At 35.8% G+C, this 144,179-nt stretch overlaps 2 protein-coding genes, 1 long non-coding RNA gene and 1 pseudogene across 8 annotated transcripts in view; 2 read left to right on the forward strand and 2 right to left on the reverse strand.

Annotated features, from left to right (window-relative positions):
• Positions 1-13,871: 13,871 nt before the first annotated feature.
• LOC121985288 (chromosome transmission fidelity protein 18 homolog) lies at positions 13,872-114,653 on the reverse strand. 2 transcript variants are annotated; one of them, XM_042538643.1, is made up of 25 exons: positions 114,426-114,653; positions 114,001-114,339; positions 103,132-103,193; positions 102,871-103,008; positions 102,479-102,754; positions 89,394-89,480; positions 89,012-89,113; positions 88,881-88,946; positions 88,461-88,571; positions 88,320-88,381; positions 88,132-88,176; positions 87,913-87,986; positions 65,264-65,331; positions 65,112-65,180; positions 64,906-65,009; positions 64,746-64,827; positions 64,572-64,650; positions 64,410-64,497; positions 64,182-64,335; positions 55,459-55,650; positions 55,325-55,384; positions 47,957-48,243; positions 47,691-47,778; positions 36,734-36,791; positions 13,872-14,044 (listed from the first exon to the last, which is right to left on the reverse strand). In XM_042538643.1, exons 1-24 carry the CDS (start codon positions 114,595-114,597, stop codon positions 36,738-36,740), a joined length of 2,859 nt encoding a protein of 952 aa, XP_042394577.1. In that variant the 5' UTR covers positions 114,598-114,653; the 3' UTR covers positions 13,872-14,044; positions 36,734-36,737. The 2 variants fall into 2 exon arrangements, with proteins under 2 accessions (XP_042394577.1, XP_042394576.1); XM_042538642.1 differs by having other exon boundaries at positions 103,132-103,196.
• LOC121985289 lies at positions 24,274-25,303 on the forward strand. The gene is made up of 4 exons (XR_006113110.1): positions 24,274-24,615; positions 24,698-24,950; positions 25,034-25,142; positions 25,245-25,303. It is a non-coding gene; the product is annotated as an uncharacterized LOC121985289 (long non-coding RNA).
• A 4,066-nt stretch (positions 114,654-118,719) lies between the features above and the next one.
• LOC121987990 lies at positions 118,720-118,898 on the reverse strand (annotated as a pseudogene).
• A 10,885-nt stretch (positions 118,899-129,783) lies between these two features.
• Positions 129,784-144,179, forward strand: part of LOC121985290 — a 17,026-nt gene continuing 2,630 nt past the window's right edge. For 2 of the 5 annotated variants that reach the window (XR_006113111.1, XM_042538644.1), the window contains exons 1-5: positions 129,784-129,987; positions 130,421-130,506; positions 130,695-130,822; positions 141,311-141,793; positions 144,116-144,179. The exon at positions 144,116-144,179 is cut by the window's right edge. Coding sequence is in view for 4 of the 5 variants with exons in the window: in XM_042538644.1 (XP_042394578.1) it covers positions 130,480-130,506; positions 130,695-130,822; positions 141,311-141,793; positions 144,116-144,179 (702 nt within the window). In the remaining variant the exon portion in view is untranslated. The remainder of the gene's footprint in view (positions 129,988-130,420; positions 130,507-130,694; positions 130,823-141,310; positions 141,794-144,115) is intronic. The other 3 variants (XM_042538645.1, XM_042538646.1, XM_042538647.1) reach the window with 3 other exon arrangements.

Consider the following 144,179-nt stretch of genomic DNA (forward strand, 5'->3'; position numbering starts at 1 on the left):
GGAAGTTTTGTTTTAAAGCAAAATTTTGTTAAAATCTTTTCTTATTTGTAATTATCTACAATGGTTAAAAGAGAAATTTAATTTGTAAAATCTTTCTTTTTTGTAGTTATCTACAATGGTTAGAAGAAAGATTTTAAATTTTGTTAAAACTTTCCTTTTATAGCCATCTACTAAGAATTAAAAGAAAGATTTTATTTTTATTAAAATCTTTCCTTTTATAGTCATCCACATGATTTTAAAAGAGAGTTTTAAATTTTAAAATCTTTCCTTTTATAGCTATCTACAAAGGATTAAAGAGAGATTTTAATTTTGTTAAAATCTTTCCTTATTTGTAGTTATCTATAATGTTTAAAAGAGAGATTTTAATTTTTGATAAAACTTTCCTTTTTTGTAACCATGATTAAAAGAAAAGTTTAATTTTAATCTTTCCTTTTTTGTAGATGTCTACATGATTTAAAGAGAGAGATTAATTTTAAAACTTTCCTTTTGTTGCCATGTATAATAGGAAATTTAAAAGAGAGAGATTTTAATTGTTATTAAAATTTCTTTTTTTACCAAGACCAAGGATTATAAAAGAGAGGTGGAGAGTACCTCATGAGAACATATACAACAACCTAAGCCTTGCCCCCTCTCCTCTTAATTGTGGTCGACACCCTTGTTTATTCCCTAAGGGTCGGCGGATCACATCTCCTTTAATCCTTGGCGGCCGACTCTCTTCCTTTCTCTTCTCTTTTGCTTTCTTCCCTTAAGGTCGGCGACACATCAAACTCCATCTCCTTGGTGGCCGGTTGTTTGGAGGGGAAGAATAAGAGAAGGAAATTTCCTATTTTGGCATCCCTTGGTGGTCGATTTTCTTGGAGGCAAAGAAGTGGTTTGGGTGGAGTTATCTTGGTAGATCGTCGCCCACACGACGTCCAAGAGGAGGAGAGGAATACAACAGAAGATCAAGAGGTCTTTAGCTACAAAGAAAGGTATAACTAATTAATTGTTTCCGCTTCGTATTAATTAGTTATACCTTTCTTTGTATGAATCCTGAAATACCAAACACAAGAGGCTAGCGTTTTTTTTGTGTGTTTCAATTTAGTGTTTTGATCTTGTGCTTCTATTGAAGTCTTTGTAGTTAAACCTAGGGTTACTGTAAGAAGTTTAAATATCCAATTTCTTTGAAAGGCTTTGTCTAGGAAGTGGTAGATGATCCCATACCCAAGAAGGCCGAGTGTCTCGCCATGTTTAACCTGAAAGCCAATCCTTAAAATAGATATTTAATCAACTTTTGTAACATGGGATGAACTTGGATTAATAATGTTAAGTATTGTTCGCAATCCAAGTTTTTAACTACTGAAGAACACATGAGTTGAACTTGAAGTAAAAATGTTAAGTTTCATTTCCAATTCAAGTTTAACTTATGAGGAACACATAGGTTGTTAGGAAAGTTCTGTGCTTGTACAAATTTTTATACAGGGGAAGCATAACGATGTCCCGAGTAGCGACCAATAATTGGTATCAGAGCTAGGTTTTTGCCTCCGTGTGTTTGATTTTCAGTTCAATTATGCACTTTTCATACATAAATTTAGGCAGGATAATAGTATGATGCGCAAATAGATTAATTTTGTGGTTGTAGGCTCCAACTATTATGGCGCTATTGGTTTTGTGTGTGATTGAACCCTTGGACATGTCGAGGGAATTTTATATGTGTGCATTTTATATGTGTGCATGATTGTAATTCATTGATTGGTCTTATGTCTTTTTTTTTCCATTCACTTGGTACTTAAGAGAGCTGGGCTATAGCCCAACATAGCTCTTGAATAGCTTTGTCTCTAAGGTTGGTAAAGGAAAGGCGTTTCGGGTTGGTGAAGGAAAGGCGTTTCGGATGTGCAAGGAAACCAAGAATTAAGATTAGTTTTGGTAAAATTGAGTTGTCCCTTGATTCTAAATTGTAACGTTAGACATGCACTGAAAGGATTTAACAACTTCAGAGTGACCTTGGGAAAACTTGTGAGGTTCATTTCCTTTTTATAGTTGGAATTTTGATATTTAATATGTTGAACTTTATAGAAGAACTTGACATTGTATTATTGTAAAGTTACTTGACATATATGTCTACTTTTGATATGAAACACTAGACTTGAACATCATTTTCAACTAGAAGTTTGGTCTCCATCACTTGGCTTCAACTTCACCGAATCCTCATTTGATATAAACTTTTGTTATAGTTTCACATCGTTTAACTAAAATATTTATTGGTCATCTAAGTACATATTCATATCATCTTAAACATGTCTCTTGGAATTTTTCTTCAATATATGCGATTTTGACTTTCTCTCTAATATTTTCATTTCTTATCATTTTCTTCCTTATATGTCGGCACATCTACCTTAACATTCTCATCTTTGAAACTCTCATCTTCTGCTCATGTACTCTCGTCATAGCTCAACATTTAGCTCTATATAACATAGCAAGTCTAACAGCCGTTTTATGAAAATTTTCTTAAAGTCTTAGAGGTATTTTAAGATCACAAAGAACATACGACACTCTTCTCCATTACAATCATCCAGCTTGTATTATATGTAAGAAATCTCTCTTAACCCTTCCATCCTTTTATAAAAATGATTCTAAATACTTAAAACTCTTAGTTACAAAATACTCGTCATTTTCTATTTTAGCAATTGTCTCATTACATCTAATATTGCTAAACTTAAGTTCTATATATTCTATTTTTACTCTACTAACCCTAAAGTCTTTTACTTCCTGCATTATTTCTAGTCAAGATTTGAGTTTATTATTTACTATTCCACGTGATCAGTGTAAAAAAATAAGGACTTAGAGATGATCTTTAAAGTAACCCCATCTTTATAGGAAACACTTCAATTAATCAGTTTGAAATCTTCACTCTTGTCAATATCCTCATGCATATATTTAATTAGTTCAATATAAGTTATGCTAACATCTCTCATTTCTAAGGTTCTCCATATAATTTTTCTTGGGGCTCTATTATAAACTTTTTTAGATCGACAAATACTATGTGTAAGTCTAACTATTGTTCTCGATACCTTTCAATTAGTTGCATGAGAAGATGTATACCTTCAATTGTCGACCTCCTAGGCATAAATCTAAATTGATTTTTAATCATTGCGGTCTCCTTTCTTAGTATTTTTCTATTACTTTCCCCAAAGTTTTATGGTATAACTCACTATTTTAATAACCCTATAGTTTACACAATTTTATATGTCTTCTTTATTCTTATATAAGTGAACTAGAATACCTAATCCAATTGCTTTTTAGTTTTGAATCATATTTAAAACTTGCTCTATTTCTAAAACTTGAATTCTATGGTAAAAATTAAAATTTTTATACTCATTTGATCTATTTAAATTTCCTAAATTAAGTTAGTTATTTAAATCTTTATTAAAAAGTTAATGGAAATACCTCTTTCATTATTTTTTTTTTAATTTCTGATCATTTACTTGTACTCTATTGTATTTATCTTTAAAACATTCTGTTTAGATAAGATCTCTTGTCTTTCTCTCTCTCTCTCTCTCTAGCTATTCTGTCAATGTCGCTTTTCTTTTTTTTTTTAATCTAATTTTTAATATAAGTGTTCAAAAGTTTCATTCTTAATTTTATTCGCTGTTTTCTTAATCTTTTTCTTAGCCACTATATATTTTTTAAAGTTTTCCTCGTTATTAAAATATATAATTCTTTATAAACTATTCTTTTTTCCTTCACTTTCTCCTATACTTTTTATTCCACCATCAGAATTTTTTACTTGGTAGTGCATGTCCTTTTAACTCACTAAGTATACTCTTGACTACTATTTTCAACTTTGATATCATCTTATTCCATGTCATATTTGAATCACCATATATTTCTCCTAATACTTGTAATCCTACCATATCCTTAAATATGTTTTGCTTTTCATCCTTTAAGTTTCACCATTTAATTCTAGGAGTCTTGCATATTATCCTTCTATTAATATTATACTTGAGGCGTATATCTAGTACTACTAACCTATATTAGGTAGTTAAATTTTCTACAAAAATGACCTTGCAATCTTTACAAATCTTTCTATTGTTTTTTTTTTTTCAAACTATAAGAAAGTAAATGCACATTTATTATTCACACTTTTAAACATGACCAATTGTTCCTCTTTTCTTAACAAACATATTAGCTAGCATAAGGTCATATATTGTCACAAAATCCAATATAATTTTTCCTTCTTCATTTTTTTCCCAAACCCATTACCATCACGAACCATATCATATTTCTCAATTTTTACTCCTACATTTTTATTTAGATCATTTCCTATTAAAATTATTTCGGTTAGTGGAATATTTTGTAATACCTCGTCTAAATCATCCCAAAATCTAAATTTGGTGTGTTCATCCATTCCTATTTAAAGTGCAAAGATACTAATTAAATTAATAATTTCTTTCACAGCTACTATCTTGAGAGTTATAATTCTATCACTTTCTAATTGCTCCTATTGCTTCGTCCTTTAACGAACTATCTGTTAGGACCTTTGGACGCGGCTAGAGAGGGGGGGTGTAAATAGCCGACCCCAAATTCACATTTCTTCCTACAATTTTAGTTAGCGCAGCGGAAATAAAAGATAGAAATGAAACAGGAGAATATCAAACCTCAAACGCGACGATATAACGAGGTTCGGAGATGATACTCCTACTCCTCGGCGTGTCCGTAAGGTGGACGAATCCTATCAATCCGTCGGTGGATGAGACCCCGGAAAACCGGCTAATAAAAACTCATTCTGGGTGGAGAAACCTCGCCACAATCTCTCTTGCAACAGCAAGATCGGAGTACAAAGATAAAGCAAGAAGCCAAGAACAATATGAATGTAAAAACACTAGTTTGCTTGCCTTCTCGTTGACTGGTGATGAAGCAACCACTTCACGGATGCCAACAACAGCAGCAACTGATCAGTTGGAGTCCAGCCGAGGGAAGCTCACACGAAGCTTCAGCAGTGGAGAGCTCAGCAAAGCTCAGATCGCAGGAGCAAGAAGAAGTCAGCCCCCTGTAGAGGCCCTCCACCTCTTGATTTATATGAACCTGCGAAGAAGAAGACACAGACACAGAAATCTAGCCGTTGTGACTCAACGGCTAGACCTGGACCGATCAGGCTCCACCTTGATCGATCCAGGACGGATCTGATCGGTCCCCAGACCGATCCCAACTCTCACAGAGAGTTGGTTGCAGAGCCTTGATCGGTCTGTGGACCGATCAGGCCATAGGTGGATTGGTCCACAGACCGATCCCTCCTATTCCTTCTCCCAATCTGTTTGGTTACTGATCGGTCACCAGACCGATCAGATGACCCACAGTGAGAATCAGTGTATCACTGGATCGGTCAGCAGACCGATCCAGATACCCATAGTATCACTGGATCGGTCAGCAGACCGATCCAATTTCCCAGCCTTAAACCCTAAAGCCTTCCTGATCTAGAGAACGAGCTACCGAGCCCTCTCTGACCTAATCCAGAGAACGAGCTACCGAGCCCTCTCTGACCTAGTCCAGAGAATGAGCTACCGAGCCCTCTCCGACTTCCACGTCCGGTCCAGAGAACGAGCTACCGAGTCCTCTCGGACCTAGTCCGGAGAACGAGCTACCGAGCCCTCTCCGACTTCGTCCGGTCCAGAGAACGAGCTACCGAGCCCTCTCTGACCTAGTCCGGAGAACGAGCTACCGAGCCCTCTCCGACTCCATCCAGACCAGAGAACGAGCTACCGAGCCCTCTCCGACCTCCCATGCCAAGCTTCCATACTTGGACTTTTTGTCACGCCCCAGGTAGTCCCTGTCCGAAGAAATTTCGGCAGCATCTCCCCTGTACGGCGGATAATATGAATCTCAGTATACATATATCTATACCTCGGCCACACTCGGCCGGAACAATACAATACAAATAAGAAACAAACCACGCAGTTTATATCAATATTCCACACAGCTCAACATATAATCAATCCACGCAGTTTAATAAGGAAGAACGATATAAAACCAACGAAGATATACGTACACATCCTACTCCACTACAACGAAGAAAACAAATCCACGAAGTAGTGTGAAAATCTGCAGCGGAAAACAAAAGCAGCAAACCCAAAGGTTCGACATAAAGTCCACAATACAAACCCACAATACAAGTATATAAGATGCAAAAGCAAAATATAATCCGACAAAGAAAATCCTCGCGATAATGGGGCTAGCGACTGGAATATCTCCCGACGGCCTCAACCTGAAAAATAGTAACAACGGGGTGAGTTCAAGAACTCAGCAGGTAAACCAATAGACATGTACAGCAATATATATCCACCAGTAATAACCTAAGGTACAGTCTCCTAAACCATAGAATCAATAGTACAGTTCTCTAACCATACAACCTACGGTATAGTACACTAAACCATAGAGCCTACAGTACAGTTTTCTAACAGTACAACCTACGGTACAGTCTCCTAACAGTATAACAGATATGCATAGCTGAAATAAACTGTAATAACCAGCAATAGACATAAAGTACAGTCTATAGCAAGAATAATAAGAAAATGCATAACTGAAATAAACTGTACTCACCTGCGAGGCTTGGGCAACTGACTGTCAACATACAGAGATAAAAATAGTCAGAGCAAAAGCATGTATCCTGTATGCATGTCAATCATATGCAATCACCAAAATGCATCAATCATAACGAATGCAATCCGTGCATATGATGCAATATGACATGGTCACCCCTGTCAACCAGTCAGCCATCTCACACACAATAGTGAGACCGAGTGGGTAGGGTTGTGACACCGTGCACTCTGCCATCACTGCCCCTGAAGAGTGACCGAGTGGACGGGATGCTGTCGGAGTACACCTATCCTCCTACCTCAAACATAGTGAGGGAGCGCAATGCTCTCAACTCCCGGTACGCGATGACGGGGAGGGATCCCGGCTGCAACCCCGCTGTATCGTGCTACCCATGAGCACCCCGGCGGTGCACCACCGAGCAACCTGCCATACACACCCTGAGTGTTGTGCCACTACCCATGCAGTGGTCACGCTGTGTGCAGGCCCATGTAGCCGGCCGACGAGCTCAACAACAATGGAGTCGTCAATCGCCCAGCATGCAATCATGCGATATGGTGCGTGCGGCTACAGTATGTCATACCTGAACATATCTTCCTCCATATGCGTAGGTGCCAATAAAACAAACGCATATGTATAACAATGATATAAGCAACATAAATCCAACAACATATAACAAGTACCTACAGCAACTAGTCCAGTGGAAAGTAACACTAAATGTACCTATCCATCTCCATAAACATATATAAACATGGCAAAAGATAAAAGCATCCAGTTATAAGGTAAAGCAACTAACAGAAGAAGCATGTGATAGGTATCAACTAAGCTAAGACCAGGTAAGAGATGAATCTACCATCTACCACTAGTAATTATATATAAACTATACATATCATAAGACAGTATCAAAAGATAAGTCAAAGGGTACCCGCCTCAAATAGCAAGTAGTATCACGCCAAATCCAACGTCGAGACGCCTGTCTCGAATCAGAGTCCTGTGTCAAACAACATACATATTTTATTTAGCCAAATCCAAATGAATAGCTAAATAAAATCCCTAAAACTAATTTAGGGCAAAACCCTAATCAATACAGTCACAACTTACCAATTTAAATCTAATGGTCGATTAGGGTTAGTTACCTAATCCCTAATCACCGATTAGATTAGAAATCTAACGGTTGATTAGGGTTAATTACCCTAACCCTAACCATTTCATTAGATTTCTTCTACACAATTAAATCTACACACAATCAAAAACCCTAATTCAAATCTACACATCATGTATTAACTAATCATGGATTAATCCAATGAATTCCTAATCCAATACATGAATCTAATTCATCTAGAACAAGATCATCAAACTAATATCCAATTTCAATACCTCATGTACTCAAAATCCCTACTCATACCTCAATTCCTTGCTCTAATCTGTTGATCCACAGCAGGGATTATAGATGCCGAACCAAAAAGCCCACAAAACACCAAGGTGTTGGATTCCACTCCACAATTTGGATCAAGAAGATGTCCAGATTTGAGATCACCAATGCAAGCTACAACCTAATCTGATCTTACCTCACTGTGTCAGAACCGAACCTCACCTTCACAGCCTTGATTTTGATCCACAGTACACAACTCTGTGAATCTACAAGAATCCAACAATGAATCAAGAGGGAAGAAGGGTTTCGGTTGCTTACCCTCGAACCCTAGGGCATCTTCAAGCTGGCGATCGGATCGGGGAAGAAAGGATCGGAAGAACCAGGAGGAAAGATCGGGGAAGGGTTGAGAAGAGGAAATCAAGATGATCCGTGCCTCCTTGATTGATCTCCGGCAAGCTCCGAGGATAGATCTACATCGGCGATCGTCGGCGTCGTGTCGTCCAAGCGAGAGAGGATCGGCTCGTTGGCTGGCATCTGATGTCGACCATAGCAACCGAGGGCAACCCGAGGGAACGACCGACACTTGAGTTCGACGGAGCTCGGAAAAGGAAGATTGCTGCCGGCGATCTACTCCCTGGCGTCGTCGTCGTCGGAGCAGAGACGAGGATAGGGTAGAGAGGAGTCGGGGAAGACGTTTGGGGGAAACGGCGATTTGGGGAGGAAATAAAAGAAAAATAATTATATAATTAAAACATTTCCTCCCTTAAACGGATATCCCAAACAGGCTTTATCCGAACCCGCCGATCGATCCCCTCAAAACCCTTCGTACGAGCTCCGAAAAATCCCCAGAAAATTTCTAAAAATTCTATAAGGCTATTTCTGAAATAACCCTATTTATTTAAATTTTCTGAGATCTCACACTTTTCCCCGTGCCAAGCTCCCTGCTTGGACTTTTCCGTGCCAAGTCTCCATACTTGGACTTTTCCCGAATCAGGTCAACTCAAGTCGGGTCAACCTTGACCAAAGGTTGCACCCACAATCCCCCAAGTTCCTATTCTTGTCAAACATCAAAATACAACTTCTCTATTCTTGTCAAACATCAAAATATACCTCAAGTCAGGTCAACTCGAGTCGGGTCACCCAGGTCAACCTTGACCTAAGGTTGCACCAACACTATCGACAACAATACCTACTTCATTTCTTGTTTTACTCATTCCTGTGTACAATAACTTAAAATATGAATTCTCTATCATCTTTATTTTCTTTCCTATCCATTTTATCTTTTGTACATACAAAATATTAATTTTTCTTCTAATCATCGTATCGAACCTTCATTGCTTTATCAGTAAGTGTTCTTGTGTTCCATGTTCCAAATATTATATCATTAATTTTCATATAATATTTATTCTTATTCAGCTTATAGTGTGAAAACTCTTATATATTTAACATTATACTCAAATTCACATAGAGATGTAGCGGTCCTTACGGATATATTACAATCAGACTTTGCAACGCGAACTCTTGCATATTTAGCACTATATTGGAATATTAATAGAAATGTAGCAATCCTTGCTAAAATGTTACAGTCAAACCCTATAATGCATTCCTTCTAGGGAGCATCATAACATTAGTATAATAGTTTGATAAATCCATTCATTGAACATTTGCTTGAAAGTTCACGATGACTGACTGTCATATCCTGAGCGTATACTTGTCTGCAAGATTGGAGAATACACCCTAATGACAATATAGGATATAATCGATACCAAGCTAATTAAAGCCAACATAAATACAAATGCAATATAAAATCACTAAGTTTATAAATGTTAATACGTGTATGTATCCATGTGCATGTGAATATAGTAAACTGAACAAAATAAAAGTTATACATAACTCAAAGATTTGATGAGAAAGAATAAAATCATAAATAGAGACAACGAAAAAGAAACAAACAACTAAAAAAGCGACTCAAAACACAAGTGAGATCAGCAGTCAAGACCTCTGAGCGACACATCCTCTACCTGCTAATCTGAAAATCAAAGAAAAAGTAAGGGGTAGTGAGTACAAATGACTTAGCAAGTAGATAAAAAGATAGTGCATGATACTAAGTGTAGGAAGATCTAACGAAGTAGTCTAAGGAATAATACTTATTATAAAAGTAAGAGTAAAGACAACAAAACATTGATATGACATAACCATCTATTAACTTGATGTTATATACATATATAAACTGGGAGTACATACCGTACAACCAAATCCTGCACAAAATAATCATATAACAATAGATACAAGTACTGAATACGTGCAACAATATATTACTACGAATGAGTCTCACAGGTAGGCATGGTATTAACTATCTATCGACAATAATATGCTACCACTTTATGGTCTAGTGGGCAGATAGAATGAGATAACTATCTAACTCCTCAACTACTGACTATAGGTAAAAATACACGCTACCACTATATGATCTAATGGGTAGTCCGAGCATATAATTGTCACCGTTTGTGGGTAACAATACATGCTTCCACTACCTGGTCTAGTGAGCAGACAGGTAATAATACATGCCTGGTCTACGAACTGCAGGCGACAACACGCTACCACTATCTGTTCTAGTGGGCAGTTCAGATGTAAATGTATACACAACAATAATAACCAAACAAATAGAAATAATCACATCCAAGAGTAAAGCTCTACAAGCTACACTATGATATCACTAGCATAACAACACAAGTATAAATAATAAATAGCATGGATAGCAAAGACTGCATGAATATCAAGTATATTATTAAAGATTAATCTCAAGGAAAACATAAAGTAGAATCAAGGTAAACATATAATCAATGTGTAATCAAATACTCATTGTAGCATAAAGTGATTATGCTCATTCTAGGTGCCCTATATAATCCATCCCAGGTTATTCGAAGAGAGGTAAACTATAAGGTCAGCTTATAGTCAACCGCCAAGTGATTAGAGGTGCGAAAAGTTTTTTCCCCGTAATCAAATACTCATGCACTAATGTTAAAAAAGGAACTATCCACTTCATTGTAGATCGTCCTAACTGTTGGATCGTGATCGTTCGATAGAGAGGGGGGGGGTGAATATCGATTTAAAAAATCGAGAGTACGCAGCGGAAAAGACGAAATCAAAACAATGCTAACACAAGTGAATTTTACTTGGTTCGGAGCCTGTGTCGACTCCTCCAAGGGCCATATACAAGGGCGCTTTCGATGGACAATTTACTAGCAATTCGAAGTATTTGTTTACAATTTAAAGTACAAGAAAGCTAATAAAAATACGCAATACTGATAAGAAAAGTAAGACTAAAAAAGTAGAGCATTGTCAGCAACGTCGCAGGAGCACCAGAGATCGAATCTTTTGTTGTGTCTTTAGCTCCAGCCTTGACCCTCCTTATATAGGAGGTTCGGGACGCCCGCATCCCTTTGGGGCGCCCTGAAGTGACGTAGCGGAGCCAACCAACGAACTCCACGTGGCACAGCGACATTGGGGATAAGACTTTGCCTCCGGGCGCCCGGACCTTGATTTCCAGCAGCTTCTTTCCTGCAAAAAAGCGTAAGTCCGAGGTACTTATATCTCCTGCAAAACAGATTATTAGCACAGTTCATAGTTTAACAGAAAGAATATTAATTAGATTCCGTCTCTCTGATACCGGAATCTAGTCAAGATCTCGACTTAGAGTTCCGAAATGGTTCTAAGTCGGATTGTCGCTTAAGTTCCCTTCCCGGGAACACGCCCTCATAATCACTCCCCTCCAGTGACTTACCTTTACTTACCTGCCAGATATTAAGTCAACCCTTTGACCCGTCTGGACTTCGTGCCAACTATCCGGTCAACCCGTTGACCTAGCTGGACTTCGTGCCAAACGTCCGATCAGCTCGTCGACCCGTTTGGACATCTTGCTAGCTATCCGGTCAGTGCTTCGACCTAGCTGGGCTTTGTGCTAAACGTCCGGTCAGTCCGTCGACCCGTTTGGACTTCGTGTCAGCTATCCGGTCGGCCCGTTGACCTAGCTGGGCTTCGTGCCAAACATTCGGTCAGCCTGTCGACCTGTCTGGACTTCTACTGCACACTCAGTCAGAGTGTTAGATCAACAACAAAACTAACTTAACCTATTTTATCATTCATCAAAACCTGGATTAGACCGTTAGTGCTAACTGCACCAACACTAACTGTTTTCAAGTCAAACGATCTGTTTGAACTTGATCTTACAAGTAAAGAGCATGAAAGAATCTAATGGGTCTATCCATCTCACAATCAACCTAACCAACCTATTCGATCAATTAATGTTTTCATGACTCCTAACTTAATCATCCAATTCATTAATTATTCCAAATTATAAATTAACATCTTAATTAATCAATTATCCTCTATTAATTAGTTAGATACATTAAGTGATTGGTTACATAATCCAAATCAGTCATAGAATTAATTAATTTATCTAAATTAACAACTTAATAAATCAATTAATCAATGAAGTTCGATAATAAACAACTTAACTCATAAACTCTTAACCTAATTAATAACTTAATAAATTATCTAATTTACAAGTAAACTAGTTAATATCAATTATTAATCAATTAAACTCATTAATTGTTTTCTTCAACCATCTTAATTATCAGTAATAACTAATTAATCAAATAAACATCATTATTACCTATTAATTAGTCCATCCATTAATGAACTTATAAATTAACACATTAATACCAGTTACTAAATCTTTTCAGATTATCAATTAATCCATTACTTAATTACTTAACCAATTCAATTAATTAAACCATCAAATTATATTTTAATTAAATTACCATAGATCTAACCAACAATTTAATCCATTAATTAATTAATTAGTTTAATAGATCCTGTAATTAATCAACAAAATATTCAAATAATTACTCGTTACCTAGTTTTGCTCCCTCTTCGACAAAGTCAGCTATTCGCTGACCTACAGCAACAATGTGCAAGGGCAGGAGAAGAGGTCATGTTGAGAACCTACAACAATCGACACAAGCCAATGACGGTGGTCAGTGTAGGCACTACCGCATGTGTTGTGCATCAAGGAAGGAGAGGCATGACCCCTGCGGTGACGGGCAACAGCCGACTCCATGGGTAGAGGAGAGGAGCCGGCTACTCACAAGGATAGATCGATTGATGGCAATGACGAGGCACGTAAGAGCAGCGTCGATTGGATGTGCGATGGTGCTTAATAAAAACTTAAGTTTAAATTCAATCAACTCACAATTTAAGTGCGATGGTGCTTAATAAAAACTTAAGTTTAAATTCAATCAACTCACAATTTAAATAAGACAGACTTTTTTAAAAACAAACCAATTTATCTCTATAAAATATCAAAAAAATCATTTTAAATACTGAAAATTTTATTAAAATCTATATATTCCTATAAATTTATTCACTTATTATTTAACTATTATCTTATAATTTATTTTCCTAACTAAATTTCATTATGTCAATATACATCCTTTTTGAATCAAGGTTGGAATCGACTATGACAGAGTTAGAGAATTGAATTCAAAAAAAAATATTAAACCATATAACATTAAATTTGGGACGACTGATCTAACTTCAGAGAAATTTACCATCAACCGTCAACGTAAATCAGGAAGCACTTGTGATCGGGAAGTACTCGTGACGAGCGACCCAAAAATCTAACATTATGTTTCATTTGAAAGAAAAATTCCTACAAATGTATTGTAGCTAGAGATCGAACCATGAATATCTCAATAACAATTTGGTATTCATGAATTGGACCATCAACCAGGGCTAGAAAATTGAATTCATAACATTGACAGTTCACTTAGCAGCATGGTAATTCCATCTGTACCCAATGTACCAGCCATTGGATTTGGACTAGACAGCAAAGCAATTTATTTTTCATCAGCATAGAGAAAGGGCATAAAGACAACGCAATTAATATAAGGAGTTAATGTGACCAAAAGATAATTGTGATAACTAAAAAAGTCCACAAAGCTACAATGAGAAGTCCAATCAAAGAGAAGCTCAAAAAGACTTGGCATTGCATCACAAGAACATACAGCTAACTCATCCTATCACCATGCTTCAGTGGATCTGGGGAAGTAACAGCAAAGAATATATGATCAAATGGGAAAAGTTAAGTGAGAATGTAGCAATATATAATAGAAAGAAAAGAGTGAGAAGTAGGATATCACATGCAACATTTTCACATTTATATCACCACAAGTTTATCAATATTTTCCATAATTCGTTGAGCATAATTCACACTTTTTTAGGTGTTACATTGGTTTATATATATTATACGTGAAACCCATAAATTTCTCCTCCTCTCTTTTGTATCGAGAGGTGCATCATTTGTGCATAAATGTGGATAAAACCATTGCAGCACCAGGAACAACAAAATGCACAAAAGAGTGAGCATAAAATCCCATAAATTTTTAAGATTAAAAAACAAGGAAATAGGTAAGTAAGCAATAGAATAGGATTGCTCCATTATGTTTTCCAACCCCAACGACCTAAACCAGTCCCCACTCTCAAGTTAGGTGGAGAGACCACCATGGTGACAGGATTAACCAATTCTTTGGTAATTTTCCAAATGAAAACTCAACATAATAGATGCTTTAATAAACCAAGTGGGTCAAGAGTGTTATAGGAAACCACCATATGGACAACCAAGTCCACCACATAACCTTGACAATTGATAGCCAAAATCGTGGAGAGGCTAAACGAGATAAAATTCTCACCTCTAAAACGAAGATTGCTTCTGAACCCAATGAAGCAAACATGGAGGAAAACTTTAGGATAACCACAGGAAATTAAAGCAGAGTGAAATATTTTGGAAATAAGAAGAGAGATCACTCCTTTAACATTGCAATCAGAGCAGTTGTCAAATCTATTAGACGCTGGATTATGCAGAAATACAAAGCTGAACTCATTTCAATGTTAATCAATGTTGTTGTTGAATTCCCCTCAAAGTTAGCCTATTTAGAATTAAATCTGGATTTTATCCTCTAATTTGAATTTTATTCTAGAATCTGGATTTTCCTATATCGGATAATCTAGATTATATTCCATAATCTGAATTTTCCTATATTGGATAATCTAGATTTTATCCTATAATCTGGATTTTCTTATATGGGATACCTTAAGTTCAAGAAGATAATTAATAGTAATTTCCTTGTTTTAAAGAATTTGTTACTATGTTTAGCCATGTAAATCATTCTCCAATTCAAGCAATGACAAATAAGATCATTCTTCCTCAAAAATCTTCATGGTATCAGAGCAGGTTCTCTGAAAAAACCCTAGCCTCCATTTCTAGCCGTCCTCCATGATTAAGTAAGGCATGACAACCGAAAAATCTAGCTCTATCTCTGAAATATCTTTTCATTCCAATCAAATTCTGAAAACTCTGAAAATGTCTCACTTTTCATCAGCATGCATGCACAAGCAGATAACTCACGTTCTGCATTCTCTGTGTGGGCTAAACGCTCAAAACATTGGATTATTGACTCGGACATCTGACAGTATATCACAACTCTTCTACTAAATTTTAAACACCACATCAAGCCCTCATTAAAATTTTTCCTCATGCTCAGGTTCTTTCCTCTAATCTTCTCTTTAAAATCTTTGGGTGTTCTGCATTTGTTCATGATCCAAGATCCAAAAAATGTGTCTTCATAGGTTCCTCCACAAATAAAAAGGATACAACTTTTTTTGTCCTAACATACGAAAATATTTGAAACAATGGATGTGACATTCTTTGAACAAATTCAAATTATTATTTCTCCAAACCTGAAATTCAAGGGGAGCATCAGAGAGAAATTCAACTTCGGAGTTGGGATTCCTTAGTGTTAGAACTATAAATCAGCCTAAATAAACAGACATAAAATTTATCACTAAGTCCAGTCCGTGAACGTAATCTCACTTCATCTAAACCTCACCAGTTCTCGACCAATATTCCTCCATCAAGAATATCCAATCCACTGTTAGTTTCTAGAGAACTTCAAATATTTATCAAGAGGAAAAAGCAAACTCAAGGAGATTGAGAATTTTGCGCATCCCACACCTGTTCAAGAACCTCAACTGGACCCAATTACTATGGAAACTAGCACAAGAGGTGAGAATGAACCAGAACAAAATGGATCAGAGGAGATTCAAGTTGAAGATGATTTGGAATTACCTATTGCCTTGAGGATAGGTACTTGTCCGATCAAGAACATTATATTATATGCAGATCTATCAAGCATTTATTTCAAGGATGGATAATGTTCAAATTTCAGCAAATATTCAAAAGGCTCTAAGTCATCCGAGTTGGAAAGAAGCTATTCAAGAGGAGATTATGGCCTTGGAGAAAAATAGAACATGGATTATTACTGAATTCCCACCGGCAAAGAAAATTGTGAGTTGTAATTGGCCCTTTATGTGAAATATAAGGCAGATAGGAGCATTAATAGGCTCAAGGTCCAATTAGTAGCAAGGGGTTTAACTCGATCCTATGGTGTTAATTACTTTGTTCGAATACTCCTCCCATTAGCAACAAACTTAGATTGGTCACTTCATCAACTTGATATAAAGAATGATTTTCTTAATGGAGATCTTGAAGAAAAAGTCTACATGGAGACTCCTTTGAGTCTACAAATAAGCAACTGCAACAATAAGGTGTGCAAATTATTAAAGTCTTTGTATGGACTTTAACAATCTCCACATGTGAGGTTTGGCAGGTTATCACGGTCAGTAAAAGAACATGGATTTGCTCAGTGTCATGACATTGATCATACTCTCTTTGTGAAGTGCTCTTCCAGGAATAAACTAGTCATCCTCATTGTATATGTAGATGACATCATTCTAATCGGAGATAGTGAGGAAGAGTTATTGAAGATTAAATGATCCTTGGCAGAAGAATTTGAAGTAAAAGACCTTGGTCCTCTATGGTACTTTTTGGGTATGGAAGTGGCTCGATCAAAAAAGAGAATATTTATCTCGTAGTGAAAATACACTGTGGATTTACTCAAAGTGACTAGTATGATAGGATGTAAACCTGCAAGCACCCTCGTGTAATCCAAAAATAAGGGCGCAAAGAGGAAAGAGCTCTGGTAGACAAAAGAAGATATCAACACCTACTGGGAAGGCTCATTTATCTATTTCATACTAAACTGTCCAACGGAAGAGCACATGGAAGCCATGTGTTAGTACCCCGAGGTAGTTTTGATGTGGTCAACCAAATAAGAGTTAGGTCATGTTGTGTTTTGATGTCCTGTGTCTTAATGTGTAGGAACTTAGGAGCACAGGAAGTCGAACAAAAGATGCAGCTAGCGAGAAAGACGGCACGGGAGAGAGTCGACAGGCTCGGTGCGTTCAAGGGATGAGGCGCTGTGGAAGAGTATGCTGGCGGACGAGAGGGAAGCGCGCGGCGTTTCCGAGGGATGAGAAGCCGGAGCGGAAGGTTGCTCGAGAAGGCCGGAAAATGGGTTCGGGTGAGCCCTATTCTGGATGGTTGAAATCACCTAAGCGAGCGGAACCAGAACAAGAGTTAGAACCAAAAAGTCAACTAAGAAGTTGACTTCACTCCGAGCGCCTCGCCCAGCTGGGCCGTATCGCAACGGTCCGGGCGCCCGAAACTGAAAGTTTATCAAAACTCAACGTGTCGCGATCCGTTGCGACCTGAGATAAAATTTTATCCATGTCCAAGCGCCTAGAACCCTTCCAAGCGCCCCGATCAGGCTATAAATACAACCCTGATCCTAGTAGTTCAGAATCACTTGTACACGAGTTTCTTTAAGTGTTCTAGTACTTTGTGTGCTTCTGACGCGAGTAAGAGGCTTCTCCGCCTATGACGAAAGGAGAATTTGATTAGTGCTTCAAAGTCTTGGATTAACCACCTTCCCGGTTGTAACCAAGTAAAATCGGTAGTCTCTTTCTTTTTATTAGTTTATCAATTCTTTTTATACAAGTGTCTTATTATTTAAAAAGATCGAGAAAGGTTCTATTTTCTTTTTGAAGGGCAATTCACTTCCTCTTGCCAGCCGCACAGGCCCTATCACCATGTACCAAATTCTCAGGTATCAAAAGATGACTCATGGAAAAGGGTTACTAATTCAAGAAGAATGAGTGCAGAGAATAGGTTCTATACTCCGGCTAGTGTTCTAAATGGCGATTGAGGTGGCCTCCTAGGTGGGAGGTGGACCTCAACCGCACAGCCTTAAATTGCACCGCCTTGTGTTTAGGCGGCGATAAAGCGTTTCCAATCTAGACGCATCCGGATTTGTCGTCGGGGTCGGGCGACTCATCCGGGCACGCGCAACGGGTCTGGCTTAGGCCATGCCTGCAGGACGCCCTCCTAGGTTCCACCTAGGTGGGAGGCGGACCTCAGCCGCACCACCTTGTGTTTAGGCGGCGATAAAGCGTTTCCGATCTAGACGCATCAGGATTCGTCGTTGGGGTCGGGCAACTCATCCGGGCACGCGCGACGGGTCCGGCTTAGGCGACGCCTCCAGACGCATTGCATCCTGCACTGAAACACTGAAGCCGATTGCCGAATAGAATATGTTTTTTTTTTAACTTAGGATTTAATTGAAACATTAAATTAATAATTTTAATCATGATTGGGATAATTTAAATAGGCTTAATTAAAACCCAAGAAAATTATCATATATATATATATATATACATATATATTAAAAAATTATTATTATTTATTTCTTAAAAAAATATTTAGATTAACTTTTTTATTTTTAGTTAATATATTTTATAGTAACTTTTTTTAAAAATTGTTGATCTTTTATTTAATTTTTTATCCTTTAGTTAATATATTATTTAATTATGTATAAAAAAAGTAAAAAAAAATTCAACGGCTTAGGCAGTCACTGACCATGCCGCCACCGCCCATTTACAACACTGACTCCGAGCAAGAAGCTGGGTAGAAAGGAGGTTAACTACATGATATTGCTCGTTGTAACCTTATGACTAGGAGAAGTAAGAAACAGTCCATGGTTTCCCGAAGCAGTGATGAGGTTGAACTAAGAGACTTAGCCGTAGCCATGTTTAAAGAAATATGGATCAAGTGAGTTATGACCGAGTTGGAGATAGAATTTGCAAAGTCGGTGAAGCTAAAGTGCAAGTGCAGCTGCTCTACACTCCTACACAAGAGCAACTCGTAGACATCTTAATAAAGGCGCTGCTAGGGTCTAACTTTGAGGGACTATGTAACGAGTTGGGCATGTACAATATGTACAACCTAACTTGAGAGGGAGTGTTGAATTTCTCTCAAAGTTAGCCTATTTAGAATTAAATCTGGATTTCTAAATGTGGATTTTATCCTATAATCAGGATTTTCCTATATTGGATAATCTGGATTTTATCCTATAATCTCTGAATTTTCCTATATGGGATACCTTAAGTTTAGGATGATAATCAATGGTAATTTTGTTCCTTATTTTTAGGATTTATTATTATGTTCAGCCATGTAAATCATGTATATATTAGCATGTATTATTCTCCAATTGAAGCAATGAGAAATAAGTTAATTCTTCCTAAAAAATCTTCAGTTGTCAAAGCTCAGACTTTCCAAACAAAAATAAAAGCTGGCAATTAGCCCAGTACAGTCCACTATATAGATGAAAATAACGTTCAGTTTAAAGTTCAATTCAAAGGATCTACCGAATTTGTATGTCATTCTTGTTTTGTATTATATTAAATTAAACATTTATGATAATTTTGGTTTTAGTGTCAGTTTTAAATAAATGTTTGCATTACCTTAAGATCAGTTGTGATAAATTGGCTTATCCTTTGATTCTAGAATTGTTGAAAAGTTCTATATTGGATAACTTGAATTGAAGTGTTTGAAAAAAAAGAAATCAGTGCTGATAAAAAGTGTAAGGTTTAAAAAACTCAGGCTTGGAAAAATTTAGGAAAACTTAATAAAATTATGCAGATGACAAATATACTGGGTTAGGAGATCAACACTCTTGCCAAATTCCTACAAGACTGTACCGTTGTTGGCTAGCAAAGTATCCCTAATAGTCATGAACCAAGTATACTTGTCAAAAGGTGTAATTGCACAAGATAGGGTAACATTCCCCAATGCCTAGGTTAACCTTCTTGATTCGTTTGGGAGTGTGACTTAAAATTGTTATACGTATCCTAATTTGAGTCACAAGTAAATTGTGTAGAATCTCTTTTAAGTTAAGGACCATAAAAAATACAGTGTTAAATAATTTTCTAGTTAGGATTGTTGTTCTAAGTTAGAATTTATAATCATATTCAGGAAAAATTACTTTGTTATATTATTGATTATCAGTCGCGTCTAAAAGCAAATAAATTCTGGTCATTATGGCAAACCTTTATTAAATCTTAGAATATATTTTGGAAAATTTACCAAAAGGCAATCAGGAATAATCAAACAATGTCATAGAAATTATTTTTTACCATATGATATCCAATTCCTAGAATACCCTAAATAACCAAAGCACAGGCTCAAAGTACGGTTATATTTTCATCAAATAATGTTTTAGATGCAAGTAAGCATTAATGTTCCAATTAGAATTTTTAGAAGCACATAATGGGCAAATTTTCTAATTGTGAAGATGCAAGATGATTTGCAGATCAATTTATACTATAAAGCATGATTTAAAATTTCTATCAAAGTTTTGTTTATAATCGAAACAATATGGTTTCGGTATTGTACTATATCGTGTCGTGTCGATATAGTTTTTATTTTTTAAATATAAAAATTAAAAATATTTTCAAAAAATAACCTTAATATTAAAAAAAATACAAAATAAAAAATATATTTTAAAAAAAGAAAACGCGAGCCATGGGATCGTGACACCCCCGTGACCTTGCAAATGTCGCTGTAGGATCTGACACCTCCATTATCGTCAGGTAGGGGTGAGATGTCGGTTAATAACCGAACCGACCAAACTGTTTAAATTGAAACCAAACAAACTAATTTTTTTTACCTAACCAAACTGACCGAACTTTCGTATGAAAATCAAACAAACCGAACTGATAAAATATTGGTTAAATCGGTTGAAAACCAAAATAATCGAACTTCCGATTTTTGTTATCAGTTGCAAGGTCGCAGGGGAGAACGTGTTGGTGCTGCGAAAGATGATGGGAGATCGGAAGTAGAGCAAGGAATCTCCGAAGAAAGTAGGCTCATGAGTCACGACATTGGCAAGGCCAAAGGGCTGATGGTGAATGCGGGAATCCAAGATGGGACTGAGTGCTCATGTTAGTGACAGTTAATGAGACAAATGGTGACAACGAGAGTCAAAGATGGGGCTGAGCGACGAAGATTGAGGGTTGCATGAAGAACAGGAGAGGAGAGGGCTGAGAGCACCAAAGGTGCTACTACACTAGTCGCATGCAGAACGAGGGGACTCAGAGAGGGCTGCTGGCTACATTTGTGATGACAAACAGAACTCGGGAGTTGGAAGGGTTAAGCCGAGAGCGATGGGACGGGAGGGCAAGAGAGCGACAAGAATCAAGAGAGAAGGGGAGTCACGAATTACGGAATTAGGGATTTTAAACTCCCTAATTAAATTATTGAATGACTTACAAAATTATTTAACATGATATTGAAAACGAAAAAAATGTCTGATCAATGGAGGATAAGTACTCTAGTTCCCTTATATAAGAACAAGGGAGACATACAAAATTGTGCAAACTATAAGGGTATTAAACTAATGAGTCATACTATGAAACTTTGGGAAAAAAGTAATAGCAAAAAGATTAAAGAAGGAGACCACAGTGACAGAAAATCAATTTGGGTTCATGCCTGGAAGGTCGACAATAGAAGTTATACATCTCCTTAGACAATTAATTGAAAAATATCGGGAGCAAAAACAAGATCTACACATGGTATTCATTGACTTAGAAAAAGCTTATGATAGAGTCCCAAAGAAATTATATGGAGAATTTTAGAAAAGAGAGGTGTTAGCGTAACATATATTGAACTAATTAAGGATATGTATGAGGATGTAACGACCAGAGTAAAGACTTCAGGCGGAGTAACTGAAGCATTTCCAATAAAGATAGGGTTACATCAAGGATCAGCCCTAAGTCCCTATCTTTTTACACTAATTATGGACGAACTCACTGCGCACATTCAAGACACAGTACCGTGGTGCATGTTGTTTGCAGATGATATTATTTTGGTAGATGAGACACGTGAAGGAGTAAATGCTAAGCTAGAATCTTGGAGGGAAACACTAGAAGGGAAAGGTTTTAAGCTTAGTAGATTAAAGACAGAATATATGGAATTTAAATTTAGCAATATTAGAAGTAATGAAACAATTGTTAAGATAGGAGAGGACGAGTTGCTCGGAACCGAGAGATTTAAATATTTAGGATCATTTTTACAAAATGATGGAGGGATTGAGAGAGACGTCTTACATAGAATACAAGCAGGATGGGTGAAATGGAGGGGAGCGTCGGGTGTTTTATGTGACCGTAAAGTACCTCTTAAACTTAAAGGTAAGTTCTATAAAACCGCTGTTAGACCTGTTATGTTATATGGAGCTGAATGTTGGACTATGACTAGAGCACATGAGCATAAGATGAGAGTTGCAGAGATGAGGATGTTAAGGTGGATGTGTGGACATACGAAGATGGAAAAAATAAGGAATGAGAGCATTAGAAAGAAAGTCGGAGTTGCATCTATTAAGGACAAACTCCGAGAGACACATTTAAGATGGTACGGACATATACTTAGACGACCAATAAATGCTCCAGTTAGGCGATGTGAAACTATGATAAACATGCATATCAAACGAGGAAGAGGAAGACCAAAAAAGACTTGGTTAGCAACAATAAAACAAGATAAAATTTATTTAAATATAGATGATGATATAATAGGAGATAGAGCTCAATGGCGTAAAAGGATTCATACAGCCGACCCCACCTAGTGGGAAAAGGCTTAGTTGTTGTTGTTGTTGAAACTCCCTAACTAAACTCGGTTAGGATGGTTCCAATTCGAGCATAGCCGAATTCGGTTTAACCAAATTCAGGCTTAAAATCGAGATCGAACCGATTTGATCGAAATAATCAATATTTAAGAAAAAATTGAATTTTTGAATTAACCAAACTAAACATTTAACTTGTGAATAGTTTGATCATGAATTCGATTTAACCGACCTTTTGCACACCCCTAGCCACAAGATCAAGGCCTGCGGTGCCGATGTTACATGGTGCACAGAATGAAAATTTTCACGATACAAGATTTTAAATCTTACTTTAAAAGATTGACACAAAATGAAACACACGTAGCTTTATAAATTGAATTTTTATCAAAAATAAGCTTTTTTAGGCATAAGAAAACATTAATGTTCTACTTAGGGTGTCTAGAACCTTAAAACGGTCAAATAAAAATTTAAAATTGCAAGCTGATTAGCCATCTTTGTTTAACAATGATGATCAAGTCCAAAGGACTAAGGTTGAAGTGGGACTGTCGATATTGGATGGATAGGGTCATTGATTATTTGCAAAATGTGAAGTTACGTAAAAACAAGGGTCGAGCCTACAGGTAAACCCCTCCAAGTTCAATGCACAAAGTCAACTTAGATTTGTTAAGGTACTATACAAGAGGAAATTCTTGGTTTCACACTTAAGATGTCTCCACTAAGAAGAAGCTTTGTAAGTTTTGGGAGAAATACATGAGGCATGACTGGAAGTCACATCGGGGCACATGACTTGGCATTTAAAGTAATCAGGGCAAGATACGTAAGGTAAATCCTGAGGGTCAAGGTTGCTGACTTCATGAAGAGATGTGGCTTATGTGAGAAATTTGCAAAAGTAATTTGTAAGTCAACCGTGGAGTTATCGACCTTAGAAAACGCACCAGACCGTTCTACCAATAGGGTATGGACAATTTCAAACAAAAACTAGAAGAAGCTGTGGTGGTGGTGGTTGACTACAATTCTAAGTGGGTATTAGTTGAACCAATCTAAAACATAATTAGAAGCAGATGAAAATCCTCTTGTGCCATAATATCACCACCAGATTTGGCATTCCAAAACTCCTCATAACAGACAACAGGACTCAACTCTCAACCAATAGCAGCAACTTCAAGAAGTACTGTAAGATATCGCCAAATTAAATAATAAATATTATTGGACGAAAAATCTTATTGGATTTTTCCATAATTTTTAGAAATTTTCTGGGAATTTTTCGGAGCTTGTACGGAGGGTTTTGAGGGGATCGATCGGCGGGCGCGGATAAAGCCTATTTGGGATACCCGTTTAAGTGAGAAAATGTTTTCAATTATAAATTCATTTTCTTTTATTCTTTTTCCCCAAATCGCCGTTTCCTCCTCTCCTCACCCGAACCCACTTCCTTCTTCCCTCTCTCGATCTCCCCGACTCCTCTCGCTATCTCTCTCTCTCGGGCGACTCAACGCCAAGGCCGAAGGAGGCTCGCCACCGGAGCTCGACGGATACCAGCGGGCTCCAGGTCGTCTTCGGCTGAAGGGTTTCTGCTTCGGCAGATTTTATGACCAATCGCCGACGATCGGTGACTAGGGCACGGCGGGAAGGAGTTGATTTGCATCATCACCGGCTGATCGAGCCCTTTCCGGTTCTTCTCTTTGATTTGTCCACTGGAGAATGGTATGGATCGCCACCAGCTGAGATTGATCGCGCAAGATCATTGGGAAGTGATCGATTTAGGTGAGTGTGGTCTAGAATCATAGAAATTCAAAGATCTTGCCTAATCTGTTCTCTTTGCAACGTTTTTCCTGATCTGATCTAGAGGGATGCACCAAATCAACATATGGATGAATTTTCCTTGAAGCCGATCATTGCATTCCGTTTCTTGTGGCTGATTGAGTCTCGGCTGGGGGATTAGGGATCAGTTGAGGTAAGGTCCTATTGTGTTAAGGTTTCAGTAATTAATTTCTGTACAATTAGGTTCTGGATCGAGTTTTTGGAAGAATTGGTGGTGGTGTTCTGTTGTATGCTATGTATCTCCCTACCAGATGGATCGAATTGGGTGATCAACCTTGGTAAGCTTCATCTGGATTCATATGGATTTAAGGTCTTACCCTAATTGTTTCCAATTTTTGTTCTTCTTTCTGTTCTGGAATAGAGGAAGCATTGGATCAGTATGTGGTGGACCTTCCCTGTTGCCGGCCATTGCCAATTCCACTTCTTGAAGCTGTGCAGGCCTCAGGTGAGGAGGTGAAGATTCTGTTGAGGTGAGTTTAGAGTTGTGAATTAGGGTTTCAACAAATCCTTTGCTATATGATTGGATTTATGGATTGATTCTTAGAAGAATTGGTTCTGGTAATTCTTTGTAGCTTCTCGGCAGTAAGTTGTAGGGTTGCTGAGCTACTGGAGTTGCTGCCATACCTTAAGGTCAGTGCTTTTCTAGGGATGCACCTTGAGTATTCTATTAGTACGATGTTAAATTTGGATTTCTATGGGTTGTGGGGTTTGTATTGAGATGGTGATTTGTTGATATGGATTGTTATGTGATCATTCTTAGGATCATTGGATTGATTATTGGTTGGATTATCGGATGTGGTGATTTGGGTAGTTGCCGATGATGATGTTAGGTTGTTGTAGACTTATGATGGAGATTTGATTTTTATGATAGATTGTTGTGGTTTGATATCATTATGTGGTGGATTGGTAATTAAGAGATAGATTTGTTATTGGATTAAATGATGTGTTGATTTGGAGGAATAATCAGAGATCAGATTTGAGTGGAGTTATCCTAACTAGGAAGGGATTTTATTTAGCTATTTTAATTCTTGTGAATTTAGCTAAATAAAATATATATATAATGATGCAGGACTTGGATACGAGACGAGTGTCTTGACGTGGGATTACTTGACACGATCTACATTTTAAGGCGGGTATTTCTTCCTTGGCTCTATGTAGATTTTTTATTGAGCTTAGTGCATGGTTTTATGTGATGGATTAGGCTGCTTTTCCTTATATCGTATTTGTTGGTTGCCTTCCTGCTTGATACTTATGCTTGATCTTTGAGATGTCCTAGTTATATCATATACAGTCTCTACTCTTGATTTCTACTCTGCTGTGATTACGCGTGTAGAGTATGTATTGTAGGGATTGTCGAGTGGTTAGATTTATCATGCTGATTTTGCATATAATGTGGACTGTACGTAGCTTGGTATGTGTTTTAGGAGACATCATGTTGACCGTACATTTGCATGTTGTATGTACACACGTATTTGTTATGTACTTTTGGAGGAGTTGTGTTAATTGTATGTTTGTGGTTTATACACATGTCTGACGTGTTTACTACTGGAGGATACATGTTGATTGTATTTATGTACATGTGTCTTGTGGGATTATTGGAGATTTTTAGTTGATTATACATGTGTAGTTGTGTACATATGTTTGGTGGGATATGTGGAGGTATCATGACGATTATATTCTTGTTGTGCAGTGCTTATGTGGTTTAGAGGTTGCATGGATGATGACGGTGTTTGTATCATGATTATATATATATCATGTTCATCCTTCATTGCATCTGACGACTAGTCTCCCTTGTGGTTGAGAGGGTCGTCAGTCTTTTATAGCTGTCCACTCTACCACTGATGGAGAGTGGTAGTTGGGAGTGGAGCTATGTCTGTCGCGCTTACTGCTCAGTGTTTTTACTCTGTCAGCCTCGACCACTCTGGAGTAGTGGATCTTGAGGGTACAGTATTCAGGGGGCTTGAGTTGTGAGTGGTTAGGACCCTTAGCTATGTAGTTAGATAACTACATAGTATACTGTCGCCTCAGTCGCTTTATAGCGGTTACATGCGTGAGGCTTGTACGGTTTGTCACGGACCCAAGCCTCTCGGTCATACAGGGGTCGTGGTGTCTGGAGAGGTGGCGGGGGTGACCATGGAGCATGCATACACATTTGCATATGATGCGCGGTGCATCTGTGGATATATATTTGCATACATGCCTAGTAGATACTAGTTGCATGTGATTGTGGTTGTTGCACTTGTTTGAGATATGCTTGTTGCATTTGGTTGTCATGCTGCATACATGTCATTTATTTTACATGTATATGCAGTCGTATTTATATTGCACAGGTGTCACGGGTATGTCTGTTGCAGATCCAGTGAGTTTACTGATCTTTGTACCTTGTGTCGATTCCAGATTGGGTATGTATTTATCATTATGGTAGTTGTGGTCCATGCAGTTGTATGCCAGCTATGATCATTATATCTTGTGGGATAGACTGGTACAGGTAGTTGTATTTGTTGGCTATGTCGGTATGTCAGATATATTTAGGTGCATTGATATGATAGTATGATCATGTTTCTTTATTCCCTACTAAGACTGTATACTTTTGATCTCCATGTTTTATTTGTAGACCGTGCACTGTCTTTTCTATTACCCGCTTACCTATACTCACCACCGCATGTATACGTTTATGTTTTCAGGTAGCTTGTAGATGGTTGGTGTGTCGCTTGGAGTATCCTGTCTGTCGGGTCCTACGTCACATCCGAAGACGGTTTCATCTCATGTTTGTTTTCTTTTTGTATATTCTTTTATTATTTTTGGTATTGTATTTGTGTGTAGCCATGTGACTATCTTATGGTTTTGGGTGTTGTATTTGTGTTTAAGCCGTGCCGGCATGCATTGTATTTATTTGGGTTATGTGGGCTTTCCTTCATTTTTCCGCTGTGTTTTTTATACATCCGTGTGAGCTGTTTTATATATAACTGCGTGGTTGTGATTGTTTCATTCCAGCCGAGTGGGCTGTGATTATAACTGCGTGGTTGTGTATATAAATATTCCAGCCGCATGTAGCTGATGTATTTTGTTTGTATTGATGCTTCAGATTGTCACCGGTACAGGGGAGATGCTGTCGGATTTTTGTCTAGCAGAGACTCCTTTGGGGGCGTGACAAGTACTATTAGGAATACGACATAAAGCTTAAGTTCATTTTGATAGCACACTGATCAATAAATAGCGAAACTGAAAAAAAAAAGTGTGAATTTTGGTTACCTTCAGTAGGTTTTCTCAAGCATATTGTTTATAGAAAAGGCATCTCGATTGGCCTGCAAAAAATTAAAGTAGTGACCAAGTGGGAGCCACCTAAGATTGCAAGAGGTTCATAGTTTTCTTGGATTAGCTACTATCGTTGTTTCATAGAGGATTTCTCCCACCCTCATCTTTCTCACGAGTGAAGATGGATTTTCCTTCTACATAAACGTGTCTAACCAAGGCTTTGGGGGCAATTTTGATGCAACTCGAGCAAGGGGTGGCTTATGCCTCCTCTAGCCAACTGAAAGACCATGAGTGAAACTATGTAGTACTTGACTTAGAGCGAGCAGCCATTATTTTTGCTCTGAAAATGCAAAGACAATATTTCTACAGAATCATGTTTGATATTTACACCAATCATAAAATTTTAAAGTACTTCTTCACATAGAAGGAATTGAGCCTGCATTAGAGAAGATGGATGGAATTCATGAAAAACTATGAATGCACAATATTTCTACGGTAAATGTTGTAGCAGATGCACAGGGTAGGAAGTCCAAAAGAGTTTTAGCCCATTGCAGAATAGCAGTTTTAGACATGGTTCATCAATTTTTGTGGTTAGATCTAATTGAGGTAGGCTAAACACGAAAAGCTATCTTAGTCATTCTCATAACACAATCCTCCTTGTTGCGCGGATCAATTGCAAGATAAACATATGCAGTAAATTGCTGGAAAATTAAGACACGATCTAAAACAAAGTTCTCTCTTGATGATGAATGGATTCTATGATTTTGCCCTGAATCACATGGTTAAAAGCTCTTACAAGAAGCTCACTGTTCCATTGTGCTTGATATAATATGCACTCTAGTACTATTTGAAGGTACAAAGACCTTTAGGAAAACTACTAGTGGCATAACATGGCATGACAAAATATAAAAAGCAATGTGGTTCAATATATGGCTCATTGTTTAATTTGTTAATAAATTAAGGCAAAACACCAGAGGGCAAAACTCCTTCAGAAGATTCGTGCTCCTTTGTGGAAATGAGATCATATCACCGTGGATTTTGTTTTCAAATTACCAAGATCTAGAAAGGACATGATATGATTTAGGTAGTTATAGACCAAATGACTAAATCAACACATTTTTTTTATCTATTTATTAGATTGATGCATTGGACCGCTTAACTGCTCTTTATTGTACAAATATCATGAGACTACACAGAATTTCATTATCATATTCAATCATGACCTCACTTTACATTTAAATTTTGGCAAAGTTTACAGAAAGAATTGGGCACCGAGTTACATTTAGTTTTGCCTTCCACTATCAAAAGGATGGTGAGTTAAAGTGTACACTATCCTAACCTTAAGAAAAACTGCTAGTGGTAGAATATAAATGTGGAACCGCCACATCAGCGGCCCCCCTAGAGCCGGTCCCACGGATATGGAAGGAGGTAACGCAGGTACACAGCTGAAAGCGCATAGCCGGGACGCTAACCCCGGGCAATGACACCCCGAGGATCAAACCCTAGACCTTTCGACCACGAAACCATGCGCCCCCAGCTGTGCTACGCCCTGGGGACTGCTAGTGGTAGAATATAAAAAGTGATGTAGTGTGGCTCATTGTTTAATCTATCAACAAATTAAGGCAAAACACCACAATGGTATGACTCCTTCAAAAGATTCATATCCCTTAGTGGAAATGGGAGCACATCACCATGAATTTTGTTGTCGAACTACTGAGATCCAAAAAGAGGCATGATGCGATTTAGGTAGTTGTAAACTAATTGACTAAATTGGTATAATTTTTATCCATTTTATGAGACTGATGCATTTGACTACTTAGATGACTAAATTGGTAAAATTTTTATCCATTTATGAGACTGGCATATTTGACTACTTAGCTGATCTTTATTGCAAAGATATCATGAGAATACACAGAATTCCATTGAGTATTATATTTGATCATGACCCTCACTTCACGTCTAAATTTTAGCAAGTTTACAAAAGGCTTGGGCATTGAGTTACATTTAGTTCTATTTTCCACCCTCAAACAGAGGGTCGGTTAGAGTGTAATATCAAGACCCTAGAGGATCTCTTACAAAATTATATGCTAGAATTTGGGGATAGTTGAGAAAACCATTTACATTTGGTAGAGTTCACTTATAATAATAGCTTACATTTGACTATTTATATCACTACTTTCAAGGCACTATATGGTCAAGCTTGTAGATCACCCATGTTATTGGATGAAGGCGGTGAATGCCAACTACTTGGTCTATAGTGGCTTCAGTGAGATGTAGATATGGTGAAGATGATTAAACAAAGATTGTTGGCAGCTCAGAGTAGATAAAAAAATGTATATAGACAAGAGACAAAGAGTTGGAATTCCATGTGAGGGATTACCTATTTCTTTATGTATAAAAGGAACTTTTGGTATAAAAATGAAGTTAGCTCCATGATTCATTGGACCCTTTCTGATTCTTAAACAAGTTGGCCTAGTGGCTCATAGACTATTGGAGCCCATGATGCCTTCCATGTATCAAAATAAATTATGTTTATGATTTATCACATCTGTCAGAGTGCTTAACAATACTACTTGATCCAAATTCTACTTATGAGAGGCATGAGTCCGCATCTTGGATTGCAAGGAGCACCAACTTCGAAAGAAGGTGCATCACATAAAGATGGGTTAGCAACATTCCTTTCACCAAAAGGCTACTTAGGAGTGCAAGGAAGATATACGAAATGGATTCTCGCACCTTTTTTTCCTTCAAGTAACCGACTAAATTTGGAGTACCAAATTTTTTTTAGGGATGCAGGATCTATAATATAAATTTTTTTTCTTAGGGACCTAGCTGTGAATTTCAAAACTTAGTGGACATTTGCAAAATTTCCAATTTAATTAACCTAATCTTCTTCTGAACTTATGCACTATCTCTTGCTTTATTACCCACAGAGCATGTCTCTCTCTTCTTTTCTTCTTCCTCTGTTTGCACACAACACCATCTTCGCTGCACACCTGCTCCTCTTATTCAACAACGTCATTGAAGCAGCAACACTGAAGGTGATCACTGTGACCACCACCACCTCCTCTATTTGCTACCAGCACAGGTTGTTACTGCTCCAAATTGCAAGCACAAACACAGGGCGATTGATGGTTGTGGGTGCCAATGTTTTATCTTCTCAATTGTGGTCTTATTGCTTCTAATCAAGTACAAATTGAATTGATTTGAGGAGACCAGTAAGGTTGGAACTAATGTAATCACTTTGTTCTCCTCCATAAGATGTTGAATCTTTTAGAATATAATCTCCATTATTTTTCTGTTTTTTATTCTCTTGAATTTATGATATCGGTAAAACTATGGTGGATTATGAATAGTTTTAAGGTCAACTCTTAAAGATGAAGTTTATATATTGTTGATGAGGTTTTTCTTGAGTTTGTCTTCTTCTCTTTCAATGCATTACAATTTATAGTTTTAAACCTCTTTGTTAATGTTGGGAAACCCCTCACTTGTATTGAAAGGTAAACCCTAGTTGAATGCCCAGTAAACCCAAACAAAAAAAAAATATAGAAATGGTGTTCATAGTTTATCTTCTTCCTTTAACTTCAGATATTATTTCTGGGTACCACACATGTTTTCTCTAGGTGTGTCCTAGTTAGAGGAGCCAAGAGTTGTTTTGTGGCAAGGCAGTGTGATTTTAGTCACCCATTAGGTGGGTGATCTTGCTTGTTTCTCAAATTTACACTGATGAAATAAATGAAATGAGAATCAACTTGAGATTACTTTAGAAAAGAATTATTTATGGACTCATCTCTATTCTTGTCTTGCTTGATAATTTCTTTTATATTGCTTGCATTTTTCACTAACAAATGATATAAAAAGGAGTATGAAAACCTAGGAAAGTTCGCTTAAAAGAATTTAAACTATCATAAAAATTGTAATAAACTAGAATTTGCAATAAGTTATGCTAAATTAATAGAACAATGAATAAATTTCTTATATTTAGTATAGAACTTTATCTCTATGCTCCAAAAGGAGTTGCGTGATTACTTAATGAATGCAACACTTAAACCAGAGTTTCGGCTCTGCGTTTTGAAGGGACTATGTGACCACATAAGTTAAATTAAAAAATCACATGCGTTACTTCTATTATAGTCTAGGATCTAAACATACAAACGGCCCTTGGGTTTTGTCACATGTTTGTAGGTTTCAGTCATTTTACACAAGATAGTTATCTCACTGGGTTGATTACAGGTTGTTTACCTTTTCTTGACAAGGTGCATTTCAAGGAGATTGTAGGTTGTTCACTCCTATATACGATGCATCTTTACTAGATGGAATATGGGTTATTCACCCTCTATTTTATATTTATATGTACTTCTATATTAAGTGAATTGTGAGTTGTTCATCTTTATATACAATGCATCCTTTAGCATGAGATTGGGAATTGTTCACCCTCGATAATTTATGTTGATTCTTATGTAACATAAGATAGGAAATGTGTAACAATGTAAAAGAGGAAACGTAGGAAGAATGATAAACTATTTAACAAGTACAAAAGAGGAACGATGAGAATTGTTTAATGATGCCACTACATATATATAATGTTTTGTTGTTACCTCCTATGATATTATATCATACACATATTTTCTTACCCTACCTTGCACCTGTGTGCTCACTACTAATTTTTCCTTTGATCTCCATATTCACAAACTTGAAGTGATCTTCAAGATTTGGATAGTATTTTAGAATCATCATGCTCAAAGATACCTAGCTACAACATTGGAGACATTTCCATTAGTGCCGATTTATTTTATTTTTCATAGTGCATGAATTGTTTTGTTTATGTATTTTCTCTGTCAATGAGTCCAGTTATGTCAATTGACATTAGTCAAGTTGTGGTTGTCATTAGGAGTTAAAACATATTTTATATTATTGTTTCAGCCTTGTACACCCTTTAGTAGTGCTATTATGTGGTTATGATGTAGTGATGAATATTGTCATAAGGAGACACTCTTGTATAGGGGCTTCTCCCTTCGGGTCATGACACATTGCCTCAGTCAAAGTGCATTCACCTTAGATCAAACCCAACAACCTCAAAAACACTTTGATTTTATGGCCACTTGGGCTAATTTTCTTTAGCACCGTTCAATTTGAATCAGTCTCAATTTATAGTCATCAAGCTAAGTACAAATTACTTCTATGCTTAATTAATTAATTTGGCAAACCTATCCAACTACGTGTTTGTGAAAAACTAATCAATTTGGCAAGCTATTCTTATATCTTGTGTATCAACCATAACAACAAAGTTTCTGGTATGGAAGATGAAATTAACTATTTATATAGTTAGAGAAAAAACAAAAATGAAGGCCTCTCATGATTCAGAGAATATAAGGTTATCTTACTACATAGCTTACAAGAAATAAATTAATCTTGATTTCTAATGGGCTTAAGTAGAACTTATATGGTGGAGTAATAGATTTATATTAAAAATAACACCCAAAGCATCACACTTTCTAATCCATATCAATGAAGTTATAGCATTCCCGATCTTGAATAAAAAGAATCTCTGGACCATATAATCTCTTCCATAATTCAATGTTGATAGTTTCATGACTTGAATTGTTTGAAATGCCTTCAAATGGGTTAAATTTTATTTTTGTTATCCTGAAAGATTTATAGTTAGTTAACCTTATATTTGAGCCTCAAGTATAATATGTATTTATTTTATTACATAAAAAACTAATTAATGTTGCTCATATAAGAGAACACTATACTGTTTTCTTTATTAAGGGCGAGCAATAGTTAATAAACACTTAAATGTCTTAATTTAATCCTAGCTAAAATCGAAATGTTCAACCAGAATCCACACTGTGATAATCAAGTGAAGTTATACACATTAGTTACAACCAAATTTTAACTTGTTATCATAGAGTTAATTTATAGTTTTCTCATATAAATAGATGGCTAAGTTCATCTTCACTCTTAATGAATTAGTTTTGCCTTGAAAAATGTCATTGTGAGATAAGTTAAAGAGGAAGATTCACCTATTCGAAATCATGACCAAAGAAAGCTATATTGCATTTTATCAGTTGTCATATTCATTCTGACTTTGTACATGAGTGAAAAGTATAAGAATAGAGAAGATAAAAGAAACAAAAAAACTAGTTTACATAATGAAATATAATTATATTGATACGATGTTATAATGATGTCAAATAGTTGGGGCAAACACAATTTAACAATAATGACGTTCTAAGTTTTACAGCCAATCTTTGTAAATGTCTAATAGGCAAGATAGGTAATTGTATCTAATGAGCGTTACTCAAAAAGCCTTACAAGTTACAAGCTTCCTTATGGATTGTAAGTCTGCTCATCTCAGCCACTCCCTATATCTTATGTCATCGATGATGGTATCATCTAAACAAACTAAGAGACAATGAAGATCATGGGTTAAGGGATAATGGCATTTGTTTGTGTTCCGTGTTTGTTGAAACAATGAAGACCATGGGTTAACGGAATGATGAGGCATTGATAATAGTATCATCTAAACAATCAACTAAGAGACAATGAAGATCATGGGTTAGTAGAATGATGAGATATTAGTTTTTCACATTTGTTGAGACAGTGAAGATCACACGAGTTAACAGAATGATGACACATTTGATTGTGTTCCATGTTTGTTGTTTGGGTTGCTTTACACATGAACGGTGTTGTGGAATAACTAGAATGTGGCCTTTATTAGGTAACAAGGAATGGGTTGGGGTTGGGCTAAAGTTAGAAATTACAAAAATTGATGTTAGGAAATGAGTTCCAACTCTCTTGTGGTCGTGTTTGACCATAATATTTTGATGATTGACCAAATGTTTAAATTAGTAGACCTTTTAGTTTTGGCATGTTTGTCAAGAAGAATCTTGATGTGGAAATAGTTAACGCAAATGCAATGATGGATTTAATGGATCAGATGTAGTGTTATATGGAACATTTAGCTCAAGGAATGATATTGAGCTTAAAGATAGACCTAAAGACCCATGGCATTTGTCTTGTAATCCTTTTGATTTGTTTCAAATGGATTTCTTGAAATGTTAATATTAACTTCTACGTAGGGAATGGCACCAATAGAGTTACTCTTAAGGTCTAAGGTGACCTTTAAAGATTTTAGGTAGACTAGTACTGCTAGCTAAGGTTTAGGCAATTAAAATTATGTTGGTCGACCAAAGATGGCATTTTACATAGTCTTAACTTACAAAATAAGTTAAGTGGGCTAACAATTTTACTGGATTAATCTAACTTAGCAGTGGCAACAAAGACCTTGTAGGTAGACCAAGATTTGAATGTTAGCATTTAATGGTCATTAATGACCAAGTGACTAGTTTTTGGTTCATTAAAGCTGTTTATTGCTTATGCAATCAATTGAAAATATGATTGTTAGGCCTTGTTTTAAAACAGATTTTGGTTACTCTTTTGGTACAAGATCTTCACATAAACACTTCATGCATTCTTTTACCATTGCTGAAGTGGAAAAAGGATCACCAAGGGCTTTGAAAGTCATAGGTTTCATCCTTGCATCTAAAGCTCTCTTAAGTAATTTCTCCTCTCTCACCTAGGGTATTTTTATGTTATAGGGTGTAGTGTGAATTTCTCTTTCTAGATCTATCCATTCATGTAAAGATAATTGATTATAAATCACATTTGTTTGGGTAAAGATTTCATCCTCATGAGATTTACGCATTGAATGAAAATTTTCATTGGTCGGGTTGAGGTCTTGTATGTGTTAGGTCTTATTCTTTGGATTGTTGTGGCATGTTCCACTAATTTAATTATGCAAAAGGTGAAATCCGTTACCCCCACCCCCCACGACTCCCCCATGCCATTGGGAGGAAGTAAATAAGGTATCGTGCATGCCCCAATGTGGAAGGACATTTTTCACGGGCTTCGTCGGGATGCAACTCTAGCTCCATTCTACAAATCTGCCACATGGTTACCGGCTCAGCTACACCCTTGGGTCATTGGAAGCGAAAGGGTCGAGTACGTAGGGGAACTAAGAGTTCAACCACGGTACACTTCTTGTTAGGGTTATGTTGTTTTTGTTATTCTTATTTTTGCTTATCATTGTCACTCTCATCTTCACACCCATGTACATATATTTCTAACATCTAAATTAAGTCGTGATTGAAAGAAAAGTACATGACTGTCTATTCACCCCATCTAGACAATGTTATTCAATACTACAACTCTGCAACTGGATTATAATCGAGCTAGTGCAGATCACCAAGTAATTTTCTTATATTTAACATAGAAAGACCTAAGCAGTTGTTGAAGATGAAAATGTGCATAGAAAGAGAGTTGTGAATTATCTCATAGGACCAATCTAGATTGCTAATTCTAACTATACAACAACTTAGATCATGATTGTAGCTAATCACATACATATTGAACCCATTCGGAATTAAGATAGCCTACTTTCATCCAAAAAAAAAAGATAGCCTAGTTAATCTAGCTTGTAGAATCATAAGAGTTATTTTAGGGTATGATCTTAACAACTGCAAAAAAAAAAAAAAAAAAAAAAAATAATAGCCTAGTTAATCTAGCTTGTAGAATCAGAAGAGTTATTCTAGGGTATGATCTTATAGTAAATTTAGTGATACACGAAAAAAGGGTCCAAAATTATATCACTAGGGGGGGAAATCATAATGTAGCAATCCTAGAAAGTATGAGAATAAATTATTGAATTATGTAAACCAGTAGTGCATTCACACCAAATTATTTATTAAAATAAATGAATCATACTAATTGCATGCAATAAATTGATTTGATGAATGCATACCTCATCATAAGAGCAAGTCACGTATCCTGACCGGTCGTTTGACTGCATTTGTGAAACCCTGTAATAATCATACAATACATAAGAATATAAACTATTTAATATTTAACCATAAATATAATTTCAACAAATCCATTTTAAGCCTAAGTAAGTTATAATTAGTGAAGTTTTCTTACAGATTACACCATAATTCATAAATAAAAAACACACAAGTAGAGACTCCATATTCCCATATCTAATCCTCAGAGTGATATAAAAGCATTACTCCGTCAATTATTATTTTTTGGATTATTTCAACATCCCAAAAATTTAATTAAGATCCGAAATAAAATTTATTTTTCAACTAGATTTACTGACACTAAGGGATGTCTTCTAACATAATTAAATTTGATGATATAGTAGGATCCAGATTTTTTTATTTAATTTAGGTTGCCATTAAGAGTGATGGATGTTAGCTTTGAGTTGAGATTTAGTTGGACTCGAGTTAAAGGGAAATTGATTTGGTACTAAAATCAAAGAAATTTTAGGTTAGCATGGGTGTTTTTAGGGTGAGTTGAAAGATTAGTTAATGCTATTAATGGGAATTTTGGTTAGGATCAAGGTTTAAAATATCGAGATATGTTGCTCATTATTGAGTTCACGTTTCGCTATTACCTCATGCACCTACCTATTAAATCTGCAACAACTATCAATACGATCTAAATTCAAAATTTATAATTTTACTATTATTGCACTGTTAATCACTTGAAGTTTTATTGGAGAAGCATAAGTGTAAAAACTTGCATCTATAATGGTTAGGAAGATTGATTTCTAATTTAGACATAGGTTTTTGATAATTATGGGCATTTGCTTATGTTAAATTTATATTTATGAAAATATTTCAACTTTAGATTATTCATAGATTAATCTAATTTTTATATTAAAAATTCATTTTTTTTATAGATGAATTCCCTTGACATATTCAAAACATATTACCATAGTGCATATTGTTTGGAGATAATATTATTTTGATCGATAATACATGTGAAGGAATAAATGCTAAGCTCAAATTAGAAGTAAAAAGTTTTAGACTCGTAAAGTAAAAATATAATGTATGAAATTTAAATTTAGCAGTATTAGACATAGCAAGACAATTGTTAAGCAAGAAATTGACTAGTTCAAATACCTAGAATCGTTTTTGTAAAAAGATAAAGGGGTTGATAGAGATGTTTTACATAAGATATAAATAAGATAGTTGAAATAAAAGAGGGTGTATGGTGTTATTTGTGATCGTAAGATACCTCTAAAGTTTAAAGAAAAGTTTTACAAAACGATGGTTAGACCTGCTATGTTACATTGTGTTAAATGGGGCTAAACGTTGGACTATAAAGCGAGCACACGAGCAAAAGATGAGATTTGTAGAGATGAGGATGTTAAGGTGAATGTGCAAACATACGGTGATGGACATAGTAGGTTTAAAGAATATTGGACTAGAGGCGTGTTAGAAAAGTTTTTTAGTTGTTAGAGGAGCCTAGAGGTGTTTTAAAGAGATTGATGGTGATGTGAATTAGTGAGTGTTCTTGCTTACTTCTACTAAAAGCATTATTGTGCATGATTAAAATGATAAAATGTGGTGAAATAACAATATTGACTCAAAGATATCTTACTAGGCATTGAAATGGGGTGAAACAACACTTATTTAGAGGCACTAATGTGTGCGGGGTATATAGTGAGCTTTACATTATAATGTTGATTGTATTCTATTATATGGATAACTTACCTAAAGTTAGAGCAAATAATCCTATAGGGAGGTGAAATAAAAAAAAATCAGAGTAGGTGCCCCTCTATGGTCAAGAACTTTTAGAAAGTCAGGATGTCCTAAATTGTATTTGTGATAGGTTAGGGACTCCTAATGGAGAAAGTAGGGTTAACATAGAGACTCAAATGGGATAGTGACTTCTGAGTTGTTGGGCCAAAAGAAGTCAAAAGAAGGCACTACATGACAAAGGCATTAGGTGCAAGATCTCTCATATAGAATAATGTTAAAAGCATAGTGTGTAGGATCTTAGGCTTAGAATGACGTTGAGAACACAATGTATCTCTGACAGAAAAAAAAAAAATGATGTGCCAGATCTCTGATGCAAAATCACGTGAGGCAAAATCAGCAAGATCTCTAGCATAAAGTGGCTTCGAATAGGATCACACGCTTACTACATGATGAAGGCATAAAGTGGAGGATCTCAATCCCAATAAGGTTGGTGGTATATACTCCTTATGCATTGCAATATTTGTATTGATTTTTTTTTGGAGAAAGGTAAATATATATATAGATATCAAAATGACAAACAATCAGATATACAATTAATGGAGATTCACAAACCGGTAGACATATGTCTATAGTTTGTGGAACATCCTATCAACATCAGGTACATCATTCTCAAAATGACATCCCGGTAGACATGTGTCTATAGTTTGCGGAACATCCTATCAACATCAAGTACATCATTCTCAAAGTGACATCTATTGTGACATTCCCATAAAAGATAAATCATACATGAAACAGCAAGGTATTGTGCTTTCATGATGCGTCAGTCACCTCTATAGTGTTGTTGGAATACCTACAATAGTCTCTCTATGGTTCTGACTCATGTTGAATGTCTAGTCATCTTCTTACCTTGTTCCATAGGAGTAGTAATGGAACACTCAAAAAAGATGTGTGCATTTGATTCATCATACCTGTGGCATAAAGCACAACCTTTGTCTAATACATACAGAAGTCTATTTGTCGTCCTCAACTTTCCATGAGCAAGCAACCAAACAATAAAATGGTGTTTGGTAGAATTCTTAGCCTCCATATCACTAATGCCCAAGAGGCCACCGACCTCTTTGGTCGAAAGAAATCGTACGCATTTACTGTCCCATTTTTCTCCGCAACAAACCATTCCAGCAGCCTCATATTCGTTGTTGCTTGCCAATTCATCCCATCTCGGATGTCAACAAGTCGCTTAGCCAATAGGGAATCCGAGGGTTTCGAGTGTCATTGCCAAAAATCAACTCCTTTGATTTAGTGGTGATGGATCCATCACACCTATAAAGAATCCGTGTTGCATTGGATGTTCCAAAGTGTCCTGCAAAGTAGAGCATTATTCTATGCTTGTAGATCCCGAAGTTCATATCCTCCTTGTTTAGAAAGACAAATCTTGGCCTAGGAGATTGGCGGATGCTTTGAGGACCAAACAAACGTTCGACATATGTCATATATCTTATCAATAACTCCACGAGGTATGGGAAGTATAGCGAGCCAATAAAACTCAACTTCTTGTAGGACTGATCTGACCAACTCAAGCGCCCAACATAGGATAATGTGCGCTTTGGCCATGAATTTATCTTCTTCGTTATCACATCAAGTAAAAGTTCATAATTGACAATTCGCAACTTTTCCATAGCAAGAGGAATACCTGAATATTTGTATTGATTACTTTCATTATATGTTGTTTCTTTGAGCACAACGGTTGCTATGAGCTTTTAGTGGTATGTTTTACTTTGGTTATGCTCAATTTATGCAATTAGTTTTTTATTGCTTACTAATTTTCTATCCTTATCCATTGGTAATATTTCACAAGATGTTTGGTGCATATTGGATGGATGCCATTTTCTCTATTCATGTTTTGTAATAATTGGTTTTTAATTACTTTTAAATTTTGAGATGTTGAGTGGAATTCTTCTATTTCATGCTAATTTGTTGTTTTTATAAGTATGTTCCCTATGTTGCATGGACGTATTGCATTGTTATTGTGTATTTTTATTAAGGTTTTATGTATGACTCGCAGGTAGGCGAGGTCCTTTATTTGTACTAGGGATTTCATGTCAATATAGGGAAAGTGTTACGGCGAGGCCCTCCTATATTACATGTATGCATCTAGTCACGGGCCCAAGATATGAAACTCTCAGGGTGCGTTTGGTTCGGGGTTATTCTTGATAACCTTGGTTATCCATCCAAGGTTATCAACAAAAACCTTGTTTGGTTTAGGTATTCGATGATTCCCAAGTAATGTTCCATGCCCGACACGTCAGCAAAAGGGTCATGTAGCCCGGAATCGAAAAACCTCAGAAAACTAAGGTTTTTCTTGATTCCGGGGTTAACGAATTTTTTTTACCAAAAATACCCTCCGATAAGAAAAAACATGAAAAAAAAAAGAGAAAAAATGTAAAAAAATAAAAAAAATGTTTTAAAAAATTTAAAAATTTATTTTTTAAAAAAAATATATAATTTTAAAAAAAATAAAAATTTTAAAAATTTAAAAAATGTTAAAAAAAAAATTAAAATTTAAAAAAAAATTTAAAAAAATTATAAAAATTTAAAAAAAAATTAAAAAATTTTAAAAAAAAATAAAAATTTTTAAATTTTTTTTTTAAAAAAAAATTATAAAAATTTTAAAAATAAAATAAATAAATAAAAATTAAAATTAAAAAAATGTAAAAAAATAAATAATATAAATATAAATAATATAAAAATATAAAAACATTAAAAAATAAAAAAACACATAAAAAAGTAAAAAAATATACAAGAAAAATAAAAGTAAAAAAACATTAAAAAATAAATAATAATAATAATAATATTATGTATAGTTAGTTTTGTAACTGAGGGTAATACGGTAAAATATTAAAATAGGGTATTCATTAAAACCTTCAAACAAACAAGTTTTTGTTGCATTACCTAAGTTGAACCAAACAACATTTGGTTATGTTTTATTCCCTATAACCTTGGTTATGTGATTACCTGGTAATCACATAACCAAGGTTATACATGATGACTTGAACCAAACGCACCCTCAGTGTTATACTAGGTTTAAAAGAGATTATGGTAGGAAAATATTATTTTTAAATGTTATTAACTTCCTTTGCATATTTATGCTCACTCCCTTTTGTTTTTGTTAATAGCAAGTCGAGCATCGAGAGTATATTATAGTGGCTTGGATTTCTATCCAAAGTATGCATTTAGTTTAGTTGTAATTTTGCCCTAGCTTCCTTTAGTCGGCGCGCACCGAGTGAAGCTTGCCACTTGATGGGTTGAGACCAAGCGTGGTGTGAAAATTATGTTGGAGAAGACATCATCTAATGACAATAATTTTACATACAAAAAGATTCTTCAACCATATTCCAGTTTCCATTTTAGTATATATACAGGTTATTGTTTCAATCTTATCCTTAAAATTCCCCTTTGAACTTTAGCTGTCATTTCATCAAAAACAACGAGCAAAATTGCTATAGCGGCCAAACTTTTTTATTCAAATTTTCAGTTCCCAATAAATTCCACTCTCTCCCCTTCCTCTACCCTACTTCTCTCTTCCTCACTCTCACTCCTTAAACTTCTTCCGGTTGACAGCCGGTAGTTCAAAGAAAACAAGAACCAAAAGAATCAATTGAGTTCTCCTCTCTTCCTCACTCTCACTCCTAAACTTACTTCCCGTTGGCGGCCTAAAATCCAAGAAGACGAGAACCAAAAGAGTCAATTAAGTGTTACAAGTCATAAGATCATACTGTTGGTGCTGGGAGCACAATATTTAACTAATTTTTATGTATGACTAAGGTTAAAGTTAAGTTTGTTATGATCTAACAAATTAATGTTAAGTGTGCAGGAGTAGATTGCTTAACAAGTGTTGAAGTCCTGACAGTGACTAAGTCATTAATGTGTGTATCATCTATAATAATTGTGCTACGCATTCACCCATTGCTATGTATTCTACTTCAGTAGTAGACAAAGCAACATACTGTTGTTTTATACTAAACCAACTGACAAGTGATGGTTCAAGAAGTTGGCATCTACCACTTAATACTTTTTTGTCCAATTTACAACCGACGTAATTTGAGTCAGAAAATCTTATAAGTTCAAAGTTTGTTGTCCTAGGGTACCACATTCCCACATTAATTGTGTCTTTTAGATATCTAAAGATTCTTTTAACATTAGATAAGTAGGATTCGTTAGAACAGGTTTGGTATCTTGCACACATACTAACCACAAATAAATATCGGATCGGCTTGTAGTTAGGTATAAGCGGCTACATATGACACTTCTATAGTATGTAAGGTCAATTGGTTTTCCATTTGATCACTATCTAATGCTATATTAGTTGTCATTAATGTTTTTATTTCCTTAGTATTTTCAATTCCAAACCTTTTAAGTAATTCTTTAGTATATTTTTGTTAATATACATGATTATCTTCTTTAGTTTGTTTGATTTGTAAACTTAAGAAAAATGTTAGTTCACCTACTAGACTCATTTCAAATTCTTATTTCATTAAAGTTATAAACTCTTATAAAATTTTTGAGATTGTTGATCTCAAAACTATGTCATCTACGTATACTTAGGTAATAAAAATATCTGACTCAAGGACCAAGCAACTATTTTGATCTATCTCTATAGATCTTAATCCTGAGGATATAGGTTGCTTCTCTTGTCCTTTATGGAAAACTTCTTGGACAACCAAACTTTAACTGACTGTAGAACAGATACATCATTTCGTATAAGTAATATATTGTTGGCATATAACACTCGGAATATGACCGCACTCCGACTAACTTTCTTATACACGCTAGGTCCGACAAGATTTTGTGAGAAATCAAACTCTTTGATTGCCTCAACAAAACAGATATTCCAACTCTTGAATACTTGCTTCAATCCATGTCTGGATCGTTGAAGCTTGCAACTTTATTTTTATCAACATATGCGAAACCCTAGTGGAACTAGGCATTTGAAGTCCTAATTGGGAATCTGGCATGAGCTAATTTTTGGTTGGGAATTAAGCAACTAAGTCCTAGTTGAGAACTAGGTGAATCAAGTCCAAGTGGAGATAAGACCAAGTGGAGTAAGGTAGAGGCTGAAACTTGGTGGGCAAGTTCAAGTGGAGTAAGTTGGAGAGCTTGATGGACAAGGCCAAGTGGAGTAAATTGATAGTAGAAGCTTGGCAATCAAGTCCAAGTGGAATCAACTGGGAGTTGAGCGTCTAGACCCCAAGTAAGTGTGAGTAACTTTAAATATTGCATCATACTCATTACGTGTAACAATTGTAAGGAAGCGGTTCGATAGTTCAAGGCGATTGGAGGAAGTCCGGGGCAACTGACAGGTGATAATCTCGGCAAATGAAGTCAGAGGTCTAGGCGATCGGAGCATACAAGCGACCAGAGCAGTTTCACTGGGAGATGAGGTTATCAGCAACCCGAGCGAGTCAGGTCAAGATCATATTTCACTACTCTCAAGGTGACTAGAGGACTTCCAGTTGACGCAGTTACGTTATCTACCAGATAGAAGTTACAATCACGTCAGCACGTATATAGGCGACCAGGGAAGCTCCAGACGACTAGGGAAGGACTATAAAAAGAGCATCGAGACAGAGCTTTGAAATCACACAATTACTCATTCTCTCAATCTCTTGTACTCGTACTCTATTGCTCTCTCGCTTTCTGTGCTGCAACACGCTGCAACCCGTGCTTTATTTTTTATTGGCAACACTTAGAATAACATTTTATTTTTATTTGTGTTGTCATATCTATTGAATTTATGTTTAACTTTTTAGATTCTTTTTCTTCCCATCTCCAAAAACTTTCTGGAAAGAATCATATTTTTATAATTGTTGCACGTGTCATATTTCTGATTTAGTTGATCAACTACATGCGTGCTCAATTTCTAATTAAATCCTTTGCACACTTACACTTTTCTGCTACACTTGATTAAATGTTCTAAGTTATTTTTATTTCTGTTATGCTACTCTATTGATTCAATTATTTTAGATATTATCTGCTCATAAAATTCTTAACGCTATTCACCACCTCTAGCGTCGAATTCGATACTACAATTTGGTATCAAAGCAGGTTGAGCTGATAGGAACTAGGAAACTTTGGTTAGGTGCATGTCTATACTAGCCCTACCTAGTGCATCTAGTCAAGTGAAACTAACAGAAGCTAACTCATCCCACTGTAAACTAGTTAGACCAAGACATTATATTAAACTTGATTTAGCACTGTTAACTTTGTCTTAGGAAGTGGTCGTTGTTCCGATCAAGAAGGCCCCCTTACCTCACCACTACTTGGAATCTAAGTTAGGAAACTCTTGCTCAATTAGCCCAAAGCAAAACATTAATATAACCTTGGGCGAACTTTGTGAATTGAGTCGAAACAAAAAAATAATTGATTAACAATCCGGCCTAACCTAAACGCCAATCCAAACCCTAATTAAAATCATACCAAACCCAAATCCTATCTTAGACCTTAATACAACTTGAATAAATTTGTGTGATATAATTTTGTGCAACTAACCCATGTTTCGCAAGAATGTTAGAAAAATGTCTTTGCCCGAAGGATTCAGCACAACCCGCCCTTTGCTTTTCAATGACAACAATTTTGCAATTGGAGGAGAAAGATGGAAGATTTTTAAAACTAATTCAGATCATTGGAAAAGCATACCGAATGGAACCAACTTGCCAAGAGATGCAAAAGGTGAATTGTGTCACTAGACTAATGAACATAAAGCAAGCAACCCAGTCAAATGCAAAAGCAACCACTATGATTATGTGTGATCTGACTTGATCTCAACTTGAGAAAGTCGGATCATTAAAAGATGCGAAAGAGCTTTGAGAAAAGCTAAGTACTAAAAACAAAGAAGTAGAGTCAGAACAAGTATGTTGCACCGCACTCATTGCCAAGCCAGACTTAGAAATCTCGACAAATTAATGGGAGCTCCAAACAAATGACCGGAATCAAGAGATGTTTACCTCACTCAAACTTTAGGAAATGGAGACAGTTTGCTTCAGAAACAACGAAAAGATGAAAGTACTCGGGTAGGGTAAGATAGTATCAAATTCAAAATTATGCATTAAAAACTAAAGACAACCTACCAAAATTTACAAATAAAATCAATGAAGGAATTTTTGCAGGGTATGCAACAAATAGTAGAGGATATATAATACATAATAAGAAAACCCTTGAAATTGAAGAAACATCGAATGTGACCTTTAATGAAGACAACTTAATCAAAATAGACCCTATTCAATTAGAAATTGATAAAGTAATTAACAATAACTTAAGTGACATTAGACACAGATCAACCTCGAACTCAAGTTAAAGATCAAACTACTAATTAACAATTGCAGGTAAGAAGTTCGACGGTGACCAGAGGGAGTCCGAGAAGATTAGCTAGTGATAACTCTCGACAAGTGAAGTATTTAGGTCGAGAGTCCACGCGACCGTATTTAGGTCGAGACGACCGGAGCATATGGACAACCGGAGCAACTTCTAGACGACCAGGAGATGAGGTTATTAGCAACCCGAGCAAGTCGAATCAAGATCAGATTTGACTCACCGGTCGGGTAACGCAATTAATATTATCTAACGGATAGAAGTTACAGTCATGTCACAATACGTATACAAGCGACTGGGGAGGCTCTAGGTGACCGGAGAAGGGCTATAAAAAGAGCATCGAGGCAGAGCTTTGAAATCACTCAATTACTCATTCTCTCAATCTCTTGTGCTCATGCTCCTCTCTCGCTTTCTGTGCTGCGACACGTTACAACCCGCACTTCATTTGAGATCAGCAACATCTAGAGTAACATTTTATTTTTGTTTGTTTCCATATTTATTATATTTGTGCTTAACTTTTTAGATTCTTTTTATATAAGATTTCTCATCTCTAGAGGCTTTTTGGAAAGGGGAAATTAAAAATAAAAAACATATTTTTATAATTGCTTCGCGTGTCTATATTTCTAATTTGGTTGATCAACTACTTGCATGCTTACATTGTTATGCTATAGTTGATTGAATCAGTTTTAAGTTATTTTTATTTCTACTATGCTACTCTATTGATTCAATTATTTCAATCATTATCTGCTCGAAAAATTCTTAATGTTATTCTTCCCCCTCTAGCGTAAAGTTGATCCTACACATACTTGGTCATTGTTTAGCTCCATCCCTGCTTCCACATTCAACAAAGAATTATAGTAGCATGGGATTCCACCACTAACATAAAGCTATAGATTGATCCTCCTCCTATTGTCAAGCTAGCTAGCTGCCCCAAAGCATGAGACAATGACCATGGTTAATCATTGCTCATGAGGTTTTCAATAGCAATAACCTTCATGAATGGTAGTATGAAAGTGTTCAACGGTCAATAAAGTTGGCAATGAATCAGACACCAGGGCATGAAAGGTAAACATAGAAATAGAAGCATGGCTTCTTCTAGAGGATGGAAAGGACGACCAAAGGTGAAAAACCTAGGAAGCAACAAGAGTGGCGAGGAGAGAATATAAGTGCAAAATGGATGTTGAAGAGGATGAAGAGCCAATTTAATAGAAAGGCAAAAGGATTTGGAAGGAATGAGGATTCATAGATGTCAAAGTGGGATATGAGAAAGAAGTGTAGCCTCGAGAAGAGCACACTAAAAATCAGTTTATTTTTTGATGCGACAATTAAATAGAAATGGAAATGTAATTTGATGACATGAAATGAACAAAAAATAAATAATTTGTGCCTTGAAGTGAATGAGCATAGCTGGAGGAGAATTTATGTAAGTTATTCTCTACCATTTGTTATTGTTCAATCTTATTAGGGCTTTACATAGTCAATTCATAGAAAGCAGAAAAAAGTGTTGTCACTTCCAATCTAAATGGGAATTTTCAATTATAAAAAATTAAGTCATCTAGTATTCAGGAATCAGGATAAAATATTTTTGTTATATTCTGCTATATATTTTCCATAATTTGCAAATTCTTGGATAACCCAGAAGTAAGTATTTGTGTTCGTAGCATGGTTAAATGCCTCAAGAATGTTTGGCTTCACAAAGGGAATGATATCTAAATGTGCATTAGCTTAAAAAAGCTAAAAGGTTCACAATGTATAAAGATAAAAAAGTTCCATATCTTAATTCATTTAGATTCTTAGCATTGTTAACTAATATATATATATAACCATCATGCTGTTCATAGGTCATACCTCGTTGTATTTGAATATCAATGGCCATGAATCTCTTTCAATAGTTGTCGAGGCATTTTTGGCACTTGAACCAGTTGCATTTCTGAACCTGAAGATGTGTTTAACAGTTACCAGAAACAATTAGATCATAGTTATAGTCTTACAACAAACTTGTTCAGACAAATATGATTGACAGAGATCTAATGTAGCTAGCATACTGATTATTAGAAAAAAATTATACTATATGCCAGTTAAGCCATAACTATGAGGACCAGTAAACAAATTACCTAGAAAAGAAACTAGATGCATTGTTTGAGGATTTCTTCAAAGGTCTGGAGTTTGAGCCACAAGAAAAGCTTTTCTTGCCAACTGAAATATTGCCACTGGCTAAGTTTTGGATCTGATCTATGGACATTTTTGTTTTGCTATCATCTTCATAAGTGACTGACAAAGCCTTCTTAGCAGATGTAACTCCAAAATCTACATTAGCAAGATCAGGACCCCTGTTGTTGTTTTCATTGACTTGATTGACACTTTTGACAGTGCTGTCCCGTAAAATCCTATACTTATCAACCTGTAATGTAATTAAATATCAGCCACAAAAGAGATGGAATTAATGCAAAACAAAGGAGTTATAAAAAAAATGCATAGGACCAAGCTTATACTAAATTGATACAGCACTAGACCAACTCAAAACTCACCATCAGAGGAAAATATTATAAATTCTAAAATGAATCAATTAGATGAGTAGTAAAGCCTCTTACAAACAAAGCCAATTCTTCATAAATAATGACCTATCTTATCCTAAAAAATATCTAACAAGTTTTTTAAAAAATTTAAACAACTTTTAAAAATTTAATGTGCTCTTAAAACTAAAAGAAATTGCTGAAATTTAAGCCTCAAAATTTCAAAGAAAATCATAAATTTATCTCCCAAGTCTCAAACTACCACATTCCATTCAACTAAGGAGATCTCTACTCCTGACACCTGGTCGTCAGATTTAGGCATAAGCGATGATTTCCTCACAAAGTTTATTGAGTATGATTTCTTTCATATCTTTTTTAGACAAATCTTCAAACAATTGAGAAGTTGATGTATTATCTTTCTACTTATGATTCATGAAGAATTAAGTATTAACTTTGTTCTCTTCGTTTTTGTTGAACCCTTCCATGACTCCAATATAAAGTTGGAAATATGCTATGTGCCTATCTTATAACATAACCAAAATTTAAAAATCACATAAGTAGACAGTAGAATCAATTTTTCTTACAATAAGAATGAATATAAATGCCTCCACAGAACTCCTTAAGGGATTTCTATGGCTAATTAAAGCATGGTATACCTTATATCATTGCCTCGTTGACTCTACAGGTGTAACAACATATTTTTCTTTTATAATAATGACTACCCTATGGGTGTAATAATTTTGGAAGTAGTAAAGGAATTAATATACTGACAAACTTTGATTTTAGAAGTGACTATAAATAAACAAAATGTAATTGTTTTAACTCAACTACTGCACACAATTTTATTAATTCATATTTTATCCGTTTATTTTTTTTCATTTAGTTCAGTCTTTTGAGTCGTTAAGGTAGTATCACAATTGTAAACTTAGATCATAGACAGTAGTATAATAGCATGTGAATTGTTTCTCAAATGTGGCGAGTTAACAGAGGACTTACATAAGACACAAGCAAAGGATAATAATTTTTAAAAAGCTCGAGTGAAGGATTAACAAGGGGTTCAATAAAAGGTGATTGTGAGGATTGGAGGTCTTTCTAGAAGGGATGTGAAAGAAGATAAGAGGCCTTTTAGGAAGCCTAATGAGTGATAGGGACTCTTGAGAAAGCTAGAGAAGAACTTTGGATTCTTTAGGAGGCTAAGTAAAGCATTGTCAAATACTATATGCAACAAGAATTTTAATAAGTATATGATGAGACAGTGTCGGGTGAGATAGTGTTGGGTGCTCTCAGAAGGAATTAATTTATCATAAAGCTCTTTTGGACTTAAGAATTAGAATTTGCAAGAAAGTTCTTAGGTCTTAGGGAAGGGATCTCATGGTTAGATAAAAGTTTTTGTTTTAGTAGGGTGTCAGGGTTTCTTGATGATAGCAATTTACCAGCAAGTTCTTCTAAATATGTATTCAATTTCAATTAATGACCTATTGATTTCAAGAGAACCAAATGCATAGGATAGGGACTAACACATATCTTACCAAGATTAAATTCTTTAGTACTCTAAATTTCTCTTGAAACTAAAAATGTGGTAATTCATCAAGTGAATTTTCTATAATTGTATTTCTAAATCACTCTCGAATGATTGTTAACCCATGGAGAGTTGGGTTTCAACTTTTGTCTCCTAGGGCTCTATGGTTGACACTACCACTAATTCCTTTCTCTCTTATTTCAATGAGGATTTGAGAGGTCTCCTTTGCTATTTCTAGCTTTGGTGGAGGATCTTTTAGGGTACTAGTAATTATGATTTAAAATCTCTGTTGGTGCAATATCCCTAGGTCAAGGTTAACCTGGTTGACTAAGCGTGAGTTGGTTCAAGCTTGAGTCTTAATGTTGGGTTTCGATGTTTGACAATACATGAAGATTGCAGATGCAATCGTCCGATTAAGGAGATTGTTGATACAATTCCCCTTTGGGTCCTGATGAGTCAAGGATGACCGAACATCTGGTGGAAGGAAGTCCAAGTGGGTGATGGAGGACCGGACACTTGGCACGAGACGATAAGTCCAAGTGGGGCAAGGTTGACCGGACACTTGGCGCGAGGAGAAAAGTCCAAGTGGGTCAAAGGATTGATCAGACACTTGGTGAACAAGTCCAGCAGGTCAAGGTTGACCGGATGCTAGGCACGAGGAGTCCCAACATGTCACGGTTGACCGGATGTTGGGTTTGGAGCACCTTAGACTTGACTCAGGCAAGCTAGGGTTGGTCAATTTGATCAAGTGATCAAATTGGACCGAGCCCAATCGATCAGCTGATCGATTGAGCACAGTGTTGCGACAAACAGCATCCCAATCGATCAACTGAACGATTGGGAAGAAAAGTCGCAAGCACAGAACGGTCTGCAATCAATCAGCCGATCGATTGGGCACCGCCAATCGATTAGCCGATCGAGTGGGGGATGGAAATCGCGTGTGATGCAAAAGAGCGGAATCGATCGGCCGATCGATTCATGCCATTTTCCAGAGAGCACAGAAGAAGGCTGAATCGATCAGTCAATCGATTCAACCTCCCCAATCGATCGACTGATCGATTGGGAGACGACCGTTGCGCAAGATAAAGTCGTTGGCGAGCGTCTTCCTCCGCACTTCTTCCTCTCCACTTCTTGCGATCATTCTCACAGGTTCACGCCAGTTCTTGAAGCTTCTTAGAGCAAGGTGTTGCTGCACTTCCAAGGTCAAGAGGCGTTCCATATAAGGAGAAGCAAGCTAGGGTTTCCCAATTTGTGTAAATCTTGTAAGATTTGTTATTGTATAAGCTTGTTTTTCTTTCTTCTTGTATTGAGAGGTTGTACAAGACTTCTCCGCCTTCGGTAGTTACCGAGGAGTGTTTTATTAGTGTATGAGTGAGTGCGGGTCGGATCCTTGGATTAGTCACCTCTTCTTGAGATGAATACCAAGTAAATCCTAGCGTTAGCGTTGCTTGAGTGTTTTTCGCTACATATCATTATCACGAAACAAGACAACGAAGTGCGACGAGCTATTCAACCCCCCCCCCCCCTCTAGTTACAAATCGACCCTAACAATCTCATACCGTGTCGAATGAAACAGTCAAAATATTTTGTTTTGATAAATTATTGAAACTTGATATCACTACCATGTCGTAGTTTCGATATTCGACTAGATACCATGTTGACGCTCCGACGCACGTTGTCGGTCACAAATTGGAGGTTGAAGGAAGAAAGAGATTAAACAAAGAAAGGAACATTATTTGTATTGAGTGGTATCAAGTTTCGGAGCATCACGATCTCGCGAGTCACGGGGGTGCTACTATCCCACAAGGGTGCTGCGGGATCACAATGACCTTCACAGGCTCACAAGAGCGTCGTAATCCCGTAGCTCACAAGGGCGCCACGATCTCACGATTCACATTTTCTTTTTAAAAAAAAATATTTTATTTTGTATATTGTATTTTTATTTTTTTTAATATGAGGTTAAAAAAATTATTTTAACAAATATCAAAATCATATCAGTATGGTATGATACAATGCCAAAACTGTATCGTCATAAACTGAAACTCCAATACCAGTCAAAATTTTAAACTATGGGTGTCACTATGAAATTCAATGGTTCCTAAGATTCGTGACACGAGTTGGGCAATGCTAAGGACATTTTGGATGAAATGTAATAGACATATTCAAAAACAAAAGCAAGAAATGTAAAATTAAGTGTTGTTAAGGTTGAAATTCTTTGGGATTAAGGTGACTTACTCTAAGGCATTTTTATCCCCCAACAAGAATATGTTCCATATATCCTTAAAGAATAAGGCAAGATAGCATACAAGACAACAAGAACTCCAATAGACCTATATCTCAGAGTTGGAATGACAAAGGAAGATATCACAATACATAAGCGAATGCATCAATATTTGGTAGGAAAATTTATTTATCTATAATACATAACTAGACGTAGCATACGCAGTAAGTCTAATTAGTCAATTCATGCATAACCGAAAAGAAGCTCATGTGCAAGTAGCTCTCTGAGTATTATAGTATCTTAACGGAACACTACGAAAGGGAATCTATTTTAAAAAAAATGACGGTTAGGTGCTAGAGGCATATATAGACATTGATTATACAGGGTTTGTAGTTGATAGGAGGTCAACAGAGTGCACCTTTCTTAGTAGTAACCTCGTGACGCAAAGTAAGAAACAAGATGTGGAAGTATGGTCTATAGCATAGCCAAAATCTCGAGAAATAGTTCAAAGTGTGTACAAACTATTTTGTTTAAGACAAAGTGGATGATCTAATGACACTTTATTGTAATAATAAGTCAATGATTAGTATAGCTTATAATCTGATACAACAAGATTAAAAGCACATTGAAATTGCTAAACACTTCATTAAAGAGAAACTAGAAAGTCGATTGATTTGTACTCTTTATGCATGTAACGCCCCTGCCCGGGCGGGCCCCACCCGGACCGAACCGGGAACGCCGCCATAATTGCCCATCGGGTTGACGACTAGCTCCACAGACCACCGGAGGTCCTTTCAGCGTGCTTTGTCCTCACTCGCACGCACCCTGGAAAACTTCCCAAACGGTCACCCATCCTCAGATTTCTCCAAACCAAGCACGTTTAACTTTGGAGTTCTTAAATTTGGGCTTCCGAAAAGGAAGGTGCACCTTGGTGATATGGATAGTATCATCTAACCTTTTAAGCTATACTTAACCAGAATCTCAGAACCGGGGTATTACAATGCATCTACACATGGACAACTTGTAGATATACCTACTAAGGCTCAAAATCTCAAGTCATGTCGAAATTTCAATCTTTAACTAGAACGATACTATTATGGTATCCTACCGAGTTTTGATGCATCGTGTCGGTAATGGATTGTAGTTGAAGAAAGAAAGAGGTGAAGCATAGGAAGGCATCTTTGCCAAGCAAGTTTTAAATCCTATAGAATATCAGGCAAAACGGTTGAAACATATTATTCTAGTAAGTCACTGAAACTCGATACCACTTAGCACACACAATTCTCCTTCCTCTTTCAACCTTCAATATGTCACCAATACTATACATCGGACCATCCACACGACACAAAAATAGTATCTTTGTGGTCAAAGACCAAAACTATGACATAACTCAAGATTTTGAACTTTGGGGCCGAGTGGTATGAACTTTCAGTGAATTACCGAAATGATACATTTTGACCGTTTTGCTAGCAGGATAAGAAATTTCAAACCATGATACTTACTAAAGGCTTAAGTAGCTAAGTGTTTCAACTTATTGTATCCAAGATAGAAATGATAAACATCTATTAGCCAATTTAAAGAGTTTGAGAGATGATGATTTTATCATTTATATCCCTAAAAACTAGACAAAATATTTCATAAATCATGGGATAATGATTTTATAAAATATAAAATGCAATAGCGTAGAATTTTAATAAAAATGTCTATTATTTTACGAATAGTAAGTCGTGTTATCAATTAGGATCTCATGTATTAGATAAGTTTTAAATTAATACAATTTTCATCATTTTCTTTAAAATGAATAATGTTCCATGATAGATAAACTTCATGAGAAAAACTATTTGAATACAGTAAATTAAAATTATCAACTAAAGAAATAAAAGATCTTTAATAGAAAAATAATTATGTGAGGATGGTGCAAGCTTGCTTAATCTAATTTTGAAATTGTCCAATGATTGCAGAAAGCAAGCCTCTTTTCCCTTGGCAATATAGTGGGTCATAATTTACTTGGATTGAACTTTACACTTTGCAGCAAGTGCTAGAAGTAGCCATTTAGGGACACATCAAGTGGTTGTAACAATGGGAATAATCATGCAAGGAATAATTTTTTAAGCAATAATGTGGGCAATAATCTCTCATATGCAAGAGGGATCAAGAAGGTTGGTTCTCAATTTAAAAAAAAAAGTTTAGCTAAGGCCACCAACCAATTAGCAAGGGTGGGTGCCTAAGAAGAGGACAACTTTGGTGATATTCACACCACATAGTGTAGCATGAATGACTAGAGATGGAACGTAGGTGCAAATAATGTGAGGAGAAGAAGCAAGAGCTAGGATGGAGTGTACAACAAACAAGGGGGTTGCCTTCATGGTTGGAAGTGTGGGAGGTGAAATCTCTATATCACAAAGACAACAGTGGGATTCATTGACTACCTAGGTGTGTCATCGAGCTGTATGTTTAAGAGTGCTTGAAGTTATTGCGAGCGTCTAGCACTAGGGTAGACATATGAGGCAACAGAGGAGAAGAAGACAATCTAGAGATGGCCTTAACGGCGGGGGACCCAAGGGCAGTGAAGTTTATGTTGCAAGAGGTTGTTGCTTGGTAGATGGAGTCTTGTTCATGATCTTTCCTCAATAGTGATAGATTTTGGATGGAAGAAATTGATCGACGTACAAGATGTCATCAAGGGCTCAAAATCAACTAAAGGCTTGGACACTCGAGCTCGGATTAAAGAGAAACATGCAAGCCAACCCAACTCTAATACGAATTTGATGCAATTCACAAGCATTGAAAAAAGTTGTCAAGGTGCAAGGCTAACAGTGTAGGCTACAAAAATCATTTGAAACTAACAAAGAGGGGAAAATATTAAAAAATAAAAAATAAATCAATTACATAAAATCCTAACCCTTTTGGTGAGACCAAGTCTTTATAAAAATAATGAAAAATCATATCCCAAAAAAATGTAATAAAGTTTTCTAAAAATTAAAACAACTCTTAACATTAAAAGGAAACTCTTATATTTGAGAGGAAAATCTAAATTTATGCTGAAATCTCAAACTATGACACGAATTTAGATTTCTACTACATAAAGCCTTAAATTAGCAACCTATTGAGATTGTGATTTATTTAGAGCATTCACCTAAGCAACAAAAGCAATGTGAAAAGAAAAAACAACAATAGTCAGAAATAATAATAATATATCATTCTCATATTGAATTTTACTAGGACTCACCTCATGCACTAAGATTTGTTGAATTGCTCCAGATAATACAAAATGTTGAGACTGATACTCCTGTTATCACTTATCACTTAGAAAACAGAGAAACCAACTAATCACTACTCAACTAAGATAAAACAAAGAAAGACCTTAAAGTTCGCATAGTCATGAAGTGGGGGATCAATGGTTAATTGTACAACATCAATTGAAGATCCATATTTATGGCTCTTTTCTGGAGGATCAGCTTTTGAACTTTTGTACATAATAGAGAGAGAAACCATAGTATCCACAAGCTGGCATAGGTCATCTTTTTCTCTTTCTGATAGAAGATGTGATGACACCTGAAAACTTACGGAGAGAATACTTCATCCAATTTAAAGAATGAAAGGTGAGAATATAATGACAAAATTAGAAAGCTATGTGAAATGCAAAAATTTCCAAAGGTATTGAAAACAATCCATGCATTCATGTAGTCTGCTATACAAAATGTGAAAATCCATTTCCCTTGGAGTCACAAGTACGTCTCTCACCAAACTAAGTACAAACATACTATGAGAAAAATAAAAATGTTAAGATTGGCCAAGGGCAAGCCATATATGCTAGGCCAGAAATACCTCAAACATAATCATGATCCACTACCCAGAAAAGCACAATGAAGGTATCAAGCTGTTATATGTAACTCAAACTTAAACAGAATAACTTTTCTAACCTATCCTAGACAAACCAGAGTATTAGTTCCGACCAATACTGACTTGGACCAATCAGCACCGAAGAAGAAGAAAGGAGCAATTGATGAACCCTTGAGATGTAAGGAATAGGTTAGGAAGAGAAATTTATTTGTGGAGCAGTCACAATTAAATTGCCGCTAAAATCAATAAACTTTGTTACAATGAGGTTGTCAAGAACTTTAAAACATAGAAAATGATGGCAGGTAATACAACAAGAAGCCTTCCAGTCCTCACTATTTGTGATTGACCACATATACCATATGCCTTCGTTAACTATGGAAGATTAGATCACCTTTGTATCTACAAAAAAGAGAGCCTCCTGTATGAATGTTTTGTATATGATTGTTTTACTTCTTATGATTCCCACGTTGGAAGTAACTAGTCAACCTATGAAAATGAACAGAATGAACAGAAGTAGAGTTATGAGAACAATAAACTATATTATTTTCTCAATACAAATTATCTCTCAAGCAAAGTTTTAAACTTTTGTTCTCTTTCTAAAATAGTAAAATTTTGATACCTTTTCATGTCTACACTTTTAATCCTCTTGCAATTGATTTATTAACTTCCAAAAGTAAGACTATAGCAATTAAATGATTCATTAAAAATGGATAAATGTATACAATATAGCAACCCTCTCACAATATGCTCGTTGTCAATAGAAAAATTTAGTGATGAACATAAGTAGATCAAAACTCTCGGTAAAAAAAATGATGAACCGGGTAACACCGAACCTGGGGTGACTGGCCCGACCCACGAAAATTTTCCACTGGCCGCCAAGTAAATCGGGAAGCGCTCATGGCGGCGGCCTAGAAGCTCAGCATCCGGTGGTTACACACTCCATTTGGAGGAAAAATTCCTGCAAATGCGTCGTAGCTGGGGATCGAACCACATGTGCCGACAACTTGGCGTCCTAAAACTCTCTATGAAAAAAAATGATTAACCAAACTGGATAACGTCAAGCCTGGGTGACCGACCCGACCTCACGGAAGCTTTCCACCTGCCACTAGGATAAATCGGGAAGCACGGGCGGCCCAGAAACCTAGCATCCCTTAGTTCCAAGTCTCATTTGGAGGAAAAATTTCTACAAATATGCCGTAGCTGGGAATCGAACCGTGAGTACCCGGGAGACAACTGAGTGCCCTTACCGCTTCACTCTCTATGAGATATCGCTTAATGTGGATAAGGGTTACACAATCTCACATTAAAAAACAAGCATTATCACATAGAGAACAAAAAATCTTTGAGAAAGAAAACTCATAAAGAAGAAATTTTATTATACGAACACGATAAACATGAGGGGACTGGAGTCTCTACTGGAGACACCAGCATAAGCAAAATTGAAAATAAATTTAAAACATTTAAAAAGATCATCATATTCCTAAAATGACTCAATCAAAGTAGGAAATAAACCAATTTATAAATTTAAAAAAATAATTGAACATATGCCAAAATTATCATACACTTATAATAAGACAATTACAAATTTAAACTAGATTAAATTTCTTAACCTCCTAGACGAGATCAACCAAAAGAAACTGACAAAACCCATAACATCTAAATAATAAATATTTCGAACCAAAAGGAGAGGTTAGACCTAAGATGAGATTTTTCTTTAGTTAGGACAGTGGCTTCCAGGTGGAGTTCGAAATGTTTCGAAAGCAAATCAATCCCTTTCAACCCACGGCTAGAATCATTTAATCATAGAGGGCAAATCAAAAGCATCGGGATAAAGGTGGGTGGTGACTTAGTAAGTGAACTATGGCTCTAAAAAGGCATAACCTTTCGATGGCAGGCCAGTCAGTCACTATCTCAGCAAGGGTCATGTTGCCCAGTAGTTGAGGCATTGGAACCCCTGGTCTAGATTTGCCACCAATTCAAATCCATAAATTTTGGTTGGGGATGCCAGAATGCATCATCATATTTAGGGCTTGGTTTCCTTCAATAGAGGGCAGTTAATTTGACTCCAACATCACTTGGTGAGCCATGGTCATTGTAACTTGAGACTTAGTCCCCATGATAGAGGGTGATTAGAGCAACTCTCGCGTTACTCACTAAGCTTCTGCCATTCATAATTATTTTGCATATATATTTGGCTTACCTTAGACATGTAGTTGATGTGTGTAAGTGAACTATGGCTCCAAAAAGGCATAACCTTTCCATGGCAGGCTAGTAGAGTCACTATCTCAGCAAGGGTCATGTTGCCCGTGTGTTCGGTACTTGAGGCATTGGAACCCCTGGTCTAGAATTACCACCCATTCAAATCCATAAATTTTGGTTGGGCATGCCAGAATGTGTCGTCATATTTAGGACTTGGTTTCTTTCAATAGAGGATAGTTAATTTGACTCCAACATCACTTGGTGAGCCATGGTCATTGCAACTTGAGACTTAGTCCCCATGATAGAGGGTGATTAGAGTGGCTCTCGCGTTACTCTCTAAGCTTTTGCCAATACATAATTATTTTGATTTTTGCATATATATTTGGCTTATCTTAGACATGTAGTTGATGTGTTGATATTGAATTTTATTAGAATTTGCAGGTTGACGGTAGGAGAATTGGTAAGGGATATATATGGTTATTTTATTGTTGTGCTAATATGTATGATGGATGGCTTATTTTACTTCACTCGTTGTATATAATTGTGTGCTATCTATTATGAGCAATTACTATATGTAGATGTTGATTGTTTCCAATATGTGGTACTGACATTCACTATTTTGTAGCCTCGAGATTCATATGTCAGTGGTGGTGGACAGTGAATCCACAACCTTGCTTAGAGGAAAGACTAGGGCAATGCTAATAAGACCCATTTAGAATCTTGTTGGGTTTAACATGGAGATGTGCTCACGTTATGGTTTTGGCATGTCCTTGTTGGCACTTGTGGTTTGAATGACATGTTGATTTTCCCTCATTGTTTTTTGGCATGTGCTTGTATCGACAACTTGACACAAAACAAGAAGAAAGAGATATTTATAGAATAGATAAAGCAAGAGAGAGAGGAAAATAAATTTTATCCAAATAAGATGCATTTAAGATAAATCCAATAGAATATTTATAAAGAATGAGGAAATAAAGGAGCGATAGTAGAGGTATTTTTATCAAATTTTTAAGGTTTAGGTGACCATCAAAGCTTTAAAAAAATAAGTAGGTTAAAAGAGTATAAAAATTTAATTTTTTATAGAAAATAGTTAGATCGGATGATATTTCAATAGAGGTATGAAAGTGTTTACGGAAGAAAAGTATTAAATAGTTTACAAAATTATTCAATATGATATTGAAAACGAAAATGTATAATCAATGAAAGATAAGTAATCTAGTCCCCTATATAAAAATAAAAGAGAGTACAAAATTATATAAATTATAGAAGCATTAAGCTAATGAGTCATAGCATGAATTTTTAGGAGTTGATAAAAAAAATAAGAAACGAGACCAAGGAGACAAAAAAAATTAATTTGAATTCATGTCTGTAAAATTAACAATAGAAGTTATACATCTAGGTTTAGTAGTAGAACATAGAAGATGACAAGTTACTTATAACTAAGAGTTTTAAGTATCTAGGTTTGTTTTTACAAAAGGATGGAGGGGTATATCCTATGCTTTATTTGTGATCGTAAGGTCCTTTTAAAATTTAAAAGAAAGTTTTACAAAACAATGATTGAACATGTTATGTTATATGGAAGTGAATGTTGTTTCATGAATTGAGCATATATGAAAGATAAAATTCACAAAGATGAGCATGTTAACGTGAACGGCGGACAAGAATTGATAGGATAAAAAAATGAGAACATTAGAGAGAGTCAAAATTACCCCTCTTGAGAGAAAACTTCGAGACACACGTTAAAATGGTATAGAATATACTTATGCGACCAATAAATGCCTCAGTGAGATCATAACAAATACACATATTAATTGTGAAAGAGAGAGACCAAAAAAAACTCGATTAGTAATAATAAAATAAGATAAAATTCATTTAAATATAGATGATATAGTAGGGAATCAAGTCTAATGACATTAGAGGATCCATATAGTCGACCCCATCAAGTGGAATAAAAACTTAGTATTAGTAGTTGTTTTTTTATATTTTGTTGTGTTTTTTTGTCGTTGTTTGTAAGCTTATATTGTAAGAGGATTCTTCACTTGGCATCTGAAAAGAAGAAAAAATAAAAGGACTCTGGGAGTAATTCATCAATGTGTCAAAGGCGTGTTAGAATTTCTTTTCCGCTACATACTAACTCTATTGCAAATATAAACAAGTAAATGATTAAGCGATCAAGTAATAAACCCCCTAGCCTCATGCATCGATCCTAAACAAGGATCATGATGCCTTGAAGCCTTTAGGCGGCCAAATTGGAAATTTCAAGACAGATTAGAGGATAAGTATGGAGATGTGGTCAAGTCATTAAACCACTTAGACTAGACGCACAAATTATTAAATCATTTTGAATCCATGAAATCTATAAAATTTAGGTTGGAGATGCTGGACTAAATCGTCATTTTTTAAAACTTAGTTTCCAGCAATAGTGGTCATTAATGTGACTCTTGTATTACCAGGTAGGCTACATCCATTATACTTTGGAGTTAGTCCCTGTGATAATGAGTAATTAGTATGATACTCACGTTACTTGGCAAGCTTTAGCCAATAGCTGATTATTTTGCATGTATATTTGGCTTACTTTAAATATGTATTCTATGTCTTGGAATTAGATGTTTGTTAGAACAATGTAGTGTGTAGTGTGGCTATCTAAGAATCAATAAGATAAGATAAGGTTATTTTATTATTGATCCAATATTGTATGATGGGAGGCTTATCTTCCTTTACCCATTGTTGTACTATAGTTACATGTTACCTATTATGAGAATTTAGTATATGTCGATGTTGATTATTTTCGAGAAGTGGTATTGATGCCTACCTATTATATTGTAGCCTCCAAGTTTCACTTGTCAGTGATGAACAAGCATTTGCAAATGTATTCAGAGGAGAGACTATGGAATGTTGATAAAAGATTCTAATTGTTCTTGTAGTTTTTTTTTTGAGGTTCAACTTAGAGATGTACCATAGTTATGAATTTAGTGTGTACTTGTTGGCACTTGTGGTTGGAACAACATGTTGGTTCAGAGGAGACACTAGTGGGTTTTTCTCATCATTCTCTACATTTGACTATGCTTTATTTTATGGATGACATCGTATGACAATATTTGTGAGTTGATTTGTTTCTATGTAGTGAGTAGATTAATACTTATTTTCCACACGTATAGTCATTGGGTAGGCAATTGATAGATTAATCGGGTTAGGTAACGTCGAAACTGGGGTGACCGGCCTGGCCCCACGGAAATTTTCAACCGACCACTAGGGTAAATTGGAGAAGTGACAGCCAGCATTATGAATACATTGATAGAGTCAATATAAGGGGTGGTTCTTAAATTTTCAGAGGAAACCCCAATAGAAGGTTTGAGAAAGGTACATGTTTTCAAAAAGTATATTCTTTGACAAGGGAAGAAACCTCAAATGCATGACATAAATTCTTAATTTGTATTAAGCTCTGCCATTAAGGAGAAATTGACTATTAATGAGTAATCATATTTCTTGGATCATTGTTTCTAAATGTAAGGAACAATTACATCACTGATTTATTCAACATTATCTTATCATCATCTTTCCTTCAGTATCCATTCTAGTAATCGAAGAAATGATGATTTTTTTTCTATTTCTTGAGAATATAAGTGTTGATTTATTATTTTCTGATTTGGTTGCCCCATCTAATGGATAAGAAAAATTAACAACTAATACTTGGATGAAAATTATTTTTTGCATCTTCATTGCAACTATTGATTGTTAAAATAATAATCCTAACCACTAGCACATAATCGAAGAAGCATCGCCTAACAAAGTCAATATATAAGGATGGAGATTGAAAAATCTCCTATTAAATTTACATAAGCATTGATTAAAAATTGAATTGATTTTTAAAAACATACCGTAAATCAATTTTCATCATGATTAGAGTTGTCTAAACCCAAAACCGAACCGAACCGAATAAAATTAATCAAACCGAACTTTCATCAAAACTGAAGTAAACCTAAACCAAATTGAAACTAATCTAAAATCTTTTACTTGACATACTTTAGTTTAAAATGATCCAAATTTACACCCTTCTATTAGAATTTTATTCTGTTATAAAATTATAAGATTGACAAATCAAATTTATTTATAAAATATAACCGTCAAATTAAGTTGTCATCTTGTAGATTTATAATGTAGTTTGTAAACATTGAATAATTTACATGATTCTCAATTACAAATATATTTCATTATTGAAAAAGATAAATTTGATTTTTCAATTTGTTTGCTTTTACAAACTATCAAACTCAAATTTTTTACACTTCAGTGAATCCAAATCGAACTGAATTTATTTGGTGAACAAACAAACTATATCTGAATTTTAATTTAGTTTAGTTTCACTTTTCATTTTGAACTGAATAAAGGATACCCTGACAAGAAGGAACGGTCAAATGAATGCTCTTCTGGAAGAGTAATTATAATATTATTCGGGCTAATAAATGTATCTATATACTTCTCTTTTAAAGTACCTTGGTGGATCAATTTATATTCTTTATGATTATTTGTAGCATTGACATATAGTTCACATATCAGCTCTCTATACAAATCGGAATGTGATGGCAAGCAGTAGAAAATAAAACTGAGTTTCTAGGCTGGCAGGATTTAGTCATAAATAACCATAAAATGGCATATCTAAGTAGACAAACTTGATATGGCGCCCACCACACGTGCCAGGCACCCATGTGCCAGGTGGGCCCAGAGGGGCCCACAAGGGCGCCTCCCTCTCAGTCACCCACCGAAGGTAGGTACGGAGGGTGGGCACCATATCTTAACTCTCTAAGTAGAAGGTAATAAATTGGATAGCGTGAATGTGTTTTAATTTTTAAACATAAGTCATGAAGGTGAATCAAAACTTACCCAAAGATCCCATACCGTTTGATAAAGCATAAGGGGTAAACAATCACACAAAATAAAACAAATGATCTCAAGGAGGAAAACATAAAATGAGAAAATTCTATTATATAAAGATGACAAGTATATAAAGATTAGGGTCCCTTTTAAAAACATAAACCAAATAAATTTAAAAATTTCAAGAAAAGAAATAATTCTATGCCTAAAACGACTCAATTGAATAAGGAAACAAACCAAATTACAACTAGGTAAGAAACAAAATTGAATTGAACTCCTACCAAAATTATCCTACATTTTGAATAAAACAATTCAAAATTTAAAGAATAACTTGTCCTCTTAGACAACAGAATATACCAAAACAAACTTTTATAAAACGTAACACTTTTAAAAATTAGATTCCTAAGTTACATTAACTCATGTCATTAGTTTATCTGGATGTAAATATATATTTTTGGCAAATCTCCATCTTAAAAACTAATTATAACATACCTTAAAAACTAAATAAGTATAAAATTATAAGTAATATAATTTATTAATACAATAATATACATGTTAATATAATTTAGATATATTAACTCTAACTAATAAAAAATTAATTAATATTGATATTAAAAATATAATTAATTAAATAATATTCATATTAACTATAATAATATACCTTATTAATACAACTGATTTGTATAATTAATATCAATAAAGCATATTAATACTAATTAACATAACTAAAATTAATATAAAATATCTCATATTAATATATATATATACTAATATTAAAGCTAATAATAAATGCAACTAATAAGCAATGTGAACTTATCAACCCAAACCCTAAAATCACTAGTTCAATTGACTAGGTTACCAATGTCTGGCCTTTTCCCCCTCACCACATAACCCTCCTTTCCCAACAAGATGTGATGGTCTTCACACAAACACTATCTGAACCCACTGAGATAAGTCAACCAGCATGGTTTCAACTGGTATCCACAAGCCTCATGTGTCGAGGAAGTGTCAATTTCAATTGAGAGGTGGAGCAATAAGCAGAAAGCTTGCCATTGATGGCTAAATGACAAGAAATTTTAATTCATTCTCACAGGTTTAGTTGTTTTCAGTTTAGGGTTTTCTAAAAATATACATAAACAAGGTCCTCTAGTTGTCAAGTAGAAATAAGCACTTACTGGTCTCAAAGATGGTGGTGAAAGAATATGCAACAGTGGTGAAACAATATCTTCCACAAAAGACATGATAGAGAGATGTCGAGATATCGAGGGTGAAATCATAGTTAGCCAAGTCTTCAACAATTCTTTCTTCTCCACAAGTTGTGACCGACATCTAGAATGTTTAAAGAAGTTCAAGATCCATAAACCATAACAGAGAGAAGAGCATTTAGAGTTAGGAGTAAATGCCTGTGAAATGTCCTTGGCCACTCAATGTTTGGCTTTTCAACTTGAGCAATCAGCTGACTCATAGATATAACTAGAGGAGGTTGATAAGCTGAGACAAAAACACACTTGTTTTTTAAATAAGAAATGGCTAAGGAAGCTCAAAACTTAAACTGCAATTGTTACCAAGGAGAGACATTTGTTGAGTTCTCAATACATACTGAAGCAGCGAATCAGAAATGCCAAGCATGTTAAGACATTTAACCTTCATGTAGCACAAACAAGAATGTTTTAAGCTAACATATATAGGAAATCTGGAGGTAAAAGAAATCAAGTAATCACAGTCAAATATGAACTCACGGTTTTTCTCATCATGGGATCATGGTAAGAAAGACGTGGGAAATTTTCATGTATGCCATCCATAGTCAGTTCATATTCGCCACTAAATTCAAAGTTGTTAGATTTTAGAGATGTGATTGTATAGATAAATTAGTAACTATGACTCAAACAATTATATTACCAGTTAGATACAAGAGAGTATACAAACTCAAAATCACCAACACCATGTTCGCAACCACCATTGTTGAATTTCCTTTCGCCCTGACGTGTGCTTTTTTGGAAAACCTATAATAAAGAGAATCTCCTTGAAAACATAAAAATATATTTACACCAATAAACTCATTAATACCTTAAATATACAATGACTGATAATTGGCATTTTCATACCTCTTTCCATACATCAACTGTGCTTCTTGAGATATCCTTTCTGCCCACAACTTGAGAACTAATGTCTGACTAAAATAAAACACTTGGATTACAGCAATTACTGGCCACTAAAAATTATTCAAGTAGAATAAAATGGTAAAGCTGCAACTTACAATGTTGAGGGTCTCTTTTTTTTTGTGAAGAAACTGAAGTGTGTTCAGACATGATCTTATATCACAATCTGCAATGTAAAATAGTAAATGTTACATTTTAAAAAGACTATTCTTGTCTGCAATAATTTTTGCTGTCTCCTACACAAAGCTTTGACTTTGGCCTAGGCACCCGAAGACTAGGCACCAATCTGGCTATCTGGAATACTTGAGTATGGAACCAGAATAAATGTACCATTCAATTGTATTTCTTGAAGAGTAATTGGTGTTAAGAAGCCTATCAATAGAGACAACAAATACCTATTTTGTTAATTGCTAGATGGCAAACAATACAAAGATCAAAAGAAAAGAAAAAAAAAACCATTTAACAAATAGCAAACAGTTGGGATTTACTGATTGTTGTTTTGCATAGAAAATAATATGGAGGTTGTAATAAGAAAAAATTTAGTTCAGGAAAACCTATAAACTTCTGAAAAATGTGAAGGTTGAATCTGGAAACCGAGATACCCATTCCATCCATCAAAATTTTTAAAAGCGTATGAAAGCAATATGTGGTCAACTAATTTCAAATAAAAAATAGGCCAACCATCAAATGTGAAAATAAACAATATAAAAAATATATAGAAATCAATGATAGAACAAATAATGTAACGCTTGCATTCAATTGTGTAGTAAACTTAGAAATCACTACACCATAAATTTAGATTATAAATGTGTTTGACAATTACGAAAACTAATGCATTATAGGAAAAGAAATCACACAAGGTATTATTATTCGAGAGGGTGTCAGCACAAGAAATAGTTAGGATTCTATAATGTTATTTGATTTGATTCAACCTAAACCACGGAATGAACCATAATTTCCATATGAGGACCGCATGGATCGCTTATCCCACATGTTGTATCTAACACATATAGGGGGTTGCAAATGCTATCTATAAAATGGATCCATCGCATATGCATAGGCAACTATACAAGTGGCTTCTTTGAAGAATGTTTAAGATACTATATTTTATCAAAAGAGATTTTACAAAGAAAGTTATGAGCAATTGAAAGTCGGTTTTCAGTACTTTCCCTCTGTTGGTTCACAAAAATTACATAGAATGATGGATTAATATATACATCTGAATTCTAGGGTCTGTCAAAATCGATTAGCATCTCCACTAATTGGCCATTAGAGGTAATAGAAGATTTACTAATCTCCTTAAATTGGGCCTTCACTTGTCAAAAAAATTGCAATCAATCATTTTAAAGTACATGTAGAAGCCTTAAAATATTATAGGAGAGGATCACAAGTTTTAGTGATTAATAAAAATTCTTCTTGATTCTCTTTAACTGGTCAATGGGTAAGGCACACATTAAGTATGGACCAGGCTTTCTTGTGGCTGACAAAGAACCCAGCCTAGATAGATTTGTTTCAGGCTCGTGCTGGCACAAGTAAGTATACCAGAACCAGAGCAGGGATTGGAGGGCACATCATATGACACATAATGTATCTCTTTTTCACACCAAGAGGTCATGTCATAAGACCTCTAAGGTAAAAATCATAGATGGAATTGTCAATTCTATTGCTGGAAAAGGCTTTGTCTGTCTGACTATATTGTTTTACTTTCTATAATTCATGTTCCCAAATTAGCATGCAACACTGTGCCAATTAGCAAATTAGCTTATAATCTTGATTGCACTACTATTTTTTCTACCACTTCTTGTCAAATGTAAGAGCAGGGATCGGAGAGAAAGATTGGCATTGCTAAGGAGGATGGTGGACTCTACTATTTTGAGAATGGTGATCATGTGGAGAGACAAGCTAATATGACTGAACGTGCATCCTATTGATGTAATAATGTGGCATAGTAGGTTAGGCCACCCTAATTTTCATCATCATAAACACTTATTTTCACATTTTTTTAATTAATAAAAATCTCAATTCCTTTACTTATGAAATTTGTCAATTAGCCAAACACATAGGAACATTATTTCCAACCAAACCATACAAAAGTCTCGTTCATTTTCTCTTATTCATAGTAATATTTACGGACCTTTTTGAGTACAAATTATCACAACTACTAGAAAGTTAATTACAGTTATTGATAATTAGACTAGACTATGTTGGGTTAATCTCTGCAAAGAAAAATGAGATTGTGCAAAAATAAAAAATAAAAAATTTTGCTTTATAGTAAAAAAAAAATTAAACCTCATCAAAGTTCTAAGAACTAAAATAGAAAAATTAAATTAAATTAAATTCATCCTAAGAGAGTGCTTAGCAATAAATGGCATCATTCATCAAAGTTCTTGCACACACATCACAACAAAATACTATAGCCGAGAGAAAAAATTGTAACCTACTTGAGGTTGCTAAAGCCCTTATGTTCACAATATATGTTCCTAAATATCTATGGGATGAAGCATCATAAGTGCCTCACATTTTATAAACTACATGTCCTCAAAAGTTGCTCCTATGTCTATTCTACTTCAAACCTATCCATTGTTCCGTTCTTTCTCCTCTATCCCCTTAAAACCTTTGATTATACACATTTATTCATGTTAATTCCCAAAACTGTTCAAAACATGATCCAAAATCAAGTGCCTCACATCTTAAATTTATTTTTTAAAGAAAATTTAAATTTAAATAAATTGATACACTAATTGTGATCCTCATTTGGAAACAAATGAGAGTGGATGGATAAGCATGACAGAAGAAAGATGACTATCAAACTTTAAAGAGGCATGACTGATGTAGTGGTAATTGATATAATATATTATAAGTACAGCCTTGAATCACATCCTCTACAAGTGTTGAGGTAACTTGTCCTGTTGTGAATTGTGGCGTTTGGTACTCTATGATCGCAACTATGATTCATCCTCATTACATTATCGGGCAAAACTTATGGTTGTTGGGAGATTGTTGGTGCAATCGTCCTCAGGTCAAGGTTGACCAGTTTAACTAAGTTTGAGTGGATTCGAGCTTGAATTTCGATATTTGGACAATATGTGAGAAGAAGTCAAATAGGTCAAGTTGACCGAATACTTGACAGAAGTCAAGCAAATTATGGAGGACCGGATACACTAGAAAGTCCTAACAAGAAATTAGGCAAAGAAAAATCCAAGTTGGTCACAAAGGATCGCACGTTGATAAAAAAAACCCCTAATTGAGGTTAGGTAGGGTGGAAGCCTATCGAGTGACTAGTCCTAACTGCTGTTGGGCAAAGCAAAATCCAAGTGGGTTCAGAAAGATCGCACGTTGGCAAGAGTAAAGCCCTAACTGCGGTTAGGCAAGGAAAAGTTCTAACTGAGGTTAGGCAGGTGGAAGTCTATCGAGTGACTAGTCCTAATTGCGGTTAGGTAAAGGACAATCCAAGTGGGTCAAGGACTTCACTTGGTAATCAAAAGTCCAACCAAAGGTTAGCAAAGAGAAAGTCCAAGTGAGTCAACGATTGACCATACACTTGGTTGGGAAGACCCAACATATCACGGTTGAGCGGATGTTGGACAAGGAGAACCCTAAACTCGGATTTCAGGTGTTAGGGTTGGGAATCGATTGACCTAATCAATTAAGGCAATCAATTAAGCTAAGCTCAATCAATTAGGATGAATTCCTAATCGATTAGGAAGAATTCCTAATCGATTAGGATCCTAATCGATTGGGAGCTTCACGGAGCCAAATTCCCGAGAATAGGTGCTGAATCGATTGGCCCAATCGATTGGACAGTGGTTTATTGCGAAGAGATGGAATCGATTGAGGCAATTGATTAAGGCTTCTTAATTGATTGGGCTAATCGATTAAGGCTTTTTCGCGATAGAACAGAAAGGTTGGGAATCGATTAGGTAATCGATATAGGCTTGAATTGATTGGGATGATTCACCAATCGATTAAGAGTTCAAAAAGAGTCGTTCTATAGGTGTTCGAACGGTCAGCTAACGTGGCAATCGATTGGGAAAAAGTTGAATCGATTGGAGGCGTCGAGTGAACCCTACAAAAGGGTATTCGTGAAGGATTGAATACGGTTCGACTGCCAATTCTTGAGCTCTCGGAGACAAGTGTTGTTGCACTTTCCAGGCATCAAGAGGCATTTTCCAAGCAAGAAGAAAGCAAGCAAAGCAAGATTCAAGTATTGTAAAGTCATTTTCGATTTCCATTTGTATTTGTTTCTTCTCCTCTTGGTGTATTCTCATATTTGTGTTTGTACGTGACTTCTCCGTCTCTAAGAAAGAGTTATTCATAATGGAGTTTTGAGTGTGAGGAACGAACCCTTGGATTAGTCATCTCAAGGAGGTGAATACCAAGTCAAATGGAGATATTAGCATTGCTTCGAGTTTTCTGCTACAACAAATCATTAACGAAGCGATTGGAGCTATTCACCCCCCCCCCCCCTCCTTCTAGCTCTCAAGTGTCCTAACAATGATTACGCTCCAAGAGGATTATAGAGAACTAACGGTTAGTGCAATCAGTTCCTAAAAGGCTTAAGGGGAGGTTGTTGATGCTATTATGCTTGAATTGGGTTGGTTTTGATGTGGTTGGCAAAATCATTGGTAGAATGTTTAGTCTATAGTTGCAATTGGGTAAGAAGTCTAAAAAATGTGAAAGTTCGTCCATAGTCTTTGTTAGAATAAGTAAAAGGGTATTTGAGTCTTTTGGTTCTATTTCGTTTCCTATATAAAGGCCTAACTCGTGGGGGTTTAACCAACATGAGATTCTAGGTTTTACTTTAAACTTGGTATCAGAGCCAAGTTAAAACCCTAATTTCTTTTCTCTATCCGCGCCGTCTCTTTCTGCCGAGCCTTCCTCTCCAGCGACGCGCGCGCGTGTTCTTCTCCAGCGACGCGCGAGTTCTTCTCCAGCATCGAGCTTCTCCAATCGCGTGGACGCCCGACGCCTGCTGGTTCGTGGACGCTGAGCTCCGCCTCGTGGACGCCCGACGCCGGCCTGCTGTTTCGTGGACGCCAGACACCCGACGCCCTTCTGTTCGCGTTTCCTCTGCTCGAGCGGCTAGGGCACAGAGGCATCCTGGTGCTCCCCTCTATCGGCTTCGTCTCCCTACCAATCGCGTTTTTCCTCTTCTCGGGCGGCTAGGGCACAGAGGCGCTCCCCTTTCTTCTTCTTCTTTCCAGCCGGCGGCACCTCTTCTTCTCTCCAGCGGCGACGTTCCCTGTTCAAGCTCAACTCTTCTGTTCGGGCGGGGAAGAATTGGTGGCGTTCCAATTCCTTCCCATCCATCAGCAAGCTTCGAAGCTTCCGCATCTCACGTTACCCTGCTGCGAGTTTTCCAGTGGCACGCCCGGTGCTGCGAGTTTTCCAGTGGCACGCCCGGTGGGACACGAACCGACAGTCGCCTGATTCGAAGTCAGATTAAGGATTCATCCGATTGGGCAGAAGAAGCAAGCACAGTCCGGTCCACAGTTCTATTCATGGCTACATCTGGCGCTCCAAAACCAGATACCTCAATCTTTACCAACCATATTACTGCACCCCTTTCTTCCGAGCAGTTGGATGGTAAAAATTATATCTCCTGGGCATCTCACATTGAACTTTGGCTTGTTGGACAAGGATATGAGACACATCTCACTCAAACTGAAGAAGATATTCGAGACGCCGATCGTCCTCTGTGGAAGAAGGTTGACGCTCAGTTGTGTTGTATTATCCGAGCCACCATCCATTCATCTCTTAGGAATGTCTTCCGTACTCACAAAACCTGCAAAGCTGTTTGGATGCAAGCTCAACAACTCTTTACAAACACCTCTCGACGACTCTATCAAGTTTGTGAAGATCTCATGACTATCCTCAGCACCAATCAGATTAAGGATTCAATGTCAAATTATCTGGGTTCAGTTTCTAGCCTTCTTTGTGACTTCAATGAACTGCTCCCACCTGCGGCCGATCCTGTTGAAGAGCTTGAAAATCGGAAGAAATTTTTTATGTCTTTGGCTTTATATGGTCTGCCCACAGATTATTCTCATGTCCGCGACCAGATCCTGGGCAGCCCCACAGAAGCTACCATGGAAAATACCTGGGCGACTCTTCTCCGTGTCCCGGCCAAAGTCTTGACGATGCCTTCTTCTGTTCCTATTGACTCGTCAGCTTTGGTCTCTCGACACAAAGGACCTCCACCTCGCAAGGGTAGCAAAGGACGCCCTTGGTGTGATCATTGCCACCGACCGGGACACACGATTGATAAATGCTGGAGTCTACATGGTCGTCCTCCTCGTGCTGCTCAGATTGTTCAGAGTTCTGCTCCTTCAGCTTCCACTTCACAGTTAACACCTGATTCGACTTCAACACCTTCATATACTGACTTTCTGAAATGGTTTGAGGATCGACAGGCTTCAGGCTCCACTGCTACCATTGCAGACGCTGGTACTTCTTTTGCTGGCATATCTCGTTCTTCGAGTCCTTGGGTTCTTGATTCTGGGGCCACCGATCATATCACTGGTAATAAATCCCTTTTTTCCTCTCTCACTACTTCTGGTAATTTACCAATGGTCACCATGGCCAATGGTTCCCAAACTCAATCCCAGGGTATTGGTATTGTTCATCCTTCTTCATCTCTTTCAGTTCATAATGTTCTTTATGTTCCCGGCGCTCCTTTTAATTTATTGTCAATAAGTCAACTTACTCGATCTCTTGATTGTGTCATTTCTTTTACTAACACGTCCGTTTCCCTACAGGACCGGAGTACGGGGAGGATGATTGGCTTCGGATGTGAATCTCATGGCCTATATCGACTTCACCAACCCTCTTTTGTTGGTTCGGCGGCGGCATCTCCACTTCTTATTCATGCTCAGTTGGGACATCCAGGTCTTAATAAGTTGAAACAGTTACATCCTAGTCTTTCTCACTTAGAGTCTTTATCTTGTGCGTCGTGTCAATTAGGTAAGCATGTTCGTAGTTCTTTTTCTCCTCGTATTGAGAGTCGGGCTATGTCTCCCTTTTCTTTGGTTCATTCTGATGTTTGGGGTCCGAGTCGTGTTTCTTCTACAATGGGGTCAAGATATTTTGTTACTTTTATAGACGATTTTTCCCGTTGTACATGGTTATATCTTATGAAGGATCGTTCAGAGTTGTTTTCTATTTTTGAATCCTTTTTCCTTGAAATAAAAACTCAATTTGGTATTTCCCTTCGAACTTTGCAAAGTGATAATGCACGCGAGTATTTGTCTACTCAGTTTCGTAGCTTCTTGACATCTCATGGTGTGCTGCATCGCACTTCTTGCCCTCATACCCCTCAACAGAATGGGGTTGCAGAACGCAAGAATCGTCATCTCCTTGAAACCACTCGGACTATTCTTCTTCATTCTCATGTCCCTCATCAGTTTTGGGGTGATGCCGTACTTACTGCGTGTTATCTCATCAATCGCATGCCTTCATCCACCCTCCAGGGTAAAATACCTCATCAGGTACTTTATCCACATCAGTCCCTTCATCCTCTACCACCTCGGGTCTTTGGTTCTATTTGTTTTGTTCATGCTCTTGGTCCCGGCATTGACAAACTATCTCCTCGGTCTCATAAGTGTGTCTTCCTTGGGTACCCGCGGTCTCAGAAAGGGTACAGGTGTTATTCCCCTACTCTTCGTCGATACTTCATCTCTGCTGACGTCACATTCTTTGAGTCGGTTCCTTTTTTTTTTGGTCCTTCCGCTTCACAGACCGAGGTTTCTCCCTCTCCACCTGCACCAATGACTATCTTTTATCCTCCGGAGGCGCCTCTATCACCTCCTGCCTCGTCCCCTCCTTTGCAGGTTTATCAGCGCCGTCCTCGTTTTGCTTTGCCGCCGACCAACACTGACACTGCTGTGGGCACATCTGTAGAGCCTAGTCCTTCGTCGATTACTCCGGTCTCGTCTCCTGACTCTGATGTTCCTATTGCACTTCGAAAGGGTATGCGTTCCACTCGTAATCCTTCTCCTCACTATGTTTCTTTAAGCTATCATCGTCTTTCCCCATCCTATTATTATTGTCTGTCTTCCCTGTCGTCTGTTTCTGTTCCAAAGACTGCAGGTGATGCCTTTGCCCATCCAGGATGGAAACAGGCTATGCTTGATGAAATGAGTGCCCTACAGAGCAGTGGGACTTGGGACCTCGTTCCCCTACCTCCTGGGAAGTCAGTGGTTGGTTGTCGATGGGTGTTTACGGTGAAAGTTGGTGTAGACGGCACGGTTGATCGGCTTAAGGCTCGTCTTGTCGCTAAAGGCTATACTCAGGTATTTGGATTGGATTATGGCGACACCTTTTCTCCTGTTGCCAAGATGTCTTCTGTGCGTCTTTTTCTGTCTATTGCTGCTATTCGCCATTGGCCCCTTCATCAGTTGGACATCAAAAATGCATTCTTACATGGTGACCTGCTCGAGGAAGTCTACATGGAGCAACCTCCGTATTTTGTTGCTCAGGGGGAGTCTTCTGGTCTTGTATATCGCTTGCGGAAATCTTTATATGGTCTCAAGCAGTCACCCAGAGCATGGTTCAGTAGATTTAGTACCATAATTCAACAGTTTGGCATGACTCGAAGCGAGGCTGATCATTCTGTTTTTTATCGTCATTCATCTACTGGTTGCATTTATGTAGTGGTTTATGTTGATGATATTGTCATCACAGGTAATGATCATCTTGGAATTTCACAAGTAAAACAACATCTTTTTAAACATTTCCAGACAAAAGATCTTGGCAAACTCAAATACTTTCTAGGGATAGAAGTGGCACAGTCTAAAAATGGGATTATTATATCCCAAAGGAAGTATGCAATGGATATTCTGGAAGAAACAGGAATGTTAAACTCAAAGACAGTCGACAATCCCATGGATCCTAATGTCAAGCTCCTACCAAATCAGGGGGAGCCTCTTTCAGATCCTGAACGGTACAGGCGATTGGTAGGGAAACTAAGCTACCTTACTGTTACTCGTCCGGATATCTCATTTGCAGTGAGTGTAGTAAGTCAGTTTCTTAGCTCTCCATGCAAAGAACATTGGGATGCAGTGACTCGCATTGTTCGATATATCAGGGGAGCACCAGGAAAGGGTCTTTTATATGAAGACAAAGGACATACTGAAGTCGTAGGATATTCTGATGCAGATTGGGCAGGATCTCCCTCTGATAGAAGGTCCACTTCTGGATTTTGTATATTTGTCGGAGGTAATCTTATTTCTTGGAAAAGCAAGAAACAAAATGTTGTGGCAAGATCCAGTGCAGAGGCAGAATATCGAGCTATGGCTATTGCTAGTCAAGAACTTATATGGTTAAAACAGTTGCTTCAGGAACTAAGGTTTGGAGAGGTTACACAAATTTCACTCATATGTGACAACCAAGCTGCTATGCATATTGCCTCAAATCCAGTCTTCCATGAGAGAACAAAGCATATTGAAGTTGACTGTCACTTTGTCAGAGAGAAAGTCATATCCGGAGAAATATCTACTAGTTTTGTCAACTCAAATGATCAGCTAGCAGATATATTTACTAAATCACTTAGAGGTCCCCGGATTGACTACATATGTAACAAGCTTGGTATATATGATCTATATTCTCAAGCTTGAGGGGGAGTGTTAGAATAAGTAAAAGGGTATTTGAGTCTTTTGGTTCTATTTCGTTTCCTATATAAAGGCCTAACTCGTGGGGGTTTAACCAACATGAGATTCTAGGTTTTACTTTAAACAGTCTTGATAGAATAGAGATTTCAAAGGAAAAGCCTAAGAGGAGTGAATTCCTAACAAATGGTCTAAGTAGTCTTGATAGATGAGAAGTCTTAGTAAAAGTAAAAGTCTAAGTAGATCTTGACAAACAAGAAATAGCAGAGGAGTCAACTCCTAAAAGATGAGTAGGAGTGTAAGCTTGTTTATTAAAATTCTTACTAAGCTTGAGTCGAGCTCAAGCTTTATATGGAGCGCTCTCTCTCTCTCTCTATATATATATATATAAAGATTTTACCCTGCACACCCGTTCAGTGCACACTCAGGCGACCCTCACATGTTCGGGCGCCCTAATTCAAAAAGTGAATCAGGATGCCCGGGAGGGGCTCCGAGCGCTCGGACATATGAGGGTCATAGGGTAAAGGTGTGCAGAGTATCAAATCTCTCTCTCTCTCTCTCTCACTCTATATATATATATATATATATATAATTCTTTCTTAATCTCTATTAACATCATAAATGTTAGAACACATACAAAATCTTTTAAATACCAAATTTTATCTTATTTAAAAAATTTATATTTTGTATAATTGTTTAATTAAGTTAAATTAAACTAATATTTTAAAATTTTATATTGAGCACAAGGCGATTCAAGTTAGTTTAAGTCCATAAATAAGCACGATAAGATCAAATACTTTAAACTAAATTTTATTTTGATTAATTTAAAATTAATTCAAATGTATATATAGAATAATTTAATCTATCAATAGCAATATATTTTATAAGATTAGAAATTATATTATCATTACTTTTTTATCTTCTGTCTACTCCATCCTTAGTCTCACCATCGAGGACATATAAGGGGAAAAAAATAATAGAAGAAAAGTAATTATATGTAGAAAAAGATGGACGGGGGAGGGGAAGAAAGGAAAGAAAAAATAAAGTATGGCCAGTCACCTCGGCCTAGCATTCGCAAGGTCATGACTAGGCTTGGTTGTTGCGAGACCACAACCTTGAGGAGGCTTTGCGACCAAGTGAGGCCTCTTGTAGTGGCATTACTACGAAGCATCTACAAGACTGTTGCCGCCTCACGACTTCTAGCCAAGCGCATTGGTGCCGAATGGTTTCATGCATATCAAAATAGTAAATTCAACTCATGCCAACATACATGATATAGTATCTTATTCCTTGCTATTTAATGATCAAAACATTGTAAGTAGTTATCATTAATCAAATTATTAAACAAATTTTTAGAACATCAAGAGAACAAATTTGAATACTAATAACTAATACCATTATATGTATGCCATTAAATAAATTAATTTTAGTAAAAGAATAATAATTAACAATTTGGTTTAAATATTAAAAACACAAAAATAATATTTACTAAATTTATTTAATATAAACATAGCATTCAAATTATATATTTACCAATTATCCATAGAAGTTATGATAGATACTTATTTCAACAACAAAATTATTAAATAGTATCGTATTGATGTCAAAAACTATTATATAATAACATTATTGACAAATAAGGTTATTACTAATCAATGGTTATTTACAAATTGAATATATATACTGCATAATTAAATCTGTAATTTAAATTTATATTTGCATATTGGTAATTATTTATCATCTAGCAGTGAACTAGTATTCTAAATTACGGACTAAACAGCCGCCTAAGCGCTGCTTAGGCGCTAGGCGGCCGCCAATCACACCGAACAGTGATAGGCAGCCAGCCTAGGCGGACGAGTCGCCTATATAAATTTAAACCCCTAGTTAAACCCTCTTCAAATCTTCTTCTGCTTGTTCGTCAACCTCTCATCTCACCGTCGCAGATTCTGCTTCTTCGATTGTCTCTTCCTCTTCGATCATTCGAGGTAATTTCTCTTAATTTTTTTCTATTAATTTCTTCGTTTCTTCTTCAATCATTTGAGGTGTCGTCAGTCGCCTCTAACGACACCGGAGGTGTCCTGTGACAACTCTGGCGCTGCCAGAAGTATCGCGGTCACAAGGCGTCGATACTGGTACCGAACATTTCTCGTAATTTCAAGTAAGTTCAACTTAGACATAGCATTTAATTAATTCAATCAACTCCCAACTTAAATACATGCTATAAAAATAATTCATGAAAAAGATTTAAATATATAAAAAAATAAAATAAAAAATTCTGATAAATCTTATTAATTCATATAAATCAAATATAAATATATTAAAATATATATATACTAAAATAAACTGATAATTTTTATTAATTTATAAATCAGATTTAAATATATAAAAAATATATTTAAAATAAAAAAATAATAAATTTATTAATTCATATAAATCAGATTTAAATATATAAAAATATATATTTTATTTCTCAAACTTGCTATATAATTATATCTTAATTATTTTATATATAATTTTTTCTCAAGTTTGTTAATGATTTCAAAGTTCCTAAATTTATTCTTAAATTATTTTTTAGGTTATCACAATGGCAAGCAATCCATCTTCGACAATATTCGTCACTCGACTCAAATCCGAGATTCTTGGGAGAAAGTCAAATGACATTAGATGGGAGTTTGGGACGTTGATTGATCTTAAGATCCTCGACAAAAGTAATTGCAAGTTGAGTGGAAAAACGACGTCGGGGGAGTGTATAAGATAACACATAGGAAATACACCTGGAAATATATTTGGTTGTTGAAAATCATCTCAAGAAGATAAAAATTAGTTCAAACAGGCTATTTTACAAGGGAGGAACTGAAAGAAGAACAAAATAATAGAAGAATAAAGTTGTAAAGCAAATGTGACTCTTTCTCTGGACAAAGAAGGTTCTGAAATTGAAGGGATAAATGAAATTTAAAAAACCTCTTCCACTTAGCCATGGATAGATATGCATTGATAATTGCTCTAGAAAATATAGGCTCAAGTGGGGAGTAAAGTGATTCGCCAAAAAAATATAAATGAGACTCTTTTCAAAGAGAGAACTCAACAAGTTCAATAATATGTTGGGAGCTAGATTTATGAAAATAGAATCTCATTCAATGCTATTGATAATGATAGTTTCAAGCAACTAATGGAGGAAGGTCAATTTAGACCAGGATTTAAGCCTCCAACTCAATATCAACTTAAGGAGTCACTGTTGATAACCAAAGTTGAAAGAACAAAACAACTACTAAAGAAACATGAAGAAGAATAAAGAATGGGTGCTCGATCATGATAGATGCATAAAGTGATTGAAAAAGAGCATCTTAAATTTGTATGTTAATAGCAAGGAGAGTACTACATTTTTAGAGTCTAAGGAGTCTTCAGACGGGCCACATACAGCTGAACTTATTTTTGAGTATATTGACAAGTGTGTTGAATAAGTAGGAGCTCAGAATATTGTTCAGATTGTAACAAAATGCCACCAACAATATAGCTATAGCTAAATTGATGAGAGAAACGACCTTGGGATCTTTTGGAGTTCATGTGCAACTTACACTGTTAATCTCATACTTGAAAATATTGGCACACTTCTACGATATAAAAAGGTCATTAAGCAATCCAAGTCTTTTATCATTTTCATTTATGTTAACCATAAGATTTTGTCAGTGATGAGAAGTTTCACGAAGAAGAGAAACATAGTCCGGCTAGGAGTTACCAGGTCTGTATTATATTTCCTCACATTGCAAAGTATAATTGAAAAAAAAAAAATCTTGTTTACAGGTCATGTTTACAAGTGATATGTGGGAGAAATGTAAATGGTCAAAAACAAATAAAGAGAAATTGACTTACTCTCATGAGCATGAATTTTTGGAATGGTGTGACACTTTGAAAATATTTGCTCCGGAAGAGTTCTTCAATTGGTAGATGGAGGTAGAAAATCATCTATGGGGTTTCTATATAGAGAGCTTCTTCAAGCTAAAGAAGATATCAAGGTGGTTCTAAACAACGTGAAATCAAATTATCAACCTATCATAGTGATTATTGAGTCAAAAATGAAAGGTAGACTTAATACATCATTGCATACCAGTGTATTTTTGTTGAATCCCTATTTTTACTATAAAGATAGTTCTATTGCTCTTTATGAGGAGGTCGCGACAGGGATTTTTGAATGCATGAAAATTTTGCATGCCAATTAGTTAGATCTATAAAATACAATTATTAACAAGGAATTTGCAAAATATAAAGACGAGACTGGGTAATTTGGAAAAACATTGACAGTAAAAGCATGTGAAAAGAAAGATGATACATTTGATCCATGTGAATGGTGGAGTACATACGATGCTCACACACCCAACTTCCTAAGAGTGGCATTGAGAATACTTTCATTAACTACAAGTTCATCTGAGTGTGAAAGAAATTAGAGTGCATTAGATGGAGTAAGTTTTAAACTTTAAGTCTTTAAGTAAAGAAAAGTATTAATTTTTAAAGTTTATATTCATGTTACTAATTATAATATTTACTCTCTTTTTTAAGATTTATATAAAGAAAAGCAATAGATTGGATGTTAACAGATTGAACGATTTAGTACTCGTCCAATTTAATACTAGATTGTTAAACAAACAAAAAAAAGAGAAAAAAGGAATGTCGATGTGCTTCTTGCAAATGATGTTTCAAATGCACGAGGTTGGATTGTGGATGGTGGAGATGATGATGAAGTTGAACTAGATTCCAAACTCACTTGGCAAATGGTTGAAGTGGAGCTGATGAAAATCTACATCCCCGAAGAAGCTCTAAAGTGAGAGAAATTCACGAGGATGATTTTGCATCCGAAGAAGAAAAGGAGGATCACAATGAGGATGTTGAGTTTCTGTCAAATGAATAACAAGTTGTTGAAAATTATGGAGAAGAAGTAGAATAAATACGTGATATTTATTAGTTGTGTAATTTTGAACTCATTTTAAATTTGATGTTATTATGTTGGAATTATAGTATGTAATTTATGTTGATATTGTGGAATCCGCCTAGAGGCGCCTAGTCCCGCCTAGGCGTTGGGCGCTGGTCTAACGTCCGACTACTGCCTAGCGAATTTTCAAACCTTATAGTGAGCACATACCACATAATTAAATCTATAGTTAAATATTAGCAATTATATATCATTTAGCAGGGTTAACTAAGAGAGGGAGTTATATATTAATTAATATTATTAGTTTATAACATAATTATATATTGATTAACTTCATTAAACATCATAGTACTAAATAACTAACCATACTGTAATTAATTAATACTACTGTGACTAATTAATTATCCGTCTTACAAACAAAAGTTTCCACTTTGACACATTAACAGCTCCCTCTCCTCTAAATCAGACAAAAGTTTCCACTTTGAAACATAAGCAGCTCCCTCTGCTCTAGATCTCTTCCCTAGATGACACGTTCCTCCTTGGCCCCTTAAACAATATATTAATGAATTATTATATTAAAATATTTTTTATAACATAATATAATTTGCGATAACATAATTAATAATATCTAATAATAGTATATTTCTAAATCATTCAAAGTATTTAATAGTACATTTGTGTCTTGTATTCAGTAGTATTATTATTTAATTGGATCTATGGTAGATTAATAATAATATTAAAACTATTTATTAAAAATAACTTCTTAAATCATTATTCATTAAGCAATTTGACAACCACCATATCCGTACTGCTTCTCCGCATCTCACCTAGCCAAAGCCTGCTTCATCCTCCAATATCTGCCCTCCTCTACCATCAATAGCTGATGGTCCTCCAACCCCATTCTTCATGTTTACAAACGTCCAAAGGCTCGTTTTCTTCTTCTCGGTTTAATTGGTTTCATATTTGCAATAAATCAACTGAATTTTTAAATCTTATTTCATCCTTAACGCACCATTTTCCACCAATTCCCATTGATTTTTGGGGGGAAGTTGTTTATTTATCTCATGATTTTGATATATCTTTGGGAAATTGGACAATCTTGGATCAGAAGACTGATTGTAATCCAACTGATCTGATGTATAATGTCTAAGCTAGTTGCTAAATTGATCAAAGACGATAAGAAAAGCAAGAAAAATAAGACAATAAAAAAAAAGACCCATGAGCAACCAGAAGCACTTCGGCGAAGCAACAAGACTCAGACACAAGTAACAAGACACCAAGGATGCAATGAGAAGGACTATTGCAAAGTAGACTATATATACAAACCTTCTTCTACGTCTATTCCTCCATGAGCAACATCCCAACAGCACCCATGGTCTCTGCATTCCTCTTTTGTGAGCAACGAAACATCACAAAAAGCACAAGACATTGCAAAGACTGCATCGAAGCATACTAGGGATCCAATACGCATTTTCCACTTTCTTATCTGCCTCCTCATCAACCTCACACTACTCTTCCTCCTCAGAATGACCAAGAGCCAACTAACACTATAGTTATTTAAGGCGTGAGGCGCCGAAAAGCGCATAGGTGCTATGAGGCATGAGACGCACAACGCAAGGTGAGGCACACGCCATACCAAAGTAAGGCGATCTAGGTATAAATTTTTACAATTCAAACATATATGAGAAATTTCTACCAAAATATTTTACTAATAAAATTATAGTCCATAAAATATTAAACACAATTCAAATTAAAAAAAAAATCTTCCTCAATCATATCATTATCATCATCAGATTTGTATAACTGAATTTTCATCAGTTTCCTTTGACCAATTTCTTCCTCCTCTTCATCAATAAGTTGGCTCATAGAAGACCTTCTCTTAGTTCCTTTTGATGTAGTTGCCCTTACTTGTTTTGAAGAAAATGAAACTAGAGATCTAAAACTATAGGCATTTTCACCAACTCCAGAAGCCCGTGCAGCTTCACTCCAAGTTAAATTGTCATCATCAAATATTAAATCAATTTCTTCATAAGTGCTATCATTCAATCCCCATCAACTATTTATTATTATCGTCTCTATAATCCAAAGAAATAAGATTGACGAAGTCACACATATCATATCTCCCCGTCTATCAAGTGTCTGATAGGTGGAATAGTCGGCTTACCAGACGTTGGTATCTCCCCTTGTTTGTCGAGTGTGTGATAGGTAGAGTAGTCTGCCAAAAAGTCATTGGTATTTTCCCCTGTCTGTTGGTGCCTAGTCCTTTTCATAACCAATTTTATTTGATCCATCTATCAAGGTATCCACCAGTTTGTATCCAAGCATTCAAGTTTCTTTTAGTAGATTCATAGTGTATTTTTGTTATGAAAGAAAAATACCTTATCTCGGTCTTGCCAGTTCCATTCCTAGGAATAATTTTGGATATCCGAGATCTTTGATTTTAAAACCTCTCGCGAGGAGCTTCTTCAATAAAGTTATTTCTTTCTCGTTGTCCCCATGACAAACAATGATGTCATCACCATAAACAATAAGAATGGAGATTTTGTTGAGATTTTTACGAAAAAAAAAAAAAAGTGTGATCTGCTTGCACTGTTTGTACCCGTGTTTGGTTACAGATGTGGTAAACTTGTCAAACCACAGTCTAGGGGATTGTTTGAGGTCATACAAGGATTTGTGTAATATGCATACTTTGTTAGGTATGGTCCGATTCTAGATGGAACTTCCATATACACTTCTTTATCAAAGTCTCCGTTTAGAAAGGCATTATCGTTAGCGGCAAAGGAAAGGAGGATCCTGATCGTGTTAAGTTTAGCAACTCGAGTGAAGATCTCTTGATAATCTATTCCATAAGACTGTGAGAAACCCTTTGCGACCAGTCGTGCCTTCAATCTTTCAACTGTCCGTCTATCTTGTGTTTGACTTTGAATATCCATTTACACCCAATTGCCTTTTTCCCTTGTGGTAATTCGCTGATGGATCAAGTGTCATTTTTCTATAGTGCTCTTATTTCCTCGTTTACTGTCTGTTTCCATTCTATCTGATTTAGAGCTTCATTAATGTTGGATGGAACCTGAATGTTGTCAAAGGAGGCTATACAGGCTCGATATTTCAAGGATAGCTTTTCATAAGAGATGTAATTGGAAATGTGGTGCAATGTGCATGATCTGACCCCTTTCCTTAAAGCAATTAGTATCTCTCGATCATCTGTTGTGGGTAAATTGGATTGATTTAAGGTCGTATATGTTTCCAACTTTTGGACTAATGTTGAGCGTGTTTTCGTCTAGTATATACACAAACTTCTTCTGGTGTATTAGGCTGGGTAGGGGATATGTTTATGTTGAGAGTAGGCTCAGTGTTTGTGTCAAGAGTAGGCTGAGGCACAATGTTTGTTGTAGGGATTATTTTAAGATCTTTAGGATGATATTCTCTCAAGTTCTCCCGTGAATATCGGACTTGCATTAGTATGATTGATTTTTAAAAAATGTGGCATCCATGGAGATGTAGATTTTCTTAGTGGTAGGTGAGTAGCATTTGGATCCCTTTTGAAAGGATAAATATCCAAGAAAAATGCATTTGGTGGAGCCAGGTCCCATTTGCCCCGATGATGTTTGTGGATGTGGATAAGGATGTGCACTTAGAGATTTTGGTGTGTGGCAGGGACTGAAGAAGTTTGGTGTGTGGGAAAGAATGGAGAAGACTTTGAATTGGGCTTTGGAAGTTGATGATGCGTGATGGCATACGGTTGATGAGGCCGGTAGAGACGACATCGCCGCAGAAGATTTTGGGTGGAGGAAAACATTAGAGAATGAGTTACTTCCAAGAGGTGTCTGTTTTTACATTCAGTAACTTCATTTTGTTGTAGAGTGGCAATGCAAGAACTGAGATGAATGATACCTTTGAAGTTAAGAAATACTCCTAGGTTTGAGGTGAAGTATTCTTTTGGATTGTCAGTTTTGAGTACTTGGATGGACATATGGAACTGTGTTTAGATCATGCCAAAGAATTTTTCAAATATGTGACCAACCTAAGATTTTACTTTTATTAGAAACAACCAGGTGAGTCGTGTATGATCGATCATCAACAAAAGTTATGAACTAGTGATTTCCTGAGAGTTTTGATTCAGAATGGACCCCCAAACATCGTTGTGAATGAGTATGAAAGATTTGGATGATTTATAGTGAATTTTTGGGGTTATGTATGTTTAGAAAGTTGGCAAATCTCATATTAAAAAGAACATACCTTTTCATTAAGGAATAGATTTGGAAACAACTTGGCAAGATAAGCCAAATTTGAATAACCCATAGTTATTTAAGACATAAGACGCCCAAAAGAGCATAGGTGTTGGGGCCTCAGGCGCTAAACGTAAGGTGAGGTGCAAACTTTTCCGAAGGAAAGCAATTTGGCTATAAATTTATACAATTCAAACATATATAGAAAATTTCGACCAACATATTCACTAACAAAATTATAATCCATAAACTATTGAATAATAATATAAATATAAAATTCATTAACATTCAAATATTGAAATAGTTTATCTTCATAATCAAAATCAAACTTCAAATTAAAGAAAAAATAAACTTCAAATATTGAAGAACAATGCAGAGAGAAATAAGTTTGTAAGATTGATGTTCATTTTTTAGGGCTCACGTAAGAAAAATGTGTCGCATGCATGCAATCTATTTAAAGGTTGATGTTCATTTTTTAGGGAAGAGAAGAGTCACTTTAGAAAAATATATATTATGCATGCAACTAATTAAAAGTTGATGTTCATTTTCTAAGGAAGAGGAAAAGTCATGGTTGAAAAAAGTGTCGTATGCGTGCAACCTAATTAATTTAAAGGGTAATTAAAGGTATGGGTTGGTCTTTAAATTTTTTTTATTTCAATAAGGCGAGGGAAATCACGTCTTAAACGCGTCTTAACCTCTCAAAAGGTGTGCGCTTCTTTCAAGTATTGCGCTTGGGTCATAGGTGCAAATGGTGTGTCCGGCTATGCCTTGCGCCTAGGCGTAGCCAGGCAAGCGCTTTTCACAACTATAGAATGACTTAACCGCTAGTGCCATAACATGATTTCGGCACGTTTATTAAAAGTTAGATGACAACCAGGTAGAGATGGCAAGTAGAGATAGAATCTCGTGAATAATGTAGAGTCTTGAACACTCAATCGTTTTCCTCATCTCTGTATCCTAAAATTTATAATGATGTGGGGGAGAATTTAGCACAACATTTTAAATCATGAGTCTATTTACCGATGGATAATAAATTGCAATCTAGTGTGGGAGCATAAAGAATGTTTTTCAAACATATGTTTGGTGTTATTTTAGCTTAACCAATGATTTTAGCCATTGCTCCGTTAGCAAATATTTGACTCGTCTTATTGTGGCACAAAGTTATAGAGTAAAAATATATCACCCGTCATATGTTCCGATGCTCCTGAATTGATAATCCATAGCCCAAACGACCTGGTTTTATTTTTAAATATTGGGAAAATACCTAAGTGGGCTGAAGCTTGTTGACCTTGTCCATAAATTGACTGAGAAGCTGGTGGCTTATGGACCTGCGGAGGGTGTAAATAAATAAGTGGCGGTACTTAACAGTATCCAGTTGAGGCAGGGAATTGGCTCCCATATTCCCTGCTGCGATGTTGGAGGAATGCCATATCCTGATGCAACAATTCCTTGGGCAGGATACGCTGCAGTAGTGCTATTTGGTGGTCGACTCGATGGAGGTTGTTGAACTGCAGGTTATTGAATTGGCCCCCCCGGCACCATAAGCAGAGGCAGATCCATCTTGAGATGAGATAACCATTGTGCCATAGCTAACAGTCAATCCATAGGCCTGCTGATCATACCCACTCTGAAGGTTGGATGCTGTGTAGGAATAAGCAGGAGCATTGTATCCAGTAGAATATCCATCTTGTCCATAACTTTGTTGTCCAGCAGATGTCTGATGGTAAGCAGCAATGCCATAGGAAACCTGATTGTTGTAACTAGGAAGTGGCTGTCCGTAATTGTAGCCTGCGCCACCATCAGTAGAGGATCCTCCAATAGTTTGTTGCTGTTGTTGGGATTGTTGATTGTAGTAATCATATCCACCAGGTGCAGTTTGCTGAGTAGGTTGATTGGTTGATGACATGATGACATGAAGAGGAGGAGGAGAACGGCAGTCGGTTAGGGAGATTTCAATAGAGAGATAGTTCCTTGGTAGAGAACCAAGGCTCTAATACCATGAAGACAACCAAGAGATGAAAATAACAGGACTATTTGTCCTATTGATTCTTTATTTCTTGATAGAGCAAAAGTATAAATATAATGTAAAGCAAGAGAAAAGCAAATGAAATACATATTTCCAAGAAGACATTAAAGGAAGCTAGGAAGCCCAAAGGGCGTCAAGGGGAAATGGGGAAGCATGCTTCCAATTAATATTTTATTTTCAACAATGCCTCATATAGTCCTATTATACTTGATAAAAATTAAATCATTTAGTCTTTTTTACATTACATTGTTTCGTCTTTAATGAAGCTTCACACAAAACAAAACAAAAATATTTTTATTTTATTTTTTATAAATAAATTTATTTAATATTTCCTTAAATATTTATACTTACATGTTCAAAAACACTTTAGTTTCATTCACAAGCATAGAAATAAGTGTTATATGCTGCGTAATTAATTAAAAGAGTAATTAAAGGTATGAATTGGGCTTTAAAAAGTTTTTTTAGGCTTGATTTGCATTTGTATGTCTCGCTTCAATGAGGCAAGAAAAATGCGACTCAAGCATGCTTGCCACCTCTCACAAGGCGCACGCTTAAGGTGACCAGGCTCAACAAGCTCACCTGGCTGCACCTTGCGCCTAGGCGCAGCAAGGTGAGCGCCTTTAATAACTATGACTGCTCCAAAACAATATTGTCCTTGTGGTCTAAATTAAGTTGAAATTTTAAACCTTACTTTCAAATTTCATCTTCAAACCACAATTCAATAATATATTCTGTAGAAGACTTATCCTAGTGATTACTCACCAAATTTCTCAACAACATTAATAATTTTTTGAATTGTCAATTTTGAGGACGTTATATCCTACAATCAGAGTTTGGAACCAGCACCTATATCTGTCAGTTTATCTGTAGAAGCATATACCAACCTATATCTGTAGAAGCACTTGTTTTCTTGTGATAGATTCCCTAAGGCAAAATCATCAATGTTTACCGTGAACAAAATCAACATTCTCTAAATTAATTTGTAACACTATCTTATTGATCAGAGAGATCAACCTGATGTAATAGATCCTTCATTTGTCTCAGAAACTTGAACTTCATGTTATCCACTATAATGGATGACCAGATATGAAGAAGATGATGCCAGCAATATAAGTGGCTCAATAAAGAAATCTAATTAACCCATAAAAACATATCATTTGCCATGAGAAGAATGATGCGGAAGATAACTAGTTCAAATGTCCACTCCATATGATTTAAAGGTTTAAATCATTTTCAGATCTAGACCATTCTGGATCTAATTATTATTGTAATTTACTTTGCTTTTGGAATTAGAACTTTTGTGTTATGCTGGATGGTAATGTTTCATTTTAAGCACTTTTTAAATATATTATATTGTATTTGAAGTTGTAGAACCTATAAAAGAGACATAGGGATGATACAGATGACCGATTTACAAGTTTCAGATATTAATAAAAAGATCCTTTTGATTCGTTCTCTTTCCAACTGAGACCACTGATTGAGGCATGCACCCCTAGGGTGAGATTCTCTGATTGAGACACATGATTCATATCTTCCATCTCTTACCTTCTCCACTGCCCATGTTGTGCCAGAGGTGTTTTCAATGTGTGTGTGTGGTGCCAGTCTTCTTCCTGGATAATACCTGAGAACAGGCACATGCAGCCCGTCTTTTGCAAACCGTTGCACAGTGCACATCACCAACCAATCCACCTCCACATGATGTTGAATCTCCTTGAGATCTCTTCCTCTAAAAATCACAATACTCCCCTTTCTGTCAACAGCAATCAATCAAGCTGATACATCCTAACATTCTCAGTGTTTGCTGAGAAATATTCCCGAAAAGCAATCAGAGATATGGGCTAGCAATTTAACTCTAACATATATAGCCATTGGTAAATAAAACTACAAAAAGAGATTATGAAAATAATGCACATGACTTTGGAATTGAATAAATTAATTTTAAAAAAAAAAAGTGATGACTAACCAGTATATTCAGCAAGTGCAGAAAGTGCACTTTTATTAGTCCTGAATCCTTCTCTTGCACATATAAAGTTAAGCCTGCCATGAGCGAACTCTTAAACTTAGAAAAATGACCAGGGCTTCAAAAGTGAAAGTAAGAAGCACAAAGGAATAAATGGAAAAGAAAATGAAAGAATGAGAAATAAATTCAATGTCAATTAGGAGTTCTTCAGAATTCACCAACCTATTCACAACACGGTTAATTGTTGGCTGGACAAAGGTATGGACCCTGTTTAAAATTTCTTCTCATCAAAATATGCAAGACTCATTTATTCTTAATGTCAGACAAAGACAAACTTATTGCTCAGCTCTAACAAATAATTGATTTGCACAAATATAAGTATCAATTTTAACACAAAGCCAAGCACTCACTTGGCGACTTGGCGAAGTGCTCTCAAGGCAGGTGCATAAACATCATTGCATATGCAGATTACCTACGGAAATACCAAGTATTGGAACCTGAAGAGTAACAAATCAATAAAGACGTATGAAGTTTAAAAAAAAAATACTTACAGGTCTATTCAGTATTGCTGATTTATGTCTCTTTTTTGACATGGTCTTTCCTGGTTCTGCTTGATGAGTGGAATTTTCCTTATCGCTGCTTAATTTCTTTTCCGCAGCTATCTATAAGAAAAGAATCTTGCTATTCGTGATGCAACACAACTTCAGTCAGTTTTAAATTGTTGACACGTGTATGACTATTGATTTAGCTACTTTGTTATGTTACAGTTGTCAATTTATGCATAAATTTTGCTGCTTGGTTCTCAATCGTTTGTTATATGACTCTTGTAGCTCTTTTTAACAGTGCCACAACATAATTAATGGCCTTCTGTTGCCATCCATATAATATATCACTACATGAAAATCTTAGATGCAAACAGCAAACTTGCACGTGGTATCTAAGAAGTCAAAGACAAAGTATAGAATACATACCATTTTCAAAATTACATCGACGACACCTTTTCCTTCACCAAGTGCCCCATCAATTTCATCAATTATCTGCAAAAACAAAGTTGATTACATCAGAAGAACCACTCTTCAAGACATGGAAAGGTAAAACTCACCAAACACTTGGGTTTGGCATCAGGCATGACAGAGTTCATCTGTATCACATCAAGAATTTTTGACTCCACTGTAGATGCAGAGCGATCGTCACTAGCATTAATCTGCAAAAAAGATACTTAGAGGCAGCAGCATTACTTCATTTCTAATAACAAGATCATCCAATAACTATACAAGTTCGTACTCATTTTTAAAAGATCCAATATTAATTTGGGATTTTACTAAAACATCTAATCTGCAAGATCATATTATTTAATGAAAAATGAAATTGTTACTTCAATTACAGTTATTCATCACAATTTCTTAGAAGTATCCACTGGCTACAATTTGGCATATGTCCACAACGCCATACAATAGCAACTAAGGACACCAGATGGAATCTACCTCAACAGCACGATATCCACAATGCTTAGCAGCTATGTTTGCAAGTGTAGTCTTCCCAAGGCCTGGTGAACCACATAGCAGAAGAACCTATAGAAAATGATCGTCAACGGTATCATAAGTGAAGAAAATAAAAATTGTAGCATACCTGTACTAATTTATTTCCTGTAATTTGTTAGAGGAATAGCTATTTGGGTATTGCACAATTTTAGCAATTTTAGTATTGTGTGGACAGTATGGTAAATACTGACACTGTGGGCTCTAAACATACTTTTATTCATCTTATTTGTTTAATAATTTGTTAATGTTTTATTCACAGTATCAGTCCAATATATCTCTCAGATTGCCCTTGAAGGAAATCTTAAATGATGCCACAGTTAAGCTCCAAGATTTTGCCAAGACATTAAAAAATGTTCTTATGATTAAAATAGTAAGAGCAAGATATTGGTTCAATCATTTAATGTCAAGTACATGAATTTTTTTTCCACCATCAAGCCTTGTAGAAGGAAATATATTTAATTAAAAATAACAAGTCATTTAAATTCGTTTATAGTTAATTTTTGCTACTTTAGTCCCTCTAGACACCTTGAGAAATCCATATCATATCAACTAATTCTCTCATTGATAGTTCTATGAAGGATGTTGTGAATGATTAATTTTTTTCTTCTCTCTCATATAAAGGACACATAAATCTCAATATTTTCTTACCATAAAGCTTCTTTGTTCATACAATTGTTTTGAAAAACTTTCCTCTTAACCTTAGGAGCACAGTATTTTAACCAACTAGCTGCTCTGCTATGAAAAAACTCACAAATAATGATCCAGATATCAAATTATCTGACAACAATTATCGCTACAACAATTACTAAGTAATTCAATTAAACTCAAATCCTTTGGTTTTGGTTTAACTGAGGTTTAGAACTTACCGAAATAAAATCACATTAACTAAAATAAAATTGCAGTCACAGAGAATATCATTGTTAGTTTATTTTATCCATTACAACCATAAATAAGTTAAAGTTAAAGTTAATCCATCATATAGATCTAAAGTTAAATGAGTTTGTTGATGCTAGACAAGCCCTGACACAAATAACTTAATTAACATTAGTAGCTTTTAGAAGTTAAAACCTTAATATAATTACTGATACAAACTTTACTAAATTGTTCAGTTAGTTTCAGACCAACATATTTATCCATATTGGTGATAAAATGATATTTGGATTGTGGTTCTGTTCATTATTAAGCAAACTAACATCTATGAAAATAAAATACACCTTTTTCACTAATAGATTAAGGCACATCAAGCAAGAAATCTCGTGCTTTTTTAAGTCACCTTGACCTCCAATTTCTCATGATATAAGGATATATCAAACAAAGACATGGAATGAGACAAAGGTTTTCCCACTTGCCTAAAAATTAGTTTACTTCTTCCATAATTGTCAAAAATGATATTGGAATCAGTATTGGATGTTCAAAAATCGTACACATTTACCTTATTTGATTGATAGGATCTATCAAAGCAGAATCAATGAAGACAGATTTTAAACAGGTTGGAAAATAAATAGCTTTACATTATAATTATCAAATTAACCACATTATATGATTAACTAGTTAATTATACAAATGCTAATAATATGTTATGCACTATTGTCAATATATAATATTATGAATATTATTAAGTTATATTTTATCAAATCATTAATAATATTAAAAAATGATAAATTTTATATTAAACGATAAAAGTATAAAAGTTGAACAGAGTGAAATGTCAAAAGTCAATGATAAGAAAAAAAAACTATTATGTGAAGACTTATAGTCAATATTAGTCAATATGAACTTGATGCTTAGCATTACATAAGAATAATAAATCTAGTAATGTTGATGCACAAAATCTAAAAAAGGGTAAAATTACTTGAGAAGGACAGGCCTAGATTCTTGATGGCTCAAAGTCTTAGCAGATCAAGGAGAGATTAGATACTTGGAAAGGACGTCCAAGAAAGTCAAGGATCATCTTGGCAATATAAAGTCCTCCATCAAGTCATAGAGACTAGATACCAGGCAATAAAGTCTTGAAAGTAAGTAGGCCTTCTAGCAAAGTCTCTGGTGAGATATGAGAGTTGTGAATTATGAATTATACTCATGGAAGGTGGATAGAGCTCAACACTAAGTGAAACTCAATCAATAGAATGCTTAAGCCAAGTAATCATCAACTGGAATGAAATCTAATCAACTAGTACATAAGTCAACAATTGTATGAATTAGTCAATTGAAAAATCTTAAATCCTCACCCGAGTGGTTTAGATCAATGCGTCAACTAATCAAACCTCAAATTCTCACTCATGTCTAGATTTGTAGTTTGGAATAGTCGACTATTGACAAACAATTATTGGACACTAAGAGCTGACTGATCAAACCTCAAATCCTCACCCCATTCAATTTATGGTTTGAGCTAGACTGTTGGACATGGAGTCGATTTATCAAACCTTAAAGTGATGAGGTATTGTGTTATAAATCAATTGACTAGTTGGATACAACTAGTCGACTTATAAGCACAGAGTCGATTCATCAAACGTCAAAATTGATGAGGCTAGCCGATTGTTAGATACAACTAGTACCTCAAAAATTGATTATACATGCAAGAAGTCGATTTATGTTATGATCATTCGGCAAATCAGCACTCAGCCAGAGTTGAAACAAATAATACATCTCTTTTAAATAGTTGACTCGTGACTAATCCTATGTATAGTGGACTGGGAAATCGACTATGGACCAAATAATAGCAAGCAACAGAATCATCTATGTTGAACAATCCATTGAATTTTATTGAGCAGTCGATTATCAACCGGACAGTCAACTGTGGACCACACAAAAGCAAGCACAATATCATTTCTATTAAGCGGATGACTAAATCTTGTTAATGAGTCGACTGATGTTGTGGTTCAAATAGAAATGAGCAAAACATCTCTGTTAAACAATAGACTAGAATGGACGAAGCAGTCAACTACTGCTAGAACAAAAAACTAGAAAGGAGTCATTGCAAAGAAAAAGGCAAGCTATCGACTCATAGTAACACCATCAGACTCCGGCCAAATGATGGCGACTCCACTCAACTGACTGGATGAAAAACAAGGCGGACATTGTATCTCGATCATAATATAAAAGGAGACCTTGGGAGTTCATCCTGAAACCAATACAAAAAAACTAAAAGTTCTTCATCTTCTGCGATAGAAATCTCACAGAGTTTTTTGTTTATTGTTTTCTTTGTTCTATTCTCATTATTGTATCCTCTTGTACTCATCTTGGATCCTTTTTTAAAGAGATCACTAATAATATAAGATATTTCTCTGCCTTTGGCGTGTTGCCGGAAAAGAGTAAGAAAGTGGAACTTCAAGAAGTGATTAGTCCTTAGGAGGACGATTGAACAGCATTGTGTGAATTTGTCTTCATTTACATAGTGCTCGTCTATTTTTGTATATATATTTTTCATAGCACTTATTAATCTATGCACCATTCCCCTTTAGTCTCTCTTCGTACTCTATCTCTTTTATTATACTATAAGAAAATATTACATTACTTTATTTGAAACCAAAACTATTTGAATAAAGGAGAATTATTTTTTTCATGATTTGATATGATTTACAATTCCATAATTCACAATCATGATTCTATATTAGATTAGTAAAATATCAAATGAGAATCAACAAAACAAATTAAAAAATAGAACAATAAAAAGTGTTAGATTAATGATAATCAAACTAATACATCATGTTATTAACAAGTTCATCGTAATCAATTAATTTCATTTATTTTTATATCATACTAATAAGCTATGGACTATCGTTAATATGAAATGTTATGTATACATTAAGATAATTTTATCAATAATCTTAAATATTAATAACATTAGCAAGTAACAAAGATTTTTAATTGCTAGAGCTCTAGGGTTATCAAACTTGTTAGTTAGGTTTCTTGTGGGTTTATTCTCACAATAGATGTAGTCATAGAGGTTTATGTCGAATCCTACATATATATGAAATAGCCAATTCAAAATGATAATATTACCAAAGATATCCTAGTTTCAAGTTAGTATTTGATCAGTTACACTCCTTTGGTTAGGATTTTCTTCCTCAACCCCCTAGGGGGAAAGGTGTCCAACCTCACATCCATCATCATAAACCCTAATTTTGTTTCTTGCCTCCCTCTACCATCATAAACACTAATTTTCTTCTCCGTTCTTCCAAGACATAACCCTTAATTTTCTTCCTCCTCTCCTTTCTCCTTCTTTATAAACCCTAATTTTCATCCTCCCCTCTTCATTGTCATAAATGTTAATTTTCTTCTTCTCCTTTCTTTATTTGTTCCTCCTCTCTTTCCATGATCATAAATTAATATTTTCATTATCCCTTCTGTCATCATAAATAATAATTTTCTTCCTCCCCACTCCGTCATAAATTCTAATTTTCTTCCTCTCCTATCTTCATCATTACCATTGTAAACCTCAATTTCTTTCTCCCCTCTCTTCCTTGTCATAAAACCTAATATTCTTTCTCTCCTCCCTCTATTGCTAACAAAACCTAAATTTCCATTCCTCCCTTCACAATATAATCTAGGATTACCTCCTTCACCATCATAAAAGCACAATTACAAATGTTTTCACTTTTCATCCAATTAACAATCAAGATTTAAACAAGAAATAGAGAAGTGGCTACTCAAACAAAACATGTAAAGGAATAAGCATGGTAATGATTCATTTAAAAGAAAGCAGCAAAAAAATAATGGTGATAAATATAAAGCATTTTATTTTTCACAATTTTCATCTTAGTTTACCAATTTCTTCTTCTTTCGTCTCAAGAACTATAAATTTCTATCACATCATCCCTTTTTTTGTAAAATACCGGAAAAATGGCGAATAATGATAAGGGAATTTTCCGGAATTTTTAGATATTTTTCGGGAATTAAACGGAGTCTGTATGACACGTTTTAAGGAGATCAATTAATAGCTGTGAGAAAGCCTGTTTTGCTATCCTAATTAAGTTGGGAGTTGATTAAGGAATGAACTTTGGGTTTGATTGAATTAACCCTAGGTATTTAATTTCTTTTCCTTAATTCTCCTCTTCACTTTCCCGATTTCTTCTTGTCACCGACGCCAACCCGATCGCGAGCCTCTCCTCTTCATCGCCGCTGCTGACCGACGCCGCCGGTGTGGAGCCGCTCTCTTCTCCGCTCCCTCTCTCTGTCCAACACCGGTGATTCCCGATCACCTACTGCCAGCCCTGCTAGAGCCGGATTTTTGGCCGAAGCAACGTGCCCTAACCGCCGCCGACCCTCTCCGCAGTCCCCTTCTGCTGCCGATGACGAGAGCCACCTCTCCTCTTCCTCTTGCCAACGCAGACGACGATATTCCCCCCCCTCTGCCCTAACGCCGGCAGCCGAGCTTTCTCCGTCGCTGAGAGAAGGAACGCCGACGCGCAGAGATCACGCCGTGCCCTAGCCAACTCGGCGCTGATCTCTCCTACCGTGCCTAGCTTTCCTCTCGCCTCTCCTGTACCCTACCGCCGGCCAACAGATTCAATCCTGCGCCTCTCCCCTCTACCGATCTCCGGTTCTTCTCCGATTGACGACGTCGTCGGCTACCGCCGGAGCTGGAGAGACCCTCTATTGCGGAGGTCATGCCCTAGCCTCTGCTGTGATTTGGCAGCACAACTGCCAACTTCCTTCCGTGCCCTAGCAGCGATTCTTAAAGGTAAGGGTTGAGGATTTGATTTTATGCTTAGTTGTGGAAGTGTTGATTTTGACCTAGGGGTGTTGGGTTGCAGATTGTTAGTTGTGGCAATTCTTGTGGGGTCGAGGATTTGTTGCTAGAGTTCGTACAAGTCATCTTTTTCTGACAGCAACCTTCTCCAGCAGCGTATCATCAGCTGAGGATTCAAAGGAGGTAAGTTGTTAGTTAAATGTTATAAATCAAGAATTTGAGTGGAATTCTTGGTTGTGGTTCTATGGATATTGATTTGGAATGTTTGAATGGAAAGGTGCAGCGGGTTTACTATGGTTTTTGGCTGAGTTTCCAGCAGCATACAGTTTCATCTCTTCAATTGTGGGTCAACAACAATTCATCTGGTTTTAGGTGAGTATTGAAGTTTTATTCTTGTCTACATTTGGATGTGAGTAGTGTGATGTGGATAGGATGAATGATTGTTGGTTTGATTATCAGATGTGGTGGTTTGGTTAGTTGTAGACGATGATATTTGGTTGTTGTGGATTTATGTTAGCTTCTCGAGGATTTGATTTGGCTAATTAATTTATACGTAATTAGCTAAATCTATATATATATCATGTTGTTACAGGACTGTGATTCGAGACGGACATCTCAACATCGGAATTGGTTCGATTCGATCTATACTGGAGGCGGGTACCTTGACTTATCTTTTTGATATGTCTTGTTGATATGTCTAGTAGATCATAGCTTTTAGTAATAATTATGTTCGTCATTGTTTCGGTATGTCACTTTTGGATACCTGTAACATGCTTGTTTTGCTCACCTGATATGCATTTTATGCTAGTACCCACATGATTATATATATATATATATGCTCAGAGAAGTAGTGGCATACCATACTTGTTATGTTCAGGACCTAGGTTTTTGATATTCTATCTGACCTGTGTACTTTAGATCTTCGTATTTGACCATCGATATTATGATACTCATTTTATGTATATGAATATGGTTATGTTGATCAGTTTATGCCATGCTTAGTGTCATGCATCATGATTGCGATTGTCGGCTCCACTATGGTCGAGCATATCGCCAGTTACGTATCGCACACACCACCACTCACGGGTTAGTGGTATATCGACAGTGTGTGGCGGTTCTTGTTTGCTCGTTGGTCCGAGGACTCGCGTGGTAACCGCAGACAGTTCCGCTCTGTTGGCTCACGGCATTTAGTGTAGCAGTAGTAGGTGGACTCGTTTGGCTCCGCTGGTCGGTGACTCGTGGTAGCCGCAGAGATACCTCCCGCCATCGTGTACCGGGAGATGAGCATTGAGCCCCCATTTATGATTTGGGGTCACAGGACGGGAGTACTCCGACAGCATCTCGGTCACTCATCAGGTATGGTGATGCTAGAGTGCACGGTTGTCACACCCTACCCACCCGGTCTCACCATCATGTGTGAGATGATTGACTGGCGTCAGTGGTGACACCATCATTGGCATCATACACATTTATACATTTATCGATTGTGTTTCACGCACTTATACGCATTGGATGGATCGATATGTTTGATACGCATACAGGATTTATGACACTCCGATCCGACGACTTGATTATTCGATAGTGGCCCCGGTGAGTACGACTTTTTAGCCTTTTCATTACGCATTTCCTTCTTTTGTTCGGAGATCTCCATAGTTATTACTATTTGATATAGTTTACTATACATGTCAACTAGGTATCTGCTGAGTTGTTGAACTCACCCCCGTGGACTCTATATTTTTCAGGTACCAGGTTGTTATGATGTCGCTTGGAGTATCCTGTCTGCTGGTCCCCACGTCACATCAGAAGACTTATCGGTTTCACGTATGTTTTGTTTGTTTATGTATCAATTTGTTTAACTCTGTACTTCGGTTTTGTTTTTTTTTTAGTGTTGATGTTGTTATGTGGTATTTTGTATTTGTTGTTGGTTGTGTAAGCCTAGCCGGCTAGCAGTTTCGTGTTTGGTTTGTATATGATTTCTGTCGTTTTCCATTGTGTTTTGATTTTGGTACAGCCGAGTGGGCTGCTTTACTTTTAACTGCGTGGTTGTGTCAGCCAGAGGCTGAATTTGATATTTACTGCGTGGTGTTTGTTTTCTTTTATTGTTATGATTCCAGCCGCATGTGGCTGAGGTATATTATGCCTGTAGAAGTGCTTCAGATTGTCACCGGTACAGGGGAGGTGCTGCCGAAATTTCTTCGGACAGGGACTCCTCTGGGGCGTGACATTTTTTATGCATCTGATTTAACATTATTTATGAATTGCCACCTCTAACATCTACTTGCTCTCTTAAGAGTAAAATGGTCAAAAATTATGTCCCCTAAACCCTAAACACTGTGTTAGTTGATTGCAAAATCAAAAAAATAAATTAATACCCTATATGAATTTTCTAATGTCTTCTTTCTCTTGATGGAAGAAGAGCCTTGGCGCAATGGAAAAGTTATTATTGTGTGGCATGAAAGTCACGGGTTCAAGTCTCAATACACCATTCAACGAGACCCCGTATTGACGAAAGCTTCGTGCACTAGTTGCATCTTTTTTTTCTCTCGATTAGATACTAAAACTTCAAGCAATTCTATCTAGCATCCTTGTCTCTTCGAATAATATTGGACTCTACTCAATCCCCAATCCCATCTATTATTAACACAACATTCAAGGATAGATGTTCTAGTATATCTATTTCACTATAAACATCACACAAATTGTCATTCATACATGCAAACTTCAAAATACTATGGCTTCTTTGATTTAAGGAGTGCACCTATATCAAGACCTTTAAAAACTATTACCAACTTCAAAGGAATTTTTTAATAACCAAAATCCAATAGTCAACTCTTTGAAAATCAATCCAATTTAGTTTTAGGAAGCAATTTCTATCAACAGGTAGTCAGCCCATTGCATAGCACCTAAGCGGTAAATAGAATCTAGATGACATCAAAATTAAAAGAGCAACTGAAAAATTGTTATATATACAACATTAACACAAATTCAATGGAATGAATATATATATATAGTGTTGATACTCTACTTATCTTATAGTGCACACCCCGTGTGCACCATGTGTATTTTTTTCCACTTCCTTTAGCCTAAATACTATACTTTAAACACTAAACTCTAAGCTTTAAAAAAAAAATACACTTGGTGCACACCGGATATATATGTATAGCTAAAAATCAAAAGGTCGCTCTTAATTATCCGAATCATCAAAAGGTCATCATCATATTTTTCATGCCGAAAATGTCCTTGTTCCAATGTTGTTGTAGCAGCCACGGAATGACTACTACACATAAACAGTGTTCTGAAAACCAGTCTATGCGGTCGCCTAGGCGTCACCTAAGCGCTAGGCGGCCCTAGGCGCAGAGTCAAATCATCTAGGCGCAAAGGAAATAGTGTAGGATTTTCATGATTTGTTTTAGCTTGGGCTTTTAAATTTAAAGCCTAATTATAAAAAACTGAAATGTAACTTTGAGTTTGTGTTCGATGAAGAACAAGTTGTTGAAAATAATGGAGAACAAGAAGTAAAATAAATTTGTGATATTTTATTAGTTGTGTAATTTTGAACTCATTTTAAATTTAATATTATTGTGTTGGAGTTATAGAATGTGGTTTATTATGTAATTTATGTTGATACCGTGAAATCCGCCTAACGGCACCTAGTCCCCGCCTAAACGGCCTAGGCGCTAGGCGCGGGTCTAGCACCCGACTAGCGCCTAGCAAATTTTAGAACCTTGCACATAAAAAAATTAAATCATTTTTAAAATTTTAATTTGATCAAAAATAAAATACATGAAGCACTTTTATATAAAAAAAATTCTTTATCAACTAAATCAATATTATTAATGTCTATTAAAAAAGCTTTAAAAAGTTTTAAATGACTATAAAAAGATTTTAAAAAATTGCTTAAAATGGTTGGTACAATTGTAGCAGCCAATTAATGGCTACTACAACTATTGTAGTAGTCATTTAAAGGTTGCTACAACTATTGTAGTAGTCATTTAAAGGTTGATAATGTAGCAATCAATTAATGGCTACTACAATAAATTTATAATAATTTTGATCATTGTGATTAAATCTATAAAAAATTGACCAAGTTCATAAAGAGATTTTTAATAAAAAAATATTTTAAACATAGATTTTTTGATTGAGTTGAATAGGCTTATTTGTACACGAAGTAGTTACTCCATGGCTACTACAATAGTAGTAAAATAAGGGCATTTTAGTATAAAAATATAATGGGCCGCCCTTTTGAAATTTTTTTTTTTTTTTTTGAAAAAAGAGTTGCTCTTTTGGTGATTCAAATAATCATGAGCCCCTTTTGTATATATATATATATATATATATATATAATTTATTGAATTATTGTTTTTAGATACTTTTCACACATTTAATAGTTCAAGGTTGTAAATATAGTGAGGATATAATCTCAATATGCACCATGGCAATAATGGCAATGATATAGGTAGCAAACTTTGATATGTCTAGTGATACCCCAAGTTAGGTACTACTCTCGACCACGATAGCAGGTCTAAGTACACATAGCTCAGGGATGCATCAAGGGTTGGGCTAGGTACTCGGAATCCCACATCAGCCTATGCCCATATGGCTTTAGTTAGACAAACACTCCTCTCTCGAGCACCTTGGGGCCAACCTCAGGGCACCTTCTACCCAAAGCATCGCCTACCTCTCAAGCACTCAATCGCTAGGGTGTTGTGTCTACCAAGCACTCTATCTTCAGAGCACATTGTATCTCCTGAGCACTCCTTGCTCCTCTTGCCCTTCATACCGCCCACACAGCATTACGCCTAGTATGGGGAAGGGAGTTGACCCAAACGAGGCCAAGTTTTGTGACAAAAATAGTTATCGTACAGCGTGTCCAAGGCTGGCAGGCCATGGTGGGGGAAGGCGCAACAAGAGCAAGCCACGACAGGACATGGCTTGCTAGTAGTCTCTGCACGGACCTATCTCTAGCTCTCCCCTCCACTTGGTCAAACTTATAAAAGGTAAGCCCCACAACAAAATATTTCTCTTCTTTTTTCTCCGTACTCTCTCTCTCTCTTTCAACATTGCTCAGGGCTAACCTAAACATCAGAGGGATTTTGTCAGATTCGATGGACGCCCTCTAATGTGTGTTATTCCACGTAAGTTAGCAACGTCATCGCCAAAACCTAGTCACAAGTGTCCATCAAGGAGGCATTCTTTCTTCGAATCATCTACAATAAGCTCTATAGTTTTAGGAGACAAAATCGAATCATCTACAATAAGCTCTATAGTTTTAAGAGACAAAATTGAATACATTGCATACGATGTGATAGTGAATTAATAAAAACAAGTTTTAACTCACAAATAATCAAATGCTAATTAATAAGTATATAGCAATGATAAAACACATTAATTTTAAATTGTAATGCATAAAAGACAACATATTAGATGGATATATAATATGACAAAGGAGAGATGGGGTGGGATGGATACTTAGGATTTTATTTAAGTGAGCTAATTAGATAAATAAATTAATGAACCCACCTGATGTGGCTTCTTAGACCACTTAGATTCATGGTTGTCAAAAGCGCAAAGCGCAAAGCGCAAAAAAGCATTCAAGGGTCTTGGGGCTTAAAGCGCAAGGCGAAGCGCGGGCTTTACGAAAAAAAACGTAATAAACAAAAGGGCTATTATATCTATTTAAAAACTTTCAAAATGTCTTTGAAAATCCAAATAACCATAAATAAAATATTCTTTGATGAAGTTGTAGATTACTGAAAATTAAAAGTCTTTGAAAATATGACACATGAAATATCAAATATCAAAATAATTATCTTCTTCATCTTCATTGTCCAAATCTATGTCATCAGCTCCATCGCTTGATTTGTATCTATCAGTATCTTCTTCTTCAGATTCATCATCAAGATTAATTTCTTCTTCATTTACAAGACTAGTTTGAGCTGAAAACTGCATTCTTTTTGCTAATGCAGATGATGATGCACCTTTTGAAGAAGAGACATTTCGAGATCGAAAGTCATATGCACTTTCACCAACCCCAGATGCTCGTGCTACATCACTCCAATGCAAATATTCACCTTCAAAGATAAAATCATTATCATTATCTTTATCACTGTCATCCAATTTTCCCAACAATCATTCATTACTATCATTTATCTCTGACAAAGTAATAGGATCAATTTTATCTCGCATGTCATATCTTCTCCTCAAAGCTCTATCGTACTTGATACATACCAAATCATTCAATCGTTGTTGAGACAACCTATTTCTTTTCTTAGAATGCATGTACAAAAAAAATTAAAAAGTAAAAGGTTAAGTTCATAATATAAATTTTAATATGTATTAAAAAAAAACCCAACGTACATGTTCAAAAACACCCCAATTACGTTCACAGCATCAAGAAGAGCATATGAGGTTTACAATCTTCATTGCAAATGTTTTTAATTCAAGCGTTGATGCACCATAAGAAGACCACCGATCAGCTTGAAAAACAAAAACATATAAATTATAAGATTAACTTTATTACCATCCAATATTGATATTGCACAATATATTATTTATAAATTTACCTGGTGATTTTAAAATTCTTTATCGGATAGTCATTGACAAACCAAAAAGTCCTTCTGCTTTCTTATATTTTTCCAATTAATTCGTGATCTTATCTTGTAAATCCTCACCTCTCACCAATCAAGATATGCACTTGTATAAACCTCCATCACTTCTGTATCATTTTCTATGTCAGGGGTTTGAGTAAAAACACTCTGGATTCAAGAAATATCCGACTGCATGCAAAGGTCGATGGAGTTGAATGTTCCATCTTTTGTCAATGAATTCAAAAATACTACGATATTTCTCTTCGTTATTGTTAAATGACGCAGCGATAGCTTCTTTAGCCCTGTTTATTGACTCATAAATATAACCAATAGTAGACCTTTTTTCACCGTCTACCAACCGTAATACTTTCACCAATGGGTCACCAACCTTTAATGCAAAAATCATATTTTTCCAAAAAGAAGGAATCAATATCACTTCTGCTACATGTTTTCCTGCAACCACCTTAGAAAATCGACTATTTGTCCAATTGGATTGGCAAGTGTCAATTTCAATCCAGCTCTGCTGCTGCTATGTCAGTTGAGTTTCACAACCATAATTTCATTATATATCTTGTGCATTCCTTGTGTTAAAGAAAGTGGTGAAGAATCATGCGCATGAAATCTTTTAGTGATGAAAATACATGAGGTGCAAGGGAATTTGTAAAACTTCAACCAAAAAGTTGGAACTTATTTATGTTAGCTCAAATAGAAAGAATCTAAAAGTGTGTTTTTAAGAAACTTTGACCAACCTTTTGTTCTGGAGCATGATTCATTCTGGTCTTTCTTTCCGATGATTCGTGAACATCTATAAAATGACTATCTTGTCCATCCGAGAAATTAGAAATTTTTGAGTATCGATTACCAAAAGGATGCCCCTTGTTGTGAAAGAAACTTCTATTTGCACCAAATCTAGGATTTTGAACACCTGAAGAATGACGCCTTAAAGCAGACAAAACTTCATCCTCTGTGGCCGTAATATGTGATCCAAATACAGAAGAATCCCATTGCTTCAACCATAGTAGTACCTACAAAATAACACAAAAATCAAGATGAAAATAACTCTCAATGTAAGCATGCGATGATGTAAAAAAATAGATTTAGTTAGAGCAAGAAAAATGAAGTTAATTGGTAGTTTATTCACCTCGCGATTTGTTCGCTCATCACTGAGAAGCTCTTTAAAAGAGTTTGGTGAATATTTATCTACCCAAAGTTGTTCATCAACTTGATTGATTGTTGCATGAGCTAGCTTATCTGCTGATCCAAAGCTGTCCTTCAAAGCCTTCATGTTCATTCCAATATAAACAATAGTGCTCAATTGTAAAGAGCATTTTTATCATAACTGTATAGAAAGAGCAATAAATTCAAAAATAACATCGTGAAGACAGGTTGTCCGAAAACGTACCTTTGCCAAGGCTTCTTGTTCCATCTTTTTGTTTAATGCACTAATAGGTTCAGAAAGAAGGCCTGCTAATGAACAAAATGAACACCAAATATTGCATCACAATTTATTGTGAGAGACTGAAAGGTATACTTAAAGTTGTATGTAGTTGGTTGCTAAATGCAGTAGATTACCAAGAGGAAAAAGATGCTCCAAAATTGGACAATTCAGAGACATGTTTAGGGAAGATAATTGCCCAAGGTGTAGAACATCTAATAATCCCCAAGTTAAGGTAAAAACATCTGTAAGATGACATTTTCATCCTTCTCGGAAGATGAAGTCTTGGTAGCTTGCACTTATCCAAATGTTGGATCTCAAGCCCAATGTATCATCTATGTTGTACGCAATAGTGAATCCTTAAATTTAAGCCATCCTCCAATAGATTTGGGTGGTAATTTCAAGTTTCCATGTTATCTATTCTGAAAGGTTTTTGCCCATTCTCGCATTCTAAAATGACTTTATTCTCATTCAAATACATTAAAGTTTTGATATTTGCAAATAACATATATTATGGATTAGAATGTAATATTATAAGTATGAATATGTAGGTAGAAGGGACTACTTGGGAATCATGACACTAATGGCCTAATCTTCCATTTTACATGTTATCAGCATCATGTTCCTATTGATATTTGATCCCCTCTCTCATCGCCAACTGTATCTGTTTGATCCTGAAAGCACACATTGCTTGATTACAAATCATCCATGAGCATAATGCAAGCACACAACACATTCACACACCATGAGAGCACCTGCTAGTTCCACACATCACAATTTCTTCCATTGCTCCTTCACCACAATCTTGATATAAGCAGCAAGAAACCTCCCTATAAGAAACAAGCAAACACGAGGATACCCACTGCTTCCATGCATCACAATCACATATACCGCTTCTTCTGCTTCTCTTTTGCTGCATCATCTTCCAGCAGCTAGTATTTGAACAGCTTAAGGCGCTTCCCACTGAACATAAACAATAGAGGTGCCCCTCATTTGTGAGTCCGGATCTCATGACAAGCTCCAGGTCTCTCACTCCTCAAGTGGTGTCTCTCCAGTGGTTCTATTGCACCAACAACAGTTCACCGCTCAATTGCCACACCTGCTCTGATTTGGGAGATCTTACCTGTTTGATTTCCTTAATTGTTAGAGCATCTTCAACCTATTTTAGTGTCAGAGAGTTGAGTCTTTCAATTTAAAAAGTCAGATTCTCCTCAATACCTCCTATCGTTGGTTTTTCAAGCCTTTTTTAGCTCCATAATAATTACCTCCACAAAGCTAAATGGGAAAATTTATGCTTAGTGTGCTAGTGATTCAAGTGTGGTTTATGGGCCAAGCGTGCACCAGAGGTTCAAGGCGTAAATTGATGCACAACTAAGGGTCTATTGATTCCAATCTTGTGAGAACATTTCATTATTTCACATGCTTAAGATTTGTACGATGACATCTCTCAAGTTTACCATGTGATTAACTCTCTTTCAGTTATAGCAGTGCAACACAGCGATAACAATACATATTGGTTAATTATAAGTCAATAAATGTGGGTTTTCAACATGTCATTCCAATTACATCAAATGTAAGGATGGTACAGAATCATCTCAACAATTTCAACAAGCTTCTCAGTATTATGTCAATTCATATAGTTCATCCTAAGTTAGTGCCTATGAAAACTCTATTTGATGTATACATGAGAGGCACCTCCAATCTCTCTAGGTTAGATTTTTGCATGAGAATGTTAAGATTGTTGCCAAATGCACATCAATGATATCAAACCACCAGTAGAAAAATATATTTTAGACACTTAGTTGTCATTTGAAGGGTCTTATGGTGATAGAGGAGATGGGCAACAAAAGACAAAGGTTGTACAGGTCATAGTAAGCACCTAAATGTATCCACTGTTGGAAGATTGGGATTGTCAAGGACGTCTTATATTGCCTTCGTGGCTCTCCACCAGATCATCCTCCATAGAACCCATATAATACAATCAACCACAAATAATTAGGAGGATTCATCTACTCTCATCACGTCTGGTTCTAGTTCTATTATCAAGGTTTTAAAAGGCAGTTTGGTAGGCCATCAACCCACAGCATACCGCCAATGTGATAAGCAAGCGACTGGGAGGCCTAGGTAGTCAGCAATAAACTTATTAATAAAATAGATATATAATCAAAACAAAACAGCCACAAGTAAACAAATGATAATTGATAAGTACACAGCATCAACAACAAAAAAACATTATATTTCAAATTGCTCAAAGAAAACACAACACAACAAATCGCATAAATACATAACAATGATTATCTATTTAAATAAGTTATAAATAAACATAGCAATTATAAATCTATATTGGTATATTGCGTGATAACAATTTAACATCACACGGTAACAAGTGAACCAATTGTTAAAATAAATCAATTTTTCTCTAATGAACTTGCCGCGACCACCTAGGCAGTCTGCCTAGACTAGGTTTTGGAACAACCACTTAATCACTAACTGAAACAGTCCAAGACTCTGCTTTGACAGCTACCTAGAGTGATTTTCAGAACATGGCCTATTATCACAATTCCTGCTGAGCAGTATACTCATCTTTCATCGGCTCTAAGGTACAATGAATCTTCCTCTCAATCAAAGTGTTATCTCATATAGCTGTGTCTACTACATTTATGATACATTACACTAATCCTTCTACCTAGATTCTTGACTCAAGCACCTCTGAACACATTTGGTGATTCATCGACTCATTTTAACATGTATTTGTTTTGTCTATTTATTATCTCAACAGAGAGGAATTGTTGCAAGTATCTCACTTTATCTTACTCTCAATTACAAAAGAGATACTATTGCTATTCTCCCAAGTTACAATGTGCATTTATCTTTATCAATGTCATCTTCATTGAGTTCACTTCATTATTTTCATATTTATAATCTACTTTTGAGTTTGTGACCACATTACTTATTTCTACAACCTCATCCATTCTATTACCTTCTCTTACAAGAACATCTACGCCATATCCTCCACCATTTAGGACCTATAGTATATAGCAACAAAACTCCACTACTCACCACCATCAATTCCCAGATCCAACTTGCTTGGATATTTCTATTGCACGGAGGAAAAATACAATTGTTTTACCTCTCATCTGCTAGGGCAATCATCCCTCAAGTGATTGAATTCAATCAATTAAGTGATACGGGGGAAGAGACATTGGAGAGATTGTTGATAAAACCACAACCAAGTGGTCAAATTTGGCCAAATAGATTTGATGTTTAGGTAAAGGTTCAACTTAAGCTTATATTTCTATTACTGATATGGTTTGTCAACTGTGTAGGTGGAGATTCCTTGACAAAGATATTGTAAGTGCAATGGATGAAATCCAAATAGGTCAAGGTTGACCAAACTTATATTCTCTTCTTTGTGCTTAACATTCCATTCTTGTAAGAAGATTATAAGATGTTTCTCCCCCTCCGGGAGAATTTGAAAAAGGAGAAAACATAGCAGATTTAGTAGAGTGACTCACCGATGAGTCATAGGAGCTGAAGATTTCAAACAACGTAAAATTGCTTGTTAGCCTTATTGAATTCTTAGTTTTGTCTTTTCTTTTTTTTTTTTGTTGCATTACTTACATTGTTTGTGTATAAAGTTTGAGATTTCAACGATAGGCTACTCAGCCCTCCCCCTCTAGCCGCATCATTCAATGCAACATGAGAATATTTCTCATTTCCTACCTTATCTTGCATTGTCGCCTAGCAATTCTAATTTTATTTTGTCTTTTAAGTTTATAATTCCTAAGACCATTTTTTAAGGAGTTTTTACATTTGAAATGGAGATACACTATGGTCAAGGAATTGCAAATATTGCATTCTGATGTTACATGAGGGTTGGCACTTCTTTGCAAATTCCCAGTTGCGCAAAGAGGGGAGGCAACACCACTCAACCTCTAACGCGGAAGAAGAGGAAGAGAGAAAGAGATCATGCAGAGCAACGAGACAAAGATGCACATGACAGAGCAAATACAAGGAAGAAGAAGAGTTACCGTGGTACGGTGGCGTGCCTACTCATGATACACATTCAATTATTCTCACGATACATAAGAGAATTGCATTCAATGATTCTCATGATACAATAGGTTTACAATAATCCCTATAAATAATGCCTAAACCCAAGACCTGGTAAAATCGTAATAGAATTTTGTTATGAAAAATCGTAACAGAATTCTGTTATAAAAAACCGTAATAAAATTTTGTTTCGAAAAAATAACCTTAACAGACTTTTGTTACATAACGCCCCTCGCACTAGCCTTCATTTAGATATGAGCTACCCGTCAACAATCTCCACCTTGACGAATATTCATCCCTTCAAAGTACACGAGTATCTGAGCAAAATTTCACCTGGATATATAGGTCTGGGCTTCCTTCCTCTAGAATCTAGAGAAATGGATCAAATTCAAGCAATGCTTGAACTTCTCTGTCACTAGTTTTGTCAACATGTCTGCAACATTAAATGTAATGTGAACCTTCTCAAGTTGAATTTCTCCAAAAGTAATTAGCTCTCTGATCTTATGAGACCTGACATCAATATGTTTGATTCTCGCATAATACACTTGATTCTTCGTCAAATAAATAACACTCTGACTATTGCATAACAACTTCACTCCACCTTAAACGCTCAGTTCTCAAACCAACCCTACAAGTCATAAAGCTTTCTTCGTTGCTTCAGTTGTTGTCATGTACTCCGACTTCGTAGTAGACAATGCAACAATAGATTGTATCATAGACTTCCAATAGATAGGTCCTCCTGCCATAGTGAACACGTATCAAACCTGTCATCTAAATCTCCTGCATAGTCTGTATCTATGTATCCAACAACTGAAGAATCTTCCGGTTGTCTATTAACATGATGTCATAATCAATTATATTTCTCAAGTATCTGAAAATCCACTTCCCTGCATCCCAATGTGGTCGACCAGGATTTGAGATAAACTTGCTCACCATACTGATTGCTTGCGTCAAATCTGGCCTCGTGCAAATCATGGTACACATTAGACAATCAACTACACTAGCATAAGGAATTTTTGACATCTCTTGGATCTCCTTATTCGTCTTTGGGCCTACTAGATAACTTGAAGTGATGCACCAGGGGTGTGCTCACCGACTTTGCATTCTTCATGTTGAACATATTCAACACTTTCTCCACATGGCTACTTTGAAACAAGTATAATCTCCCTACGCCTATCCCTGTGAAACTTCATCCCAAGAATCTTCTTGCCCTCTCATAAATCTTTCATGTCAAATTCCTTACTCAATAGACTTTTCAATTTGTCAACCTCTTTCATCTTTTTTGAAATAACCCACTTGCACTCTATAGCACATTTTCCTCAAGAAGTTCCACTAAATCTCACGTTCGGTTCTCATGCAGCAACTCCATCTTCTCTATCATAGCACTCATCCACTTGTCCTTCTCAAAGTTATGTATTGCCTCCTGAAAAGATGTAGAGTCTCCGCTATTGGTGATAACCGCATAAGATACCAAGTTTTCAAATCTGTATATGGTGGATGGCTTTACAACTCATTTCGTTTTGCAAGTAGTGTGATTCTCCATGTGCTTTGAGCTAGATCATCGGAGTCATGACTCTCTAGCTCCACCTGCACAACATCTTTCTCCTTGTTGCTCTGTGATATTTCCTTTCCTTCTTCCTGAGTACGTTGTAGCATTGCCTTCTCGTCAAACACCTCATCTTTGTTGATTACCACCTTGTTTGTCTTAGGATCCCACACCTTGAAGCCTTTAACTCCTTTCTAATACCCTAGAAAAATGACTGCTTTGATTTCACATCTAGCTTTGATTCTTCCTCACTAGATATGTGCATATAGGCTGAACATCCAAAAATTCAAAGATGAGAGTAATCTACTAGATTCTCTGTCCATACTTCCTCTAATACTTTGTCTTCTAGTATTGCCCTTGGTGATTTATTAATAAAATAACATGTTATGTTTATCGCTTCCGCCCAGAAATTCTTTACTAACCCTACATTCAGCCAGAGACAACTTGTCTTCTCAATTATTGTCATGTTCAACCTTCCACCACACCGTTCTACTAAGGTGTCCTACAAATCAAGAAATGTCTCATTATCCCATGTTGCTCACAAAATTCTTAAAACTTTGAATCTGTGTACTTAGTCTCTTTGTCTGACATAAGACATTTGATCTTCTTTCTCATTTGATTCTCCACTTCAGTTTTTCACAATTTAAACTTTGCAAAAGTTTATGACTAGCGCATAAAGTATACTCAGACTTTCGTGAGTAATCTTAAGTAAAACTCATAAAATACAAGTATCCTTCACGTGATGCTACACTAGCTAATCCATAGATCTGTATGTACGTAGTCCAGAATCTCTTCCGTCTTATGTGTTGCTGTCTTAAATTTCACTGCGCTCTATTTCCCAAGAACACAGAATTTGCATAATTTAAGCTTGCACATCTTGGCGTCCTTCAATAAATCTCTCTTGTGATGTTTCAACATTTCACGTTCACCCATATGCTCTAGCCGCATATGCTACGAGATTGTACTGTCTGATTCAGACTTGAAGCGACTTTATCTACAACTGTAGTCCCTATCAACTTATAAATATTCCTTATAAACTTTTGTCCTTTCATTACCGTCAGAACTCCCTTACTGACCTTTATCACCCCACTCATTGATTTATAATTGCAACCAATATCATGCCTAATGAGATTAAATTCTTCCTTAGATCTGGTATGTGTTTAACATCACATAAAGCTCTGATCACACCATCAACCATCTTGATTCTAATGTTTCCTATTCTGATGACTCTTGACTCTACAAGACGCATCGTTTTCCATCAACACTGAACCAGAATTCACTGCCCTATAGGTGTCAAACCACTCCGTGTTTGGAGTCATGTGATATGAGCATGTAGAGTCTAAGATCCATGCATCTGTCAGTTGCTCCAAACTCGACATAATTGCTAGCATATCTTCATCACCGCTCTCTGAATTCTTCTTCAACTATGTTTGCAAATTTTTCCGAACTACCTTTGTTCTCTGCAACATATTTCTTCATCTTTGGACAATATCTTTTCATATAACCTTTGCCTCCACACTTATAGCACGTGATCACCTTCTTCCTTCTCAACTTAGAATGGGCATTGTTGTCTCTACCAAATCCATACCGAGTTTTGCTCCTACCGCGCTTTTGGTTGTTATTTACCACAAGTCCTTCTCCCTAAGAAACTTTATCGCTTGTTTTCCTTCTCTAGTGAAAACCTAGCAACGCATCTATGATCTCCTCCAATTTAAGAGTTTTCTTACCCCAAATTAAATTAGTAATCAAATTCTCGTACGTAAGAGACGAAGATAGAGAATTTAGCAACATTAACGTCTTGTCTTCGTCTTCGACCTTCACACCAACCCGCTTCAAATCGCTCACAATATGGTTGAATACGTTCTTGTGTTGGCTTAGATCGGTTCTCTCTGTCATCTCCATCCGAATAATTTCTGCTTAAGATACAGCTTCTAACATATATCAGCTTTCTAGCTTTTGTCAAACTACTATCGGTGAGTCCTCGTCCATGACATGGTACATCACATCATCTATAAGACAAAGCTTGATTGTTGTCACTACCTTCGCCTGAAGTTCTTCCCAATCCGATCTCTCCATGCTTTCCAATTTCCTTTCTTCTACCGCCTTCACCCATGCCTTGTTGCACCAACCAATCCTCGACCCTTCTCTGCTATAATCCGAAGTTCTTAGTTCCGTCAAACATCACCATATCAAACTTCGCAAAAGTCGTCCTTGACATGTTGAAGAAATTCGCCAAAACCTCACTTTGATACTAATTATTGCGCAAAGAGGGGAGGCAACACCTCTCAACCTCTAATGCAGAAGAAGAGGAAGAGAGAAAAAGATCACGCAGAGCAACGAGACAAAGACACATAAGAAAGAGCAAATACGAGGAAAAATAAGAAGAGTTACCGTGATTCGACGACATGCCTACTCCAAAAAAAAATTGGTTGAAACTTTAATAGAATTCTCTCTACACAAGAGAATCGTATTTAATGATTCTCATAATGCAATAGGTTTACAATGATCTCTACAAATAGTGTCTAAACCCCAGACCCGATAAAACTATAACAAAATTCTTTTATGAAAAATCATAACAGAATTCTATTATGAAAACCCGTATCAGAATTCTATTAAAAAAAAACTTAACAGATTTTTCTTCCATGACATTCCTCGCATTGGTCTTCATTTAGATATGAGTCACCCGTCAACAGTTATCAATGCATAATAATAATGAAAATATCATACGAATGCAAGGTAGGTTGGTTGAAAGCTCAATTGGTTCCTAAGTGAAACACTAAGGTCTATGAAGTGGATTATTCTAAGACCTTTGTCACTTATGTCAATGATTATTCCAGTCTACCTATTCTAACCCTTAGCAAGTCTAGTTAAATGCCACTTCACTAGTTAGGTATTAAGAATGATTAAATTTCCATCGAGATTAAAAGTTAGAAGTAAGAGTAATCTTGTATGGAAATTGAAGAAGTCTCTATACAGTCTTAAGCAAAGTGTATTCTCCTTACTATATATGTGTTAATGGTATTATCATACTTGGTGATACTTCCATAACAATCATAAGGTTGAAAGCATATTTTTATCAACACTTTCACGCCAAGTATCAAGGTGCATAAGATATTTTTTGAAATAGAAGTGGATCACTCAATATGAGATTTATATCTCCCATCAAAAATATATTCTTAAAATGCTTGAGATAACTGGTAAAATAGCGGCTAAGTTAATTAACACTCATGATTGTAAAAGTCAAATTAATGTTATGATAAAATAAGTTATTTACCAATCTAAGAAGTTAGGCTTATAAGGAAGTTAGGCTTATAGGAAAATGGAATTACTACAACAATTACAAGATTAAAGGTATCGTTTGTACACAAGTGAGTTTTGATCAATTTGTTTCTTAAATCCCCATGTTATGACCAGTTACTTGAGGCACGAGGCGCCCAAAAGCGCATGGGTGTTGTGGAACCTGAGGCGCTAGGCGTAAGATGAGAAGCACACTTTACCGAAGTAAGGCGATTTGGGTATAAATTTTTACAATTCAAACATATAGTAAGTTTGCAAGGGAGAAATAAGTTTGCAAGGGAGGTTGATGTTTAGGGTTTCTAGAGGAGAGAAAGAGTCGTATGTTAGTTAAAAGCATGAGGGAATTTTAAGTTATATTTTTAAAAATACATGTATTAAATTAATGGGATAATTTTATTATGGTTTAGTTAAGCGTATTTAAGTTATCCCTACTATAGCTCAAAGTTGATTGGAATCATTTACTTCAGTTTTATTTAATTAAAAGCTTCACTTCCCGTTATATATATATATATATAATGGGATAATTTTATTATGGTTTAATTAAGCGGATTTAAGTCATCCCTACTATAGCTCAGATTTGATTGAAATTATTTACTTAAGTTTTATTTAATTAAAAGCTTTACTTCCAGTTAAGCACTGCTCACGACCGCGATGCTCGCACGAAGCGTCCACCGCGTAACTAGGCTCGCGCGACACATCCTCCGTGGCCGCCGCTAGGCTCGCGTGACGCGAACGCCGTTTGGCTCGCATGACGCCTCTGCGGCCACCGCAATGGTTGGGCATCGATAAGGTGAGAAAATAGCGCCTGACGCGTGATTGTTGCCTCTCAAAGGCGTGCGCTTAAACGCGCTTCGTTCAAGCAATGCATGAACCTGTAGGCACCCTACGCCTAGGCGCAGCCAAACATACATCTTTCACAACTATGGTTATGACCATTATGAGGAAATCTTGTCAATATTATTACCTAAAGAATGCTTTAAGGAAAGATCCTTCGAATCAAGATCACGGTCACTTTCTAATAATGGGACTCCCTAATGCTGATTAGGTAGATTCTCCCATAAACAAGACATCCACATCAAACCATTGTGTCCTTTTGAGAGCTAATCTGGTTTCCTCAAAGAGAAAAATATGAACTCTATGGTCAAATAAAGTGTTGAGGTAGAATATGACTATGGACATACTTACATGCGAGCATATCTAGGTTAAGCAGCTAATGACCAAGTTGGTAGATGCTACTAAAGAGCTAATAAAATTATATTATGACAATCAAATTTCCATGCATATAGTTTCTAATCCAATAATTTAACAAATCACAAAGAAGAGAAGAAGTGCAATCTAATGAGATTGTTATAAACTCCACTGATCATCTAGGGGATTTGCTAACTAAGTATTTAAGAGGTCATAGGATAGAGCTATCAAGTAGGGTTTTTATGATACTTTTAAGCCATTTTAAGGGGAAATGCTAGCGACCCAGTAGGATCCTATTTATGAATAACATATATTCCAAGGATTAGAATGTAATGTTAGGATTATTGAATAGTCTATATAGGTTAAAGAGATTATATAGTAAACCCTAATAATTCTCCATTATAGAAATAGACAAGTTTTAATGTTTATCTATCAATAAAACATTTATTCTTAAAATACTTATTTATCGTGGAAGAAATGAGTCTACAATGTAGGAATGGTTCAATATCAACTTATAACTTCCTAATGAGACCAGTTTGAAAGGATGACTACGCTAATTTTAAAAGACGTGTAACATAGGCTCAGCTTTACCAGGCTCCTTTAGTTTTAAACCGGAAACATAGAAAAACTCTGGTGTTCTCTCCCGAATTCATAGTTTCATGTGGTTCGCACATTGACCGACAGGTGCATCACTCTGAAACAACACAATTAACAAGGAATTATATGATAATAGGCAGGACCCTCAAACAAACCTCCTCGCTCCTTCCTTGCCATAAACTCTCCACGACCTCCACCAGTCTCTGCAGAGCTCATTTTAGCGTAGACTCTTGCTCCAGAAGGCGCAGTCACTGGCATGCACTGCCCTTCAATATCTGCTGAGAAACGAGACAGGATTTTCTCCTCCGCAACGAGGACATCAGAAACAGCCTCCCGCTGAGGTGAATAGCGGAGCCAATCCTCGTCAGACTCATCTTCCAACGCTATCCTCTTCGCCCTTGCCTCATGATCAAGATTTTCCTCTGATTCATCCTCTGCCAACCAAAGTCGCTTCTTGGTAATTTCTTGATGTAGGTTCTTGGCTGCCAGTCGATCTGCATGTCAGATAAACAGACAACATCAAGAACCCCATGAGGATCATAAGAAAAGATCAGTTATTATTATAACGCGGTTACTTCACCTTGATGGGGAATCTGTCCGCCAGCGGCAGATTCATCGAAGTTGAGATCATCGAATGCGGCGGCTGTATCTCCTTCTTCCTTCTCGAAAAAGTCCTCGCCGTCTTCGTCGGGGAAGATAGAGTTGGACTCGAGATACTCGAGTTCTTCTGCGGCAGGGAAATCCATCTCCATGTCTGTCACCGTACCATTCACCTACAGTTGAACCCTAGTCGATAATCGCAGACCATTTAGGCGGTATGTTCAATCAATTTGAGCATTTTAAAGAAGGGTAATTTTGTATGCACTCCTCATTGATAAACAAAACTTTGCATGTAGTCCCCACTCATTAAAATCTTTGTTTTTACTCCCCAGTTAAGCATCTTTACCAAATTGCCCATGATATTTTTAGGTACAAAAAGTCTAAAAATCAGTATAAATCCTCTTAAATTGAGTATATTAACTTAGAATCTAGTATATTTTCTATCAAATTGAGTACGATTCTAAACCCTAAACCCTAAACCCTAAACCCTAACCCTAAACCCTAAACCCTAAACCCTAACCCTAAACCCTAAACCCTAAACCCTAAAAAATAAGAGGAACAATTTTGATAGAAAATATACTCGATTTTTAATATAAAGTACTGACTTTAAGAAGAATTATACTCATTTTTGAACTTTTTGTACTCAATTTTGAAATTTTTGTACTAAAAAATCTGAGGGGCAATTTAGGTATCAATATTTGCATGAGGGAGTTGAAACAAGTAATACTTTACATGCAGGGAGTGGAAACAAAATTTTTTGGACATGGGGATTGCATACAAAGTTAACATTATGATTGGAGATTTTTCTCTAATTTACCGTTTAAAGAAAGCCGTGTTCATATTTATTATTGCTCTAAACGCACTTTTATAATTTTTTTTTTAAAGCACGCTGTAAATTTTTTTCCTTATACTTAACTTTTTCCTCATCATAAGTGATTTATAAATAAAATGTAGAATAAAACTATATTTTTATCAAACTGTTTCATGACTAAATGTTGGATTTTTTTTAGAACTATTAACGAGCTAAGCTTTGTTATTTTTTACCTCACTTTGTGATTTATTATTCAGATGTTCATGTATTTGTTCATGTATTGACGATTCTAGTTTATTTATATAATTTGATGTTAAATTTAGAGTGTCATTCGCTATATTTATTTATATTAAATGCTTTTCTTTTAATTTTCACGTGAAATACATATTTCAAGATTTTTATCAAACATAATCTAATTATTATATAGGATGTTTGAACCACACTCACTCATATAATCAAAAAATTAGTAATGCAAAAAAATATAATAAATTAAATAATTACGTAAAACTTTTTAGTAATCTAGGTATCCTGCTATTATGATCCAACAAATTCTGAAGATGATCAGTCAGGTCCTACGAAAAAAATTTATTCGTACCAGGATGAATCAAAAATCTATATGGGTTTAGGTGAATAGCCTAACGTCACAAGTTTTTTAAACTCCCCAGGTGTAATATCATATGAGATTTGAATTCATCCCCTCAAGACGGTCTAGTGGCTAGGGCATGAGGTGTTGCCACAATGAGATCTGGAGTTCGAATCTCGGCAAAGCCGAGGTAAATGCCTCCCTTATGTGTTAGTGACTATTTCAAAGGCTAGTAGCCGTCCGTTATTTACCTCCTGAGACGAGTCGACACCATGAATGAGATTTGAATTCTCATTGTATAAGCAATATATATATATAATAACAATCCCTTATTATGAAGAATAGATAACGAAGACCATTAAAAATTACATACTTTGGTAACATTTTATTTTTTATTAAATATTGGAGAATGTGATGATCTTCAAATATATGATACATATTTAGAACAAGGATAGTCTTTGTGAAAAAAGATTATCGAGCCAAATATGAATTAGACATAGAATCTGACGAAACCATGATAAGAGTAGGTGAAAATTATTTAGATGATGTTGCCAGAGCAGCATAGAAGTCTACAAAACTAATTATTCTGAGGAAGTAACAAAAATTGCTTCACAAGGAAACAACATATTTAATTTTTTCTATACAATTCATAGGTTATTTATTGTCATAAATGCTAATACAGGATTAGACGTACGACAAAAAAAAGTCATACAAGATTTAGAACAATTATAACTTTTTAGTTGGAACTGGATTAAACTTTTTTGTAATGACTTCCTAGCATTAATAGTTGTCTCAAAAAAATACTGTAATCTATAATTAGGAGAAAGACTATTTTTAGCAAACTTCTATGAGATTTAGGGAAAGGAATACATAAGAACTAGACAGATATAAAAGTAGCACCATAATATGACAATATTGGAGTATGTATTTAACACATTATTTCTATACTCAAAGAAAAATGCACCTACATTCACATACAAAAACAACTCAAAAATCAACAATATGGATTCTGTAGTCAGATTTATACTCCTCAATAATATGATCTTTCTCAACCTAAAACACAAACTAACCATAGAAACACTCCATCAAGACCACCCAGGCAATCTGTGACAAAGCTTAAAACAGTAAGGCCAAGAAAAATATACTATGTTAGAAAAAGTAGAGAAATGAAACCATACCTAAATAAGGATAAACATGTGAGAAAATTCAGGCAAAAAAAAAGTTATGCTAATACCATTACCTGTTTTGCTTGTAATGAACCTGGACATTTATCTTCAGCTTGTCCAAATAAGAAAAATCTATATACACGAGAAGCAAAACTAGTTACATGCACTAATCTTGACTTAGTATAAATGCAATCAGACGTCTCTGATATGTCATTGATTTACTTGATTATCTCAGTAGATGATGTGGAAGAAATATCACCCTCTTTTGACTATAGCTTAGTAAATTATTTCTCACATCCTTCATATCCTCCTAAACTTTACTCTGAAACTCCTGACTTACAAGAATACATACCATTAAATGATCTCAAGGAATTCTTGGAAGATTTTCTAGAAACAAATTTATAAGGCGTTTGGTTTAGAGGAATCAAGATGGGAAATGAAAATAGTAATCATTAATTGTCATTGTTAATGTTTGGATTACAAGAATGGGAATACAAATAAGGGAATGAATCTTTATAATTTGGCAATGACTCATTCCTGTGTCCCCCCCCCCCTCAATTAGTCATTACTCTATTTTCAACAATCAAAATATTCCCTTATTTCAAAAATACCCTTGACCTAATACTAATTTTCCCCCCTTAATACCAAATTTTTTTGTGCCCCCTTTCATCTGCATCCCTCCATGCCACGACCTCATCTCCTCCATCAATCGGCGAAGTGGAAGCTCATTGGAGTAGCTCCGATGAAGGAAATCTGACATATGAGTCAAGTACACCATGCTACCGCCTTCGGCAGCAACAACCATCACCTGTATGTTGCTCCTATACGGTTGCAGCATCTCCTGCTCCCTCTCTCTCATTGTCACTTCCCCATCCTCCTGGTCAAAGAACTCATCCAAATGATGCCAAACAGACGACGATGACCCAGAGAACTTGGACGCTATCAGATCTCCCAAGGTCATCGAGTTAAAGGTTCTCTAACCAGGCCGTAGCTTTCGCCTCCTAAACGTAAACCGCTGCTCAACAACCACTGGCTTGTCTACTCGTCCACGATTGGTGAATAATGGACTCATAGCTTAATCGACAAAGCCATCGTCCAACTAACTCACAGAGATTTGGAGGAGGAAGCAGAAGCAATCCAGCTTTATCGCGACGCTCGTCGGCGCGACTGATGTAAATCATAGGTTTAGGTTCTATTCCATCCGCAATGGCCATAAGGCAGGGGGCGAAATGGCATGAGGAAAGAGAGATGTGCCGACAAAAGAAGAAAAAGGGAAAAAAACGTAAAAGCGCCAAAATTATCAATAAAAAATCTTATATTGTAGTTATTTTTCAAGCCAAAATAAGTAAAATCTTATACTGCAGTTATTTAAAATGGAAAAAAAAACTCAAATTTTTTTTGAATGCATTAACTAATAAGAATAAAATTAGAAATTTATTTTATTCCCATTACTGACGTTGATTTAAACCAAACACTGATAATGTAATTCCGATTTCCATTCCTATTGACCTCATAATCAAACTCATTACTATTTGATTCACAAATCCGAACCAAACACCCCCTTAATGTTCAACCAAGAACACACACACACACACACTATATATATATATATACACACACACTAGTAACTAGTCATCTCGCACACATGTTGCATGTGCAATATAATGTATGAATACATGTAAATTAGTGACCCAGACCCATAAATTAGACTTGGTAAAGGTGTGATGGGTCAATGTAGTAGTGCAATGTAAAGGCGATACTCAAGAATCCCAACAACAAACTATTATAGCAGACTCTCGCTTATAAAAAATTAATTTAAATTTTTATATCAGATATTAAACTGATAAGAACAGATACTATACTTAATCTTAGTCAAAAGGCCGACAAAGGTATACTTTCTAATGTCGTCAATCCTAGGTATTTATAGAAGTTTCTCTACTTGTGATATTGTCAATACTAAGATGTGGGACTAAAAAGAATCATTGTAAAACATATTTTTATATAAAAATAGCTAGAGAAAATTATTAATAAACCTTAAAATTATTTTCAATGTGAAAAGAAAAAATGACATTAGTAATATATATGTGTGTATATATGTATGTGGATGACTTATTATTGGATTGATAACTTTGTATTAATTCATAATTTATTTAATAGCATATTGAGTGTTTGATAAAGTATATATATCACTCATAATATACCATAATTAATATGCTTAATTTTTTTAAAAAATATGAATTTAAATTATAAAATATTTTTAATATCATTTAAATTTTTTAATTCTAATACCCAAGTATTGAACACTTTAAATTATATATCTATGGGAATTGTTAACGATGTGGTAGAGGGAGTGAATACCCAATGTCTGTGAATTATACATATATATTTTTGTCTTATTTAGCATGCATTTGTTGCATTACATGAGTATATTTTGTATAAACTCCTAGCATTTGTATTCATTTTATCCTTTTAATTCGGATGATTGTGATTTATGTTTTCATTGACAGAAAGGTGAGATCTTGATGTTATCTCATGCAAATCGAGATGTTAACCCAAAGGATAATGTTTGGAGATGTCAAACTTGGAAATGCATTGGCAAAATGATCTACGCCCAACCTGTGAAAAGTTCTACGATTGTGGGTCGTCATTAAAAGAAGGATCACACTTGTGGAGCATCAATTGGGACATGCCACATGATCTACGACCAGCCCATGGAAATGTCTATGGCCATGGATCTTACTACAGAGTGAAATGGAGAGTCAAGATAGAACTATCCATGGCCAACCTATGGAACAATCCACGATCATGGATCATCACGCTTCCCTTTTATTTAGAAAAGTTTGTTTGGGTTTTTCGAGGGGGGGAGCAAAGGGCAGTCGTTCAAGGGGATTTGGTGATAGCAAATCAAAAAGGAGGTCGCATCCAAGACATCGAAAGATCTAACATATTACGGACATCAAACAACATGAAAAAAATATCCATATACAATGACAAGCATCGACAATTGAGTTATTCTACTCCTTTATCTTTATTTTCATATTGTTAGAATATTATTATTGATTTCAATGGATTGTATTTTTAGTATTATGAAGTAGTTGCCCCTCTGCATGATACAACTATAAGAAGCAGGTAGTTAACTCATGCAACGATCAATTCTCTTATGGACATATCAAACATTCAAGGTGCTCGAACTATTGTTGGCACTAGGTTGTCAGGTCAAGACCCACTTGTAGTTCCTAGATTTGCTTGATGGTTAGTTCATGGAAAGTAGGAAACTTCCATTGTGGTATTGGAAGTTTGAATGGAAGAAGTGAATGGATTTTAAGAATAAGTCTTTTTGATGTATATTAAAGGGGGAGAATGAAAGATTTAAGTTATAAATCCTTTATCTATGTTTTGGATATGGTAGGCTACTAAGTTAGCTTAACTTAAACATTTATCAAATATAAAAAATAGGGATTATTGGTGTAATCAACCTCTAATCAAAGTTGACCAAGCACTAGTTAACTCGAGTTGAGTTTCAATATTTGATCAATCTATTTGTTGACTAGAATAAAGAGTCAAGTATGTCAAAATTGATTAAATACAAACCTCAGAAAACACTCTAAAGCAATCACAAACACTCAAAGTAAAGTTCCTTTCATGTAAATTATTTTGTTTACATTATTTGCATTTGTATCTCTGTTGTATTTTTATATTGTTTGTATAACAACATATTGTTGGGTTGCAAGGTTGCAAACATAGTCCCATATTGAAAACACATGGGAAATATCATGGGTTTATAAGAGAAAAGATATCTCCATTGGCATGAGGCCTTTTGGGGAGAGCCCAAGAGCAAAACCATGAGGGCTTAGGTCCAAAGTGGACAATATTATACTATTGTGGAGATATCTAAATTCTTTTCGATCCTACACATATATTATAAGAGATTTCTCTGTCTCCGGAAGGTATCTAAGAAAGAGAGAGCTAGTGGTGATTTCACTAGGATGGTAGACTATGGAGTAGGAGTTGGGAATTTAAATGACGTTAAATTTATGTATTATGTCTGTGTTTTACTTTGTGTTTTATTTCTATTCTTTGCACTGCATACTAACACATTGTAGACTAGCACAACGATTGAGAATGAAAGCAAAATCACAAAATATTATTCACCCCCTCTAGCGACGTCAACTATTCTAACAATTGATTATTGTACATGGTCCAAAATATGAAATTTTGAGCATGTTAAGAGTAAGGGAAGTTCCAAGAATACAATAATGTCATTATTAAGTGAATATGATAAATCTAGATCCAATAGTGAATTTATGCCAAAATTACATAATGTTGTCTAAATTTCAAAAACTCTCAACATCCTATCTAGGGCGTGGAGTTAAAGTTGGAGGACGAGACAACACTCGGGAGACTCCTAGGAATGCATTAATTTTAATTCTTATTAACCTAATTAAGGTTATTAATGAGTAGTGGCTAAAACTTACTGATAGTTGTACAATATCAAAATCTAAAATTTTAGGAATAGATTGGTGTTGTTATTGAGTGAATATAATAAACTTAGGTCCAATAGTGAATTAGTGTTAAAATTATACAGGGTTGTCTAAATTTAAAAAACTCACAACATTCTATCTAGGGTGTGAGAGGGCATGGCGGCACTCAAAGGACTTTTAGAAATGTGTTGATTTTTATTTAAATTGATTATAATGTGTGTAAAGTCATTAATGAGTTTTGACCAAAACACTTTAATGATTATATAAGATCTAGTATGTGATGTTTTTAATATGGTTAGAGTCAAAATTATGGGAGTTTTAAAAAGACATTGATGTTGTCTTTGAGTAAGTACAATGAGCATAGATCTACTTAGGAGACTATTTAGGAATCTGTTGATCCTAGTTTGAATAAATTATAATGTGCTTAAGACTATTAGTGAGTTTTAACCAAAAGTTAGTGATGAGTGCACAAAGTTTGTAATATGGAATCTTGTACATGGTTAGAACAAGAGAGTGCAAAGAACACATTATTATTGTTGTTGCTTGTTACATGGCTACAAGTGTATAGCTATATCGTAGGTAATAAAAATATCGATCCATAGAGATCGTGGTTAAGCACTAGCCAAATAGGTGAAGGAAGTTATCTAAATTCATGAAAGTTGACTGTACGCCTTAAGAACTAAGGAATGAGAGAGGGAGGGAGAGAGAGAAGTTGAAGTCTAGAGATATGAGTGATTGTGGTTGATTTGGGGAAATAACTCTAGTAATTCGGTTTCATTGTAATGCTAGTTGATGTGCCCGATATTGATAATCTCGTACCCTCTACGTGTATGACTTATAGAAATTTCATACTATATATCGGTGTGATCCTCTTGAGCAGATGCTTTGGAGTGCCCCTTCCCATGGGTATCGAATGCCCAAAGTAGAAAAGGTAATTTAGAGAGTCTGGTTAAAAGGATACTCCTTGTCACATGAGGACCTCCTGATCTTACGTCTCTAGATCACACAATTCCCTTAAACACTAGATAAGGAGAAACCCATAAGCATATAGACAATTTCTTATAGAGAATTGACCTCTAATTCAAAGCAATGCTCGAGATGTCTGATTAAAGGGATATATTTTGTCACAAGGGTCACACGGTCATATAATTTCAAAGGTTCCCTCAACGTGACAACCAATCAATACAACACGTCCATCAACCAACACATATACATAATTAAAGTTCACACAAATATTTAATCAAATATGAACAAGACACTCACATGTCATAGAATAGGAAATTACCAAATACACAGTGTTTACATCCACAATCACATCACAACTACTCCTTACAATCTAGAGTTTGGAGAACTACTTCATAAACATGAGAATAGATCCAAAATACATAAAAGTAGGCAAGTTCCTAATCCAATTCAAGAAGGGAGAAGAAAACTTAGTCGTTGAGAGAAATTCGAGTCTTTAAGATCCAATTCCTTACCTTAGAGAGGAAGACGATATGGAGCGTGGCTTCGGATTGTTGACGGATGGCCGGAAAAGTGGTAGATTTAGATCTCTTGGGTCTCTTCCAAAGGAAGGACCTATCAGAACCTTGACGCCGCTAGAGGGGGGTGAATAACTTGTCACCCAAATCGTTGCTTCCTACGCTTGTTAGTGTACAGCGGAAATACAAAACAAAATAAACAAATAGAAAGCTAAACCTAGAGGCAATAACCAAGACAATCAAACCTCTAACACGTTTATGTAATGTAATTTGGAGATCACTTACTCATATTTCATAGTTGTCCATAAGGTGGATGATCCCAATCTGTCGGTGGATGATTCCCTAGAGAACTTTCGGCTAGCTCACGTAGCTCCTTGTGGGTGAAGAAATCTCACCGAAACTCGCACAAGCCTACACTAGATCACTTGAGCACTTGGAGACTCTAATTAGGGTTAACCACTACTAATTTCGTCACATTGCTCAAGGATTTTGAGCTCCATTAAATAAAGCTCCAATAGAAATATCCAAGCAATGTTTCCGTCACCAGTCGATTGCCATACTTATCCGTTCACTAACATTTGTGGATTTCGACTATTACAGGCCAATTCATTGATACTAGTCGACTAATGAAAATATCAGTCGACTGCTACAATAATGTTATAGTAACGCTATAGTAACTACTATAATATCCTGAAATTTTACCCTGAGTATAGTCTCTCATGCATTCGTCCATGCCTGTACAACTTAGACCTAGCCTTCTAACCTCCTCCATCAGCCTTGCGTCCCTTAGATGCCTTCCCATCCTTCACACCTTGCATTTTAGAGCTTCTATATGCTTTGTCATTGTTGTCGAGTCTTCTTTTGTCAAAAGGTTTCACCTCCAAGACTTTATCTATTGACAAGTCACACTTGGACTTATGTTGCCAAGACTATATGCTTGGACTTACACTGCTAAGACTCACCCTTGGACTTTTTTCCTTTGTCAAGATCACACTTGGACTTTCCTTGTTGTACCTGTATCCTGTATACTCACAATGCATATCAAATACAACAATAAACTTTTTCCAAATATCAAAACCTAGAGTACCTATATTGCTCTAACAATCTCTCATTTTTTAATATTTGGCAACCCGTTTAAGTTAGAAAAATATAAATGTAATAACAATATAAATAAACATGCATATTTACTCATGCATAAGTCATGTAACCTAACCCTAGTCTCCCCCTTCACCTAAGCTCCCCCTTGAGCTAGGATTTCCTGCAATGTTAAACTTCTCCCCCTTTGCTAATAAGTGAGCAATTGCTCCCCCTTTACCCTAGCTCCCTCTTGAGCTAGGATTTCCCCAAAGTTAAACTTCTCCCCTTCTGCCAATAAGTGAGCAATTACTTCCTCTTCATCTATGCTCCCCCTTGAGCTAGGTTTTCTGGTAAGGGTGTGTATGTTTCCCATTTAAACTCAATATTTTTCCCCTTTGTCATATATCAAAAAGAGATCCAACAATATCTCAATTATTGGACTTTTTAATCTCTAATAACTATAAATATCATGTATTAATCTCCCATAAGATTACATACATGTTCATCATCCTTTTGATCATTTCCTATTGCTAAAATATATTTTCAGACTTATCAATCGACTGCCCACTTTAAAATGAACATTCTGTGCTCGTGAATAGTGTTACCAGTCGACTGGTAACTGTATCAGTCGACTGGTACACTATTTTAGCTAAAATAACATTTCTAACTCAACTTTAAAAATGCATCAAAAATTCCACAGACCTTAAAAAATTTCCAAATTTTGTGGAGAGGTTTGTTTTACTTGGAAATAATTTACAAAAATATATTTATTATGGATCCAAAGATTGACACAAAACTTAAAACTATCTAAATTGTTCAATTGAATCTTGATCTAAAGTTCTAGTTTTGATTTTCTCTTGATGTATCCACTTATACTAAATTATAATGCATCCCTAGCATTGATTTATATGACATATATACATTAAAAACTAATTTTCATGCAATATGAACTCAAATCATATTTCTATGAATGAAACTTAACTTAATTGTGTCAATTTCTTAGATTGAGACTCAAATCCGTCTCCAAATCACTTTGGCACATTTGATGACTCATCTTGAGTCACAAGCATGACCCGCTTGAGATTCATTTACCATATGTTTCAAAGACTCTTTGATCTCCCCCCAAGAGCTCTTATCCTTAACCACCTCCCTAGGTAACTGAGTTTCTATGGCTAGGCCACTTTGGTGCACCTCGGGTGACACTTGACTTACAAACTTAACTTTCTTAACCTTAAACACCTTGTCTTTGGTTAATTTATTCTTGTCCTTAACCTTGGACACCTCATTCTTATCATAATTATATGCAACCCTAACATATTTTTTTCTTATTGATTTTGAATACACTCCCTTGTCCTTGATCACTCCTCCCTTATGTCATGTGTCACCCTAACACTTGACCTTCTTTTGATTTTGGAGGGACCCAATTTGTTACTTTTGGGTCTTTGACCGCCCAAACACATATCAAGTTCTCTAGGTCCAATAATGAACCTATCTATAACTTTTTCTAACTCCTCAAGCCTTGACTTTAGGGCTTGATTTTTCAATTCTTGGATTCTAACCCTATAATCACCATGGACATTCCTAGATTTATCTACTTTTCTAGGCATATGTCTCTTATTCTTGGGATTAATGCATTGATCATTTACTACCTTCCTCCCCTAAGGAATAGTAGTTTGAATTTTGTTAGGTCTAACCTTAGATTTTGATATACTAAGGTTATCTATCGTGTTAGCCCTATTCCTATCATTAACTCTAAATCCATAATTATGCATGCATACATAATTTTCATTATTCCTAACAAGCATGAAGGAATTTGAACTTGGATTAAACTTTAAATTAGGGATTACCTTCCTTTTACCTTTGGAACTCTCCTTTGACTTGAGTTTCCCTCCTTCTCCTATTTTTTCAAGTGTGCCAATTTCTTGAACTCTCCTCTCCTTGAGCACTTTGTGTGGTAGTGACTCCACTCACCATATGTGAAGTATCGAATGCGCCTCTTCTCCTTGGTACCATCCCTACAACCCATGTTAGTTTTCAAAAGAACTTTACCAAGTTTAGAGTTTATCTCCTTTACTTTCTTGAGTGAAGGACACCTACTCTTGTAGTGTCCTATCTCCCAACACTCAAAGCACTTAATGTGGGTTTTAGTTCTCTTCTCAGTGGGTGCAGTTGAAGGTTGAGCTTCCAAGACCTCCTATTCTTTGATTGCTCATCTTCTTCTTCCTCCGAAGATGTGGACGATTCCACATCCTCCTCTCTTGAAGATGTGGATGACACTTCTCATCTTCCTTCTCCTCCTCGGATGTTGAGCTTGTTTCAACTTCCAATTGGTCCTTCTCCTTCTCTTGGACCAATGAGCCCTTCTCCTTGGGCTCCTTCACTCCTTGTGTTTGTGTATGGTTCTCATGAAGCGTGATTACTTTGCTCTATAACTCATGGGCACACTTGTGCTCACCTACATGTGACACAATATTAGGAGGTAATAAATTCAATATAATTCTAATTACCTCCTTATCCGTCTCCACTTGCTCCTTTTGCTCCTTGGTCCAATACCGATATCGGAGATGCTTCCCTTTCTTGTCTGTTGGAGTTTCGAACAAAACTTTCAATGCGGTCCAATGGTCCCAATCCATTTGGAACCAAGTCTCCAACAACTTCCTAGAGGTCCTTTGGACTCCATTTCCTCTAGCGCTTTGCTCCTTCGACGATTAGTCCATAGAAGAGCCACCCGTTCTGATACCACTTGTGGGACCTTGACACCGCTAGAGGGGGTGAATAGTTTGTCACCAAAATTATCACTTCTTACGTTTATTAGTGCACAGCGAAAATACAAAACAAAACAAACAAATAGCAAGCTAAACCTAGAGGCAATAACGAAGACAATCAAACCTATAATATGTTTATATAACATAATTCAGAGATCACTTACTCCTACTCCACGGTTGTCCGTAAGGTAGACGATCCCAATTCGTCAGTGGATGATTCCCCGGAGAACTTTCCATTAGCTCGTGTAGCTCCTTGTGGGTGGAGAAACCTTACCACAACTTGTACAAGACCACACTAGATCACTTAAGCACTTGGAGACTTTAATTAGGGTTGACCACTACTAATTTTGTCACCTTGCTTAAGCATCCCGAGCTCCATTAAATAGAGTTCGGATGGAAACATTCAAACAATGTTTCCACCACCAGTCGGCTGACCTTTGTGGATTTCGATCGGTATATGCCAATGGCTCGATACTAGTCGACTGATGAAGACACTAGTCGACTACTACAGTAACGCTACAGTAATGTTACAGTAACATTATAGTAACTACTACAGTACCCTGAAATTTTACCACGAGTACAGTCTCTCATGCACTTATCCTTACTCGCACAACTTAGACCTAGCCTTCTAACCTCCTCCATCAACATCGTGTCCCTTGGATGTCTCCCTATCCTTCATGTCTTGCCTTCTATAGCTTCTATAGGCCTTGTCATTGTTGTCGAGTCTTCCTTTGTTAAGAGGTTGCACCTCCAAGACTTCATATATTGTCAAGTCACACTTGGATTTACGTTGCCAAGACTACATGCTTGGACTTACACTGCCAAGACTCACCCTTGAACTTTCCTCCTTTGCCAAGATCACACTTGGACTCTCTTTGTTATACCTGTATCTTGCACACTCACAATGCATATCAAATATAATAATAAATCTAACTTAAACTTTTACCCAAACATCAAAACGTAGGACACCTATATTGCTCCAACAGGACCCTCCTCCCCTTGAATTGGGGGAAGACTCCCTTTAATAGGGCCTGGCATGGTCCGTCACATGGGCCGTGTTGCATAAGCACGACACGACCATGTGAATCTTTGGAAGGAGGCACCGCCGTGCCACTGGGGCACTACACGGCCGTGTGTTCCTTGGATACATATACATGGCACGAGCGTACCTGATAGACACGGACGTGCCGCAAAGCAGTGGCTCTAACATGTTTTTCTCGATGCAGAATACACGACACGACCGTGTTTGGTAGACACGGGTAGTGCCTCAAAGCAGTGGCTCCAGTGTGTTACACGACATGGCCGTGTCTGGTAGACACTGATCGTGCCTTGAAGTAGTGAGCTCCGGTGTTCTCTAGACGGGGGATACATTACATAGTCACGTTTGGTGGACATGGGCCGTGCCTCGAAGTAGTGAGCTCCAGTGTTCTGTCTTTCTTCTTGTCCAATGCCATTTCGATGGATTTTTCTGTCCATTTAAGCTCTTAGTCGTGCCCTGAAAGTGAAAATCAAGAAAAAGTAGATCTCCGAACAAAGAAGAGTAATTATGTCGATAAATAATGGAAAGTGGTGAAATAATGTAAGTCATACACATAAAATGTAAGCGATTGTACGTCAAATAATATCTAGAAACACGTATAACCTACCTGTATCATTGCTTGAATACGATGAGCCTAAGCCCCCAGGACGTAGTGCAGACGGTGAGCGCATAGTATCTCTGGCGTAATGGTCAGGGGTCGATTCTCAGAAACTTACTATATGGGGTTTACCTCGTCATGCGCCTATGACCTGTGTACCTGCATGAACCCCCCTCTATATCCGTGGGACCGCCACTAGGGGACCGCTAAGGTAGCGGATCTATCTTTTTTGAATACGATGAGCCTAAGTCTATTAATAAGTTTGTGTCAAAAATACTCAAGACTATTTTTTCTTCCAAAAAATAATATTATACCAATAAGGATATAGAACCAAGGTAAATGCTATGATTATAACTGTAAGACTCTTAAGAATGTATTAATTTTGATTTAATTTAATTTGATTTTGATCCATTAAGACAATTAGTAAATAATGAGCTTTAGTCAAAGCTTACTAATGATTCGTATTTAATGAACTTTGACATTTTTAGAATGAGAGTCTTAAGAACCTATGTTTGCGTTGATTGAATATGATAAAATAGAGTGCATCAATAAGATAGAATTATACAAACTTAGAATTATTTTTAAGTCCTTCCCCCCCCCCCCCAAAAAAAAACATAGAGAAGAGAGACAAGAAGTGAAGTGTTAAAAAAAAAAAAAAATACACCATGAAAAAGATGGATTATGATAATATTAAAATAAAATTATGATATATATATATATATATAATATAGATGAAAAAAATACATGTCATTGATGTAGTAGGACTATGTAGTATGTGATATCATTTTAATGGTGAAAAGTTTTAGTTGGGATATAAATTTAGATGTTTCCTCGCTATATGACTGCATTTGAATTTTAAGTCATAAAAATAAGAATTCAAGGTGGAAAAGTATGTAACGATTGTGTGTAAAATGAAAATAAATTTTTAGAATGCGATCAAATTTTGGACTTTAATATAGGCGATGGTTTAATAACTTTGACGAATTAGATTTAGTATATGTGTCATAATTTTATTTTAACATTATCATAATCCATCTTTTTTGTTGGGCATTTTTTTTTAAACACCATACTATAGTATTATAAAAAGTGGAGGATATTAAGAGAAAAAGATGCATAATTTAATAAATATAAAATTACAATGCACAGTCGGTATTATTAAAAGTGGAGTGCTTGTCTGAGACTGTAGTGCAGTGATTATAAATCTAAGAACGTTGGTTGGCTGAGTCTTCGTAAGCAATGGGACCTTAAAAAAAATACATACTTGAATTAAAAAAAAACATAGACAATAAAATTTTATAATATATTATTTTTACCCCGTGCATTTTGCTTCCGATCTCCATCAACAAACAAAACCTAATCCAAGTTCCCTCCCGCTCCCCCTTCTCTTCCTTCACCGTCCGATTCTCTTCTTCTCATCGTCGTCCTCCTCCTCGTCTTCTTATCTACATCCAGGTTCCTCTCGCGTATCTCCCATCGAGGGGGAGAACGACGCCGTAAGCCGACCGTCTTCTAGAGTCGGGTCTGAGTAAAAGTTTCTCTCTGTTCGTCTTCTCTCCTTCCTTCTCCATTTCCCTCCCTGGACTATTTTTTTTATTCAACTGTGATCCATTTTGTACCCGTTTTTGTTAGTTTATCATCTTTTTGCAAACCTGGGTAAAAATTCCGACATATTTTTTCCCATCGGTATTTAAAATGATCGAGTTTCCTTTTCTCGGATTGCAAACGTAAGTTACCTTTGATGGTGATTTTATTATCTATGCTTTCTCTGTGGATGCTTCCAGTAAGAAATTAGTTTTTGTTTACCTTACACGCTAGCAAAGCGCAGGCTTTTTGTTGACAACTTTTTGTTCTTTGGAATGATGAAGATATAATTTATCATGGTGTCATTGTTTTCTCTATTTTTTCTCCTGAATCCTTAAGCAAACATGCTTATTGACCTCGAAATCAGCTAAATGCTTAACTGCTTGTCTTCAGTTCTGTACTGGAACTCCAGTGGCCATTGATGATTGATATGTGAATCTGAAGAAGGTGCAATGGCGTTGGTAGTTCATCAGATGCAGGTTTTTGTTAAGCTTTCTCACAAAGTGTACTATTTTTTAACTCGTAGATTCTATACTTAACATTATCGTGCATTCATACATTTAGCTATATCTTTACTGGCTCTCCATGCTTTTTGTTTTTTTTAACTTCTTGACTAACATATTATTATATGTTTTTCTAAAGCTATGCTATTTTTGCTGTTTTTTAGAGTCCTATTTCTCCACATTCACCTAGTTCTAAACCATCAACAAGAGGGGTGAACTGGAGAACCTTGACGGTTCATTTCAATAACAGAATTCCTGATTTTGCATCATTGAAGCATGATATCAATTTCAGGTAAGTCTGTTTAAAATAATTGGGTCAGTTCTATTACGGCTGTTAGTCTGTCTTTATATTGTACCTCTGCTATCCAGTATGAAACACACCAAAACATCTGGCAACTAAGTTGTGGTATCTAAAACAACAATAACCACGTGATTATATCCCAATGCATAATATAACCAATGGTTAGTTCTTGGATTTGGCATCATTTTTACTTATTGCATTTCATGTATATGGTATCCCGATTGAGATTTGTGAAATCAATTGTGTGAACTAGTTATGAAAATGTCAATAATCATTAAATAACAGCGTTAAATATCTAAAATCTATCATGGCGTTGACTGCTTTTAAATTTAAATTCCCCTTGTTTTCTTCAAATTGCTTATTCTCGTGTATCATTCTTGCTTATTGCTTTGGGACAATATGCAATCTAGATTGAGGGATTTGGTATATAAATCTTGTAAACTAATTAATGTAAACGACAGTGATATCGAGTATGTTATCCTAGGTTCCACTAAAAATCAGGCTCAAGATAACCGTGCTAAACTTCTAGAGTATATCATGGAATTCAAAGTTTTTTATTTACAGTTTTCCTTGTTTTCTTCTATACTCTAAAGTACACAATTTATTAAAACAAAGATATACAGCCTACACCTTAAAATAATTTAGTAAACATTAACAACAAGCATGCATTAAGTATCAACAAGGCTCTAAAATTCGCTAGGCGCTAGTCGGACATCAGACCAGCACCTAGCGCCTAGCCCGCCTTGGCGGGGACTAGGTGTCGCTATGCGGATTCCTCGGTATCAGCATAATTTATATAATAAATCACATATTATAACTCCAACACAATAACATCAAATTTAAAATGAGTTCAAAATTACACAACTAATAAAATGTCATTGGATACAAACTCAATATCAAATTTATTCTACTTCTTCTTCTCCATAATTTTCAACAACTTGCTCTTCATCGGACACAAACTCAATATTATCATTGTGATCCTCCTCTTCTTCGGATGCAAAATCATCCTCTTAAAGTTCTCTCACTCTAGAGCTCCTTCAGAGTTGTAGGTTTTCATCTGCTCTACTTCATCAACCATTTGCCATGTGAGCCCAGAACCTAGTTCAACTTCATATCCTTCCTCACCATCCACAATCTAACCTTGTGTATTTGAAGCATCTTTGCAAGAGAACATTGACATTTCTTTCTTTTTCTCTTTTTTGTTTGTTCAACAATCTAGCATTAAATTGGATAAATACTATATTGTTCAACCTTTTGACATCTAACATATTTCTTTTCCTTGTATGAATATAAAAAAAAGAGAGAGTAAATATTATAGTAACATGAATATAAACTTTAAAAATTAATACTTTACTTTAATTAAAGACTTAAAATTTAAAGCTTACTCCTTCACATGCACTCCAATTTCTTTCACACCCAAATGCACTTGTAGTTAATAGAAGTATCCTCAATACCACTCTTAGCAAGTTGGGTGTGTGAGCACCGTATGCACTCTGCTATGCGCATGGATCAAATGTATCATCATTTTTTTCAAATGCTTTTACTGCCAATGTTTTTTCAAATAACCCAGTTTGGTCTCTATATTTTGCAAATTCCTTGTTAATAATTTATCTTGTATATCTAACTCATTGGCATGCAAAATTTCTTTGCATTCAAAAATCCCCATCGCAACCTCCTCATAAAGGGCAATAGAACTATCTTTATAGTAAAAATAGGGATTCAACAAAAAGGTAGTGGTATGCAATGATATATCAAGTCTATCCTTCATTTTTGACTCAATAATCGCTATGATAGGTTGATAATTTGATTCCACATTTTAGGGCCACATTGATATCTTCTTTAGCTTGAAGATGCTCTCCATATAGAAACCCTATTGATGACTTTCTATCTCCATCTACCAATCGAAGAACTCTTACTAAATGAGCAAATATTTTTAAACACTGTCACACCTTGGTAAAGTTGTTGCTTTGTGACCTAAAGGTCACGAGTTCGAATTCTGGAAACAGTCTCTTGTAAAAAGTAGGGTAAGGCTGCTGCGTACAATGGATCCTTCCTTCGGATCCGCATGGCGGGAGTTTCGTGCACTAGACTGCCCTTTTTACAGTGTCACATTATTCCAAAAACTCATGCTCATCAGAGTAAGCCAATTTCCCTTTATTTATTTTTGATCATTTACATTTCTCCCACATATTACTTGTAAAGATGACCCTTAAACTTGATTTTTTTCAATCAAACTTTACAATGTGAGGAAATTTGATGCAAACCGGGTAACTTTTGGCAGAATTATGTCTCTCTTTTACATGAAACTTCTCACCAATGGCAAAGTCTTATGGTGAGCATAAATGAAAATGGTAAAAGATTTGAATTGCTCAATTACCTTTTTATATCGTGGAAACTTGCTAATACTTTCAAGCATGAGATTAACCGTGTGAGTTGCACATGAACTCCAAAAGATCCCAAGTCGCTTTTCTCTCATCAATTTAGTTGTAGACATATTGTTGGTAGCATTATCTGTTATAATCTGAACAATATTCTAAGCTCCTACTTGTTCAACATACTTGTCAACATACTCAAAAATAAGTTTAGCTGTACGTGCCTTATCTGAAGACTCCTTAGACTTTAAAAATGTAGTACCCTCCTTGCAATTAATACGTAAATTTAAAATGCTTCTTCTTTTTCTATCACTCCATGCATCTGTCATGATGGAGCACTCATTCTTTTCCCATTCTTCTTCATGTTTCGTTAGTAGTTGTTTTGTTTTTTCAACTTCAGCTTTTGACATTGGTTTCCTAAGTTGATATTGAGTTGGACGCTTGAATCCTGGTCCAAATTGACTCATTGCTTCCATTAGTTGCTTGAATCTATCATTATCAACGGCATTGAATGAGATTCTATTTTCATAAACTCATTTCCCAACATATGGTTGAACTTGTTGAGTTCTTTTTTTGAAAAGAGCCTCATTTATATTTTTTTTGGCGAAGCACTTTACTCCCACTTGAACCTACATTTTCTGGAGCAATTGCCGATGCATATCTATCCATGGGGCCAAGTGGAAGAGGTTTTTTAGATGGATTTATTCCTTTAATTTCAGAACCTTCTTCATCTAGAGAAATTGTCATCTCTCCTCTATAATTTTGTTCTTTCGTTATTTTGTTCTTCTTTCTGTTCCTTCTAAAATGACATGTTTACACTTATTTTTATTTTCTTGAGATGTTTTTCGACAACTAGATAAACTTCCAGGTATATTTCTGCTCCTTGATCCTATACACTCCCCCGACATCATTTTTCCACACAACTTGCATTTAGTTTTGTCGAGGTTCTTAGGATCAATCAACATCCCAACCTCTCATTCGATGTCATTTGACTTTCTTCTAAGAATCTCGGATTGGATTGAGTGACTGATGCTGTCGAAGATGGATTGCTTGCCATTATAATTGTTACAACCTGAAAAGTGATTTAAAAATAAATTTATGATCTTTAAAATCATTAATAACAAGTCTAAGAAAAAATTATATATAAAATAATTAAGATATAATTATATATAAAATATTAAGATATAAAATATTTATATTTTAAGACTTAAGAGCATTGAAATCAATAAAAAAAATATAAATCAGTAAGAATATAAATTTGATTTATATGAATTAATAAAATTTGTTTTAATTTTAAATATAAAATTATGAATATAAATATGATTTATATAATTAATAATATTTATTAGAATTTCTTAATTTTAAATATAAATTATTAGAATATAAATAAATTCATGCAATTTATTAAAAAAATAATTTTAAATATATTTTTTATATAATTTATTGGGATAATTTAATTATGATTTCTAGAAGCCTATTTGAATTATCCTATTTAGTTGAGGAAATGTTTAAATTAAATAAATAATAAAAAAAACGTCGTGGGCTGCGGGTGCTAGCGCTAGCAACATCGAGACGCCTCCGATGGCACCAGACGCATTGTGGGACGCATCCGGCACCACCAGTCTCGTTGACGGAGGCTTCCAGCGCCACCAGAAGCATCCTGCGATGCAAGAAGTGTCGCGAGACGCGTCCGATGGCGATGCGTCCTGTGCCATTGGACGCATCGCGGGATGCTTCCGACCGATACCAGACATGTCGTCGGAGGCATCTGGGGCCACCAGAGGCATCTGACGTCACCGAAAACATACCACGATGCCGAAAGCATCGCGGGAGGAAAAAAAAGAAATTTCAGTAATAAAAAGCTTATTGGCGATCGTTGGCTTTCGGAGGAGATGAGAGGAGTCGAACACGGCGTAAGGGGGACATGAATCGACGGAACATAGGTTTAGGGCTTTAAAAAAATAAAAAAAACTGAAATTTCTACGACACTGCACACGACCGCCTAGGTGGATGCGCTGCCTAGACTGGCCGCACACCCATCACGGCCGCCTAGGTGGATGCGCCGCCTAGACTGGCCGCACACCCGGTTTCTGGGGCGATTGCCGGCGGCCGAGCGCCTAGGTGACCGCCTAGGCCGCATTTTCGAACACCAAGTATCAAACCAACTGATGCCACACCTCATAAAGTACAATCAAGGTTACTGCACAAGTCTCAAAAGTCAAAACCATTCTTTTAGTTATCTCATCCATTCTGCTTCTTCTTGTTTGATGCCATCATGTGTGTAAATGGAATAGTTTACTTTTTTTTTGGAATTGTTATTTGCTTCTTAGCTTATTTATTTTGTGGGCATTCTACAAATGTTTTATGTGTTTGACATCATGAAGTGTCTGAAGAGAAATTCTACATTCTTAAAACTATTATATGCATTTTTTGTGGGTATTTGTACAGATGGAACTAACTCGACACATCCATGAAATGCTATCATAATGCATGTTTGTAGATGACATTATTTTGGTCGATGAGATTCCTGAAGGAGTATATGTTAAGTTTGAATTTTGGTGGGAGACATTGGAAGTTCAAAGTTTTAGACTTAATAGAGTAAAAATAGAATATATGAAATTTAAATTTAGTAGTAGTAGATATAACAAAACAATTGTTAAAATACAAAATAACAAGTTACAAGATGAGTTACTTGTACTTGAAATTTTTAAGATCAGAAATAGAGGATGTGATGACTCCCCTGACTAGGGCGATTGGTAGTGGGAAAGAAATGTGTGGTTTCAAGAGAAGTGACATCAATGGACATCAAGTACTTGCTTAGATTAGGACTGTAGCATCTATATCCTTTTTGAACTTGAGAATACCCAAGAAAAAAACACTTCAAAGATTTTGGATCAAGTAGAAAAAGATACTTGATTTTGGATCAAATTGTGAATTGAGGGTGAATATTTTGAATAAAACGCGTACAACTAATTGTTCTAGGTTCAATAGGAAACAATGATTTATTTGGAAAGAGAATGTGATTAGGATTCTCTCCCGACTAGAGCGATTGGTAGTGCGAAAGAAATGTGTGGTTTCAAGAGAAGTGACATCAATGGACATCAAGTACTTGCTTAGATTAGGACTATAGCATCTATATCCTTTTTGAACTCGAGAATACCCAAGAAAAAGACACTTCAAAAGATTTTAGATCAAGTAGAAAAAGATACTTCACAGATTTTGGATCAAATTGTGAACTGGGGCGAATATTTTGAATAAAACGGGTACAACTAATTGTTCTAGGTTCAATAGGAAACAATGATTTATTTGGAAAGAGAATGTGATAAGGATTCTCACCATGAAGAGACTTATTTGGAAAGAGAATGTGATAAGGATTCTCTCCATGAAGAACGGACGATGGCATACGATTAATTAAAAAGCAAACTGTGAAAATTGCATCAACCCAAAATTGTTTAAGAACATGCATTTGAAATAATAAAGCTCTTGCATTTTCAAGGTGTTATTTTTTCTCTTAGCAACTCCATTTTGAGATAGTGTGCCTACACAAGAGGTTTGATAGAGAATGCCATGTTAAGAGTCATGTAAGTTTGAAAAGATTTCAACACGTATTCCTTAGCATTATCATTTTGCAATATTTGTACAAGAACATTAAATTGAGTTTTAATCTCAACATAAAAGGCAGAGAAATGAAAAATAACTTAGAATTATTTTTCATCAAATATAATTATGTCTTGAGAATAATCATCAACAAAAATAACAATATACTTAAATCAATTTAAGACATAACAAGATAAGTTCCTAAAGTGATCTAATTTAAAAGGAGCACTAGCTTGTTTATTGACTCTTGGACTTGAACTAAAATGAGTGTTTAGTAAATTGACATGACACATAATCTAATGAGGATAGAATATAAAATTGGGGACAAAATTTCTTCAATACTAGGAGAGAAGGATTACCGAATAGATATTGTGCTTCTAACGGGGTGATTATTCTAGAACATGTGATACATTTTGGTACCTATGCATCAAGGATGTAGAGGTCTTTGACTCATGTCCTTTACCAATAATCTTCTTTACCAATAATTAAGAGTATGGGTGAGTTTGCTTATGGAAATTAAATTAAAAGACAATTGAGAAGACCGTGTAATAGAATTAAAGGACTTTAATAATTGTGTCAGACCCCAAAACATAGGAGGTTGATCCATTTGCTAAAGTAACCGTAGAAGTAGAGGTATGTGATTGAAAAGTAGAGAACATATTAGAATTACTTGACATATGATATGTGAGATCAGAATCAATGACCCATTTGGAGGATGAGAAAATAGGATATATATTTGGTTTACGTGACTCTTTAATGATTCTTGGTACTGAAAGAATTTGACATATTCTTAATAGAAATACATACTTCTTCTCGACCATATCACTAAAGAGCCGCAAGAACAAAAAAAACCCTGAATACCAAAGAAATATTAAACTTGTTGCACAAAAAAGTCTCACACTTGAATAGATGGTGACTCAACTAAGTATGTGAAGATGCTGTATGGAGCAACGTGGACGGAATAGTGACAACTGAAGAGATCTCTGATAATGAATGCACTTTCACACGGTGGTGTGTGGGACTTGATCGAAAAATTTGTAACGATGCGTGTGGCTCATATGCAGAGATTCTAATAACTGGAATCTAGGTGATGAGAGATTGATGATTAACCGTTCCTCCTAGGCCAGCGACGATTAATGGAAGAGAAGACTTGTCGCGATCAATAATGGAAAAGAAGAGAAGGCTAGGGTTTGGAATGATGGCTAAGGTTTGGAATGATGACTAGGGTTTGGAGATACAGCTGGGGTTTTACTATGATACCAGGTTAAGAAATTTTGAAGGAATTTAAAATATGTTATATTTTTTATTCATCAATCTCATATATATATATATTATCTAGATTTAATCATATCCCTATATTTTCTATTTTATTTATATAATTTGTAACATTTTTCAACTTGAGGTTGTGTGTGGTTTGTTCTGTTATATTTTAAATATGGAATTGTAATTGTTTTTTAAAATTATCTTATGTTCAAGGTTGTATTGAATCCTTTTGTCTTTAGTAATGCACATCTCCTACTAAAGTAAATCAAAATGAGCTGTAATCTCTTCTAATATCACAATACCTATATAAATTTTCAAATTGTGATTAGTATTCTATTACACTTACATATGATTGTTTGTATATTAACTTGTAGTATAGTTCATGATTATCAAAGTCTTTGAGTCCCCTCGGGACGGTTTAGTGGCTAGCGCATGAGGTGTTGCCACCATAAGGTCTGGGGTTTGAATCATGACAAAAGCCGAGGTAAATGCCTCCCTTATATGTTAGTCACTATTCCAAAGGTTAGTAGCTGTCCGTGATTTACCTCCTCTGTGTTGGCCCTGAGACGGGTTGGCGGGGGCGCTGGGGGCGCTGGGGGCGAGCGTATTCGTCTTTTGCCACCATGATTATTAAAGTCTTTGTAGTATATTTTTCTTTAAGATTACTTCTCATTTTATGTAAATGTTTGATAGGTGGTTTTCTATATTAGTTTGAATTAACCTTGAATTTCTTAACAATTGCAATGAATTTATATTTGGCAAATTGTGCTCATTCAATAACAACCATTTCATGATAGTCAAAGTACTATTCTATATTAATTAACAATTAAAGAATTAAGGAATGTATTAAGATCTATTCTTTCATAAAAAAATAGGGGATTTTGCCCTTATATGTCTAGGCCTATAACTATTATTATTTTTGGGAAAGTGATTTGAGTTTTCTTTAGCCATAACGTAATGAGATTGTTAGTTTCTATAGTTGATGGTGGTATATGTGTTTGAAGGGTAATGTGCATTGCAATTATTCATATAGTCTAATTTAGTTTTCATGAATTTAAGCTAGTTCTCTTTGTGAGTATAGTTTCTATAACTCTTGTAAAATTTATTTGGTGCTAATAGTGTTTCCTTTCATTGGGTTGAGTTATGTATATCTGTAAGGAATGATGCTTGCAAAATAAAGTTATGTGATAAACTAAGTATAATACAAAAACAACAACGAATCACAATGATATCTAATTAGAGTGCAAGCAAATGAATTATGGATACGATGATTATTTATATTTCAATGGATGATTAAGCTAAACTACCTCTATCATTGATAATGCCAAAAGTGATAATGCCAAAAGAGAGAATGATAGCACCAAAACTGGGCTTTGATGTGGTCTACGGGGAAGTATTCATTGATTTGAGAACAAGGTTCTGGCGGTGGCATGATGGGGTTGGCATGAGAAGGATGAGGAGTCCTTATGCAAGTGTGGAAGTGCCATATGAGAGGTGAGTGGCTCACGCATAGTGAGTCAACAAAGTAGCTTTGAGTGGTGACAACACGAGTGAGCAATGACGTTGATGCTGTGAATGCAGGAGATGAAGGGTGTGTAGATGTGTGTGCTCCTCGGAGGGGAGATTGCATGGCGTAGTGGATGATGAGTGGTGCCGTTAGAAGCAAAACCAAATGAAGATGTTGGATTTCGTGCATTGGTTGTTTAAAGGTTTGATTTCCTCTGTGGTGGTGCATGAGTGATGTTAGGTTGTAAAATAGAGGTGAATTTGACATGATCTAGCTTGGGGATGTAACTATAGTGGCATAGTTGGATGCATACGAGTAATTGTGGGCATCTCTAAGAGAGAAGATCCATCATGGTGGGAGTGGAAGAGGCTGGTGTTAAAAGTCATGTGTGATGATAGAGTCATATAGAGCAGGCTATCAAGGGGTTCTAGTGCCATGGGAGCAGTTATAACTATAAGGTCTATTGTGTTTGCAAAATAGGAGGTAGCATAACTGGGGCAAAAGACCGTGATGAGGTTTCTGATGTTCCGATTAGGACCTGCCTCCTAGGAAGGAAATCTTGAGAGGAAGGCTCGAGGGGTCACCCAAATTTTGAATAAAACTTCATTATTTTGGAACTAAAACTCATGTTTGATCAAATAACTAGTATATAGACCAAATTAGGATACCAACATGAAAAATTATACTGGAAAAGTTGAAACAATTTATCTCACTGAAGAGAAATATTATTATTAACTAAAAGATGATCTAATACGTAATACATGAGATCCTAACTTCTTTTATTAACTTGAAATATATGATCAAGTTATATAAAACTTGAAATTATGTTTATCCCTAAAAATTTTAATAAACTTTGAAGGATATAATTTATCTTTAAAACTATAATAAACTTTTAACAACCCATTGAAATTTAAAAAAAGAGTCCGGTGCACAAAGCTTTCACCAATACGGGCCGAGGAATGGTTTATTGGATGCTACTTTACATTGCATTGTAAGAGTTATTTTCGTGACTCGAACCTGTGACTACGACAATAACTTTACGATTGTGCCAACACTCCCCTTCTAACTCTTAAAAATTTAAAAATTATATAATTTTTAAATTCTATATTTGTAAAGAAAATTTGTAAATTGATCCCCAATTTTCGAATTGCATCAGTTTGCGTTCTTGGAATTATTATTTTCTTATTAGTTTACTATTTTTGTGGGCGTTTGTACAGATGTTTGACTAAGTAGATGTAGATGAAGCAACCATTTTGTTCTTTTTATGTTCACTTAACTATGGCAGTTACTTTGCTTCTAGTGTTGTTTTAAATCTCCTTATTCTTTTATTGGGCGTCTCTTGGAATGAGACTAAATGATGCCTTTTCTCATGACTTAGTCTATACTGTAATTGCACTTGATGATGTTAATATTATTGCACGGTTCAATGAAATAGGTTTTGAATTTTGATGGTTTTATGATGCCTTTTCTCAAGACTTATTCTATACTGTAATTGCACTTGATGATGTTAATATTATTGCACGGTTCAATGAAATAGGTTTTGAATTTTGATGGTTTTCCTTTGTATTATGGAAAGAAGTGCAGTTTTTTTAAAAAAAAATTTCATTGATTGGTTTTCTTTGGATTTTTTGGTGCAAGATTGTTTTCCTAATTCAAAAACATTCCTCCTTTTTACTCAATTTTACATGTGGTTTTGCCACATTTAATTTCCAATACATGTGGTTCTTGTTGACTTTGCAGGTCAGGTATTCTCATGGTTAGCTACAAATGTTGTGACAGAGGGCATCCTATCTGTTTCAAGAAGAAAGCTTCCAGAGTTTCTTCTTTTAAAGGCAATGCACAGAACAATAGGCCTGATAGAAAGGACTCAAAGATTTCTAGACCACCAGTCCAGATTTCTAGGATGCAGCAAGGAAAAGAGGAATTTCTGTCTGAATCTCTTGATATCCAAAAACATCCAGTACCTTATGCACCTGAAGGGAACGATAGCATGACAGTGAGATCTCTAGCAATAAGAAAATTATTTGTGAAGTGGCTCATCATGTTGCGGTCACCACCATCCAACCCAACAATGGATAAGAATCTTAATGAAAGGACATCCCAGTATGCTACATCCAAAACTCAGCACAGTATAGATGGAACAAAGGCAGGGAGTATTCCAAAAGCTATGCTTGTATACCTCTTAGGAGTTGATGCTGCTATATCTATCCCATTTTTTATATTGTAAGTTTCAACATGACTACTTATTTCTCTTCACCTTACGAAACTCCCTACTATTACTATGTCTCTAATTCATTGTTTTCATTATCACGAACAGAGTTTGAGTATTTCTTGTGTAACTTGTTCTATTAGGTCGTTTGATTGAATTTTCACACAATCATGCCTAAATTAATCAATTTTGTGCATCTAAGTAGTAAGTACTAGTATGCCTATAGAAATGACTAATTCACTGTCTAATTTTTTGGAGAATGAACCAATTAATGAAAATTATCAAGTAAGCCTTTTTGTTTGGCGAAGTAGATCAAGATATTATGCAATTTGTGATCCTATCCTCATATAACAGTCTGTAAATCACTATACTAACTTTTCTTATAAGCTTCCTAATCATACATGCAAATCCTTACTGTCAGGTTAAGACTGTAAATAAACAGAGGTTGGTATGTTATAATCATTATGAACAGCTAACCATACTCAGTTTTAACAAATTAAATACATGTGATAATTAGATGGCCATGTATATGCAAATAATCTAGTGTTTTCTGAATGCTCTAACACTTTGAGTGGTTGACTGCTACTTTATCTATGATGTCACGTCCAAGAAAATGTCATGTGCCTTTGAAGAACAAATTGTTGATATTTTTATCAAGTCTCTCTGCCAACTTTTTCTATGTTCTATGTGATAAATTTGTGGCAAATATCTATGCTCCAGTTTGAAAGGGGAATTTTAGATAGAGTAGAAATAAATTTGTGTTGTATTAACCTAGTTTAATTCCATAGTTATTAGATAGTTATTCTGGAGCCTTCAAACATATCACTTGTATTCCTATTTCAGCCTGTTTTAGTGTAAGAATGACATATCCAAATTTCCAATTATATGTTACATTGTTGTCAAAACAACTCTAGTTAAAATTTGGATTTCATATGCCTCCTATATGTGTAGCAAATCACATATGTACCATGTAGTTGGTTAACCATATAATTTTGCATAGGAGTTATATTTATGGAGACAAGATGTTATACATTATTATCAATATATAAATGTTATTTGTTTAGAAAACATAGATTGGATATAGACCCACATACACATCTGCTTGTCACATATCTGCTGTGCAATGGACCCCACCTTAGTATTACCGTGATACAAGTACAACTAAAAAATTTGAATGATTCTTGCATTACTAAAGCTATCACCTTAGACAATTCAATGAAAGGATATATGCTGCTCGCTACAAATAGGCAAGGTATGTAGCACATTATTGTTGTAGTTTTAATCAATTGGTGGGAGTTGGCGAGTTGCAAAATCTTTTGTATAGGTATATTACCTTAAATAAAGTCAACAATATCGATCTGAATGAAGAATCATGATTCAAACACTAGTAATTGGTGTTGACTTAATCGATTAGAGAGGATTGATTAAATATCTGAAGTCTATTAAACCTATAATTGAGATTTTTTTTAAAAAAACTTTGTATAAATTTCAGGGCTGAGCATGAGTTGGTTTGTTGATTTCAAGCACAAAATTGAGGGTATTTTTGGTTTCTAATTTTGCAAACTAAAACTATATCAAATGTAACTTTCAAGTATCCAAATTGAACCAAAATTTCAATTGGTTCAGTTTGAACAAAAAGGAAATAACACTAACTCTCATATTTTACTCTGCCTCTTGAAGTCAAGAAGCCTACTTCTTTGGTTAAAGTAGATGTACAATACAATTTGTCAGACATATTCTTAGAACTGTTTACATGTAGTCTATATTATGCTACACCTTAACATATTCTAATTATTTATTCAGTTTAATTCCTTCTTTTAGTTGCCAGAGTTTAACAGAATTCAAACAGAAACATCCAAACTGCAATACCAAAAAACTTGGCTTGTTAGGGTTTTTTTTCCTTTTCAGTTTTTAGTACCCACCAAATTTCATTATGCTTTTTTTTAATCTCTTTCCATTTTTTTTGTCATGGCAAAGGATATCTTTTCATAAAAATAACTGCACTAATTTCTTATTTCTTGAATCTGTGATGCTTCTCGTTTGTTTTTAGTCTCATTTGTAAAGTGGTACTTCTTCATATCTAATGTTGTTCTACTCTTGGTTAGAGAAGCAAACATTTTGTTCAACTGTGGGTAAAAGGGGTGTTATATTCTTTCAACTTAGTATCGACATTTCAGTTTATTATTAGTTTTTGTTTAGTTATGATTTGCTGAAGGTGGAGAAACATGTCGTTGTAGTGTTTTTTCATCCTCTCTAAAGATAGTTGGACACTCAAGTTTAATTACTAGAAACGCCTAACAGTATCTTCATATGATTGATCATCTTTCTTCTGGCAGTATCCCTTTGTTTCTAACTATCAAAGTTGTCCACGGAGCTGAAGCAGCAAGGGACCTAATGCCA

Source organism: Zingiber officinale, chromosome 5B, assembly GCF_018446385.1.
Source record: "Zingiber officinale cultivar Zhangliang chromosome 5B, Zo_v1.1, whole genome shotgun sequence".
NCBI classification, from domain to species: domain Eukaryota; kingdom Viridiplantae; phylum Streptophyta; class Magnoliopsida; order Zingiberales; family Zingiberaceae; genus Zingiber; species Zingiber officinale.

Coding starts and splice junctions, on each gene's coding strand:
- LOC121985288 (XM_042538642.1), bottom strand. CDS start 114,597: ATGGAGATGGATTTCCCTGCCGCAGAAGAACTCGAGTATCTCGAGTCC. Junction 65,181..65,263: donor AAAAAGAGACCCTCAACATT/GTAAGTTGCAGC, acceptor GTTTTATTTTAG/TCAGACATTAGTTCTCAAGT. Junction 64,828..64,905: donor TACTCTCTTGTATCTAACTG/GTAATATAATTG, acceptor CTTTGAATTTAG/TGGCGAATATGAACTGACTA.